Here is a 128,938-nt window from a genome sequence, read left to right as displayed (position 1 = left end):
TCATCATGTTCATGTCATCCCCACCCTCCCTTACTCTTTTCTTTCTATCGCCACTGTGGTAATGCAAAATGTATGAGAGGCTGAGTGCTATATTTGCTGAGTAGAAAAAGCAAACATTTGAGTCTATCACAACAGCGCTTGTGAATCAGGCCGTCATCGTCCGTCACATCCACCTCCATCGCTGGAACACACACACAGATGGTAGTGGACACAGCCAAGGTTTTTTGCTGCAGCCTGTGTGTCATACACCAACAGCCCAGGCTCCCAGTTTCTTGCATCTTATCCCCATCTGAATCTCAGTTGAAGATTTTTTCCCATTTTTCTTTTTAATTACCCCATTTGTCCTCTCTACACCAGGGGTCTGCTGATGAATGTGTCCTGTCTGGTGATGTGCTTCACTTATTAGCCCGGGGTTTAATACGAAGCTGTCAAACATCGAAGAAACCTAGCTTTGAATAATGACATGCCGATTAACAGCCAAGGCTAAAAAAAAAGAGCCCTAGTCTACAGAGAAAGAGGAAGAAGGATTAATGCTGAAGTATTTTTTGTTTGTTTACTGTGGATGCGAGTTGTGGATTAAACTGTTACAAAGTGGAACTGTAATGTCTGTGGAATAACCAAGGAGAATAACTGACTGAGAATCAAACTGTGAAATTGGCAGACATGTGGCATAATGTGCAAATGTGTGTGTGAGAGTGCGTATGAGCCTAATAAAGAAGCAGAGGGAGAGAATATGTGTTCAAAAGGGAGACTGAGAAAAAAGACACTCTCACAGGAAAATACATAGAAGGAAGCAGCAGACAGACTGCTTCCAGAATGCAAAACCCAAGTTTAGTGCACTCAAAGTGAGCTTTCCGTCCTCTGCTGCCACTCCTTCCCTGTACTCTATAATTAATTTTTTCTTGTCCAGAGATGGAGCAAGAGAGACAGACAGTGCAGAGCTCCTATATATATGTATATATATAGGCAGCAGAAACCCAAGAAAGAGGAGGGAGACGAGGAACCATCATGGAAGGACAGGCCCCTGCACGGTATGTACCACCGGCAGATAGAGGAGGTGGCTGATATCCAGAAATCCTACCAGTGGCTGGACAAAGCTGGACTGAAAGACAGCACAGAGGCACTAATCATGGCAGCACAAGAACAAGCTCTGAGCACAAGATCCATAGAGGCTGGGGTCTATCACACCAGGCAAGACCCCAGGTGCAGGCTGTGTAAAGATGCCCCAGAGACAATCCAGCACATAACAGCAGGGTGCAAGATGCTAGCAGGCAAGGCATACATGGAACGCCATAACCAAGTGGCCGGCATAGTGTACAGGAACATCTGTGCCGAGTATAACCTGGAAGTCCCGAGGTCAAAATGGGAGATGCCCCCAAGGGTGGTGGAGAATGACCGAGCTAAGATCCTGTGGGACTTCCAGATACAGACGGACAAAATGGTGGTGGCTAACCAACCGGACATAGTGGTGGTAGACAAACAGAAGAAGACGGCCGTAGTGATCGATGTAGCGGTTCCGAATGACAGCAATATCAGGAAGAAGGAACACGAGAAGCTGGAGAAATACCAAGGGCTCAGAGAAGAGCTCGAGAGGATGTGGAGGGTGAAGGTAACGGTGGTCCCCGTGGTAATCGGAGCACTAGGTGCGGTGACTCCCAAGCTAGGCGAGTGGCTCCAGCAGATCCCAGGAACAACATCGGAGATCTCTGTCCAGAAGAGCGCAGTCCTGGGAACAGCTAAGATACTGCGCAGGACCCTCAAGCTCCCAGGCCTCTGGTAGAAGACCCGAGCTTGAAGGATAAACCGCCCGCAGGGGCGTGCTGGGTGTTTTATATATATATATATATATATATATATATATATATATATATATATATATATATATATATATATATATATATATATATATATATATATATCCATATCCTTTCCTGTACTTTCCATCCTTCTATCATCCCCAAATTTTTCTCTCTGCTTCACTGCTCCCACCAAACCCAGCTACCCCTCACCCATTATGCTCTCCCTGCTGTCAGCTCAGTTCTTCTTCTCTTAGCATATTCTCATCTCATCACACCAACTCCTCCCTGGAGGGCAGGTCTTTGGATATCATGAACCTTTTCCCAAAACCTGCAGTCCTTTGGATTCAAACAGTGCCCCAAATAGCTGCGTCCGATCCACTCTTATTCACTGTAACCATGGAAACACTAGATAGTCCTCCTCATCCTCAGTGAAACAGCCTAAACCAGATGCATAGAGGAGTGAGGAGAAAGAGAGGGTCAAAGAAAGAAAGAAAGTAGAAAAGAGGTCACTATAAAAACAGTTACAGAGACATTTCAAAATTTAAAAAACAGTAAAAGAAAATTAACTTTTAGAACCACGGCTCAATTTGGCTTTGTTATTTTCATTTTAATGAGCTATCTGGGCATAATTTTTGTTTTTTTTTTAATGAATAAACATTACAAATTTGCAGTCTGAATGATTAGATTTTCATGGAGCTGTTTATGACTTTTAATGTGAGCAGGGCCAGTGAGACCAAGCTAAAATTTTGTGTGCGGTCCAGCTTGTTCCAGCTAGACATGATGTTTAAAAATGAATTATTACATGGCAAAATATTGCGCTGGTAATTGGCTTTTCACATGGGCGGGTGCATTAAATTAAAAACAAAAACATTCTTTGAGGAGAAAGAAATCAAAGCTCTTACAGCCAGTTTCCAAGACATTGGCTAAACCTAGTGCTAAACTAAAAGACAAATATAATGACTAGGTCCAGTGAAATTTCTTTTTACATTAAATCCACGTCTGAGAAACTGAACCTTAACTTTCAGTGCAATCAAATACATGACACACTCAGTGAATCGCAACAAAAACTGTCCTTGAGTCTGCAGTTATGCATAAATAAAACTAAAAGTAATCACATGAATATAAATAACTGTGGATCAAATGATTTGTGTAATATGGTTACTGTTGCTGGTGGCAACAAACTACATTGAATCTGCTATCATTAACTCTGAAGTGTTTAGCTTCACGGCATTGTTTTTGCTTTCTTGTTACTCGTCAAGTGGTTGAAAAGCATCCAAATAGAAGGTAACGTCTATCACAGCTTTGCAATAAAGGACTAATTACAGCAACAGTGAATAGTAGAGAATAATCTGCATCACAGTTTAACAGATTTTTGCAGCTATCCAATAGCACCATACAGACTAGTGTTTAAGTCTTCGCACACATCCTCATCACAAAGTAAAGGAACAAAATGAGGCAAGTAGAAAAGAGACCAATTTTGGGCTGCGTCATGTCCATAATCTAAAAATTTGAGTCAATTAGTGAACATGGAGATAGGGTACACAGTGTATTTGACCTTAATATTGACCCTAGAGTCCCAGTGGATCCTCCTTGCGTGTAACGAAACAGCAGCTGGAGGCTTTTTTCTTAAACAATACGAAGATCCAATACAACATCAGCTACATTTGCTAAAGGTTAATATAGCTCAAAAGAAAACAGAGCACACAAGTGTTTCTGCAGCAAAATGTCAAAGCAATTACTGTCAGGTTGCAGAAAGATGAAAATGTGCGAGGTTGTGCAACGTTTGAATTAAAAAGGCGGGGAGGAAAACTGTGCTGACCTTCTTTAATCTTTTTTTCTTCATTACCATCATCATTACTTTAAATTTTAAAATGCGTGACAAGACCTTAAAAATGTGGTCAGACACCCATCTATAAATGTTGACATACTATTCCAAAATCCATTAATATGCTAAAAGTCTAGGCTTGTCTGTGAAGGCTTTAATGGAGCTCCGGGGAATAACTCTCATCCAGCCAGAAAAGATGGGTGAAGCTGATGATAATTTCTCTGTATTATTGAAGGGTCTTCACCTTACAATGTAAATAGCCTTGAATAATCGATTAATCGATCATTAGCATAATCGTAACTTTATAATAATTGTGCTCGATGAAATTATTTTCCTGCCAGTCTCTATCTCTCACGGGTAACAGATTGATCAGATGTGCGGTGAATGTCACGCATGCTCAGACGTTATGATTAGACCTTTCTCTCTCTCCCTCGCTCTCTCTTTGAACAAGCCGAGGAGGAGCATCTGTATCAGTGTAGAGAGTGATGGGGGGCAGCAGGTTGTTATAAAACACGCGTTTTCCGCTTGCAGAGTGAGGTGAAGGGACCGCAGGTGCCCTTGCGGAAAATTCCGTTTGCTCCAAGGGAAAGAAGAGGAGAGGTGAGGGAGGAAGAAACAGATGAACAAATGGCCAAGACGAGGTGATGGAGTGTTGGAGGTGCTCAGTAAATGACTGAGATTGCCCGAGAGTGAAGTTCAACCTGGTGGTCAGCTGGTTTGAGGGAAAGCAGGTGAGTCGAGGTGTTTCTAAAGCTTTAAAATACGCATAACCCACCTGGTGGTTACTAATTATAGCCCATTATTACCGGGAATAGAGTAAACCGCTAATTGGGAAGTCGACATCGATTCGGTTGTGTTGTGCCAATCCTCGAGCGCACGCAGAGTGTGTAAGCGAGCGCGCGCTTCTCCCCATTCAAGAATTGGCCGTGGGTCACTGGTCGGGCTGTCATTGTAAGGTAGACTGAGATTTTTGATGCATGTAGGCCAAAATATCTCCTTGCGTCAGGTCCAAGAATCGAGCAGTCGTCCCTGGAGCTGCTGACAGCAGCTTATGATGTCGGAACAAGCAGGGACATAGTGTTTCATAGTGTGAAAGGAATTGGTTAAGTGGCTTTAAATGCGGTAGCACAAACCCTCTGCTTTTCGCTATGACTCTGTGTACGTGTGTGTGTGAGTGTGTGCGCGCCCGTGTTTTTTTTTTTTTTCAACCTTCTGGCGTCACAGGGGCGCATCATCGATGAGCCTAACCTTGAGAAAAGCATAGGTTACAGAGAGTCCAGCATTCATGAACCCTTAAGAAAATAACACAAAGCCATTTATTCCCTCCTCTATAATATTAAGCAGCCTATCAGTCATACTTTAACTGTATTACCTTTGACAGCTGCATATGCTTTCCAGTCTGTTTAGTTACAGTATAAGAGTGCCATCCATTAAGTGATTGTTCTATAAATAGTCAGTTTCAAAGAAACTATTGATTTTAAGCCCTTAGAAGATGATGATGTCAAATGAAATACACAAGATGCACAGAGAGGACTGTGCACGATTTATCTTTTCCGTCAGACTGAATCAGAAGGGCTCTCTCTCTCTCTCTGGAAATGCAAGCTTAATTGCTTCCTTTCTCAGATTTTGCAGGTCTTTCAGTGAACCACTTTAATGGTTGTGTAAGGTGTAAAACAAGGTTTTGGGAGTAGCAGCAGCAGGAGCAGCAGCAGCATTGCAGTGGCTGGCTGCATCATCCAGCAGAGTATATTTAACTGACTGAAAAGAGAAAAGGCAGACAGGAATATATCCGGATCTCTTTTTGCTCTTTGTGTTTTCACAGAGGAGCTGATCAGGTTACCGATAACCTTCAGTTAGCATACATGATAAGAGAGCTTCTAAAATATCAGCAGAACAACTTTACATATGTGGCTTTTTGCCTGATTCAGCAAACTGTGAAGTACATAGGGAAATCATGAAATCATTCATTTCAGTCTATATTCTCGCCATATTCCTGGGACTTGTCTAAAGTATAGTTTACTTATGTTAGACAAGCTCCAAAGATCATCTTTAAAAAAAAGGTATATGCAAAGCACTTTATATTCAATTATTTATGGGCAATTGCTATTAACCAGAGAGATGCAAACAGCTAAAAAAAACAGCCCTTACTTAACCCCCCAGCTGTTTTTAAAACACACCAATTCATGTTAGGTGCTGTGGAATAATCTGTATACATGAAGAGAGAGTGCACGAAGGGCACATAACCACAAATTAACAAATTCCCCCTGCTACTACCAAATTGAAATGACTGCATCACTGATGATGAGAGAAACAACAGCGAGCTGCCAAAACGACTGGCTTTGAGTCCGTCTGCTAGTAGGAAATTATAATAATAGTGAAATGCTGTTTTTTATAGTCTGAGCTCAGGACGTTTGTCATGCAGAAATGTAGTTTGTGTTGGTCTGAAGAGATGTTCTTTTGTCATGTGGTTTACCCGATGGTAGTTTTCCTCTTGACATCTCCTGGTGAATTATGTCATCTGCTGCAGGACTGTTTGGTGCCAGAGTCAGAGGGTTAAAATCGGCTTGATTTGGGAGAAATTACCAGAATAACCAAAAACCAAACACAATTATCTTAAGTTAATTTATCAATAAATGGCCTTTTTTGTTTCATTCCGACACATCATTATTGTAATATAGTGATATAAAATGACATTTAACATAATGAAGAAAAAATAATCATATATATATATATGTCCATATATAGTTCATTTCTTTAAAAGAAACTGCTTATTTTTTGCCATAAAAAATAACAAAACAAACAACTGTTTAAATCAGAGTTTTGATAATATTTCACATTCAAGCAATCAGATGCTGTAGAAACCTGTGAATCGTGCGCCAACTTCAATTTTATGTGCAATTTGCAGGGAAAATGTCATTTGTGAAATGTGATTCTCCTACAGTCTGTGTCAACAGTGCTCACAAGTCATTTTTGTTAGATGAGCTGGTTGAGGCTGAATGAGCGGGTACAGTAATACTTAGTAATACTTGTCTGATGCTTTATTCATAAAATACACCAAAATAAAGAGTCATTTTACTACTGTAAACTTACTTGGGGACAATTGCCTCATATCTCTTGGGAAATAACTGAGCCATATGCTCTCTATGCTTTTGCACTTGCATAGCAATATTGTTCCACAGTAATCACAACACTTAAGAGGCTGTGGAGCTTACCATAACGCTCAGGCAGGCCTGGGTTCAAATCCACCCCGAGGGCATTTACTGCATGTCTGCCCCCTGTTTTCTTTTCTCAGTCCTGTCTTCTCTCCACTGTCCTAACACAATAAATGCCAAAAAGCCCTAAAAAAATATGTGTAGCCTGGAGAGAGAGTTAAAGAGAGAGGGAGAAATAAAAAGGTGGCGAAGCGGGTGGTTAAATGATGTTATGAACAAGGAAATAAACAAACATTATTTAAATGCCAGCGTAATATTTTTCACAAATTGACAAACGAGAGTGAGTGAGGGAGGACAATGGGAAGCGACAGAATGAGGCAAAAGTCATTAGAGAGAGAAAGACTGAAGACAAATGAGGCAGGAAGCACTTGCTTATGTAACTGTCATTGCCATAACACTCTCTGAGCCCCCACGAAGGTCGAGCTATCCATGAGGATGTAGAAGTGCTGCAAGGACATAATTGTTCTATATAATTCAAAGTATCACCACACAGAAAACAATAAAGTCATGATTGGTCACATGGGTAGAGCTTACGTACATTCCCTGCCAAACACGCAGGCACACGGGAAGATGTGAGTCACTGCTATTATTATCTCGGATATTAAAGATATATGAGATATCAAGCAGAATCTCACAGCGGGATGTTGTGAGAGGGGAAAGAGGAGAGAGGATTTGTGCACGTGTGAATTATATATTATGTGCTGAGCTAAAAGTGTTTTGTTTTTCCTTACAGGTGTCTTCTCTAAAGTTTCAAAATGGAGTCCACTCACCTCTTGGGTGGCTCTAAGAAGAGAGTAAAGATCCACCCTCACACTGTTACAGCCAAATATGCCACCCACACACCCTATGCCCCCCAGCCAGGAGTACACACACACTTTCCCCAACCTGGGGATGATGGCTATGACGATGCTCCGTCTTTTGAGGACTTTGGCTCATTCGTGGAGGAGACGTCAGATAAGAAACAACTGACAGAGAGCAGGAAGTGGCCCCTGACTCTTTTTGGCTCAAGACACAACGACAAAGATACAGCCCACAAACTTCAAACCGTGGGGGGAGGAGAAGGGAGTGAGGGTAGTGCCAAAGCAGCAAAGGGGTCTGGGAAAGGGGTTGGGGAACAGCTAGCCAGTTTCGGTGAGGCTTCTGTGTCTGCATCTCGACTCACCTGGGTGGGCCTGCTCGGTGCGGCGCTGGCACATGGCAGCTTGATTGTTCTGACTCGAGTGGCCTCCGAACGCTTCAGCCTCGGCCCCCTGTTTCTACTCTTGGTTCGGTCCATCGTACAGCTCCTGTCTCTGGCTGTACCACTGCACAGGGGGGAGAACCCTTTTGGGCCAGAGGGCTATCGACTACGTCTACTCTGTTACGGCATCGCCTACTCCCTCTCCCTTTGTTGCGCCTACTCTTCCTTAACATTCGTCTCTCCTGGAAATGCTACAACAACCTGGCGTCTGGCGACCACAGCACTATCAGCGACCCTTGCCTTCCTGCTCTTAGAAGAGAGGCTGGGATTGGCTGATGGGATCACCATAGCTGCAGGGCTGTGTGGCTTGGGGCTTGTGTTACTTCCTGCAGTAGATGAGACCAATTCAGATTCGCCAACTGATCCGGCTGTGTTCTGGAGGGGTGCATTTGGATGGTCTCTTTCAGCGCTTGCAGGGCTGTGGATGGCACTAGCGTTGGTTGGGTATCGTTCCCTGAAGGAGAGGGTGGGAGTTGGGACTGCTTTGTTCACAGTAAGCTGGACAGGCTGCTTACTTGCCCCAGCCTCTCTGGCCCTGCTACAAGAGGGCTGGTCCTGGCCAATGAGTGTTGAAGCCTGGTTATTGGTCTTGGGCCTCGCAGCCTGCTCGGTCGTAGCCTTCCTGGGAATGACGCACGCTCTCACCCGACTCCACCCGGCTCTGGTTTCCGCCTCTCAGAGCTTGGAGATACCCATCGCCATGCTCCTGCATCTGGCTGTACTGCCACTGGCTCCCACTGCACCAGAGGTCGTGGGGAGCGTGATGGTCATCCTGAGTGTCGGTTGGCTGGTAGCAATGAAGCTGCTCCCCTCTCGAGTTGGTGGGCGTCGGCAGAGGGAGGAGTATGAGGAGATTCTGGACTCTCCCATCAAATAGACACCTCCTCTCACCTTGCAGCACTGTCACTCTTATCGTTCACTTGCTCCTTCATGAGATTGTTTCCAGTGTACACGAGAGACTTCTAAGTGTTTATTGAAGCTTTTTTTGGTATCATCCTCTTTGCTTTTGGAAAAGTGCCAACATGGTGTTGTCTGTTACAGTGACCAAGTGATGTGATATTAAAATCTCTGATGAACACAGCACATTTCTGTAGCCACTTGTAATCACTATCACCCTCTTTTCCCCCCACCCCACGTGTGTGTGTGTGTACTGAGTACATTTAACAATCAATGTGATGTCAGTCACTTTTTGCTGCCAACTGAGATTCGGCCAAGGACTGCTGCCATCTATTTGCCTCTTGGCTGCCAGCAAGACTTAGAGAAAAGAACAGAAAAAACCCTGGAAGATTGGAGGCTCGGGAGAGGGGCAAGACACACAATCAGAGGAAAACAAATGGGGACAGAGGGAGAGAAGATGATGGGATTGGCATACAGATAAGGAGCGGGTGGGTGGGCGGTGGAGGGGTGATGGCCGATGACAAAGCAGAGATGAAAGGGAAGCAGCAGAATGAGAGGATGTCAGGGTAGCAAGCAGGGCTGATGGTGGTTGGTTATTGTGGCGTGTCTGGCCAGCTGGCTGATAAAAACACTGTTTCGTGTGTTGGGGAACGGTTATTATGTCTAATAACGATCTGCATGACACATAAGCACCATCACTACATTTCTGTGTCGTTCCTCGTCTATTTTCCTCATCATTAACCTCCTGCTTTCCTCTTTGTTGCTCTTTTTCTCTCGATATAACTTCCATTCACCAAACTCCCCCATCACACATCGCACAGATGGAGACTTTTAATTAAAACAGGTGCCTCCACACTGAACAGACCAGCGTGTCTCTGTGCGTATGCCAGGTACCGCTGTGAAACAGGTGTAAAAGAATTGATAGGAGATATAACTTCTACACTCCTCTCCATCTTGTTAGTTGTATCCAAGGAAACGCCCCCCAAAAACAGTCTAATCCTGCATTTAGTTCTCGAGGCAGCTGTAGATTTATAAAGAAGCTTTCATGCCCACAAACACTTGGGAACGGGAGTAGGCATCTGAAGACATTCATGAGTGTTTCACTAGTGAAATGTTTCTGTGATGTCAGTGTGTTGGCCTCATTAAAATACTCTGTTGCTGCACTTTGCTCAGTGCTTTAGTGTGAGTAAGCACTGTGTAAAGGACAAACTTAACGTATGTTTACATTCTTCTTCTGCCTTTTAATTCTACACTAGTAAATACCATAGAAAAACAAAGTGCTTCATGTTCTGCTAAATTTATTTGCTAGCTTTAATTTTTACTTGACTGACTGTGATTTTATATACAAATATCATATTAAGAGGACTGTGAAACAAGTTAGTTTTGCCCTACTACTGATCCATCGATGGATGGTGGATTTCAAGCTCAATGATCACCTACAAATTTAAATGCTGCTGTTATCACCTAGGAGTGCTTTTGAACCACACCGACTATAAATTAAATATAAATTTAGCTAACAATAAAACGTATTTGGTTAGTATGACTTTAATTTGCACTGATGTACCTTTTGCCTAATTTCCTCTTTCATCTTAACAAAACATCCAAACAGAAGTGCAAGTACATTAAAAAAATGAATGAAAATAGGATTTAAGACCAAAAACGGATACACAGACACTGTAAAGTATACAGAAACTCCCTTTAGCCATAACAACAGTCAGTCTTTGTGGTTTTTAATAATGAGCACGCATTCACGTGTGTGTATGAAGCTGTAGGAGGCACTGGTGGCAGTGTAATACTTCTGGCAGGGTTTCACAAATCATAAACACTCCGAGCATCGTAAGTCGTGGCCTCTTTCTATTCAGACACTTTTAAAGCAGTTAATGAGTGGGAGAGACCTGCTATGAATTAAATAAAAATCCCAAATCACTGACACACCTTCTTGTGGGTTTGGGGATTTGCAGACCACACCACAACTACACAAACACCAAGGCAAGTGGTGCAAACTTTGGCACTTGTAGATAAAGCACATGTAGTAACCTAGACTAATGAAAGAGTGGGCATGGACGTGAACATAAATACACAGTTTAAAATTAAGTGACACTGTGTGGGAGGAGGGAGGAAACCTTTCCACGAGGCTGACTCAGTTGTTTAGTTAATTTTTATTCATTATAGCAAACCCATGACATTTATGGTACATTGAAACTCATTGTCACCAGACAAAAACGATCTCATGTGTAACAGAGGCTTTATAAAAAGGCAGAGCGGTAGAAATACAAACAACATGTGCAAAATCATCATCTGCAATAGGAGTTTTCCAGTCAAGCTTTTACTATTTATTTTTCCTTTGGGCAATTCATGTGTCTCCTCTGCCCTTTCCCAGCGTGCCTACCTGCTCTATCACTTTGTTCAGCTGCTTATGAATCCTCTGAAGCTCTGTTGCTATGGCAGCCAGAGCACTTTCCATGGTGACTATGTTCACCGGCGAGGTCACTTCCTGCTCCTTCAGGCCAGATGTGAAGAGCTTCATTCCCAAACCGTCAGGTGTTGGTGTTGGCTGGTCTCTCATGCTGCTGTCAGCAGATGCAGATGAAATGATTTCTTCTAGCCTCTTCAGCCAAGCATCGTCCTGGTGCCTACCATGTAGGAGCATCCGCAAGGTTGCATTTAATCTTCTTTCCCTCTCTTCCTCCTCATCCCTGAGATCCACCAAACTCTTTTGCAGCCTAAGACTTGCCTGCTCTGCATGTACCCTGCAAGCTGCTTCCAAGCTGGGTGCACACTGCTGACACATCCCCTTCGTCAGCTTCTCCAGTTGGGTCTTAAGAGACGCTGTTCCCCCGCAGCACTGCTCCACAGATTCCAGCAGCATGTTTTGTCTCATGTTGGAGTCCTCTAGAGCGATAAAAAGTTTATCCCAGCGGGAGAAATCTGTTTGGCATGCTGCAGTTGGAGACTCACCTGCACACAACCACATAGATGCATCGATTATTCATTCCAAAAGGCAATTTAAGCATTACATAGAATTAACACATGCCATATATAACCCCAAAAAAGGAGATTTACTTTATTGTCATAATTTGACTGGACTTTATCAGTGAAACGAGTACACGGAAAGAAGGCAAGAAGGTGTTAAAACTGAGCTTCTGCTAAACATACAGCAGTAATTAGAGTTGGATGTATTTCACAGATATGATGCCAGTTTAAGTTTGGACACACTGTGAAGTATGAAAATGGCTTTGGGGAGTTATTCAACACAGATGTAAAGGTCATGAAGAACACATAAAATACACGTGCTACAATCCCAAAATGACATCAGGGGACCTCATTAATTTAGGGGTACAGCAACGAAGTCTTTGAGATTGGACGCTCGAAGAAAACCGATGCAAAAGGGACCTGACAAACATCAGAGGGGGCTTAAACTGTGAAATGTCCACCTTCTGTAGGTATTTGAGGCTACCAGTTTGCATTCTTTACGTGGACTCAAATCACAGAGGTTGCTTATTGCCTGTGCTCTGTGTTCACGGTATGAGGTATGTGTTCCAGTTATTGGTAAGTCTGTTTCATTAAGTCTGATGCTCACCTGATAAAACTGTGAAAGCCAAAGATGGTATCATCTGAGTAAAAATATACTTTACAACATCAAATATTTAAATATGGTGCATTATAGTAAACTGGACCAAGAAATACTCTAGACCAAATTTAATAAACACAACTGCTGACCTTTAGACATATCTAAATCAGTGTGTTATTAAAAATTTAATTAAACAGTAAAAATTTTAATTAGCTCGGTTTAGTAAAGCGTAGTAAAACTGAAGAGAAATTCATCACAATATCTATCTGTTCAAACAAGCAGGGAGCAGAAAAGAGAAAAAAAAGAGAAAGAAATAAAACTCACCCTCCTGCTGGTCCAGGGGGATCTCATTGTCATAGCTGTCTTCATAGATTCTTTCATACTCGATGTCATTTATACACAACGATGGACCCGTACACAGCACCAGGCAGATCCAAAACACATGCATGATGGAGTTCTTATGCATGTTTTTTCTTAAGATTTGTTGGGTTGCAGCGCATATATCTGAAAACATCAGAATCCTCTATCAGCAAGTTTTCCTGCTCCTGCACACTCCAGCTGCTCTGTCTTTACTTAGTCACCTACTTCACTATATGTAGAGCACCTCTGAGTTAGCCAGCTATTGGAGCTGCTGGGTTATAAACCCTGAGAGAAGGAAGGAGGGGGGACCAAGCTGGGGAGGGGTGGGGCAGAGCTGGTTCTGTTGAATGAGTGAGTAATGCTCCAGCGGAGGTAATATGTCATAATTCACAGGGGCTGACAAAAAGCATGCACGATGGAGATGGACAGGCTATGTGCGCTTGTTAAAGTTAAGCCATCTCTAGACTCTGAGTCAGTCTGCTGATGTAATGACACGTTTACACTGTTGCAGTAGCTTTGACATTTAACATAACTCCAATTACGCCATTTGGCAGACATTGTGTCATTTTAAAATTTGTCTCCCAACTCAGTTTATTATTTATTATATTATTATTATATCATATTATTTGTTTAATCAAAGTCTGATATGGAAGATATCTTTAGTGATATCTTCCATATTTTTTTTTCTATATAACAGACCAGTAGTATAATAAAATATCTAAGTGTATAAATGTCCAGGTTCAGTGTAATTATTGCCAGATAAATGCATAGCCTTCAAATTCTTATTCATTAACAACGACATTACATCATCACGGCTATATTTAAATTGATTTGAAGAGATATTTGTATGCTCTTCTAATTTAATTCACTTTTATATGTGTAGCACCATGACTTTTGCTCATATTATATAAAGACCTTCAGTGGTCCTCACTGAGCAAACTCCCAGTGACAACAATGAAGCAGAAATCAGAGAGGTGAATTATCTGCCTCAGCAGAAGATATATTTTATATCTCCCAGAGTTAGGCAGCTGTCATATTGTTATATTTACAACAAAAATATAACAAGTTAAGCAGAAGCAGAATGCCATATGTGTACATATGACATAATAACTACCTAATAAGGAAAAACTCATCTGAAGTCAAAATAAATACAATAAAATCAAATAAGTATAAATTGAAATAAAAATATTACATGCATAATATTTTTACAGTGGGGCAAAAAAGTATTTAGTCAGCCACCGATTGTGGAAGTTCCCCCACCTAAAATGATGACAGAGGTCAGTAATTTGCACCAGAGGTACACTTCAACTGTGAGAGACAGAATGTGAAAAAAAAAATCCATGAATCCACATGGTAGGATTTGTAAAGAATTTATTCGTAAATCAGGGTGGAAAATAAGTATTTGGTCAATAACAAAAATACAACTCAATACTTTGTAACATAACCTTTGTTGGCAATAACAGAGGTCAAACGTTTACTATAGGTCTTTACCAGGTTTGCACACACAGTAGCTGGTATTTTGGCCCATTCCTCCATGCAGATCTTCTCGAGAGCAGTGATGTTTTGGGGCTGTCGCCGAGCAACACGGACTTTCAACTCCCGCCACAGATTTTCTATGGGGTTGAGGTCTGGAGACTTGCTAGGCCACTCCAGGACTTTCAAATGCTTCTTACGGAGCCACTCCTTTGTTGCCCGGGCGGTGTGTTTTGGATCATTGTCATGTTGGAAGACCCAGCCTCGTTTCATCTTCAAAGTTCTCACTGATGGAAGGAGGTTTTGGCTCAAAATCTCACGATACATGGCCCCATTCATTCTGTCCTTAACACGGATCAGTCGTCCTGTCCCCTTGGCAGAAAAACAGCCCCATAGCATGATGTTTCCACCCCCATGCTTCACAGTAGGTATGGTGTTCTTGGGATGCAACTCAGTATTCTTCTTCCTCCAAACACGACGAGTTGAGTTTATACCAAAAAGTTCTACTTTGGTTTCATCTGACCACATGACATTCTCCCAATCCTCTGCTGTATCATCCATGTGCTCTCTGGCAAACTTCAGACGGGCCTGGACATGCACTGGCTTCAGCAGCGGAACACGTCTGGCACTGCGGGATTTGATTCCCTGCCGTTGTAGTGTGTTACTGATGGTGACCTTTGTTACTTTGGTCCCAGCTCTCTGCAGGTCATTCACCAGGTCCCCCCGTGTGGTTCTGGGATCTTTGCTCACCGTTCTCATGATCATTTTGACCCCACGGGATGAGATCTTGCGTGGAGCCCCAGATCGAGGGAGATTATCAGTGGTCTTGTATGTCTTCCATTTTCTGATGATTGCTCCCACAGTTGATTTTTTCACACCAAGCTGCTTGCCTATTGTAGATTTACTCTTCCCAGTCTGGTGCAGGTCTACAATACTTTTCCTGGTGTCCTTCGAAAGCTCTTTGGTCTTGGCCATGGCGGAGTTTGGAGTCTGACTGTTTGAGGCTGTGGACAGGTGTCTTTTATACAGATGAGTTCAAACAGGTGCCATTCATACAGGTAACGAGTGGGGGACAGAAAAGCTTCTTACAGAAGACGTTACAGGTCTGTGAGAGCCTGAGATTTTCCTTGTTTGAGGTGACCAAATACTTATTTTCCACCTTGATTTACGAATAAATTCTTTACAAATCCTACCATGTGGATTCATGGATTTTTTTTTCACATTCTGTCTCTCACAGTTGAAGTGTACCTCTGGTGCAAATTACTGACCTCTGTCATCATTTTAAGTGGGGGAACTTGCACAATCGGTGGCTGACTAAATACTTTTTTGCCCCACTGTAAATATTTCTAAACTAGCAAAACAAAATTTAAATGGCTTAAATGTAGTAAACACAGCATGGTAAATATCAGGTACAATCAGAGAGAAAGCATAGAGATGAAAGTGTGCAGTAGTGAGACATAAATGCAAAGCAGAGCAGAGGGAAGGTGCTCAGCGCAGGTATCCAGATGCCTGAACATCTATAGCAGCACGACTAAGGGGGAATTCAGGGTCAACTAAGATAAGCCTAAAGTTTTAATCTTAAATTACCTCCAATAGCTATCTTCTGAACACAGATTGAAAACCGATTTCACTGAAGAGGATTCTGCCTCCCTTATTGCCCTTGGTGCTTTAACAGGTTCATAGATCAGGGTAATGTACTATGATGTCTCTGAAATACAGAGTTTTGTCAATAAGAGTTTTGTATGTAAGACCACAAATTGCAAATTCTATTTTGATTTTCAGGCAGCTGGTGAAGAGACACTACTACTGGACAAACATGATCTCTTTGCGATCGGTCAGTATTCCAACATTGCAGCATTTTGGAGCTCATCAGGGACCTATAAGGACATCCTATTAACAATGAATACATAAACATATGTATTAAATTTTAATCTCACAATAACAACTGTCCAGATAAGCATATACAACATGTCTACAACAGCAGCTTGGCTGTAGAACAGGTCATTTTAGCCAACAAGGCTCCACAGAGACTAACCTTTTTCAGTGCCTCACCAGTTAAATGAGTTAACCCCCCCAGGGACCTTGAGCAAGTGGAAGAAGGCATTCCTAGAAACTTGCTTCTCTGTGTTTTTTAGTAAAACGTACCTTTTTTATGGATAGACTGAGTCCCCATGTACAGTTTGCACAACCATCAGACCTCTTAACGTGGAAAAGTTGCAACACTGAATGGTCTGGATTTCATTATATGCTTGTGAAATAGCATTATTGCATTCTTAGTAAAACCAGCTGCATGTTCAGGTCTCTGATCAACAGGTGTTGTGGCTAAACAGCAGAAGTAGGACAGGTCAAGGTCAAAGGAAAAACCCTGACTCTTCTCCCTGCAGACCTCCAGAGTGACCGCTTTACTGCACATGTCAGCACGTCTGCCGGTCTCTATTCCTGATAGTCTCTGTCTGGGCGGCTATAATTGTAGCAGTGGGAGCAACAACTGTGAAGCTGGCACATTTATTTCAGGAAAACAGAGAACCTGCAGGAAAAGATGGATTGAAGATTTAGAAAAAGATGAAAGACTTTGAGTTGTGGGCGAGGAAACGTACAGAAGGTCAGGTTTGTCTTTCGTCATTATTGCGTATGCAATTCCTTGTCCCATTTCTGTAAAACAGAACTGAATAAGCTCCCTGGAAGAGTTACATGTTAGAACTAACAACTGAGCTTTATGAAACCGATAGTGTCGCTATTTTCATCTTCCTTCTTCGATCCCATCTAAAGGATTTCCACTTCTTTTTTCCTCTTTATAGGTCATCTTTCCATGTAAGCCATCACATGAATCATCAGAAAGGAGTTACATTTATCAGCAACTGCCAGATGCTGTTTACCACCCCAACATGCGTACCACACTGACAGTTTAGCTGTCATGTAAAACACTCCCAGCTGGCAACGGGGGGGGGGGGGGGGGGGGGGGTGATGAGAGATGAAGGGAGGACAAAAAATACAGAGATGTGGGAAAAGATGGAAAGGAAGGGAGAGAGTGAGAGAAAGATGGTGATGACTTAGATTTCTAAAGCATTTTCCCCCCATTTTTTTGCTTTTCTCACTCTAATTTTCCTGACTCTAATTTTCAGAGCCGGGAAATTAGAAGAAAACAGATCCTGTGATTTGGCTCATTCTGACGAAACAGGGCTGTTAGGGAAAATGGGACAATGGGTGTTGTCAGCTAAGCTTGCATTAAACAGGCAATGTAAAACAGCAACAGGACTTCACTGTTGCGCAAACCACATGGTAACAGTGCAAAATCACACAGACCATTTTATGAGAACTGAGTGTTATTATTGGGTGTACACGCTTTTTGTTACCAATATGTGGGACAGGGAGGGAAGGAAAACATGCAAATATGGCGCTATTATTAAAATAGAGCATGCCGTAAAACAGTAGAGTCCTTGAAATCATATAGCAGACTTATAATAGTGTCTAATCATTTAAAATGATTGCATTAGTCATCATTGCATGATTTAATAAAACACCGCACAGGATACAGTGATGCTAAAAATAAACTAGATCCAAGGGTTTACATATCAGGACATAATAAAAAAATATCTGGTCCTTAGCGGGTTTTAAAATTAGGTAAATACAATTTTGCGTGAACAAAAATATGCGACATATTACACCATGTTAATATTTACTAAGCCAAAATACAGAAGCATTGAATGAAAAAGAAAGCACGCTCAGCATTCCTTCCTGCTCTACCATGATAGAGCATTTATATGTGCTGTGTTTGCTTTTGTACATTATGACCTCTTTGGTCCCGTCTGTCCAAAGATCATTGTTACAGAAGTCTTTTTTCAGATGCAACTTTGGAGACTTCAGATGTTCTGCTGCTTCTTTTTAAAAAGAGAAGAGGTTTTCTCTTGACAGCCATCCTTGTTTGGTCTTTATCTAATTGTACTGTCATGAACTTTAATATTTAACATGCTACCCGAGGCCAGTAGAGTCTGAGATGTTACTCTTATTTCATTTTTTTATTTTATTTCTTTGAGCATTACATGGTCTGGCTTCAGGGTGAATTTGCTCTGAGGTCGACTCCAAGGAATGGTGGCAATTGTGTTGAATGTTTTCCACTTGTGAATAATCTTTGTTACTATAGAATGATGGACTTCAAATAACTCTTCCAGAATAACGGGCAAAAAATGTCTAAGATCACTGCTCATGTCTTTCCTCAGGGCACCGTGTTGACACAGACCTTAATGTTTCAGACATGCAAGCTGCCAAAACGTCTGCGTTTCTAGAGCAGCTAATGATCGATAATCAAGTGCATTTTATTAACAGCACCTGGCTGCTGTTTACGGTCTTAATTGCTGTATAAGCTTTAAGGCTGTACTTAGTTTCTCCACACACTGCTTCTGCATTTTGGCTTATTTTTTGGATAAACAATGGCTGAACAATATGTCATGTTTTGTAGTTCACCTGAAGGTGTAGTTATCTAAATGTAAAACAAGGTAGATGGGGTTTCATTAGAATTTGTTTTAAAAGGTTTTTTTTTTAATGTATAGGTTATCTAACAATCTTCTTTATAGCTAAGATAGTTTAAAAATAATATCAAAGTAATTAGAGCACCTTACTGTACTTGGGTGAGTAGTTCCAGGTTATGAGCTCAGTCCACTTAGATTTTCTTACTGCACAGATGACATGATGCTTTGAATATCAGTACATCTTCTAATAAACATCAGTCCACCTTCATTATTTTTCTCTGCTTGGTCTCGCAATCAAACTCGTGGTGAATGTAGATAAGGAGGGCTCTTACAGACACTGGGGACATTTATATTTTTAAGGGAAGACAAATCATGTGATAGAAATAACAAGATAATAAATGTATTATGCAGATTGTTTTCTTTTTATTGTTATTTTATTAAGCATGGGTAGGAAAATCTGGCCTTTATCTTTAGTGAATTTCAATTATATTTTTGAATAACAATGCATTAGCATGAGGCCTTTACAGACTAAACTATGAGGGTTTGCACCAATCTGTAACATGTGCCCCTCAGGTAGCATCAGAAGAAACCAAATAAGCTAAAAAAAAATATAAAAAATCAAAATTTCCTTTATCCATTTCCCCAACTCACTCATCATGAACAAAGCGTCCCTTTCCTTCCTGTATCAAACAAAAGATTCATACCAAGACATATGAGAGATCTGCTCAAGGACAAAGTGCGAACCGGAAATATAAAAATATGCTGGAATTGTGACAGGGACTTGTTTTGTCGGTGCAGAGGAAGAACGCTCATGAACATTTAGGGACAGATTTATTTTTCCTTGCTGAGTTGTAGGGGAAAAAATAGCAAGAACTGAATCTGCATTCAGCGATGGCTGCACCTCAGCCCCTGTAAAGACGTAAGATATAACTGTTTATAGTGTTAATGAACCGCAGGCTCTGCTTTGATCAGTATCACACCAACTGCTCTTAATTGATCTAATCTATTTGGACAGCTCTAGACAGGAAAAAGGTTAAGTGGGAGTGAAAAACAGACACACATATGCACACTTTTGTCAGCAATTCTGGGTAACTATTACAGCTTGTGTGCATGTGTTGAAAGGCTGTGATTCATGTAAAACAAAAGGAGATCTCACTCTTGTGTAAAAAAGAAAAAGTGAAGCGAATCCAGCTTAACTGCAAGCTTGGCAGTGAGTCAGAAACAGTGAAACAAACAGAATTTTTTGGAGGCTTGATCAAGACCTCAGTCTGAAAATATTGTCACTGCGTGTAAATCTAAGACAGATGGCTGGTATGATGGGAAAGTGAGCTATATGAACTGTGGTTTTAACAAGGAAATTACAGAAACACCTTGACTGGAGAACAAAGATAGACGCCACACTTGATTTAGACCGGCATGACATCACTGTTTGCATATTTATTTCCACATCTTCACATGAATCAAGCGCAAACTCAAACCCACACTGACGTCAGCTCAACGACTCGTGGCTGAATCATGACTGCGTGCGTGTAGTTTGAAACTGGCAGCAGCTCTGATATGAAGACTACACAAACCCACACACATCTTTACATACTGGGACAAAAGCATTGAGCTTGTAGGCAATTATTTCAGTACAGCCAGTGCTACATTAATATTTGTTTCCATCCAGAGTCCCTCCAGAGTAGACCCACGTTAGGCAGGTCTGCCCTCATGAAGAAAATTAACAACATCTGGACGTGGAAATTTCCACCCATTTGACCAAATGGGGGCTTTAAGAAGGTAAAGGGTGAAAAATGAGTGTATGCGTGGGAAAACACCCAGCGCGCGTATGAAGAAGCACAAAGGTCCAGTCACCTCTGGGTTCCCCAATGCAAATGCGCTCAGACAGAAGTGAAACTGTGTTTCGTATGGAAAATGACCTCATGTTTAACAAACAAGAGTCAGAAGGTGGCAGTCACATATATGCACATACACTTCTTTCTAAAGGTGTCACATGTTTGGGCCAAAGTATTACCACAAGTTCACACGGTCACTGAGACACAGTAAAATTCATGTATTCACACCAACACATACACTTGGCACAGAGCTTGATTAGTTCTCACTGACCAGAACGTAAATAAAAGAAAGAAAAAAAGATCAGTTTCACAGACACTAACTGAAAACAACTTTACACTGCAAAATGATAACAGTCTGTTAGCTTCGTCTTCCAGCCTGAAACCAAGAAATGTTACACACAGAACAGACTTTACATCTACCATCATCATGTTCACACAGCATGAATAATACATGGATAAAGCTCAAGTCTAAAATGATTGTGGCACTATATTACGCTTTTAAAAAATAAGCAACTTCAACAACTTCACATTATAATCCCTAAGGGATTAATTAAACTGGAACATGATATAATCACTGTGTATATTCCTAAAGTCAAAGCTGAAATACTCTGGGTTGATGCCATGTTCCCAACCTGCCGTCTCTACTGGCCCACATCCTGATGGCCTGACGAAGACTCCTGGACATCTCCTTCATTGATGCTACAGGTTGCACTGGGTTGTAAAGGCGGGGAGGCTGCTGTTGCTGCACCATTGCTTATTGAAGATGTTGTATTGAATGTTAGTACCTGGGTAGAAGCAGGAGAAGCATCAGACATCCTGGCCGTCCTGCCGGGTGCTTGGAGCTGATCCGTTTGGTTTGGTGTAGAGACACAATCAATCGCTCGAACAGTTGTTGACTGGCTGTAGATTGGTGCATGGTTGCTGGGTGTTTGTCTGGTGGTGGAGATGATGATGTTGTTATTGTTGTTATTTGTCTGGTGAGTCAGAAGTGCACTGAAAGATGAATCTGCTGTGGTTTTCACAGTTTGGGGTGGTGAGTTTAAAGTCCACGAGTCCTGGTCGAAATCTGGAAGCTGGTGGACAAGCACAGGTAACGGAGTGACGTGATTTGCACTGATGGGTTCATTCGCCTCGTGGTTGCTTGTTGATGGCTGACCAACGGGATTACTAATTGCAGACTGCCAGTTATTGGAACAGAAGACAGCTGAAATGCTGCAGAGAAATAAAACCATAAATATAATCCACTCATGTTCAAATCATAAAGTATTCTTTGTAGTCCTGGTTTCTTTAGAAGACCAAATGTCCTGAATATTTTCTACTTTGTACTGAAGTTATATAATCTGCTCGTTAAAACTTCTAATTTATTCAGTTTCAATTAAAAGAAAAACGATACAAAAATATAATGGATTTGACCCAAATCTCACTACAAACTGTATTTTTTTAAAGAAATTTTGCAAATAACCTGTTTTATTCACACTGTAGTTATAAAATAACTGTTAAACACCAAAACTGAAAATACATGTTTTCTTAGACAGCCATGATTTGGAGATTCATTGTGCTGTATGAAAAATTACAAACCTAAACAGCTCAAGGTATAAATATAATAAAAACAGAAATTTAATCTCACACCAGAAGGCTCATCCAATCTTTTTTCTAGGAAACACTGCAAAAATGAAATCTTGAAACCTTTTATGCAACCTTTCTGCTTTCCTTCACTGGCTTCTAGTGAAATAAATAACATACAGAGCCCTACGTGGCCAGGCTCCTGTATATACAGCTCAGCTACCAAGAGCTTATAACCTTAGTTGGCCTCTCTAATCATCTTATCAATGTATCTTAACTGCTCCTTGCTCTTATTTTAAATCCAGAGGGGACCACACTTCTGATGTTGGAGAGCCTAAATTTTGGAACAGTCTTCCTCGCCCTGTCAGGTCAGGCAAAAGAGTCATTTGTTTTAAAAAACTGCTTTTTCTTAAGCTTTCTCCCATTATTTTTGGCCAGTTGGGCATAAGACTGTATGCCTGACTGTGTGTCTGTATGCTGAAACATGTACATGTATGGTTTAATTCGAACTGTGAAGTACTTTGGAACTGTGTGTTAAAAAGCGCTATACAAATGAAGCTATTCTTCTTCCTCTTCTGAAGATGGAAATGAGACTACACAGACCTGGCCAGCTGTTTTTGCAGCTCCTGAGCATGTTGGTTGCATTGAGCATAGTAGCTAGCCTGAGCATCCACAAAGTCAGTGAGGCTCCGCATATGGTTGGTCTGTAGAGGTAGATAGCAGGAAAACATATCCAACAAGGTAAAGAGCCACAAGCATTAAATATAAAAAGCAACAGTTCCTTTAAGAAACAGATAGTAAAAAAAAACAAACACAAATTTGAACTCGTTAAGTGTACGTACATGTGTGTTGCTGAGTTCTTCCACAACAGCTCTTGTGATTTCTGACTGTCGATTGTAAAGACTCTGACAAATCCTCAGCTCCATCTCTGCCTACACATACAAACCCACACACACACACACACACACACACACACACACACACACACACACACACACACACACACACACACACACACACACATCTGTATGGTTTTTCTCTTATTTTTCTAAAAATGGCTGCCGAAATAATACAACATTTAAAATGAGCTCAAGTCTAAACAAACAGAAAACTACAGAAAGGAAATATTGTCTGTGCTAACAGCAGCTCCATATTCATATCAATTACTGCTGAGAGCCTCACTGATATACTGTATGAAGACCATTTCAGATCCTGTGTTCTTTAAACTGATAAGGAACTCACCTGTGAGATTTCCTGAGCCCAGATCTGTTTGCATGAAAGAGACATAAGAAGACCAATGCCTTATTTGAAGATTGAACAACAATTTCATCTGCGTCTGTTAATATGCACGTTCCTACACAGAACTGCTGACCTTTAGCCATTTAACACGCAGGAAGCTGAACATGTAGGAGACATGAGACAAGTAGTCATCTTCCAGTGGGTTGGCATTTAGGTTCTGACAAAAAGACAGAAGATACAAGAACTGTAATGTCAAATATCAACATGTTTAGCTTTTAGTCAGAGTATGACTAACTGAAAAGTATGTAATAATGTAAAGGTGTAACTCACTCTGGCCTCTTGCTCAGCCTCGTGGGCTTTTCTCAGCCTGGCCTTAGTGATATCCAAGTCCAAACGTTTATTCACCAACATCTTGCGTTCATTCTAGGAACAAGCAATCTTGTTTACTTTACAAATAACCTATAAACTAAATATTATTTTGGGTGACAGCGTAAAATAACCTAATCACTGCTGTGATAATCACAATAAAGGTGCGAGTTTGTGTGCATGTGATACAGAGGCATGTGTTTACCTGTATGGCTTTGTATTCCCCCTCAGTGAAACTCCGCAGGGGAGTGAGAAAGTGAACGTTAGTGCTTTGGACAAACTTCCTCTCTGCCTCGCTGAGCTGCTTCTGAGCCTCTCCACACCTTATCAATCCAGTACCTGAGCAGAGAAACATAAAAATACAACACAGTGACAACTTTTCAATATATACTCATAACACAAAAAAGACAAGAATAAGCAAAGAAATGAACATGTGAAAATAGTTGAGATCCTTCTCGCAGATCAATAAAATGCACGTACTCATTAGCCACTTTATTAGGTATTCCTGCTCAACTGCTTGGTAACCAACCCTGTATTGGCAAACTGCATGTACCTAATAAAATGGCTGGTGAGTGTGTACTCACCATAAGGTGTGTTTGATCCAATCTCCAGCCCGGCCTGAGTCATCTGATCTCCCAGTAACTCAACGGCACGAGGCCGGGGTGGGACGCTCCACTCCAGATGCTGATACAGCCGGTCCTCTAACCGCACTCCTGTGTATCAGAGGTCAAAGGTCACATCAAAATTCAGTGGCTACATTTTCTATACACCATGTGACAATTTTTATCATGTACATTTGTTAAAGGATGCACCTGTGACAATACAATTAATAAAAATGGTAATAAACAATACACACACAACACCTCTCAAAACATAGTTCATCCCTGTGATTTAAACTGTAATGCATTGGTTTCATAGTTTCTTCCACAAGGAGAAGGTCCTAAAATATTGTTTCATATAATAAATATCATTGTAAAAATGATTTTACAAGAAGACTATAAACCCTTGGAAGATAAATTCAGCGAGACATGACCTGAAAATGTATCCTGGATGCATCTGGCAGCTGAATGTACCTTTTATTTGATAGATTGCAGACCACATCCACTCATAACTCCATTAGAAAACGTAATTGGATTCAAACAGGCTAAAGAATAAGCATCTCTATTCATCCGAACAGGCCAATTGCTACCAAAGTAAACAAGAGACATCAAGGAAGATGTATGCATGTACTGTGGGAGGACAAAGAGAGCTGAAACGATTGGTCCCAGAGGTAAAGACTCTCAGCTAACTCAGGACCACAACAGTAAGTTGATGGGATTTGATGACTCTGCTTTTATCTGTATGTTGGCAGCTGGAAATTGCTTGATATCATCCCAGATGCATTTTCTTCATAAATATTTACAGGTCATCTAAATATTTCTCATCTTCATTGTAAATGTCTTTAAAAATACTCCATAGAATACCTTCCTCGGAAGAGGGAAACCATCTCCATTACTCTTAATGAGATGATGTTTTACTTTAAAAGAGTAAATGCTCAGATCTTTTTTCTCACCTTTTATATATTTGGATACAGTGAACAGGTTAGAGTTCAGGATCATAAAAACAGGGCTAATTGTGGCAAAAACAGGACCAACTGTTAGTGAAGTGGGTATGTATACATCTGTAACTGCTCAATGAATCAGGGCAGCTTCATTAAATCAATTCATGTTCTCCTACCGAGGCTTGGCTGCAGTAAAGCCTCAGTCTGGGAGATTATCTGGTCCGTCCACGTCTTGGTGGCGTCCGCCCGTGATAAAAGCTCCTCCAGTCCGGGATCCAACTCAGTCCTCTCGGCCTGTCCTAGACTCTCTCCAGTGTACTGGAGCGAATTTCAGGGTAACATTGATTAACAAACTGCTTAACTGCGCACTTTTCTTTTAGTAAGGGCAGTCGCTGATTTAGGGTTGAGATTAAAGCCCAGGAAAAACACATAATAGTTTCCTTTATTATTATTATTATTATTATTATTACCTGAACAGCGCGGTTGATGAACTGACCAGCATCCACGGCCAACCGAGTCAAATCCATGACAGCGTCCCCAAGGTCGCGTCGTCTCCGGCGGACCAACTGACAATCAGCGGCCAAGCAGGACCGGGGTAACCACGCTATGAAAAGACAGCTAACCAACAACAAGAGGAAGACCTCGCCATAGCCTCCCGGCTAACCGCCCCACTTTCTGCTGGCAAGATTACGGTCCGTTAACACCGAGCAGCCGAGCCCAAGAGGACGAAGCAAGTGCGTATGTTGACCGTTTAGCCTCCTCCGCATCCTGAGCGCGTCTTCTGTCGAGTTGGATGTCTTTAACATGTGTTTCAGAACCGTGGAAAATAACAGCATCGCATCGGCTATCCAAAACGGTCGGCTTTGACAACAGCAACAGATTCACAGTGATATTAAATATTAGCTAGCGTTTTTGATTTTTTTTTCAAAGCTTCACTACAACGATAAAACGGATTATTTTGAATACCGACAGGTTTAAATAATATTAAGCTTTTACATAAATTAAACTGGACATTTATAGGTGTCGAAAATTCAGTAAAATTATTAGTATAGTAAAAAAAAAAGGAAAAGATTTACCTGATAAGAGAGCGCCTTTATCCACACTTCCGGTTCAGATCATTCAAAATAAAAGCATATTCCTATGTATTTATCTTGCTTTCCCACTATAAATTTGTAAATACATAAATACAACCAAGCTCATCCTGATCTATCCCAAAGCCAGCTGAAACAACAGCCAAGCATTAACAAAAAGAAGAAAAGTAATAATTACAAATACAGTGATTTTCTGACTGCCTGAACTCATTACTAGATAAGAAAAATATTGCTAGCTGAAAAGGAAACTACTGCTATACTCACGCCTTCACCCAGCCTTTTAAGCAGACATTTCTTAGTGGCGATTTCTTTTTATGTAAAAAGTTGAACCAGTTGGCTGTAATCAGGAGTGAAGAAGCAGCGGGAGACGGGATTAAAACAATCAGCTGACAAGCCTGTCTAGCTCTGTGAGTCTAAGGAGGGTTAAGAGATTAGAAGATACACACTACGGCACGTTTACCAACTAAATGGCTTTATTACAAGGGAATGTACAACAGTGCTGCGTTTTTCAATGTTTTTCTAGATAACTCAAATTCAAGAAACATGCCCACTTTTTTTATTAACAATCTCTCCTGTCTCATTGGCACAGTGTGAGGTGTTAGTACTGCCATCGGCCCTCTCAGTCTGGACCACCAGCGCCCTTCTTTGAAGCATTTATGTACAGGCCAGGCTAATAAAAGCTCCTTTCCCCCATTCTTCTCTAGATGTGTTTCTCAAAGCTTTTTGAGCCCTAAGCTTATTTGTTTATTTTGGTCTGGCTGACCTCCATGTGATGTGTGCTTCAGGTGGAGTACCGTTGCCATACTGCTCGCTGGGCTCGCCGTTTTTTTTCACTCTGTAACCAGAGACTGCAGCAGTTGGTGCCGCGCCTCTTTGCCATAGTTGCTGAATAGCAAAGGAAGCAGCTGGTAGATGCAGCTCAGAGGTAAGGTAACAGACGATAATCACAAGCATCAGATAGCAGGATCACATCAAAATTCACATAATTTACATCCTTGTTTCCCCAAAAAACTGCAAATAAAAACAGAAGGTGATGATTTCGAAAGTATTTACAAAAAACTACATTTCAGAAAAGTCCAGTGAGGGACAACAAAAATTGGAAAAGTTGTTTAATGCTCAAAAGCATTAAATAAATACATCTGATGGAACATCACAACACAAATAAGATTTAGTAGCATGATGAAAGATGAGCATCTCAAAAAGTCCCAGTGTTTAATGTTGTTTAAATGCAGATTTAAGTGATTTGCAGTCTTGCTTTTAGTTTTACTTAATACAGCTTTCATAGAAACAGGGTTGCACATTATCAAACGATACTTAGCACTTACTGTACATGTCTGCAATATTTATAGATCACATTTCCATGATGATCCCTTATCTGTCTGGCCAGAGAATGGCCTCAGCAACCGCATCCGTGGACTTTTTGAAAATGCCATAGCAACAGAAACCGGGGCTCTTTGCTCTTTACTTTGGAGGATGTACACCTTCTAGTTGAGACCGGTCATACAAACTCACGTTGATGCTGTTTTCTGCTCTGGAGCACTAAACCTGTTAGGAAGAAAGTAGAGACCTGATCTTGCTTAAATAAGAAAAAGAAATGATGCCTCTGAAAGCGTCAGTATCATTAAAAAAGAAGGAGAATATTAATATGTGCATTTCAGGAATAACGACTGAATTGTCCGCAGTTTACAAATATTGAACATGGAGACAGAAGTGTAGAACAGCTTCTGTGGCTGTGGATACACAAATATCACAGTGATTACATTGTATATGTAAAGTGTGTAAGTTTGAATTTGTAGGTGTCTGAAGGAAAAGTGGATAAAGCCACAGTAATCTTCTTCAAGGCCTTACAGAATATCCCCTGGTCCCCTGGTGAGGCACACACATACTGTGAAAGTGATATTTCCCAAAACTCAATTTATAGTTATAGTCCCTGCAGACTCATTAGGTGCGGTTATACGAGAGAAACTGAGCTAATTAATAACGAACAACAGCTCGTTTTACCAACCAACTGACTTTATACAGGGGTGCTCAGATTTGTAAAAAAGAGGAAATGGCTTTGAAACCTTAACATTAGTGTTTTGAGGACTATGATTTTACTTTTAAGAAAACAGAAGTGGTCATGTTACATATACCAGTAACCGTTAAGGGTGCAACCATTGAATGTGTATATGTATAAATCTCAACAGTGTTAGAGAGGATCCCTAGTGAGTAGCACTTGGCGACTGTTGAGAGGAAGAAACCTGTGAAAGGACTAAGCTTAGGGACGGACAACTGAGAGAGGTGAAGAGAAAACAGGAGCATAACAAGAATCAGTAGCTGATAGCCACTCCTCCTTATCTTTTTTTTGGTTACAATTCAGTAAAAAGATAACCTGTATATAAAAGATGAACAGACTATAGATGAGACAGGGTTTAAACTTTTACTGAAACGCACTTCTTTGATGGTACATTAGAACAAATAATCACACAGTAGGCGACACTATTTGTTAGATGATTTCATTAAATGTCTCCCTTGAAAAATAGGTTTTTAATCTCATTGGAATCTTCCTGGTTAAATAAAAGAAATAAAAAATAAAGATGGTGCCACTTGATCAATATCCTGCCTTGCTCAGCACATATTTACCAAATTGACCAATTACACTTATCACCCTGCTGTAGTTACCGCTTCTGCAAACTAAATCAGTATGTATGTATACTGGTACATACAATTCAGCTGTTTCCCGATCAGCTGAGGGGTTTGTAGACCTGTTGACAGAGAAAGAAGTGAGTGTGCGACTGCCTTTAGAAGAACTGGACATACTGCTAGAAGACTGAGCACACACCATCTTAAATCAAGTGTGTGTGTGTTCGTATTGGCAAACTTGATGGAAAGAAAAGGACAAGCACAAAGGCATACTCGACAAACTCAACACATGTACAGCTGCGGTACTGAACTGCTGCAGTAATTTGAGCAAAGGACTGCATTTTGTTTGGTTTTCTGTATACAGTGACAAAAATGTTTTAATTTCCACAGCAAACCACTAAAGCTGTGTTTTATTACTTGATGTTGTCAATAAATACAAATAAAGATTGATTTATGTGACATTACTTTTTTTATAGATAAATTGGCAGTGGTTATTCTGGAAGTTGTTACAGTCCTAACTTATTAAGAAAAACTGTGGAAGTGATGAAGGAAAAAGCTGCCACTCAGCATATTGCCACGTTACAAAAATGTGAAATTTGTGTCACCTCTTAAAGAATTTTTAACATAGTTTTTTAAATATATATAATATTTAAAGTAAGGGTTATAGTCTATTGTGTTTGTTAACACAGCAAAACATCTGCTGCACTCCGGAGTAAATAAGGAAAAGACTTGCAAGATAAAAAAAAAAAAAAAAAAAAAAAACGACCTCTGCTGTGTTTCATACATACGGGGCCCCGCAGGGGACATGGGAGAAAAAAAAATTAAGACGGACTTTTGCGAGATCTCGCAAAACAAACTCGGGATCTCGCAAAAGTCCGTCTTAATGTTTTTTTCTCCCATGTCCCCTGCGGAGCTCCGTAGTTTCAGAGTAACTCGCATACCGTATTAAGGAAAAAAAAAAATTCAACAAAATCCAAAGTGCGGCTGGCTTGAGAGCTCACTGCACCATAGTTTCTCATTCTCAGAAAATGGACTTCATTGTCAGTTGCAGATTTATTTGCGCGATGATCTGCCGAGATTGCGCACCCTTTATGACGTGTCTGGAACTCGGGTGCTTTTGCGCATGCGTGAATATTCGTGCATTCGAACAAGTGCCGTCACAGAAGAAGTCTGATCTGCCTTTGATAAGAAAAAAAGTATATTTCACTTCCTCTTTCCCCTAAAGCAAAAGAGGTTCACTTTAAAATCATTAATGAGGTTTATCCAACCAATGAATTCTTAAGACGGAAATTTAATTTAGATGTGAACGCCTGCACATTTTGTGAAAATGATATTGAAAGTCTGGATCACTTGTTTTTCAACTGTGAATCAGTGCACTCCTTCTGGACTGACATGTGGAGCTGGCTACAGTCCAGGAGAATTCAGTTACCACATTTGACGGTGACAGTAATAAAATTTGGAATACTTGCTGAGAATGCAGATTTTGACCTGTTGATTAGGACGATTTTGTTAATGGGAAAATTTTTTATTCACAAATGCAGATACTTTAAAGCTAAACCATGTATAAACAGATGGCTGAATGACTTTAGACTCTGGGCTAAATCGCTGAAACTTGTGAATAACAAGAAAGCCCATAAACTTGTTGTTTTATTTAAAGAGTTTAACCTATGTTAAAAAAAACAAAAAACTCCCTATTTTATAATCACGACTGCCCTTTTTTTGCACGTTAGTTTTTGCCTTTGGTTCGAATCCTTCAATGACTGTTCTTTATTTTTGTGCTAACTCTTTTAACTTTGTGCTTATTGTTGTTGTTGTTTTTTTTGTTCGTTTTGTTTGTTTGTTTGGCTATAATGCTCAACCGAGGATGTAACATAATCGGATTAATGATGGTGCCTTGTATGTTAAACTGTTGTTTGTAAATAAAGTTTAATTTAAAAAAAAAAAAAAAAAAAAAAAGTCTGATCTGCCTTTGATCCGGGACAGTCCTCAAATAGGACCCAAGCTAAGTCAAAAGGTTACAGCTTCCAGAGTTCGCCTGGCAGTTTATACACGTGAAACGTTCCCCAGTCTTTCAAATCAGAAAGTTTAGCATTTCAGGAAGATTTTAACAGAGGGAATCCCTGTGGAACAACAATGTCTCAAACACCGGATTCTAATTTTCATATTCCTCTGGTCCTATCACCAGATGAGCTGTTACTGTCACGGTCCGGGGCAGCGGCCGTGTGGAGAGTGGAAGGAGGACTCAAAACGCAGCACTTATTCAGGTGTGAGGGTGATTTATTGATAATATCAAATATAAAGTGATGGTAAAACAGAACTAAGGATGAACTAACTGGGAGAAACTACACAAAGAAATAGCAAACCTGAGCATGAAGGGAGAACAGCAGGGAGAGCACGCAGGGGATTACACCAGGTATGAACACAGACGACACGACGAGGAGCAGAGGAAATCACACACTATAAGTACACAAAGAGACACTGGGAAATCACACACAGGTGGGGGAAACAGCTGGACCTGATTAACCTGACGAGACAGGGGAACACTAACACCAGGGACCAACAGAGGGAGCACAAACCCAGAACCCAGTATCTAAAATCCCAAAACACAAACCATCCCAAAACAGGGGCCCGTTCTTCGTACGTCGCTTACTACATCCAAGATCAAATGACACATCCAAGATCAAATCATCGCGCTAACTCTGAGCTCGCTATTCCGGTTCCCCGAACACACCTGTTGTTGACGATTAGTATAGCTGGATGAAGTAATGTGAGATCACTGGGTGGCCCAACAGGGGCTACGCATCGATAGTAGAAACATTGATCGGCAACCCTTTGATTGGTCGGCGAAAATGTCGAAGGAGCGCGCTCGGTATTCTTCGGCAGCAGAGCAAGAACTCTTGAGTGAGGGATTTTAGGAGTTTCAGAGTCTAATTAAAACGCAAGGGAACACTGCAAAGGCTGCAAAAGCAAGGAGAGAGGGCTGGCAGAAAGTTGCTGACAAATCAAACTCGTAAGTAATTTAATAATAACAATAATAATGGAGTGGATCTATATAGCGCTTTTCAAGGCACACAAAGCGCTTTACAATGCCACTATTCAGTCACTCTCACATTCACACACTGGTAGCTGTCACAGCTGCCCTGGGACAGACTGACAGAAGCCAGGCTGCCATATCGCGCCATCGGCCCCTCTGGCCAACACCAGTAGGCGGTAGGGTAGATTTATCATATCACACTATATTATCCAATATTATATTACATTATATTATATTACATTATGTTATATTATATCCCCTTTCACATTAGCGCCACAACAGGACCCACTAGAACATGGGAACAAGTAAAAGGGAAATATAAGAATATTCTACAGAATGGTAATATTGATCACTTATATTGCTTTTCGTCTCTTGGAAAGAGACCCTGGAATACTCTGTTTGTTTGTTTATAACAGCAACCAAGAAAAGGGGCAGCGCAAAAAAAGACAGGTGGTGGTCCTGCACCCCCTCGTCAACAAGTTGGTTAAGTGAATAATACCCTCACGGGAAAATCGATATCTCTCTATGAGCACACTGTCGCGCTGAGCTAAAGGATCCTGTCTGTCCCGCAATATACGCTGAATTCTGAGGACTCTCCTTATCAATCTTGCACCTTCCGCAATGGGTGGCTCGCGTATACGGACAGGACATGGCTGCGACAGGCTTCCCAAATCCACCTTCGCTTTTATAGCCGTGGTCTCCCATCTTGATTACACGAAGTAAATTGCAATTACTACTCTGAAATCTGAATTACATCTGTAATAATCACATACATGTAATAGAATGTTAATAGTACATTTCCCTTTTTTAGGAAATGACCTGTATGTATCTGTGTGACATCAATAAAAGGATCAAGTGCTGCATTATTTTTAGTTACATTGATGTTATTTATTTATGGTACAACAGTGGTAAAATATCGCTGTTGCTTTCGTATACATGAAGCGGAAATACCTGAGTGGCCGCGATCTAATCCTGTTTACATAAAGTAAACCTGCTCCCGAGCAGGTTTACGCTTACGGCTCTGTTGCTATGACAGCAAGTCCCGGATGGGCTTCGAAGAACCGAACGATCCAGGATCACGCGAAATCGTCAACAGTCAAATCCGGCTAACTTACTTAGCGAGGTACGAAGAACGGGCCCCTGCCCATGAATAATAAAGAGAATAATAACAATAAGGGACACAAACACAAAGTCACTCAGTCATGGCCGCAGGACCATGACAGTTACCGACTATCAATAATGCCTTCAACAAGCTCTCTGACGAACAGTGGATCTTAATAGAAAATGGACTTTTGGATTCTGATGTTCAAGCAGTTTTGGCCGACATGATTTCTGAAATCATACAGATCGCCACAGCCAAAATCTTGATACTTGCGCTTCCCGCCATTCAGCGTGGTGCATCTACGGATTTAGAAAAAAATCCATTTCTTGGTGACTCCATCTCAGTCACTTTTGCTAAAGCGCTCAGCATCCCTGAGCAGTACTGTGTGAGTGTTACACAGCTGACAATGATGATTGAGAGGGAGATTTCAGATAAGGTAAAGTCGATTGCCACCGTGGTCAGGCAGAGCAATTTACCGCTAAACCCTGCTGTTTACATCAGCGGAAAAATTCCGAATATTGGAAGACTCCGTGTCATGGTTTCTCTTGCTCTCTCATGCTTGAAATTATACGCAATAAAACGGCAAAGCTCACGCATTATATCGGTAAGCGATTCAAGTCAATCTGAATCCAGCACAGACAGCAGTGAGTCCGGCATCTCACGCGAATTCGCCATCAGGGAGGTTAGTGATATTCTGACCAGATATAGTCGAGAATCATATTCTGCAGATGATGAATTATCAGATGACGACGAAGATATAGAAACTGAGTCACCTGCTAAAATAGAGCAACTTTCAGAAAAGAAAGAAAGTTCAGAAAGTGGGGAATGTGCAGAAGCTGAAAGGCAGGCACGTTTGGAACCTGATGCCACAGTAGAAAAATTTGCAGCTGACATTGTCAAATATAATATTTGACAATCTCCTTTCTTCTGACACTGATTCTTCTTCCCACAGTGAGAAATGTATCTCACCCAAATCTGGATTTATGGGAGCCATCTTCGATAAAGTGAGAGAGTTTTTCAACTCACGTGCTCCTTGCGCACCAGAAAAATCCCGCAAACACCATTTTTTGAAGTTCGCACAAAAACATTATGAAAATATGAAAGAGGGGCTGAAAAACACAGTGGAGGAGAGCAAAAGACATTTGATTAGTCTGTTAAACCTAAGCCACTCCCCTGAAACTGAGGGAATGGGTTCCCCTTCAAGAAGCTCATTTACTCTGGAAACCATGGTAAAATGTTCTACTCCAGCTAACTTTAATGTCATCAGATCTGAAATTATTGACATATACAAGTTCACAAAAGAGGAAGAACATTATATTATCCAAAAAACCTTTGAGAACATTAGAATAAGCGAGGACATCAAAAATTTCTCAAGGGAATTAACAGAGAAAATGTACGACCATTTAATGACAAGTCGTATATACCAAATTCCCAATACTTTTATGGGTAGAAGTCTATCAGACTCTGTTATCTCCAGTACACCACTGACAGCAGCTGAATCAAGAGTTTCCTTTTCTCCCGAAGTCCTCTATGTAATCATAGAAGACGCAGTTGCAAAGTTTTTGCAAAAGATTCTGCTCTTGGTTGATGATGAAGCAATTGATGTAATTATTCAGAGCGAAAAAGTGTCCGATGCTATTAAAGATATCCAAAACTTCCTTGCAACAGCACAGACACGGGCAAAAGATACAGAGTCAGACTCTTCTCAAAAAAGTGGCAGAGAATCTAGAACACCCTGTCATTCTAGACCAGCATCTCCAGAAAGACACACTCAAAAAAATGAATGAGGTGGATTGTTCAGTGTATATTAATTATTTATTTTCATTTTACTTAAAATATATGTTTTTGTTAAGTTAACATATGTTTTTCTAATCAAGTCTACGTAATTGTGTCTATTATTCAACGTACATAATACTAATGTGTTACTTGATCGCATACCATTTAAGTTAAGTCAATGAGGATCGATATACCTTGTATATCCACAAGGTGGCAGTAATGCAAAAACAGTTGTAATGAAACCGCGCAGAACAAGAAGGTTTCACGGCTTGTGCCTGCTCATGCGCAAGACTTCAAATTTAACTGAAAAAGGCTGTTTTGGCGCCAAGCTGCTGTTTCTTTGAGAGGTAAGACCACTTTTTTCTTTGACTATGTTGTGTAGTATCTATATGTCCAGCATGGTTATATTTTGCGTTTGTCTTACAAGACATGTTATATCGTTTGCGTGTGCTTGTTTTACATTAGTTTTACTGGGTCCTGGACATGCTTATTTTGTGGACTGTGTAAGAAACATTTTTATTGTTTTTTGTTTTATTAAGGGATTAGCTACAGGGGTTCATGGGGTTATTCTTTCAAGGGGTTATTTTTCCATTTGCTTTCTTGGGATTCCTTTTCTGTAATCCGAGAGTCGGAAATATCGAATAGGATAGCAAGGATAGCATAAAGTGACATTTAAAATCCAAAAAGTCAAGGGCGAAAGCCACTGTGACACCATTGTTCTGCTCTATCAGTAATCTGTATTATGTAAAAATGGTCTGTAAATACAGCATGTTTCCTAGCGGAGTTATACATATCAATGTAGTTATAAATTACAGTTTGTGAAAGTACACACTTAATTTTTTTAATAAAATTATTCAAGACATATGAGTGGACAGACAATGGAGGACGACAGACCTGGTGATAATTGCTTCTATAGAAAGTTAGCACATGGCAGTGTCAATCTCTTGCTTTTCTTCTGAGTAGTATTTTATTTAGTTGTAATTCAAACAATTTGCTTCTTGAAATTAAGTAATGAATTTCTTGTTTTACTTTATAAATCTCAGATCCTGCCTTTACCTGCTCCCTCCTATACTGATGTGGTGTATGTGGTACTGCTGAGCTTGTATGTGGTATGTGAACTGTTATACTTTTAAAAACAAAACTGTTTTATAAGTTAAGTTTTCTTTTGTGACCCATCCTATGCCCCTGTTATTTCGTCTCCACATCTGAACCATGGTAAAGGTTGCAGTTCAAGGGCCTGAGGCATGAAATTCTTTTCAGATCAGCTGTGATCAATATTTTTTGGAACTTGATAAATAACAATAAAAGCTGTAATGGCTCCATTAGCATTTTGTGTAAATGTTTGTGTTAAAATTATAGCTTTAATGAGGTCTTTCTACATTAGTTTTAGTTTGTATATGTGTACATATAGTATGTATATTTACAGTACAGTATGTTGTGTTTGTTGACATATTTTCAGGTGGAAGCAGAATATGTGAGGATTACTACTGCTGCACATGTTCCAAGGCTTTTTACACAACTTGACCAATACACTGACCAGCTCATAAAAGTCTTCAAGAAAAAAGGAGGCGTTGCAGGGAAGAAAATTAGACAAACTTTGGCCCCAGCCACACAGGTGCGTTATTCTGTTGGTAGCAAAATATTATGGCTAATAAGATCATTTTCAAATTTAAACAGCTAGTGTATGGTAGCTGCACAGTGCACTTACATTTATATTAAGCAAGACAAAGTTTGGTACTCAAAACGTTGGAAAATTTAAATTACCTAAACATATGTAAAATCTGATCCCTTGATTTAGGTTAAACCAGAAGTGAATGTTTTTATGTTATGTTTTGAATGCAAAAAAGATGATGTATTAGTTTGTCTTTACCTCCATTATGGACATATATAATGTGGTGGAAACCCTTCCCAACAGGTTAACTATTCATGTCCATGTGATGATTAGTTGGTCTTGTGTACATGTCTATCTGTGCAGTGGCTATGTCATTCATTTTGCGTATAATGTGAGTTTCTGTCATCCTAAAGTATTTCTGTTTTCTCTTCCTGTATCTCTGCCACTCTCTACAGAAGGAAACCATTGAAAAGGGGAGGGAGTGTGTCCTCAGGGCACTACCTTTTTACCTGAATGAAGACCCAAGCATCCTCTTCAAAGAATAATTGGTTGGTAATTTTAGTTTTGGTTTAATACAGATAAAAAACTAATTTTGAATAACTAATGTTGTTGCATGTTGTAATGTTGTTGTTGTTGTAATTTGCATGGAACCTGTTTAAATGTTTTGGGAAATCTTCTTGTATACCCAAACTATTTATATTTATCGTTGAATCTGTAGTCTGAAATAGTGGCGCACTGGGGTGCATGTTCCTAATATTGTGTTTACGTCATTAAAGGGTAGCTTTGGCCCTTTTTCTTTCTTTTTTTTAAAACTGGATGCCATTTTTCTATGTTTTTGTGTCTAAGCTACAGCTGTTCAGAGGGAGCTGGAACAAATTACCCTTGCTATCTTTACCATCGAAAGAGCTGATGCCAGCACTCCTCCAGCCGATGTGGGTATAACCATCTAGTGTGTCCTGCATGACCTGGAAGACCTGGCCTCTGCATGTGCACTCTTAATGGGTGGGATATATGCACTGAATCTCAGTTAACCTCAAGACTGAAAGCTAAGAGACAATCAAAAGTATTGAGATTTAAAGGATTTAATTGAGAGATGATACTGCACCAGAAATGTTGAAGGGTGGTGTGTATATTAGCGTTCAAGGCATATTGTTATGAGGTGGAAATATGTTCATATTCAGTTTGTGTTACATTGTGTGCATTGTAAAGGTAATTGCAATACATACTAAAAATAAGGGTAAGTTAGGAGGTTGATCTGATATCCCCGTGTTGGTGTTGTTCACAGATCATCATACTAAATGTTGTTCCAGGATCAACATTGCAAGTGACCAATCAGAATGTTGTGACGTCATACTTTTGCGACTTCGGGAAAAACCGGCGTAAAACAAAAAACTGTACTTAAGCTGCGTGAAACCGCCTCTGTCCGCCGATCAACTGACCCTAACCCTAACCCTTTAATAAACAGTAAGCAGAATTGATATTGTCCTTGCAACATTGGAATTTCATAAATGCACAAATGGCTTGGAATAGAATAACGTCACAACAATGTGATTGGTCACTTGCAATGTTGAACCTGGAACAACATTTTCATGATGGTCTGGGAACAACACCAACACGAGGATATCAGATCATCCAAGTTGGGAATGCAGGATGAATGTATATTTTGTGGACTTTTAAAGACGAACAATTGTTTCCATGTTAAAATGTTTACATCTGAAGTTTTTTGCCCAAACACTGGTAAAATAAATGTTGACAGTGGCAAGTGTTAAATGGTTACTGCTGTGCTGTTGCAAAAAAACTGAACGCTGACAAGCTGTTTTATTGTTAGACCATAATCTTGGCATGTTTTGTTAAAGTTTTATTTGGGATGGTGATGTAATTTTCTTTGATTGCTAATATCAGTGGACTATTTATTATTATTATTATTATTGTTGTTGTTGTTGTTGTTGTTACATAATTTTTTTTTTTTTTTAAATTGTGGCTGTTGAGGTGGACACTTCACTTTGCATTGTTAAAGGAAAGCACTTCATTGGCATTGTGTTACTGGACTGACCCTAAGCAATCATTGCAAATAGCAACTTTGCTATCCATTTTAGACACTAAAAGAAAAAAAACACTCACAGACCTTACTAGCATCACATGTGCCTAACTCAAGTGTCATCTTATCAATGTGTTATGTGATCTTCAATGTGTTTTTTTTTTTTTTTTTCTTCTATTTCTGGTAGATACAGACATTTAATTTAAAGTCTTGATGTTGCATCTGTCTACATACTGTTAATTACTAACCCTAATGAGCTGTTGTGTTTTATTTTGGACTGGATTTACACAAATGCTCACTGAATGTGTTGGCAATAAAATAAATTTTAAAAAATAAGTTGGATGTACTTAATTCATTTGTGTGAAACCTGTTGACAAAATAGATTTATGTAAAACTAATTAATAAAGCACAAGGTGGCTGAAAATATAATATTTGAATTAATCTAACTTAAATTTAACATTTCACTGCCACAAATAAGAAATGTGTTGAAGTAACTAATCTAAACTATCTAACCTGAAAATATATCATCTATGTTCATACAACATAACTTGATTTAGTTAGTCTTAAATATGTCTTGTTAATCTTAAGTAGTTTTTTTTAAATTAGATGAACTAAAGATTTTTGCTTTAAACTAACATAATTCAATTTCGTGGAACCTGTTGACAAAATAATTTTAATTAAAGTCAACGTTTCATTTTTTTGAGTGTACCTACTTCTTTGTTCATTGTAAACAATTGTACTTTCTGTAAAGTGGTTTGAATTAAAGAGAAAAGAAAAGTATGTTTTGTTTTCTTTTTTTTCTTCAAGATCTGTTCACATGTACTTAGCAAGAGTGAGTACACAGCGTTAAAAAATGGTAATTAGTGTAGTGAGGAAGGCGAAAAGCAAAGAGAGCATATGAAGGTAATATTGAAGTAGGCGCACTTTTGAAGTGGTGAAAGGCAAAGGCATGAGTGCAAGCCTAATAAAAGCTAATAGGAGAGATGTGGAGCAGGCGGAGGACTTGGCTGGAGCAGGAAAAGGCAAAAGGGGAAACGCGAATGCGCATCCCCGCCCCCCAAGCTAGGGCCGTGGCAGCGAGATCGTGGGGGTTCGAACTGGCGGCGCTCTGTACCAGAGTGCTCTGCCACACATCATACGCCAAACGGCCGGCCGAGAGAACGGTTAAAAAAAAGGACATTTATCATTTCTTCTCCAGCCAGCCAGCCAGCCAGCCAGCCAGCCCGCCCTTCTCATGGTTTTTACAAAGTACACAGCACAGCAGATTCTGCAATATTCTTACACACTAATTAAGCATTGGAAACCTACCTACTTCTTTGTTCATTGTAAACAATTGTACTTTCTGTAAAGTGGTTTGAATTAAAGAGAAAAGAAAAGTATGTTTTGTTTTGTTTTTTTTCTTCAAGATCTGTTCACATGTACTTAGCAAGAGTGAGTACACAGCGTTAAAAAATGGTACTTAGTGTAGTGAGGAAGGCGAAAAGCAAAGAGAGCATATGAAGGTAATATTGAAGTAGGCGCAGTTTTGAAGTGGTGAAAGGCAAAGGCATGAGTGCAAGCCTAATAAAAGGTAATAGGAGAGATGTGGAGCAGGCGGAGGACTTGGCTGGAGCAGGAAAAGGCAAAAGGGGAAACGCGAATGCGCATCCCCGCCCCCCAAGCTAGGGCCGTGGCAGCGAGATCGTGGGGGTTCGAACTGGCGGCGCTCTGTACCAGAGTGCTCTGCCACACATCATACGCCAAACGGCCGGCCGAGAGAATGGTTAAAAAACAGGACATTTATCATTTCTTCTCCAGCCAGCCAGCCAGCCAGCCAGCCCGCCCTTCTCATGGTTTTTACAAAGTACACAGCACAGCAGATTCTGCAATATTCTTACACACTAATTAAGCATTGGAAACCTACCTACTTCTTTGTTCATTGTAAACAATTGTACTTTCTGTAAAGTGGTTTGAATTAAAGAGAAAAGAAAAGTATGTTTTGTTTTGTTTTTTTTCTTCAAGATCTGTTCACATGTACTTAGCAAGAGTGAGTACACAGCGTTAAAAAATGGTACTTAGTGTAGTGAGGAAGGCGAAAAGCAAAGAGAGCATATGAAGGTAATATTGAAGTAGGCGCAGTTTTGAAGTGGTGAAAGGCAAAGGCATGAGTGCAAGCCTAATAAAAGGTAATAGGAGAGATGTGGAGCAGGCGGAGGACTTGGCTGGAGCAGGAAAAGGCAAAAGGGAAAGGCGAGTGCACGTCTCCCCGCCCCCCAAGCCAGGCCGAGAGAAGGCTTGAAAAAAAAAGGACATTTATCATTTCTTCTTCAGCCAGTCCTTCTCGTGGTTTTTACAAAGTACACAGCACAGCAGATTCTGCAATATTCTTACACACTAATTAAGCATTGGAAACCTACCTACTTCTTTGTTCATTGTAAACAATTGTACTTTCTGTAAAGTGGTTTGAATTAAAGAGAAAAGAAAAGTATGTTTTGTTTTGTTTTTTTTCTTCAAGATCTGTTCACATGTACTTAGCAAGAGTGAGTACACAGCGTTAAAAAATGGTACTTAGTGTAGTGAGGAAGGCGAAAAGCAAAGAGAGCATATGAAGGTAATATTGAAGTAGGCGCAGTTTTGAAGTGGTGAAAGGCAAAGGCATGAGTGCAAGCCTAATAAAAGGTAATAGGAGAGATGTGGAGCAGGCGGAGGACTTGGCTGGAGCAGGAAAAGGCAAAAGGGGAAACGCGAATGCGCATCCCCGCCCCCCAAGCTAGGGCCGTGGCAGCGAGATCGTGGGGGTTCGAACTGGCGGCGCTCTGTACCAGAGTGCTCTGCCACACATCATACGCCAAACGGCCGGCCGAGAGAATGGTTAAAAAAAAGGACATTTATCATTTCTTCTCCAGCCAGCCAGCCAGCCAGCCAGCCAGCCCGCCCTTCTCATGGTTTTTACAAAGTACACAGCACAGCAGATTCTGCAATATTCTTACACACTAATTAAGCATTGGAAACCTACCTACTTCTTTGTTCATTGTAAACAATTGTACTTTCTGTAAAGTGGTTTGAATTAAAGAGAAAAGAAAAGTATGTTTTGTTTTGTTTTTTTTCTTCAAGATCTGTTCACATGTACTTAGCAAGAGTGAGTACACAGCGTTAAAAAATGGTACTTAGTGTAGTGAGGAAGGCGAAAAGCAAAGAGAGCATATGAAGGTAATATTGAAGTAGGCGCAGTTTTGAAGTGGTGAAAGGCAAAGGCATGAGTGCAAGCCTAATAAAAGGTAATAGGAGAGATGTGGAGCAGGCGGAGGACTTGGCTGGAGCAGGAAAAGGCAAAAGGGGAAACGCGAATGCGCATCCCCGCCCCCCAAGCTAGGGCCGTGGCAGCGAGATCGTGGGGGTTCGAACTGGCGGCGCTCTGTACCAGAGTGCTCTGCCACACATCATACGCCAAACGGCCGGCCGAGAGAACGGTTAAAAAAAAGGACATTTATCATTTCTTCTCCAGCCAGCCAGCCAGCCAGCCAGCCAGCCAGCCCGCCCTTCTCATGGTTTTTACAAAGTACACAGCACAGCAGATTCTGCAATATTCTTACACACTAATTAAGCATTGGAAACCTACCTACTTCTTTGTTCATTGTAAACAATTGTACTTTCTGTAAAGTGGTTTGAATTAAAGAGAAAAGAAAAGTATGTTTTGTTTTGTTTTTTTTCTTCAAGATCTGTTCACATGTACTTAGCAAGAGTGAGTACACAGCGTTAAAAAATGGTACTTAGTGTAGTGAGGAAGGCGAAAAGCAAAGAGAGCATATGAAGGTAATATTGAAGTAGGCGCAGTTTTGAAGTGGTGAAAGGCAAAGGCATGAGTGCAAGCCTAATAAAAGGTAATAGGAGAGATGTGGAGCAGGCGGAGGACTTGGCTGGAGCAGGAAAAGGCAAAAGGGGAAACGCGAATGCGCATCCCCGCCCCCCAAGCTAGGGCCGTGGCAGCGAGATCGTGGGGGTTCGAACTGGCGGCGCTCTGTACCAGAGTGCTCTGCCACACATCATACGCCAAACGGCCGGCCGAGAGAACGGTTAAAAAAAAGGACATTTATCATTTCTTCTCCAGCCAGCCAGCCAGCCAGCCCGCCCTTCTCATGGTTTTTACAAAGTACACAGCACAGCAGATTCTGCAATATTCTTACACACTAATTAAGCATTGGAAACCTACCTACTTCTTTGTTCATTGTAAACAATTGTACTTTCTGTAAAGTGGTTTGAATTAAAGAGAAAAGAAAAGTATGTTTTGTTTTGTTTTTTTTCTTCAAGATCTGTTCACATGTACTTAGCAAGAGTGAGTACACAGCGTTAAAAAATGGTACTTAGTGTAGTGAGGAAGGCGAAAAGCAAAGAGAGCATATGAAGGTAATATTGAAGTAGGCGCAGTTTTGAAGTGGTGAAAGGCAAAGGCATGAGTGCAAGCCTAATAAAAGGTAATAGGAGAGATGTGGAGCAGGCGGAGGACTTGGCTGGAGCAGGAAAAGGCAAAAGGGGAAACGCGAATGCGCATCCCCGCCCCCCAAGCTAGGGCCGTGGCAGCGAGATCGTGGGGGTTCGAACTGGCGGCGCTCTGTACCAGAGTGCTCTGCCACACATCATACGCCAAACGGCCGGCCGAGAGAATGGTTAAAAAACAGGACATTTATCATTTCTTCTCCAGCCAGCCAGCCAGCCAGCCAGCCCGCCCTTCTCATGGTTTTTACAAAGTACACAGCACAGCAGATTCTGCAATATTCTTACACACTAATTAAGCATTGGAAACCTACCTACTTCTTTGTTCATTGTAAACAATTGTACTTTCTGTAAAGTGGTTTGAATTAAAGAGAAAAGAAAAGTATGTTTTGTTTTGTTTTTTTTCTTCAAGATCTGTTCACATGTACTTAGCAAGAGTGAGTACACAGCGTTAAAAAATGGTACTTAGTGTAGTGAGGAAGGCGAAAAGCAAAGAGAGCATATGAAGGTAATATTGAAGTAGGCGCAGTTTTGAAGTGGTGAAAGGCAAAGGCATGAGTGCAAGCCTAATAAAAGGTAATAGGAGAGATGTGGAGCAGGCGGAGGACTTGGCTGGAGCAGGAAAAGGCAAAAGGGAAAGGCGAGTGCACGTCTCCCCGCCCCCCAAGCCAGGCCGAGAGAAGGCTTGAAAAAAAAGGACATTTATCATTTCTTCTTCAGCCAGTCCTTCTCGTGGTTTTTACAAAGTACACAGCACAGCAGATTCTGCAATATTCTTACACACTAATTAAGCATTGGAAACCTACCTACTTCTTTGTTCATTGTAAACAATTGTACTTTCTGTAAAGTGGTTTGAATTAAAGAGAAAAGAAAAGTATGTTTTGTTTTGTTTTTTTTCTTCAAGATCTGTTCACATGTACTTAGCAAGAGTGAGTACACAGCGTTAAAAAATGGTACTTAGTGTAGTGAGGAAGGCGAAAAGCAAAGAGAGCATATGAAGGTAATATTGAAGTAGGCGCAGTTTTGAAGTGGTGAAAGGCAAAGGCATGAGTGCAAGCCTAATAAAAGGTAATAGGAGAGATGTGGAGCAGGCGGAGGACTTGGCTGGAGCAGGAAAAGGCAAAAGGGGAAACGCGAATGCGCATCCCCGCCCCCCAAGCTAGGGCCGTGGCAGCGAGATCGTGGGGGTTCGAACTGGCGGCGCTCTGTACCAGAGTGCTCTGCCACACATCATACGCCAAACGGCCGGCCGAGAGAACGGTTAAAAAAAAGGACATTTATCATTTCTTCTCCAGCCAGCCAGCCAGCCAGCCAGCCAGCCAGCCCGCCCTTCTCATGGTTTTTACAAAGTACACAGCACAGCAGATTCTGCAATATTCTTACACACTAATTAAGCATTGGAAACCTACCTACTTCTTTGTTCATTGTAAACAATTGTACTTTCTGTAAAGTGGTTTGAATTAAAGAGAAAAGAAAAGTATGTTTTGTTTTGTTTTTTTTCTTCAAGATCTGTTCACATGTACTTAGCAAGAGTGAGTACACAGCGTTAAAAAATGGTACTTAGTGTAGTGAGGAAGGCGAAAAGCAAAGAGAGCATATGAAGGTAATATTGAAGTAGGCGCAGTTTTGAAGTGGTGAAAGGCAAAGGCATGAGTGCAAGCCTAATAAAAGGTAATAGGAGAGATGTGGAGCAGGCGGAGGACTTGGCTGGAGCAGGAAAAGGCAAAAGGGAAAGGCGAGTGCACGTCTCCCCGCCCCCCAAGCCAGGCCGAGAGAAGGCTTGAAAAAAAAAGGACATTTATCATTTCTTCTTCAGCCAGTCCTTTCTCGTGGTTTTTACAAAGTACACAGCACAGCAGATTCTGCAATATTCTTACACACTAATTAAGCATTGGAAACCTACCTACTTCTTTGTTCATTGTAAACAATTGTACTTTCTGTAAAGTGGTTTGAATTAAAGAGAAAAGAAAAGTATGTTTTGTTTTGTTTTTTTTCTTCAAGATCTGTTCACATGTACTTAGCAAGAGTGAGTACACAGCGTTAAAAAATGGTACTTAGTGTAGTGAGGAAGGCGAAAAGCAAAGAGAGCATATGAAGGTAATATTGAAGTAGGCGCAGTTTTGAAGTGGTGAAAGGCAAAGGCATGAGTGCAAGCCTAATAAAAGGTAATAGGAGAGATGTGGAGCAGGCGGAGGACTTGGCTGGAGCAGGAAAAGGCAAAAGGGGAAACGCGAATGCGCATCCCCGCCCCCCAAGCTAGGGCCGTGGCAGCGAGATCGTGGGGGTTCGAACTGGCGGCGCTCTGTACCAGAGTGCTCTGCCACACATCATACGCCAAACGGCCGGCCGAGAGAACGGTTAAAAAAAAGGACATTTATCATTTCTTCTCCAGCCAGCCAGCCAGCCAGCCAGCCCCCTTCTCATGGTTTTTACAAAGTACACAGCACAGCAGATTCTGCAATATTCTTACACACTAATTAAGCATTGGAAACCTACCTACTTCTTTGTTCATTGTAAACAATTGTACTTTCTGTAAAGTGGTTTGAATTAAAGAGAAAAGAAAAGTATGTTTTGTTTTGTTTTTTTTCTTCAAGATCTGTTCACATGTACTTAGCAAGAGTGAGTACACAGCGTTAAAAAATGGTACTTAGTGTAGTGAGGAAGGCGAAAAGCAAAGAGAGCATATGAAGGTAATATTGAAGTAGGCGCAGTTTTGAAGTGGTGAAAGGCAAAGGCATGAGTGCAAGCCTAATAAAAGGTAATAGGAGAGATGTGGAGCAGGCGGAGGACTTGGCTGGAGCAGGAAAAGGCAAAAGGGAAAGGCGAGTGCACGTCTCCCCGCCCCCCAAGCCAGGCCGAGAGAAGGCTTGAAAAAAAAAGGACATTTATCATTTCTTCTTCAGCCAGTCCTTCTCGTGGTTTTTACAAAGTACACAGCACAGCAGATTCTGCAATATTCTTACACACTAATTAAGCATTGGAAACCTACCTACTTCTTTGTTCATTGTAAACAATTGTACTTTCTGTAAAGTGGTTTGAATTAAAGAGAAAAGAAAAGTATGTTTTGTTTTGTTTTTTTTCTTCAAGATCTGTTCACATGTACTTAGCAAGAGTGAGTACACAGCGTTAAAAAATGGTACTTAGTGTAGTGAGGAAGGCGAAAAGCAAAGAGAGCATATGAAGGTAATATTGAAGTAGGCGCAGTTTTGAAGTGGTGAAAGGCAAAGGCATGAGTGCAAGCCTAATAAAAGGTAATAGGAGAGATGTGGAGCAGGCGGAGGACTTGGCTGGAGCAGGAAAAGGCAAAAGGGGAAACGCGAATGCGCATCCCCGCCCCCCAAGCTAGGGCCGTGGCAGCGAGATCGTGGGGGTTCGAACTGGCGGCGCTCTGTACCAGAGTGCTCTGCCACACATCATACGCCAAACGGCCGGCCGAGAGAATGGTTAAAAAAAAGGACATTTATCATTTCTTCTCCAGCCAGCCAGCCAGCCAGCCAGCCAGCCCGCCCTTCTCATGGTTTTTACAAAGTACACAGCACAGCAGATTCTGCAATATTCTTACACACTAATTAAGCATTGGAAACCTACCTACTTCTTTGTTCATTGTAAACAATTGTACTTTCTGTAAAGTGGTTTGAATTAAAGAGAAAAGAAAAGTATGTTTTGTTTTGTTTTTTTTCTTCAAGATCTGTTCACATGTACTTAGCAAGAGTGAGTACACAGCGTTAAAAAATGGTACTTAGTGTAGTGAGGAAGGCGAAAAGCAAAGAGAGCATATGAAGGTAATATTGAAGTAGGCGCAGTTTTGAAGTGGTGAAAGGCAAAGGCATGAGTGCAAGCCTAATAAAAGGTAATAGGAGAGATGTGGAGCAGGCGGAGGACTTGGCTGGAGCAGGAAAAGGCAAAAGGGGAAACGCGAATGCGCATCCCCGCCCCCCAAGCTAGGGCCGTGGCAGCGAGATCGTGGGGGTTCGAACTGGCGGCGCTCTGTACCAGAGTGCTCTGCCACACATCATACGCCAAACGGCCGGCCGAGAGAACGGTTAAAAAAAAGGACATTTATCATTTCTTCTCCAGCCAGCCAGCCAGCCAGCCAGCCAGCCAGCCCGCCCTTCTCATGGTTTTTACAAAGTACACAGCACAGCAGATTCTGCAATATTCTTACACACTAATTAAGCATTGGAAACCTACCTACTTCTTTGTTCATTGTAAACAATTGTACTTTCTGTAAAGTGGTTTGAATTAAAGAGAAAAGAAAAGTATGTTTTGTTTTGTTTTTTTTCTTCAAGATCTGTTCACATGTACTTAGCAAGAGTGAGTACACAGCGTTAAAAAATGGTACTTAGTGTAGTGAGGAAGGCGAAAAGCAAAGAGAGCATATGAAGGTAATATTGAAGTAGGCGCAGTTTTGAAGTGGTGAAAGGCAAAGGCATGAGTGCAAGCCTAATAAAAGGTAATAGGAGAGATGTGGAGCAGGCGGAGGACTTGGCTGGAGCAGGAAAAGGCAAAAGGGGAAACGCGAATGCGCATCCCCGCCCCCCAAGCTAGGGCCGTGGCAGCGAGATCGTGGGGGTTCGAACTGGCGGCGCTCTGTACCAGAGTGCTCTGCCACACATCATACGCCAAACGGCCGGCCGAGAGAACGGTTAAAAAAAAGGACATTTATCATTTCTTCTCCAGCCAGCCAGCCAGCCAGCCAGCCAGCCCGCCCTTCTCATGGTTTTTACAAAGTACACAGCACAGCAGATTCTGCAATATTCTTACACACTAATTAAGCATTGGAAACCTACCTACTTCTTTGTTCATTGTAAACAATTGTACTTTCTGTAAAGTGGTTTGAATTAAAGAGAAAAGAAAAGTATGTTTTGTTTTGTTTTTTTTCTTCAAGATCTGTTCACATGTACTTAGCAAGAGTGAGTACACAGCGTTAAAAAATGGTACTTAGTGTAGTGAGGAAGGCGAAAAGCAAAGAGAGCATATGAAGGTAATATTGAAGTAGGCGCAGTTTTGAAGTGGTGAAAGGCAAAGGCATGAGTGCAAGCCTAATAAAAGGTAATAGGAGAGATGTGGAGCAGGCGGAGGACTTGGCTGGAGCAGGAAAAGGCAAAAGGGGAAACGCGAATGCGCATCCCCGCCCCCCAAGCTAGGGCCGTGGCAGCGAGATCGTGGGGGTTCGAACTGGCGGCGCTCTGTACCAGAGTGCTCTGCCACACATCATACGCCAAACGGCCGGCCGAGAGAACGGTTAAAAAAAAGGACATTTATCATTTCTTCTCCAGCCAGCCAGCCAGCCAGCCAGCCAGCCCGCCCTTCTCATGGTTTTTACAAAGTACACAGCACAGCAGATTCTGCAATATTCTTACACACTAATTAAGCATTGGAAACCTACCTACTTCTTTGTTCATTGTAAACAATTGTACTTTCTGTAAAGTGGTTTGAATTAAAGAGAAAAGAAAAGTATGTTTTGTTTTGTTTTTTTTCTTCAAGATCTGTTCACATGTACTTAGCAAGAGTGAGTACACAGCGTTAAAAAATGGTACTTAGTGTAGTGAGGAAGGCGAAAAGCAAAGAGAGCATATGAAGGTAATATTGAAGTAGGCGCAGTTTTGAAGTGGTGAAAGGCAAAGGCATGAGTGCAAGCCTAATAAAAGGTAATAGGAGAGATGTGGAGCAGGCGGAGGACTTGGCTGGAGCAGGAAAAGGCAAAAGGGGAAACGCGAATGCGCATCCCCGCCCCCCAAGCTAGGGCCGTGGCAGCGAGATCGTGGGGGTTCGAACTGGCGGCGCTCTGTACCAGAGTGCTCTGCCACACATCATACGCCAAACGGCCGGCCGAGAGAACGGTTAAAAAAAAGGACATTTATCATTTCTTCTCCAGCCAGCCAGCCAGCCAGCCAGCCAGCCAGCCCGCCCTTCTCATGGTTTTTACAAAGTACACAGCACAGCAGATTCTGCAATATTCTTACACACTAATTAAGCATTGGAAACCTACCTACTTCTTTGTTCATTGTAAACAATTGTACTTTCTGTAAAGTGGTTTGAATTAAAGAGAAAAGAAAAGTATGTTTTGTTTTGTTTTTTTTCTTCAAGATCTGTTCACATGTACTTAGCAAGAGTGAGTACACAGCGTTAAAAAATGGTACTTAGTGTAGTGAGGAAGGCGAAAAGCAAAGAGAGCATATGAAGGTAATATTGAAGTAGGCGCAGTTTTGAAGTGGTGAAAGGCAAAGGCATGAGTGCAAGCCTAATAAAAGGTAATAGGAGAGATGTGGAGCAGGCGGAGGACTTGGCTGGAGCAGGAAAAGGCAAAAGGGGAAACGCGAATGCGCATCCCCGCCCCCCAAGCTAGGGCCGTGGCAGCGAGATCGTGGGGGTTCGAACTGGCGGCGCTCTGTACCAGAGTGCTCTGCCACACATCATACGCCAAACGGCCGGCCGAGAGAACGGTTAAAAAAAAGGACATTTATCATTTCTTCTCCAGCCAGCCAGCCAGCCAGCCCGCCCTTCTCATGGTTTTTACAAAGTACACAGCACAGCAGATTCTGCAATATTCTTACACACTAATTAAGCATTGGAAACCTACCTACTTCTTTGTTCATTGTAAACAATTGTACTTTCTGTAAAGTGGTTTGAATTAAAGAGAAAAGAAAAGTATGTTTTGTTTTGTTTTTTTTCTTCAAGATCTGTTCACATGTACTTAGCAAGAGTGAGTACACAGCGTTAAAAAATGGTACTTAGTGTAGTGAGGAAGGCGAAAAGCAAAGAGAGCATATGAAGGTAATATTGAAGTAGGCGCAGTTTTGAAGTGGTGAAAGGCAAAGGCATGAGTGCAAGCCTAATAAAAGGTAATAGGAGAGATGTGGAGCAGGCGGAGGACTTGGCTGGAGCAGGAAAAGGCAAAAGGGGAAACGCGAATGCGCATCCCCGCCCCCCAAGCTAGGGCCGTGGCAGCGAGATCGTGGGGGTTCGAACTGGCGGCGCTCTGTACCAGAGTGCTCTGCCACACATCATACGCCAAACGGCCGGCCGAGAGAATGGTTAAAAAACAGGACATTTATCATTTCTTCTCCAGCCAGCCAGCCAGCCAGCCAGCCCGCCCTTCTCATGGTTTTTACAAAGTACACAGCACAGCAGATTCTGCAATATTCTTACACACTAATTAAGCATTGGAAACCTACCTACTTCTTTGTTCATTGTAAACAATTGTACTTTCTGTAAAGTGGTTTGAATTAAAGAGAAAAGAAAAGTATGTTTTGTTTTGTTTTTTTTCTTCAAGATCTGTTCACATGTACTTAGCAAGAGTGAGTACACAGCGTTAAAAAATGGTACTTAGTGTAGTGAGGAAGGCGAAAAGCAAAGAGAGCATATGAAGGTAATATTGAAGTAGGCGCAGTTTTGAAGTGGTGAAAGGCAAAGGCATGAGTGCAAGCCTAATAAAAGGTAATAGGAGAGATGTGGAGCAGGCGGAGGACTTGGCTGGAGCAGGAAAAGGCAAAAGGGAAAGGCGAGTGCACGTCTCCCCGCCCCCCAAGCCAGGCCGAGAGAAGGCTTGAAAAAAAAAGGACATTTATCATTTCTTCTTCAGCCAGTCCTTCTCGTGGTTTTTACAAAGTACACAGCACAGCAGATTCTGCAATATTCTTACACACTAATTAAGCATTGGAAACCTACCTACTCCTTTGTTCATTGTAAACAATTGTACTTTCTGTAAAGTGGTTTGAATTAAAGAGAAAAGAAAAGTATGTTTTGTTTTGTTTTTTTTCTTCAAGATCTGTTCACATGTACTTAGCAAGAGTGAGTACACAGCGTTAAAAAATGGTACTTAGTGTAGTGAGGAAGGCGAAAAGCAAAGAGAGCATATGAAGGTAATATTGAAGTAGGCGCAGTTTTGAAGTGGTGAAAGGCAAAGGCATGCCTGCAAGCGTAATAAAAGGTAATAGGAGAGATGTCGAGCAGGCGGAGGACTTGGCTGGAGCAGGAAAAGGCAAAAGGGGAAACGCGAATGCGCATCCCCGCCCCCCAAGCTAGGGCCGTGGCAGCGAGATCGTGGGGGTTCGAACTGGCGGCGCTCTGTACCAGAGTGCTCTGCCACACATCATACGCCAAACGGCCGGCCGAGAGAACGGTTAAAAAAAAGGACATTTATCATTTCTTCTCCAGCCAGCCAGCCAGCCAGCCAGCCAGCCCTTCTCATGGTTTTTCCAAAGTACACAGCACAGCAGATTCTGCAATATTCTTACACATCAATTACACATGGAAACCTACCTACCTACTTCTGTCTTCATTCTAAACAATTACACTTTCTGGAAAGTGCTTTCAATAAAACACAAAACAAAACCATCTTTTCTTTGCTTTTTTTTATTCAACATCTCTTCACGGTGTAGTGAGGAAGGCCAAAAACAAAGAGAGCCTATCAAGGTAATATTCAAGTAGGCGCACTTTTGAAGTGGTGAAAGGCAAAGGCATGAGTGCAAGCCTAATAAAAGCTAATAGGAGAGATGTAGAGCCGGCAGAGGACTTGGCAAGAGCAGGAAAAAGCAAAAAGGAAAGGCGAGTGCACGTCTCCCCGCCCCCCAAGCCAGGCCGAGAGAAGGCTTGAAAAAAAAGGACATTTATCATTTCTTCTTCAGCCAGCTGTTTTTCTCATGGTTTTTCCAAAGTACACAGCACAGCAGATTCTGCAATATTCTTACACACTAATTAAGCATTGGAAACGCAGGCCAAGTTTCCAGAGAAATGCTCAACATCCTCTCGTTTAAGTTCAACACCTGTTCCCGAGAGGAGGGAGGAAGAACTGCCTGAAAAATCAGAGGCCAAATTCTCCAAAAAGGATGAGGAGGAACTGTCTGACAAGTCAGAGGACAGATTCTCCAAAGAACATGAGGACATACCCTCTGAGAAGTCTGAGGAGAAACCCTCCACAGATGAGAAAGTGTCCAAAAAGTCAGAGGACAGAGTTTCTGAGGACAAACCCTCAGAAAACGTAGAGGAAAAGCTCTCAGAAGCGTCAGTGTCATCTGCTCAAGTGGAGGAAGTATCCCAAAACCTTGTTTACTTTCTTTTAATTGGACTTCTCGAGAAGTCCAAAAACAGGCGAAAAGGCCGTCTCACTCCTCCAGATGGCGTAACACTAGCTGACATCATTGAGCGTCTCAAAAACTTGGTGCAACCAGAAATCAGCAGCGCGGAGTCTACAACACGTCTGGAAAATGACGTGAGAGGATTGACCAAAAAACTGGTTAAAGGACTCATCAAGGAGTTTGGCTCCCCAGAAAGGATCATGGATGCTGCTTTGGCATGTGATAGTTCATTTGACGAGGCTATTTTGAAGCTCTTGAAAATCCATTTGGGTGTCCCCACAAGTTATCGCCAAAAGTCCAGAGTTGCCAGGTTCTTTTCAGCATTGAAGAAAGCTTTAATGAAACCCTTCAGATGCTGTTTTATGGGCAGCGATGACTAAAGACCTTGACTTTTCCACTGCCTTGCTTCTCGCAAAATCTCGAAGCAGAAGTGATCCAAAAACGGTCTTGAATCATCAATCATAGTGTCAAATCAAATTCCTTTATAGTTTTCCTAAAAAACTATATTTTCATTGTGTCTCCTTTTTGTTTTCCATCGAGTCCAGCCGGCCGCAGCAGATGGCTGCCCCTACATGAGCCTGGTTCTGCTGGAGGTTTCTGCTTTTTATGGCAGTTTTTCCTCCCCACTGTCGCCTTGTGCTTGCTCATAAGGGATCATTTGATTGCTGGAATTTTCTAAAATTGGTGTTTTGAACTTTAAGATAGAGGTCCTGCAGGCCCTCTATCTTAAATTTCAAAACACCTCCAGGAGACTTTGTAGTTAATTGTCATTACAATGAAATAAAAAAAAAATCCAAATTAAAAACACGTTGACTTTTGTTGTCTGTTCTTGATGTTAACCACGAAAGAAAAAAAAGTGTTGCAGGTGTGTACTCTGGTCATCAGTACTGGTATTTTAATGTATTAGTGTAGAATTTGATATAGGGTTAGAGTCTGTTGACAGTTTATCCTCCTCACAATCCCGAGCGCTTCTTCTGTCGAGCTGGATGTCTTTAATATGAGTTTCCAGAACCGTGGAAAATAACAGCATCGTCGAGCTAAACCGGTCGTCTCTGACAACAGCAACAGATTACAAGTGATAATAAATATTATCACAAATACATTTCCATTTCAGATTATTCCGAATAAAAGTATATTCTCATGCAATTATCTTGGAAAGTGTTTTCCCACTAAAAATATGCAAATACATAAATACAACCAAGTTCATCCTGATCTATCCCAAAGCCAGCTGCAACAACAACCAAGCATTAACAAAAAAGAAAAGTAATAATTACAAATACAGTGATTTTCTGACTACCTGAACTCATCACTAGATAAGAAAAATATTGCTAGCCAAAAACAAATTACTACCTACTTCTTACTCACACCTTCACCCAGTCCACTTTCAGCTTTTTAAGCAGACATTTAATTCTAAGTGGTGCTTTTATGTAAAAAGTTGGGCCAGTTGGCTGTAATCAGGAGTGAAGAAGCAGCAGGAGACAGGGGATTAAAACAATCAGCTGACAAGCCTGTCTAGCTCTGAGAGTTTGAGGGTTAAGAGATTAGAAGATACACACTACAGCACATTTAACCAACAAAATAATTTATTACAAGGGAATGTACAACAGTGCTGCATTTTCAATGTTTTCAAAACGGAAAAAGGCTCAGGAACAAACAGTCAAAAGTGCTTGGATTGCATTATAATCTTCTGAATTGAGTGCTTTTTCTTTCTACAAGTAAGGACCCCAGCCTAAATACATCTGACACAGTAGTTTATCATCCGTGGCTTCTTGTATGAGGTAATGGACGTGCCCCTCAATTGACAGAGGAAGACCCAGCACTTTATTCCTGCTCTTAATCACTCCCTGCAGGCGCTGCTCAATGTCACACACGTGGGTTTTAGCCTAGCAGAGAAATGTAAAGAACAAACATTATTAGGTTTTATTGAACCTGAATGTGCTGTATTTAGCCCAGTTTTCCTCTGGGATTAATAAAGTCTCTCTGGTTTAGATTTGCAAGTAAATATAATTTAAGAGGTAAAAATTCAAGAAACATGCCCACCTTTTCATTAACAATCTCTCCTGTCTCATTGGCCTGAGCTTTTGATAGTCCTTTGGCTTGTTTGCTCCACTCCACCAGTGGGTCATGAAGGAAGGTCTTCAGCACGCTTGCAGGAAAAATTAAAAACAAAAACAGATTTTTAATATTTATGAATAGTTGAATTTGACATTAATACTTTTTATGTGAATGTACCTCATGAGTGGCTCTCTCTGGTCTCTCATTAGTCTTATCGTAACCTCACAGGCTTGCCTAAAGAGGCCCTCGATGCCCATGGGCCCCATAGCATGCACCATGTTTCGAGTCAGACGAAAGGGAACAACCTCTGGCACGTCAAATGTCTCCCCCTAGTGGAAAAGGAGAGAAAAGCACAGGCAAACTTAAAAGCAACAACATGCACTGGTGTTAAGGATACATATAATAAATAATAAATATATGAATATTCCTAAATAATATTTTATTGAATCTAAGGCAAAAAATAAAATAAAACCTTGTTAAAGAGGCAGTTGAAGTCTACATGAACACATTCTCCAGTGAAGGAATCAAAGAGGATGTTTTCTCCGTGGCGATCTCCCAGACCCAGGATGTAGCCCACCATGGACATCACAGCAGTGGAGCGGCAGTATGCTGAACGACTGCTGTACCTGTAAACACACAAATACTCCAAAGATTTATTCTTGGATTTAAGTTACACTTGAAGCAGATTTTTGAAAAATTCTGAATTGAAATAACTTCTTTCAAATGTGGTCAAGATGTTAAATGAAAATGACTAACATTTCTGGTAAAGCAGTGACTTCCAGGAGTATAATTATAGCAGTGTTGTAGTGAAAGTCATACCATGATGTGGGGTCAGGAAAGGTCCGGAGGAACCATTCATAGAAGACAGGGGGGTGTCGAGCACACAGCACCTCCTTGTGGATTCGCAGTTTTTCCTCAAAGGGAGCTGTCTTGGGAAGAATAAGCTTCCTGAGCTCTTTACCTGATAGGTAGATACCTTAAAAACACAGAAAAGGTGAACAACTTAATTACTTCCTAACATTTACTTAAAAAAAAAAGAAAAGGTTTTTGATTGTAGGTGTTATAAGTAAGGGATACCTCTCTCTTTGTACAGCTTTGTGAGAATGTGCCGCAGCCCGGCAGTGTTGTTAACCCATTCAATGATGCCACACTCCTCATTGAGGGGAATCACAGCATAAGTCCGGATGTGTAGCTCCCTCCGTCTGGACTCAGCATCTTTACGGAGGCACTACAACAGTACACACACAGTACAAACAAGCACATATAAATGCTGTTCTTCTCACATTTTCTCAAGTATTGTCATGTAATTTGCACACATATTGATTGATTTAGTACAGCTCTGCTACATAATGAGCTCCTAACTGCAAAGAAAAAAAAAAAAGGTTCAGTTTTTATTCACATTATGAGAAGAGGCTAATATTTCATTTTAACTTTGAGGCCAGAACAACACATAAAATAAGATTGAACCTCTAAAAGTTAGTAAGTTTGTTTATTCTGACCTAACATGCAAGTCGCTCTATGGCCAGAACTCACTATATATCCATTTAGTTTGAATGAAATCTCCCAGATACCTTATTGATGAGACAGTTGAACTCCATAAGTCTGCAGTCCTTCCTCAGGTCATCTTTAGGTTTACACATCATGGTGTAACCCCGACCATCCGAACCCTTCAGGCTTATCTTCTTTGGCTTCTGCAAAGAGGCCAGGATCTCCACCTACACAAACAAGATTATTTTCTGTAACTGTCAATCAACTCCTGCCGAATGTTAAACATACCGTGGCGGCCGGTCAGAATAGTTAACACCCTCTTTCTCTTACACTGTCTTCAAAACCATCCAGGTATGCCCAGTGTCCAGGAAAAGCATCATGCTGTGTGTTTTCCCCGCCTGTGGAGGGCAGCGTTGGGATGAGGACAGACTGCAGAGGGATCAGGATCTGACTGAATGTCGGCTCCTCCACCAAACGTTTTAGCTGCTTGAAGTGAATGCTCATACTGAGGGTGGTGCTGTTACCATTCACCTGTAAGACACATATAGAAACATCTCTACTCCTGCCTAAAGATGATTTAAGGATTGAGAAGTCATAGACTATTGAAGTGTATTTGTGCATGGGCGTGTATACCGGTTTATTACAAAGCTCCAAAAGCTTGTCTGTCAGTCTGTTGGCATCTCCAATGAATTTTTCCAGGGACTGTTTAAGACTGACGGCTTTCTTAAGGATCTGATTACAGCGATTCATGCGCATGGGGTAGGATGACTGGAAAGAAAAGAAAAGCAGACATAAATAAATGCTGTATTTTGGACGCAGAAGCAGTTGATTACAAAAACTAACAGAGAAATTGTAATTTTGATTTGAACTGATCTGCTAAATAACATTTCAAATTAAAAAAAAACCCCCACATAAACAGACTTGCAAATGTTAAACTTTATAGTCACCCCTCATTTGTTTATATTTTGCTTCCAAAGACCCAGACCTTCTAGTAATTTCTTAAAGTGGTCTTGAGCAATAGTTCCCCAGGCTTTCTGGAGGGATTTCAAAGGGTTTGTTTGGACAGTGGCTACTACATAAGTGGATGACAAAAGAAGAGATGCATTTATTATCTGTTATGGAAGGCAGCCAACATCCGAGGAAAAGCTTTGAATGTCCTCCAAGAAGCCTGGAGAACTATTCCTGAATATTCCTAATCCTACCTAATGAAATGACAAAACAACTTGCCTAAGAGAGTTCAGGCTGTGTTGAAGAATAAAAGTGGTCATATCAAATACTGACTTTCAAGCTCATTAGAATTACAAAGGCTATATTTCCATGTTTATAGAAATCACCATCAACCTTAAATGAGGGGTGGCTCATTTCTCTCACCTTGCACACCGCAGTCATTAGCCACATAGCTTGCTGGGGGTATGTGAGGAACACTTTGGCCACAATGGTCATGAGGACATTGAAGACCTCATCGCTGGAGTGACACACCCTGGAGATCAGCTGGGAAAATGCGGTCAGGAACTGGTACGGCGCCAGCTTAGCACAGTGCTCGCTCACTACTGTGTTGATTTTACTCAGCTCCTGTCGCATCTGTCTGTCTGCTCGCCCAGCTGAGGTGAAGGAATAGGTATAATATCAAGTGTTAATGAAAAGCCAATGAAATGCTAAAAATTTGCAAATTAATTAGACTGAAACTAGAAATATCTCCCTGCCCTGTGTGATTTGCCCACCTTTCTCACATTCACACACTTTAGCTCCATAGTCCAGCCAAAGAGACAGCATGCGAGGCATGGCCTGGTAGATATACTGGTTTCCAAACTGCAGAGCACTAGGAGGGAGAAAGTTGATAAGTGTGTTGTTTGATGAAGAAATTAACAGCTGTGAAGTAGCTAATAGAAGCTCTGATTGTAGTCTACAGCAGGGGTGTGCAACTCCAGTCCCCGAGAGCTACTGTCCTGCAGCTTTTAGATGCATCTTTGTTCCGACACACCTGAATCAATGAATGGCTTGTTATCAGGCCTTTGGCAAACTTGATGGCATGCTGAAGAATTAATCCAACCATTTGATTCAGCTGTGTTGGAGTAGAGATGCATATTAAAGCTGCAGGACCGAGAACTGGAGTTGGAGACTCTGGGTCTACAGGGCTGCAAATCAGCAGAAAGAACAAGAACTTACTTCCCGAAGAATGTGACGATGTAACGGATCAGATTACCCTGTTTCTCCAGCTTGTTATCTGTCACCATTGGCATGACTTTGTCATAGTATTTGGCTAAGTAGAAGTTACCATCCTCCCACTCTGGTAGGAGGTTAGTCACATCCTAAAAACAAAACAAAACAAAAAACACATAAGGTAAAGACAAGTGATGCAGAAATCTGCTTTGGTGCCACATCACTGTGAGGGTGATCTCTGACATTTGCATCATTGCATTTTTCACTTTTTTGTCTTTTTATGAAACATTTTCAGAATCTAGTTTAAAAGTGTGTAGATATATCAACCCTGTATGTCTTCATGATGGCATTAGACTCGAAGTTGGCCGTCTCCTCCATGAAGCGCCCCACCAGCAGCATGGCTTTGCCTTTAGTCTGGAGACTGCGAGGATCTGTCAGGGGCTGATCTTCAGGGAAACACTGAGCCACACCCTTCTGCAGGACAATCAGGGCTTGGTGGACATCGCCCTGATGACATTCAGGCAGACAAATTAGGCTATATTAGTTTAATTTGATTATGCACATGTATGAAAATCTAATTTGCAGATAGGAAGACACTAAAGAAAATACGTTTTCTGGTCCTGTACAAATGTGAATAATTTGCATACAGTTTTGCATCATATATTGAATGCTGGTTTTATTTGTAGCCTGGTTATACCTTAGACCAAAGCCACTTTGCCTTCTCTGTGACCAGTTCAGCAAGATTTGTATTTTCTGCATTGAGAAGGGCGTTAAAGGCGGTCTGATGGTGTCCTGCTTTCCTGGCAACCCGGGCACTTTGTAACCAGCACTCCCCAACCAGCTCCTGACATACAGGTCTGCAGAGTGAGATGATACATGCAGATGTGAGTTCAGAAAGATTTGAAAATGTTGTATTAAGAAGAAATTTTAAACTGATTTCTCTAATGTGTGTGTTTCAGAAAAACAGCATGTTAAAATCTGTGCAACTAAAAAGTGATGTTTCCTTACTGCGTTCCCAGACTGAGCAGGGCACGGCGGAGAGCCAGGACTGGCTCCTTGGCCCTGAAAGAGTTTTGCGTCATCTCCAGCCGATCTGACCAATGAGGAGGCAGTTGGCTGAGGTTGGACCCGGATCCCTGTCTCTGTTTCAGCAGCTCAGTGAAGGTGTGCTCCAACTCACTGAGCATGTGGAGTCTAAACACACGTAAAAGCTTTTGTAGAAAGTTATTAAAACACAACACACTTGACTCCAAACTGAGCTGACATCCACAGACCTGACAATATACTCGTATCCTCTCTGGTAGGTTCCACACTCATAACTGGCAGCAGACAGAGGGACGACCTGTTCTTTCCTCACCAGCTTCAGCTTCTCATAGAAATTTTCAGCATCCTGCTTCTTAGCTGAGAGCAGCAACTGGCCGAGCCGCACACCCCATGTGCTGGACTGCTGGTCTGGAGACACAGAATAGAAAACTATGCTTTAAGCAGATCCATGCATCATGTAGTCACCAGTGATTTCAGATGTTGCAAATACATGCTGTGTTTCTGCACTACCTGAACTCAAATAATCTTCCAGCAGGTCCCATTTTCCAAGCTTCCAGGCTGCCTCTACTCTGTAGGTGTTGAGTTCTGACTTCCACTGGTGCCTAAATGGACATACAATGCTACATTAGGCAAACCTATATTAACCTAAATTTTAAAAATTACACTTAATAAGAAATAGATGTACACTGATATGTATTTTTCTTACTTGTTGGCCAGTACTCCATTGACTTGCGTGATGACTGTGGACAGCTGTCCCAGGCCGAGCATGGAGGTCATCACTCCATGATAGTGAGCGATCTTTATACAAAGCGATAATTGAAATGATCAAGAAAGAAAAAACAGTGAGTTAATTATCTTTTATGTCGATATCATAAATAACAAATTGTAAGAAAACATATAAAACTGGCATAGTATATGTACACTTACCGGTTTATTAACCCTTCAAGACCTACCATAGAACCAAGTTCGCCAGAGCTTATATTATATTTTTACATGCTGTGGAGCCATTTTTGGGAGCATTTCAAGTTGCTATACATCAATACAACCATTATAGCCCAAACTTTAATAATATGTCTGCATTAGGTGCATAGTAATTACATAAATTGCAAAAAAGTGCAATAAACTACAAAAAAATTGAAAATCGTTTTTGTTTTTTTAACATATATTTCTAGTTAGAGAAATTTAAGAGGCTTATCCCTCAAAACTGTAAATACAAAAAAGTTACACAAACTAGTTTCCCACCACAGGAAATTTATTTTGAGTGTCTTCATAGTTTTATTTTTGAGATACACCAATTTTTATATACTGCAGGAAAAACGAAAATAAATATTATAGTGCAAATTTGCAAAATAACAGCATGTGCATCAAAATAAACTATTTCCAGCAGTGCAATATGAGTCTTAAGCATCCCAGAAACGACACAGAAAGTCATAAAGTCAAACATAACTTTTTAAAACACATAACAAAGTAAAACACAAGCTCATAAGGCCCCGATCGTAAAAAACTACATTTCCGCAAAATGACGTCACTTCCGGTTTCGGGCAGGTCATGCGGTCATGTGATAGTTCGCGCTGATGGACGTAGGAAGTGTTACAAACAGCTGATGGATCGGCGAAGCGTGTTTCTGGAATATCATGTTTTTGTTGCTGCAAGTGATTTTTATGCAGTTTTTGCAAAGCTATATGTGGAAGGAAACTGTGACCTAGGACAAGCTGATGGCATAAGATGTAAGTACAACTCCTCCAGTTTCATATGCAAAAAAAATTATTGCGCTAGCTTACTTGGTTTCAGAGCTACCGGGATTTAAAAATAGTTACGCAAAACAGAGCGTGCCCGCTCCGATCGGCTGTAAAGGGTTAAGCATGTCAGTTATTTTAAATGCAAATAACTAATCAGTCAATCACATGGTAGCAGCTCAATGCATTTAGACAGGTACACAAGATCAATTTCAACCCAACCAAGTATCAGAATCAAGGAGAAAGGTGATTAAAGTGGCTTTGAACACACCACTGAAATACTGAGTCGCACCAACTGGGTGTACATGTTTATGGACTACATGTGTTTGGGTACCTGGTCTGACTCCAGCTGTATGGCTCTGTCATAGCACGCGGTGGCGTCACGGAGCAGGCCGATGCTTTCATGCTCAAGTATCTGTTCCTGGAGTGATGGCTCCTCCCTCCTCAGAGCGTTGACACCTCTCACTCCATCCGGCTCGTGCATTGCAGCGTACAGCGTCTGTGGCAAGCAATCACGTACATCACAGAGCTTAAAGTTCACCACAGAGATTAATTGGATGAGTGGTTAAAAGACAAGTGCACTTGTACTATTGGACTCGTTGCTGTCAAGATAACTTTTATAATGCAGTCAAAAGTCCTGAGTCAATCTTTTATTTAATGGTTAATAACCAAATTGTTTTCTGACCTGCAGGAATGAGAGATGGTCTTGTATGTTCTCTTTATTTTCCAGGATGTAAGCTTCAAAGTGCATGAGGGCACGAGTGTACGCTTTGGATCGTAGAGAGGCCTTGGCCAGGACATCCTGCGGGATATCTTTCAGGAAGGCCACCACGCGCTGATAATCCCCACTCTCTGCAATATCATGTTATAATTCTTTACTTTATTAAAGCAACAAGGTGAGTGAACAATGAGGAGAACTGAATTTTATTTAGTTATTTTCTTATACAGTTCAATGCAAATAATGCATAAAAGCCTCAATATTATCATGTAAATAATAGCAATATAAATTGCTATAGAGTTGACTGAGTAAATACATCTTTTTCAACAGTGACTGAAGCTATGCATCTTTTCATTAGTCCGTAGATTATTGTAGGGTCTACCTTACAATATACAGTGCCTTGAAGCGACTGTTGTTATGGATAAATAAAACTGAATTGAACTGAATTGAATTCTTACCATGTTTGGGTTTGGAGTAGAGGATGTGGCGACTCCACTGTGTAAGGTGTGACAGCATGCTGAACACAGTCTGAGTGCTCAGCTGTGACAGGCTGGAGGCCGTCTTCTGGGCAAGCCCCTCGGCTTGTCCATCTCCCTCTGTCAGCACAGCCAGCATTTCCTCTGTAACCTTTGACAGAAACAAGAATGGAACAACAAGGAATGAGAATTAGAACAAGATTAGAACTGAAGACATCAGAGGGACAGCTCAGGTTGAACGGTTTGAAGACAAAGTTAGACAAGCAAGGCTGAGGTGGTTTTGGACATATGCAGAGGAGGGATAGTGGATATACTGGACAAAGGATGCTGAATATGAAGCTGCCAGGCAGGAGGAAAGAAGTAAATTAGAGGATTCATGGATGCAGTGAATGAGGCCATGCAGAGGGGCTGGTGTGACAGAGGAGGATGGTAGGGATCAGGTGAGATGGAGGCAACTGAACTACTGTGGTGGTTCAGATGTGTCCTCACCTCTTGTTGCTCTGCAGGAGTGCAGCCCAGCAGCATGTAGAGCAGAATATGAGGCAGCAGGTAGATTGTGACCTTGTAGTCGTGTTTGATGATGAAACTACAGCATCTGAACACTTTGCTGGCCAACTCGTGTCTCACCTGGAGAGCAAAGAAACTTCCCTTAACTTCTGGCTTGGAAAACAAGATAAAGCTGGGGAAAAACTTCAAAAAGAGATGGGTTAACCTTGCTGATGAGGTATCCAGCCCAGGTGGCTGACCAGTCAGAGAATTTGCTGCCTCTGTTGCTGAGGTACACAGGTTTCTTCAGCTTAGACCAGTTCACCTCCTTCTGACTGCTCTTATATCTGCAGGTAAGAGTAGAAAATAACAGATTTACAAAAAGAGAAGTTAAAAAAATGGAAGGACTTAGTGAGTACTAAAAGATTGCAGGCAAGAAGATAAAATGTTGGAGAAGGGAGGAGAGAAGAGGAAAAATAACTGTCGTCTGAGGGATTTTTAAGTCCTGAATTCTGAGACCATTACAAATGAGACTATGTGTGTACGAAGGTGTAAACTTAGACCTGCTGTTGAGGTGAGGCTCCAGTATTTCTTGAATTTGCTCGGGGAATCTTCTCCACAGACGTCGGCCCGCTGAGTCAGTTCGACCTTCGCGACACTCAAATATGGAAAGCAGTTCCTACAGTGGATATAAAATCACCAATACAAACAAACATTTCAACATAACCCCGCAAAAATAAATAAATACAATAGAGGAACAAACACAAATAATTAAAGCTGTTGCGTACCTGAATTGCATAAGCAGCAGAGTCCTGGGCTCTCACATCATCAGCGTACGCCAGAAATGTTCTGGTCAGTTCAGTCAGCAAATCATAGGCAAAGTTAGGATCATCCACTCCGCTCTGCCACAGAGAAAAAACAAACAAACATACAGTTCAGTTATCTTTGCTTCACACACAGTAACTAACACACACACACACACACACACACACACACACACACACACACACACACACACACACACACACACACACACACACACACACATATAATTATCATTACATTTGCAATCTATGTTAGTTATTTACCACAAAGATGTTGCGGTTGCCGTGGGTGTGTGTTTGCGACAGATCCAAGCGTCCCGGATCCACGGCGCCCAGCTCCCCCAGACACTCCCCACAGAGGAGCCTGGCCTCTGGGGATGAATCCTGGCAGCCTTTCAGCAGCACTGATACCAGGTTGGAGATGACCGGCTCCACTGCTTCACTCGCACAAACCTGCCGCAGCAGCCACTCCTGCACTCCAGAAAACAGAGGAACATATTTATAGATGTGTTAAGTTAAAGTAAATTTGTGGGTAACGGTGAGGATTTAACATGGGCTATGCTAGAAGTGTAGTAAGAACTGAACTAAGAATTAGAATTAAGAACTGAAACACCAATTTAGGTGCTAAGATGTATTATAGTATGTTAATTTATGGACACATCCATTGTACATAATTCTTAATGCTAATGACCCAACTTTCAGGCTTACACCTTTCACAACAACAAATCGTTTGAAAAAGATAACACAGCCGGTGATTTTGGAATGATGCAGTCTAATGGTTTCATTATATATATTTTGCATTCTTTTCTGAGTTCTCTTTGCAAACATGGAGCTGTTACTTCACTGTAGCACTTCATTGAGTGTGTACCTGGTTGCTGTGCATCATGTCCCTGAGGCTGGTCAGCGCGTGGATCCTCACGTCCACGTTCTCATGCTGGACGGCTCTCATGGAGAGCTGCAGTGCGGCAGCCAAGTCACTGCTGCTGGCCGCCAGCTGGAAGAAGAAAAGATAAAATACAACACAACAATGTGTTGTACGTATGATCACTGTCAACCAGCCTTTTGTTTCACATTCATTTTACTTTCTGTTGTGCCCTTCATACAGACCTTTTTATAATCCTGCATTACTGTGTGGATGTCTTTTAGCTCTGGATGGTCTGGTAGAAAGTAAATCTCATGGAGGTAGTCACTGACTTCTTCCCTGTAATTAAATGACAGAAGTGAGGCATCTAAAAGCGCACATACACCCACACCTATGTACATATACAAACACACTCTTTCAAGTACCTACATACGCATACATACATACTCATCCATGTGTACCCTTTTACACATTGTTGTGTATGTCTACACAAGTGTCCATTCAGCACAAAAAGGAAATAAGACCAGTTGTGCACAAGAAAAATCTGGTTGATTGAAAAGAGGATGAGATGGGAATGAATAAGATCCTTTTCCCACATTATTCACAATCCTTTTGCATACTCTAAAACCATTTTGACCAGTTTAACTAATGAGGGAAGTTAAAACTGTAACCGAAAGATGTGTCTTTGTGTTTGCACGCTGATCAAATGTGCACATTTGTGCTTATGTTTGCTACCTGTTGTCCAGGATGAGGAAGCGGATGATGGCGGCAGTTTCTTTGGGCTGCAGTGGAATCAAGGGGAGCAAAGCAACAATAACGTGACTCAGTAGGGGGCCCAGGTGTGCAGGCTCCACACTCCTCACAAAACAATCCCATGTCCTACCCAGAGGAAAAGGGAGTGTATATAAAAAAAAAAAACGAATTAGAAACAGATGTCTGAGCAAATGCCAACGAATAATAAAGATAAATGCATCACAATATGTGACTTTATGTGCAAGTATACAAGTACTGACTGGCAGCAGAGGAGAGGGAAGTCCTCTCTGTATCGCAGGCCGGTGCGTAATGTCGTCATCATCTTCACTCTGACAGAGCTGATGTGTTTGGAGCCCATCAGTCGCATCAGAGCCATCACACTTGTCAAAACCTGCACGAAGAACAGGCAGACATGTTCACTTTGAGCCAAGGAGATCTTTATTGGACAATTAACCAATCAGATTTAAAATTCTGGTATTTTAGAGGATCAATTACCAGTTTCTTGCGGTTTTTTTCTCCTGCACTGGAGCTAAGCAGCTGCATGTTGAAAAAGGCAAGAATCCCCAGCAGCTTTGGCTGTAAGTAGTCAGCCTAAAGATAAAAACAAGACATTCATTAATGGATAATTAGCAGAGGATTAGTTGCTTATTATCTCTTTCATTTTTTTTTTTTGCATAGAAAAATTACATTTTTGTTTTAAATTAATTACATAAAACATATCTCACAGATTCTGAAGCCTAAATTGTTTCATAAAGCATTTTTGTCTAGTCAAATGTCAAAAAGACAAGAAACTAAAACACTGATATGAAATGCAGAGGATGCCAAGTACCATAAGTTCTGAGGTGGTGATGTCTCGGGGTCCCTGGTACGGATCATCACTGGATGCAAAGGAGGCCAGGATTGCCAAGCCATTGAATACCTGCAAAGAAATAAACACTTATGAGAACAGAAACTAGAGTCTGTGTTTTAGATCATTTGTGAGTTTTATTCAAGAGGAGGCCTTGTGCAGAATAATTTCCTCAAAGCCACATATTTTGAAATAGATTTAATGTTTAGAAAATCTGTTTCCACATATGTGTGTCAACCTGTTGGTAGTGCTCTCCAAGACGCAGCAGCAGCTCATTATGAAGACCCTGGAAGTCTTGGCGTAGCAGAGATCCCAGTTCAATTTCTGTCTCACTCTGAAAGAACATGAAGGAGAAGAAAAATAAACTTGTTTTTAAGATAACCTCTTCAGGTACATGACTCTAAATCATGTTTCAGCTGTAAAATGCAAGTAAAGTTGTTCATACTTGTAGGTAGTGAAAGGCCCTCTCCAGCTCCTCCTTTGTGCAAGAACAGACCAGATGGCTGAAGATGTACTTAAAGTTGTTGATCAGGATCTCTCTCCTGTTTGCCTTCAACTCAATGGCCAAAGTTCGAATGAGAGCAGAGCCTGTAGAGCTTGCTTTTGCTGCTAGGTAAGGCAGCAACACCTGGAGGGTCCGCTGCATTAACAAACATGCAAGAAAGCACCAATGTACATCACATAAAGAGTGCTTACTATCTGTGTGTGGATGCGTGTGCATGACTGTACATACGGTGAGGAAGCGGTGGAGGTCTGGAAAGTCAAAAGCATGCGCGATCTGAGCAAGAATATCCAGAGCCAGCTCCCTCTGATTGGCTGACTCGGTTCCTTGATCTGGTGTGCTCCGCAGGGCTGACGCATGGCGCGAATGTAGTGACTCCACCAGGAACTAAAAGGCAAAGAAGATATAGTAATGGACTGTAGATTTTCCACAAAAAACAGTATCTAAAACAGACCAAATGAAAACTAAACCAATGCAATTTTCAAACATTAAATCCACATATATACTATGAATAACAGTATTATAGAGCAAGTCATCTAACTCATAATAAGCAGGTGAATAGGATGGGTTTGGTCCAATTTAAACAAAAGACTAGATACCTGGCAGATAGGGTTCTTGTACTGACTGAAGAGTGTCTGCAGTTTCAAGCCTTTAGTGGTGGCCAGGGCTCGAATTTGAGTGTAAGCAGCTACAGACACCTGGGACGACTTGGACAGGAGACAGTGGAGCAGACGCAGCAGAGAGAACGACACCAAACTACCCTGAGAGGCTCTGACAGAAGAGGAAAGGGGAATGAAGAAATTTCCTTCATTAAGTAGTCTTTTTAAATGTATTAACAAAAGAAATCATCTGTTTTCTACATCTAAGTGGATATGAAAATAATACAAACTAATAACAACTAGCAACACAACATTTTATTTCTGTATATAAGGTCAATAATTTTATCTCCCATCTTATAACATATTATTCATTAAAAACAATTACTATAACTCATACAGCTTGTGGAATAAAAAAAAAAAGCTGTTTATATACCTGCCGATCTCTCCAGTGGTGAGGATCAGAGTGTTACGCAGGTCATCATCTCTGTTAAGTTTAGCAGTGCTGAATGCCTCTTTAAGACGTGCAACCAGGAGCTGTGATGGTGACACACACCACATCAAAAAACAAGTAAACATGCAACATTAAACTATATTGATTGAGGGGAATATGGTGAAATTTTACCCTGATAAAAATATAATTAGGTTATAATAATAAAAATATAAGAAAAACTGGAGTCAGAATTGCTCACCTCATTCAAAGAGCCCTGCTCAGAGTTTCTAGTGGTCTCTGCTAGCAGGAAACGCACTGATTGGCTGAAGCGTGTTCTAACCACAGGATCGGAATCCTCCATTAGACCAGTCAGGGTACAGAGTACGGCTCGGGAATCGCTGTCTGCACCAGTGAGATTCACATGCTGGCACAGGTGGGGAAGAGCTTCTAGGAAAGCTGGCAGTGAAATGTATAAAATGTTTAAGAAAACAGCAGCTGTGAACTGATTTCAATGCATCAGCTGTTGTGAAAAACTTATGGTTAAAAGGTACCTTGTTTCACGGTGCTTGGAGCTTGTGGTCTGAGCAATGGTAGGAAGGGTCTAACAACAGATGCCTTGAGGGATGGCACTGCTTTCCCAGCATGATCTGTTTCAAGACTACAAGAGAGGCAAAGGATTTTGGGAAGACAAGTGGAGTCTGTGTGGATGTCACTAAGGCTGGAGAGCTCTGATTGGAGGCAGCTCAGCTGACCAATGATCCTGGCAAGTTCCTTCTTCACCTGCTCCGAACTGTCCTCCAGCTTGGAACTACAATTATCAAACATACGCCATGAAATATAACAAAGTAACTGATGATATCAATGAAAGAAAGACAGAAAATATCAGTGGTCAAGTACTAAGTAATGTATGAGTTTCCATACAGCAAAGTAGTGCCAATGAGGTTGTAGTGCATGTTTCCCAGATGGTGGAGAAGAAGAGGGAAAGCCTTGACTGCTGCTACTCTCACCACCTCCTCCTGACTCTGCAGCGCCTTTGAAAACACACACACGCGCCACGTCTCGCACACACCGCCATGTAAAAAGGCCAGCAGCGACACGCAATCAGCCTGGACCTCAGGTGCTGGAAAGAAAGACGTCTTTAAATGACTTTTAAAGCAGTCGTTTAGGTTTTCATTAAAAGAAAAAGAAGCACACAGGAACACTCACAGTAGCAGAAACCGAGTCTCTGCGCCAAGGCTAGCAACCAGGAAGGGAAGCCTGAAGTCTTATAGGCTGAGACAGACTTGTTCTCACACACCCAAGGAAGAGACAACAGAGCACACACATGTTGTTGGAGCCTGTCATCATTCTGGCTGCTCACTAAAAAAAAAAGAAAAAAAAGAAGATTATGATTATAATAAAGGATGTGTATCTGGCTTGATTTCTATCTTCAAATTAAACACAAACAAATATGGAAAATACATCAACTTTTATTTTGACAACAAACTAAACCAAAAACATCTGGTATTTTTGTATTTAGATCCTTACTTGTCAGGTAAAGTATAGAGTCGAGGACCCTGACAGTGATCTGGACAGCAGACTGAAAGTAGCTCCGATTTGACACAGGCTGAGATCCTCCTTCTAACACTGACTGACAGCTCTTCAGGGCCCTGCTCAGCGTCTCAGTGGGAACCCAAAGGAGAGGTGACAAGCTGCTATAACAAAGAGATGTTGAGGTGAATAATATGCTATTAATCACTGTGAACGACATATGTCAAACTGGAGCCAGGAAAGTAAGCAATCTCTAATATTAAACACTATTAAAATAAAAAACTAGAGAAAAAGTTTTTCTGAGAGGCAGAAAAAAGATAAAAAGGAGAGGGCTTGTGTAAGAGCACGGGTGTATGTTTGGGAATTACCTAACGGGTGAGGAGCAGAGGGCTGCCTGATGGAGAATGAGGGCCAGTCCCTGCAGAGCAGACGCACTCTGGGTGGTCTCAGGCTTAGCAGAACTGGAGTCCAAAAGCATCAGCAGCTCCTCCAGCCGACTGTTTAACGCAGCCCAAACCTTACTGTGAACACGCATGTCCACTTTGCTTAAGATAGAGACACAGACATTACTTCAATACGACATATGAGACATTTTAAAAAAAATTGTTTGAGATTTTCATGGTTATTGCCAAATAGTAAATGTTGATGCACTCACCTTGAGGATGTTTTAGGAGTTTTACCGACTGAACTGGTGGCAGATTTGCAAGACTTCTTGGCAGGTGTTGCTCCATCTTTACACTCCTGCAGCACTAAAGCTGTCTCAGCCTTCAGGGCAGCTCGGAGAAACCCTTCTGCACACTGCGAACAACAAGCATAGCACATATTGTAAAGAGGGAAACACTGTATGGATATCAAAAGGATAATTTAAAAGGAAACACAAAGAACAGAGTTGTACTTCAGCTTGATTTGCTGTCCCCACGGTGCATGCTAGTGTCCCGCAGACTTCGGTGACCCGCTGCCTCCTAAGCAACGCGGCGCTCTCATAAACTGGTGCTACAGATAGCGAGAAGCTAAACAGCAGGCAAAGTGACTCGGTCACTTCTACACCTAACTTGACACCAGCTCCAGCAAGAGTGCAAACACACTCGAACATCTGTGAGAGGTGGATGGGCTCAAAGTGTGAGTGAGAAACATACGATTGCTGAAACACGCAGCGGGTCAGGCTTAACAGCTCTCCTTCGTAAGCTTGCTTCTCATTTATGTTTGCTGTGGCAGAGTAGGAATGTGTTTCCAGCAACTGGAAGTAGGCTGCAAAGAATTCGTGGCCCTGCATCTCAGGAAATCCTCTGAGCTCCACCAGTGTTCTCAGCATCACCATGGAGGCTTTCCTCAGCCTGATGTTCCCGTTGGACAGGATGAAGCATGCAGCTTCCCAGGCTACACTCAGGTCACGACGGGAGATGACTCCCCTCAGAGACTCAGTTATGATGTTGATCGTTACGAGTGTCAGCGACTCCAAGGCAGCAGGTGAGGAGAGCACAAGGGCAGAGGGGGTGAGGTATGAGGAGGAACAGAGGGGGGATAAACTGAAGCACTTGAGGTTTATAGGCCACTGGTTCTTTGTGTGAATGTCCAAAACATGTCCCTGTCCTGCAAGTGTGCAAATATGTGCATACAGGTTATGGCTGAGTTCCTGGGACAGAAATATGAGTTCCTGAATGAGGCAATTAAAGATAAATGGTGCCCGGACTCTCAGAGTGTGAAATAAAGAGCACAACACAGCAGAGACCCGTCCATGGATGATATCACAGCCTGGAGCTGCTGCCACACGAAGGAAACGCACCGCCACCCACTTACTGAAGTCTAAAATCAAGACAAGGAATGAGAAGATATTAAAGGACTAAACTAAAAAGGCAAAACATGTTCAGCTTTATTTTCTCTAATTTCTGAAATCACTTATGGCAGCATTTTGAGAAGAATTTCCTACCAGTGCAGCTCTGTGTTGTTTCTGGGTATTCAGCAGGCTGACAGGCAGGGTTGGCAAACATCAGAGATGAAGATTTAACTATGTGCTGCACAAAGTCCAGCAGCATCACACAGGCTGGCTCTGAGGTGGACTTCTTACTTAGCCCTAAAGCAACTGGAAGAAAAGACAACTGCTTTGTTAAAAGAGCTGGTACACATACAGAGGATAAGTCAAATATTCTTGCAATATTAACTTGAAAAGTCACTAAATGATAAAAAGCTTAAAAAAGCAACACATCATGTCAAGATCTAAAGAATCTGCTGAGAAAGTCATTGACATCTATCGATCTTGAAAGGGTTACAAAACCATTTCTAAGGCTTTGAGACTCCAGTGATCCACAGCGAGAACCATGAGCCACAAATGGAGAACGCTTTTAACAGTGGAAAACCTTCCCAGGAGTGGACAGCCAACCAAAATTGCTCAGAGAGTGTATCAACAACTCATCCAGTAAGTTACAAAAGAACCACGAATAATGATCAGTGATCCCACACCCACCAGGAAGTCTTAAATGCATAAAAAAACCCCATAAAAATCAAAGTGAAAGTTCTGCAGTGGCCTAGTCAAAGTACAGGCTTAAATATAATTTAAATGCTTTGGCATGACCTTAAACAGACCGCTCATGCTTGAAAAACTTCCATTATGGCTGATGTTATGTGAAAGACTTGTTGCAACTTATCACCAACACTTGATTGCAGTTCTTCCTTTTAAGGTTGGCACAACCAGTTATTAGGTTTAGGGGGCAGTTACTTTTTCACACAGGTTTAGATAGGTTTTTTTCCCTATTTTTATCATCATCATCATCAATCTTTATTTATTTATTTTTAACAGGATTTTTTCAGGAATTTATAATTTGCATGTTACATTTACTTAGGCCATCTCTGTCTATTTTTAAAATTTGTCTAATGATCTAAAACATGCACGTTTGACAAATATACAAAAAAAGGGAAAAGAAATCAGCGAAGTATATTAACAAGAGGGAATAGTAGTCATGGTAAGCAACAACTTCAGGGAATGTTTCAGCAGATAAGTCTGACAGTGTGCACCAAAAAGCTGTTTGTTTGTTTTTTATTGATGTCCTTTCAGAGGCTTTTATTATGGTGACCACCCCTAGTATGTGTCGATATTCCCGGCTTACCGACATCCACATCTGTCAGTATCCTGTCGATGAACTGGCAGAGAATCTGTCGAGGTTTCTGTACCACCTGGCCGTACTCTGCAGCGCTCGCACTGCAAATATCAGCACGATGTTATTCACAGAGACATGACGAAGCAAAGGTTTTTATCGACTTCAATAAGTAAAGACGAGGACTCATTTTAGCCCAAATAAGTGGTACTGTTAACTACTTAGCTCTTAGCCAACTTTAGCCGTGTACTCACCTAGCTAGCTCCTGAAGAGCCGGTATCATCGCAGACATTTCCAGACCTTCCATTTTTAAACTTTTTGTGTCGCTGTTCGATAAAACTCTTTAATACATTAATATATAGCTCTGTCTAATCATTTTAACCAGTACACATCTCCACGTCTCCTTCTGCCTGTCAAGTCTTTCCAAAACTTTCGCTCCAAAATGACGTTTCTGTTTTGATACGGAAGCCAGCGAGGGTCTATAAGCTCAAACAAAACGCAAACTAGTAAATGCTCCCTCTGGTCGCTAAAGTAACGTTAAAGTATGTGTTTTACGGCAGGAAAATGTTTTTAAAAATTGTTAAAAAAATGTTAATAGTAAAGGTACTACAGGCCCATAGTAAAGGTCTTAAAAAGTAGGTAGGGTAAAAATATACACAACAGTGATGTTTTTTAAAGGAGAAGTAAAAAAGGTGAAATAAAAAATCTAATTGAGACTGTGCAAAAGAGTAGTGCAATTGCAGTAGTAAATAATATGTAACAAGAGGGTATAATACAAAATAGTACAATGTAAATATTTGTGAAACTGTGTATGCCTACCTACAAATGTGTTACTTAACTATTCATGAGGCATTTGTATGTATTTTGTGATTAGAATTTAATGTATATCTTAATTAAGTTGCTAAATTCAAAATTACAGTAGAATTCCTTAAATAAGTTAAATGGCATTTATATAGTACAAAGTCACAACAAAAGACACATTAAAACACTTTATATTGTAAGGTAAAGAAACTACAACAGAACAAGAGAAACACAAGTGTTTCAGTCCCTTTATTCACCATGCAGCTTTTTAAAAACACTTAAGATGTATAAGATGCTTCCCCCTATCTAAAGGGGAGACTGAAACATATTTGAAAATGGGTAATAAGTTAATAAATAAATAAATAAATATCAAGTAATGTCAGTTTATTGTCACCTCCCATCTTTCAAGTATTTTTAACCTTAAAGTTTTTAGTTATGCTCATTTTAGAAGCTATGTAGAAAAGCCAGATTTTTGCTTTTAATGGCTTTTGATTCAATTATATTTCATGCACTTCTGAATATACATGTTATATCCAATTTGCTCTTTACTTGTGTTTTGATACAGAAAAAATTCACAGGTACTATGTACATTTGATAGATTCTCTTTATTAATTAAATAGCAATATTCAATGCACAACATTTACAGACATAAAATGTATTTGACAGAACAGATGTGTGTATAATTCTGCTTTTTCTTCTGCCGGATCTCTGGCTCATATTGCAGAAGAAGTAAATAGAATTGGTTAAGTTTATTAAAGCAAAGAACAATCTTCCATAAAATCACGTATAAAAAAAATAATCTTTATTGATGGAAAAAGATTTACAGCTTTCTTTTCTTGCAAACGAATAATAGAGAATGCTAGACTGTTTTTGTTTTGTACGCACGGCAAGGTTAAAACTTAAAGAAAATTTTTAAAAGTAAAATACAAATATATTTTTCCATCTTCATTCAGTGTTGTTTGTGCCTACTTCAGTTTTTGGCTTTCTTCATACCATGCCCCATGAGGCAGGCAAACACAGTCATCACCATCTTGGGGTTGACCTCCACCAAATCATCAGGCAGAGCGTAGACACGAGCGCCAATCTTACGAGCCAATGAAATTGCATACCTAAGAGCAGCAAAAAAGGAGAGAGGAGTAAGGAAATTAGAAAAGAGCGAAAAATCCAAAGAGGTTGGGAGTTTAAAAACGTTTTTTTTCTTACTTGGCATTGTTGATTTTATCATCTTTCTTCAGCACTCCATTTTCTCCTCTTGCCACCACGGGGAACTTGACCATCCCCGGAGCAATTACATCAATCAGGTCAATCACTGGCAGGCTGGTGCTGATCAGCTTGTCCTGAAGAAAACAGGAAAAAGGGGTTTAAAGCACACAGTCTTTTGATATCATACCATTTCACAAACAAAGATACACACCTTGAAGCTGGTGATTTGTGTGTCCTTTCTATTCTGACTCAGCATCTTGTTGACCCAGTCCAGGATGATTTGATCTACCACCCTCTCTCCATCACCCAAATCAGACAAAACTTGAATTGTGTACCTGGCGGATTGTAAGAAGTACAGGTAACTGAAACTATACAAGGAGCAGCAGTCGCCAAAGCATGGACTATCTGTTTTCACCAAACAATATACTACAGCAAGCAAAACATCCTGCAGCTCTGCGTGCACATACCTCCTCATCAGCTGCCAGACCAGCCCTAAGGTGTGTACACGACTCCCCTCGTTTAGATTTACTCCTCCAATTCCAACCAGGGAGAAGCGGGCGACATCCCTGCCCAGCTCCACAGCATAGTTACAGTTTTCCAGCTGGGATACAGGGAAAAAAAAAAACATCTCTCATATTTCCCACTGCTGTGCTTTTCCTGTCATTGTGACAGCTCTGCTTGTTAGCGTCTAGTACCTTCTTCATGTTGGCCCCCAGAGCAGGATAAGGAGGGCGGTTGACTTTCTTCCAGTTCACAAACACATTGACCTTATCATAAAGCTGCAGAATCACCAAGCCGTCACACAGGGCACTGGATAAAAACAATGACACAGATAATGGATTTCAATAGAAGAAGAAGGAAAAAAAAGACCACCTCTGAGAACACTTAGAGCATGTCATCTCTATTTTTGTTGAAATATGGACTTTTAGCAGCCTTAGGGGGAGTTCATGTTTTACTGTGCTTTAAAGCTAACAAATAGTAATAATTACACTTATAATTAAATAAGGGATTTATTACTTTCAATGCTGTCTGCATGAGGAAAGCGTTAAAATTTAGGATATCTAAGCCCATATCTTACTCTTGTGGAGTCTTCAGTGAAATGATAAATGAGGACACATGCTAATCCATTCTCACCCTCATTAAATGAAGCCGTGATCTTGATTTACAGCTCCATTCACCCTAAATAACTGATATGGTCAACATGATTATTTATAACTGATGACATACTGGTAAAGATGGTGCACATGTGGAGAAACACCCAGAGAGTTCATCCAGTTGCGAAATGTTTTTTCTTCTCTGGTCTCCCCTAGAATGATATGAAGACATCATACATGTTATCATACAGTTGACTTCATCTATAGTCTGGACGTCTGCCACAAACTCAAGCACCTATTATCATCTCTGGCTTATTATTGGTCTATGGCATGTATAACTAGCATAGCATTACGTCTGTTTTCTCCATGCTCATTTTATGGCTAATATGCCTCTATGTACTGTACATTTCAGCATTTTATGACTCTGTCGTGTAATTGTAAGGCCAAGATGTAGTGGTGGATGTATCTCACTCTCTATGTGCTCTAAATCGCCTCCGTTCATCAGAAGCTTCTGCAGACCGGGGTGCATGTTGAACAGGTTGGCCACAAAGGCCATGTTCAGTTTGCTGTTTCCAGATGTGACATCATGAGGAGTAACAAACTGCCTGCATTCCAGTCTGGCTGCCTGCTGCAGCATCAGCTCCGCCCTTTTCTCCAAATCCCACTCCTTCACAACAAACACACACAGAGACATGTATGCATAGAAGAACGGTATAGACGCTATGTAAATATGAGAATGTGAAGAAAACAGGTTAAAATGACAAACAGAAATGTTTATCTTTACATTTAGCTTTATTTATTAGTTTCTCATTGTTATGTGAAAAGTTTGTGGCTCACATTGAGACCGCTCATGTCAATTTTTATCCTCATTTGGAATTCATCCTCCTCACAGGAAGTGATCTGATCCATCAGGTGGAAATAGGCCCGTGAGTCCTTCGGTGGGAGAGTACAAGATGAGGTTACTGATGACTCTGTATTCACGTGTGTGTGTGTGTATTTATTCTGCACGGTACCTTGATGTCTTCGCTGAAGTTGCTGATTGTTTCCGTTCCAGCGTTGCGTAGATGATAGTTGACCCAGCGGAGCAGCAGCTCGTCAGGGGAGAGAGACATTAGGTGCTCCAGTGATTCTCCATCTGCTAGGAGGGCAATCAGACCTGAAAACACATAACAGCAGTTAATCAACTGTTAAAGCAAGAAAGAGGAAATTAATAAAAAACTGCATTTTTACCTAGAAGCAGCAAGATACTCTCAATTAAAAGTAATACAGTTGTGGTTATGCTGGTCAAAGTAAAGAAGACGCGCAAAGGAATTCACTAATTTGTTACAAAAAAAGCACAAAAAAATCAAAAATTTGTAACATATTTTTGTACCTAGAGGCTGTATGATTACAGATAATATAATATGACATATAAAAATAAAATCAAATAAAGCACCAAATGCTTACAGAATGCTTAGAGAAAAGAAACATAATCATGAACACTGTTATGGGCACTCTGTTATACAGTTTTAACCTAACAAGCTCCACTGTTTTGCCTAAACCTTTACATTTCAAACCTCTCCTGCATGAACTACATCACATATTGGTGAGCGCTGTAAAAGTGAAGTTGTGTGTTTGCATGCAGGTGTGCGCTGACCTTCGTTCCTGCTGATTTCTATGTCAGCGAAGAGGCCAATCTTGATAACCTGCCAGAGCAATCCCAGAACCAGGTGGGGCTTTCCAGCCATCAAGTCATGGGCATCCATGCTCACCACCGTGCACCCGATAGCTGAGGCTGAATTCAGGGCCAAGACCAGATTCTCCTACAAACACACGTTGCATCAAGATTTTTTAATTCAAAGTCTGAAACACTCTCATGTCATACAGCAGTGTTTCTGTTTTAAAAGCTCAGCGAAAATAAAGACTACAGATTGAACCCTGCAAATAATAAGAAACTAAGCAGAAATCAGCAGAAGCTGAAAATGGAACTGCTGATGGACAAATATCATCCAGGAAGAAGTGTTCATGAGATATAACACAGCAGAAGAAAAAGAAGAGGACGATGCAGTAAAAAGTTAATATATTACAGGCTTTTTTGCAAAGTCCAACATTCCGGGAGAATCAGTATATTCAGAATAACACAATAACACATTTACTACCTATCGTCATCTCAGTTGACATCCATATGTTCAGTAGAGGACTTATCATGTGCCAGCTACAGTACATCTAACCGAATACATTCAGGTCTTTTAAAGTAGTCGTGTCTTAAATGAGAATTTCCCTTTACTACCTTCTTCTTTCTTTTTACTTTTTAGGTGCAGCAAAGGTCATAAGCTGGCCTCTTATAAAAAAAACAACAGCAGACTCTTTTAGTCTGCACAGAATCTGGCAACCTGAGTCCGCATTTAGTTAACAAGCTGATGATATAGTTTTACAGATGCTCTCAGCTAAAATTTGGCAGAAATTGTGCAGCTATTTTTTTCTTTGCAAATAACATGGATTGGTGATATGAATATATGTATTTACCCACTCACTAAGAACTGCTACTTACTCTCATATGAAAGGTAGAGGGTTTCCTAGTGTTGATGACTCTTTCATCAATCGTGTCTGGCTGAGAATGGTTGATCATCTTGCTGAAAGAGATTTTTGTTTTTTAAACAAGTAAAAGAATGAATTGATTCTGAATCTAGTCTAAGATACCCAGATTTGGGCACTGGGTAGTCACAAGTTTGATTCCTGACCCTTTAGTGCTCCCAGTTCCCCCTTTTTATATCCAGCATTTACTGTTTATGACTGCCATCTGATAGTTCACTTGCTATCTTTCGTCTGTGAAAGTGTAAAATAAAGACAAGTGTAAAATACTTGTGCAGACAAGTGTAAAATAAAGAGAAACCCACTGAGAAAATGTGAGCAGGAAGGCGCTCTGAAACACTATAAAACAATAGTAAAACAAGATTACACCGTTTCTCTTTTAACCTTTGCTACAACATAAAAGTGCAAAATAAAAATGTTTATAGAGGCGCTTATTCTTGGTTGCCTGTGTGCATGAGCTTGTGTTAATACCATAAGAGGATTCCATCACGGACAGAGGTAAAGAGGCTTTCATCATCAGGGTCCATGGGCAGCAGATGTTGGCAGTCTGGATCTTTTGCCAAAGATTTGTTGATCCAATTTACAAAAGCCACCTTCTCCTCATCTAAACACACATATAAATTTCTGCAGTAAGTAATGTAGGAGCGTAAACAATTAGCTGCTCAGCTGGTTAGTAGACTGTTTATGATGTTTATTATAATAAATTATGGTGTTAGATTGAACGGTTAAATCACAAAGATGGACTATTAACTCTCTACAGGCCTCAGGGAAGTCTTTTCCACTATTATCTGATATTTAATAGACAAAAAATAATAATTAAACAGCTAGGAAAATCGAAGGGAAGCCTACAGTTGTTTTGTGCCACCTCAAATAAACATTATCATGCTGTTACATTAAATTATAATTCATTTAATAATCTACATTACAGCCAAAAATTCAATTTTTTTCAAGGACTTCCTCTTTAGTTTTTTGTTTTTGTTTTGATATGCTGTATTTAACTAACTAACTAACCAAGGGTTTGAGATACAGAATAGCTATAAATAAAAATTAAATAATCCGTATACTGAAAATAAATTCCTAGTAAATTAGGTCCAGTTGCTAACATTTATAAACCCTTTTATCCAGTAATAACTGATATATTATGTTTTATATAATTCTTTTAAATTAAGGATCAATTAAGGATATCTTATAAGTGGATTTAAAGACCTGCTCACACGGCCCTAAAATGAGATTTCATCAGTAATATAATATAATATAATATAATATAATATAATATAATATAATATAATATAATATAATATAATATATCCTTCAGAAGAGCAGTTGGTGTCATTTAAGATTTGAGGTATTTGCTTTTAGTAACATCTTTGCTTTACAAGCTGGAGCTAATCATGCACACAAAAATCGTTCACCGGTGCGATAAAATTCATCACTAACACACACGGACACGCACAAGCACGCAAACACACACAGAGCTTGCTGTCCCTCACCAGCGTAGGAATGCTGGGTTCCCTCGCTAGAGATTCCTGATGTTCCTCCAAAAGAACGAATCCCATCCCTCCGTGACACAATTTTTTTAAATGTCTCGCTGATCTGTCTACTCTTCAGGTCTTGGTAGATCTGAAAGCAAAACATGATGCATTACTTCATGTCTAATCGGGTGTGTAAACTTGTGTATTTACTCCCAGGCTGTACCAAAACTTACAGAGACAAATTCCTCAAAGCTGATCTTTCCATCTTTGTTTGTATCTCCAGCAATGAAGGTCTCGACGATCTCTCGCACCTTGTAGCCTGGAAGGGAGAAGCTTGCCTCTTTGAACAGCTCCTGAAGCTCCCATTCACTCACATAGCCGCTGTTATCAATATCTGGACACAGAGACACAGAAAATACAAAAACGGCAAATCATTTCCTTCATTAAGAATAAAGATTCATATTACAAGTTTATTATTGTAAACTTTCTTTTCTATAGATTCTAAACTTTATTGTTTCATGTGGACAAATTTCATTGCACTGGGGCTGCATGTCAGTGGCCCCTGGGCTTCTGGTTTGTTACTAAAATGAGGCAAAAACTATTTGTGGCACTTTATGGGTGCTTGTTGTTTTCACTGATGATGTCAAAACTAAGGAGCTACTGGATGGATTTCTCTCGCGTTTTGTTCAGACATTCAAGGTTCCAAGAAACATGAGTGTCAGAGATGAACTTTGACCAGGATGAACGGTGTTAGAAATAATTTTTAAATTGCTCCAAATTGCTGTTTGATGCCTTTGACCTGTTGTCCTTTGTGCTTGATATTTTTATGCCATGCAGAAATGGGAAGATAATGTCGGTTTTGTTACACCACTCATTATTATCAAGATCTTTGCAACTCTGCAGCTGTGATTGTTACTGATAAAATTTGGCACCGTTTATTACACGTGAAACACAAGTACAACACAAGCAGTAAAACTGGCTTACATAAGAGTCTTTTATTTTATGATGGCAGTAAAACTCTTACTTTGTTCAGAATTACTGTCAGTACCTTTATAGGGTCATGTTAGAGTTTGCGTGTGTGTTGTGTTTGTGTGTTTGTGTATGCATGTTCGTGGCTCTGTGCGAAACTGACCGATTTTGTTGAAGGCTTCTTTTAGATCTTCCAAGTCATCTCGGGAAATCTGTATAATGTGACTGTCCATAGTAGCTGCAGCTTTGTGCACCTGAAATACACGCCCACCACCCCAAAACACACACAACAAGGGCAGTTTTCAGCAACGGACACAAAGTCTGATCAACCTGACAACTTAACACGAGAGTTGTAACACTTTATTACTGCAAAGACATATAATTACTATACACTTTAAATCTAAATTTTAAAAAAGTAGGTTTCATTTGAACTAACATCTCTCTTTGTCCAAACCATAACTATATCAGCATCCAAAATACGTTAAAGATTCCTCATTAATCTCCGAGTCTTTGCTTAAGGGACTAAAAAGGCAAAGTGAGACAAGTCAAGGACAATTACCTTCACATTACCTGTGTTTCCCCTCTCAGTCGAGTCTCGAGCAGTAAGCCTCTCTAGTCTTCCAGAGCTCTGCAAGGTTTCAAACCGGAACAGAGAGGAAGCTGGATCGTAGAGTCACCGGAGAGCTGATTATGTCTTTTAGGAGGAGTCAGTAGGTGGAGGCACACGATGGACCTTTGGCCTGCCTGGACCCTGAGACAAGCGTCTTCTGACAGTTAACATTTAACACCTCATCCTGTTATTCTCTGTCGTGGAAGCTCAAATGTTTGCCCCTTCTGGGCCATTGATTTGCAGTCAACGCACACCTGTCTTACAGTGCATCCCAGAGTAGTGGAAGCTGAAAAAAAGGTAAACACATGCATATATAAATAAATGTTTTCCAAATGCACAGCCTGCAGTTTGACAATAGAAATATTACTTCTTTTTTTTTACCCTGACTTCTCTGTTAGAGCTGACGTTTGCTTAGTGATAGATAAGCATGCTTAAATTACCTGAATAAAATTGAATACCAGTCTCAATTCACAAGACTTTTAATGTAGCATGAAGCACGAAGAAAGGACGCATGGGCAAACAGTTAGCTTGGCTTTATGCAGGCACAGTTGCCCAGCATTTCAGCTCATCCTAGTACAGAGATAATGTGGCGCACACCTTGCAAAACCATGACTTGTTGCTTTTATACTTTGGACTTTTCATCTTCAGTTTATTGATCAGATTAGAGTGATATCAAGTACTTTTAATAACTTGGAAGCTCTGTTTTATTTTATCTTTCACACATTGCTGGCTGGCCTTTTTTTTAGCAGCTATGCCTAAACTATGACTGCTACCATTGTGGCTCACATCACTAAAAATAAACATTTAACTTTTTAATGCTTTGGTTAATAAGCAGCCATTAGTTGTAGGATAGTATATAATTTTTAGTTATCCATCCATCCATCCATCTTCATCCGCTTTATCCAAGGCCGGGTCGTGGGGGCAGCAGCCTAAGCAAAGAGGCCCAGACCTCCCTCTCCCCAGCCACCTCCCCCAGCCTATCCGGGGGAACACCAAGGCGTTCCCAGGCCAGCCGAGAGATATAATCTCTCCAGCGTGTCCTGGGTCTGCCCCGGGGCCTCCTCCCGGTAGGACATGCCTGGAACACCTCACCCAGGAGGCGCCCAGAGGGCATCCTTGTCAGATGCCCGAACCACCTCAGCGTCCCCTTCTTAAAGATGGGGACCACCACCCCGGTCTGCCAGTCCACGGGTACTGCCCCTGATCTCCACGCAACATTGCAGAGGCGTGTCAACCAGAAGAGCCCAACATCACTCTCATCAGCCTTCAGGAACTCGGGGTGGACCTCATCAACACCAGGGGCTCTGCCACCAAGGAATTGTTTAACTGCCTCAGTGACCTCGCCCCCGGAAATTGGCGGGACATTCCCCTCATCCCCAGACTCTGCTTCCTCCTCGGAAGATGTGTCAGTGGGACTAAGGAGGTCCTCGAAGTATTCCTTCCACCGCCTGACAATTTTCTCAGTCGAAGTCAGCAGCGCTCCGCCAGCACTATACACAGTGCAGGTAGAGCACCGCTTTCCCCTCCTGAGACGCCTGACGGTTTGCCAGAATCTCTTCGAGGCAGTCCGAAAGTCTTTTTCCATGGTCTCTCCGAACTCCTCCCACACCCGAGTTTTTGCTTCAGCCACTGCCCGAGCCGCATTCCGCTTGGCCTGTCGATACCTGTTGGCTGCCTCCGGAGTCCCACAGGCTAACCAAGCCCGATAGGACTCCTTCTTCAGCCTGGTGTCTCCCTTCACCTCTGGTGTCCACCATTTGGTTCGGGGATTACCACCACGGCAGGCACCAACCACCTTGCGGCCACAGCTCAATGCAGCAGCTTCGGCAATGGAGACGCTGAACATGTTCCATTCGGACTCAATGTCCCCAGTCTCCCTCGGAATGCTGTTGAAGCTCTGCCGGAGGTGTGCGTTGAAGATCTCGCGGACTGGGGCCTCTGCTAGACGTTCCCAGCACACCCTCACTACGCGTTTAGGTGTACCAGGTCTGTCCAGCGTCCTCCCCCGCCACCTGATCCAACTCACCACCAGGTGGTGATCAGTTGACAGCTCAGCCCCTCTCTTTACCCGAGTGTCCAGAACATATGGTCGCAGGTCTGGTGATACGATTACAAAATCGATCATCGACCTATGGCCTAGAGCGTCCTGGTGCCACGTGCATTTATGGACACTCTTATGTTCGAACAAGGTGTTTGTTATGGCCAAACTGTGATTTGCACAGAAGTCCAATAACAAAACACCACTCGGGTTCAGATCAGAGAGGCCGTTCCTCCCAATCACGTCTCCAGGTCTCGCTGTCGTTACCCACGTGAGCATTGAGGTCTCCCAGCAGGACAACAGAGTCTCCAGGTGGAGCACCTTCCAGCACCGAACTGCCACTCGGCGCATAAGCGCAGATGACAGTCAGGACCCGTTCCCCGACCCTAAGGCGCCGGGAAAAACCCCAACGTACCGGCAGCAAGCCGAGGGGATAATAGAATACCCACCACCGCCCACCGCCTCTCACCAGGGGCAACTCCAGACTGAGACAGAGTCCAACCCCTCTCCAGGAGACTGGTTCCAGAGCCCAAGACATGCGTAGAGGTGAGCCCGACTATATCTAGCCGGTTTCTCTCAACCTCATGCACTAACTCAGGCTCCTTCCCCACCAGAGAGGTGACATTCCATGTCCCTATTGCCAGTCTTGGCAGCCGGGGGTCATTCCGCCAGGGCCTCCGCTCCTGGCCGCCACCCGGCACACAATGCACCCGACCCCTATGGCGCTTCCTGCGGGAGGATGGGCCCATGTCTCCTCTTCGGGCTGTGCCTGGCCGGGCCCCATGGACTAAGGCCCGGCCACCAGACGCTCGCCCTCGGGCACCCTCCCCGGGCCTGGCTCCAGGGCGGGGCCCCGGTAACCCTATCCCGGGCAAGGTAAACTGTTCCCTCGATGTTCTTTTCATTAGGGTCTTCTGAATCGCTCTTTGTCTGGTCCCTCACCCAGAACCAATTTGCCATGGGAGACCCTACCAGGGGGCAAAAGCCCCCAGACAACATAGCCCCTGGGATCCCTGGGACACACAAACCCCTCTACCACAATAAGGTAGCGATTCAAGGAGGAGATAAACATTAAATTTAGTCACATTGAAACAGCTGCACAAATCAGCATATTTATTACCAAAGGCTATTTTACAAAGCCACCAAGCATGAAGCCACACAATGAACTGAATTGTAACACATGTTTAAAAAGAAAAGAATGTGAAACGTGTGCCTAATGTTGACTATATTTTGCATTTGCAGCTGTTTTTTAAGGAGGCAGGATCACATTTAGCATTTAAGTTAGACATGTTTAAAACATGAGGCTCGCACAGCTTGCTTCATTGCCACACAATGCCTTGTAACCTGAGGCACGGAGCCAACTGCATCACCTAGATTAAAATGGTCCACGTCACAACAACACTGCTACCTCCTCCTCATTCCAACTTTATTCCACCTTTATCGTTATCTATATCTTTTTAGATCTCTGCTTTCTTTTTTATATATTAATAAATTGCTGCAGAATTTGTGAAATTTAACCTGCTATAGTCCAGTCAATGTTTTTTCATCCCGAGACACTGTGTAAAAATGACATATAAAAAAGAATGAAATAATTTGCAAAATACATTACATTAAAACTGAGAAAATTAATTGTCTTGTCAAAGGACATTTCAAAAAAGTTGGGACAGGTGTTTATCGTGCTACCAACACTGTAAGCGTTCTGAAAGCCAAATCTTCCCACTGTTACTTGCTTCATGATTTCAGCTGGGCTCAGTTTTTTCTGTTTTTCTGAGCTTACCCCATATTTCCACTGGTTTATCAGTCTGGACTATACATGTAGGCCAGTTTAGCACCCTGACTCTCACTGGGTGAGAAAATGATTGTCTGACCAAGATAACTGGATAACAGCAAATGTTGCTCCAAATATCATTCAGGATTAATCGTGTCTTTAACCTCAAGAAGCACCAATATTTAGTCAGAGGTCAAACGACCCAGCTCAGTGAAGTCTGCACTGATTCTGGATCACTTTTGATTTAGCCCCGAACTGTTTTCACTGACAAAGGATTCGGATCCCTTGCAGTGAAGTCCACAACTTATACAGGGAACCGTTTTAAGATTCTCAAACAGTGAGACTCGAACAGTCTTAATGATCATGTTCAACTAGGTGCTTTTTTAGCTTTACAAAAGTTTTCAGTCACTTGCAAATTTTTAAAAACATGTTCCTCGCTTCACATTTCAAATGAGCCTAGTGTTGGAGATAATTGCACTTCTTTAACAGTAAAATTCACTTGAGACTACTACTTGAGAATGTTGTCGCATATTGTAATTATAATGTGAGAAAAGACCAAAAATAATGAGCTTACTCCCAGTCCCATGCAGGCTGAAGGGCTTAAGATCCTGAGCAAAGCCAGAGTTGAAAATCAGCTTGCTGAGGGTCAGTTCTGTACTCCTTTCTTCCGTGTTCTCCTTTCCACACCACTTTTTTTCACCCTCTGTTTTTTTTATTAACCCTTTTCGTTCTGTCCTTGCAACCTTTTTTTTTAAAAAACTTTCCTTCTCTCCTTTTCTCTTTGTTTACCTCTGAGCTTGTTCTTCTACCATTTCTCCCATCGTATCAGTCAAAAAGACTTATACGGTGTCATAATCAGGCAGAACAAAGACAAGTTTGTACAAATCTTCCCTTCTTGACTAAGATGAACTAAATGCATTTTTATCTCTGATCACTAAGATACAGTATTTACTCCCTGCATCCACACAGACCAAGGAGTCCATCATTCTGTTTCCCCTTTGAGTCTTTTCTTCCTCTGACACTTGATCGGCCTGTTTTCACTCGGTGACTCTGATGTGCTCTCCGGTTACTCTCAGGTAAGCACTCCTCTGTCAGCTGCTGACGTATGAGCTGCTGTATTGGTTTAGTTGGTAGTGTAAAAGTGTACCAGCCATCAAAGACTTTCTCAAGGGCCTCCTGCATTATTCACTTTATCTAAAAGCACATACACAAAAAGGTGAACCAAGTAAAAGCCACACAGATATACAAAAGTACACAGAGAGACTCAAATAGCTTGGAGTTATAATACAGGGTACATTTAAAATTCAAATTATTTGCATTATTTGAGCATGCGGCTTATAGGCTGCTTTTACTTTAGCAGCTGTTATTGTTTTGCTAATGATATTAAGAGCTACGTGTGTATTATTACTTGATTTTAAGGCCCCAAATTCTTAAAGATCATCAAACTTTCATTTGTTACACAGAATGCAGGCATGACAACATCCAATAAAAATCCAGATTTTTTGCTCATCAGAATACTAAAAGATTCAAATCTCACTTTTTGTAGACTTAGTCTAATCATTTGTCATCATTTTCTTTTAAATAGTTGCCAATCTATCACATGTTAATGTGTATATCAAACAAGTTCAGTCCCTTTGGCCAAATTTTGAAAATGTCCCTTCAGTAATTAGTGCATTGGCAGTCAACATTCTGCACTCTTACATGTTTGGACTATTAGCTCATAATAGTTAATGTAACTAACTTTTATGTGTTGCTGTGAAAGTATCACTAATGAGACAGCTTACTGACTTGTGTGACTATTATATGACATATTAGAGCAACCATTCTCCCCATAATTGTCTCTTGTACACAGAAACAGTTTTTTAATTAAAGTGGGGCAAAACACATACTGATCAAAGCTTGAAATAGTTATTTAAGTGGATATTTTCTAAATGGTCTGTTCACTGCTACTGGTGCTTGAACTGAAGCCCAGCATGAAAACAGAATCAAGTGAAACACACAGCGTATTTCATGCTTAGAACAATATTTTAAGCCTCCTATCAGTTTCATTCGAATGCATTTTGTACCTGACTAGGATAATGTCCTGGGGGTCACTGACCCACACTTGTTTTAAGGCTTTGGCTCATGTTACAGCTCATGTGCTTAGTTGTGGGTCAACAACCCTCAGGACCACCTCTAAAGGGCCAACTGCACTAATGCCTGAGACTCTGCATCAGCTGTTTTTAGAAATGAAGAAGCCTCTTAGAAGGTGAAAGGGAGGTGGACGGTCTTCATCAGCCAAAAATCTGTCCAGCTGTCTTTTTTTCAAGCACTCAAGAATAAAGGAAATTTAGAAAAACACCCAAACGCCAGTACAAAGAAGAGACAGTTACTTATGTTTATTGAATGTATTGCAGACATGTATTGCATCAAAACAGACAGAAACTTTACTTTGTTCATTTTACAGTAGTAGCGCCATTAAAGGTGTGCGTTTGAGCCTTTCATGCTTTGTTCCATTGTAATGAGGATGTGTTACCACGGTGAGGCAGTGCTGCTTCAGTCTTAATGATCTGACATCTGACACTCAACTACTTAGCAGCTGAAGTACAAAGGATCTCCCTGTTTTTGTTGGAAAGATGGACAAATATAGCGAAGGTCATTTCTGACACTCTAAGGCTTATTAGGCCTCGAACAAAATCTGGATTGTAGTCAGGACTGTAAGGAAAATTAAAGTTTAGCCTAAATTAGGTTGTGTTACTACCCTGTGTCCTTGAATTATATAAATCACCAGATCATTTTCCTGCAAAGGTAAGATTACTGCAGATATTCTTTCCTGTAAAAGCTGTGTGTTGGAAACTATTATCACCAAAATGTACTTAAGAGTCAATTTGTTCAATCAGGCATGATTAGCCCTGACAACATTGGAGTATATATATATATATATATATATATATATATAAACTTAATGAATGTTACTCTATTAAGGTATGAAATGTAATGAAATGTTGCTCATTTGAGTGTAGTCTTAAGCATGTCATACTCAAGGGTAGAATTCCAGCAAAACAAATGTCTGTCTGCATTACTGAAGTGGAGAACATATTTATATACTTATTTAAAAGCAACAAAAGAAATGTGTAGTGGTATAGTTATTGCATATTATAATGCATATATAGGTGAATACTCTTATAACACACAAAATACATAATTTCCCACAAAATTCGTAAAATTAATGCATGCTTAAATTCACAGCCATCTACGTTTTAGGCTGCAGAACAAAATACCTAAAACAAACAAACAAACAAACAAACAAACAAACAAAAAAAAACTCTGTTACTTCCTGATTTCAGCAGAAGTTTTGTCTCTGAGAATTTCGGCAGAAATAACTCTGCCCTTCGACTAAAGCCAGTTCCCATTTATAACCTCAGCAGGGGAGTATAATGGTGTCATTATGTCAAAGTGAAAGTGGTGCTCTTCCATGGACATCACCCGAAGGACTGCAGCGTCATCGTTTCCATGACAACGGACGCTAAATTTTCCTTTAGGATGACGTATGGGAATACTTATGATGTTTGGGACTTACACTTTCACCTTTGCATATTAATGTCAGACTGTAAACTTTATATAGTTTGCCCCATTTAATTTGATTTTTTTTAAATGAATTCTCTAATTTCATTTTTATTTTAAACATATGAAAAAACGTAACTCAACATCGGGAAAAATCAGCGTGCTGTATTCGTACTTTAGCTAATAACGCATTTCCGTTTAATTATTATTATATTAATAGTTCATACATTTTTTATTTTTTACAAAAAATAAATAAAATATGACCCTTATAATGACCTAAACAACAGAATACTGTTAAGTACACACTAATCTAGTCTTTATTAATCTGTTAATTTGTAATCTATTTTTATACTAATGGCGCTGTGCTTTTACCCATCCTTAATTACCTAACTGATTAAAAATTTTTTTAAAAGATGGCTTTTGTCTGTGATGAAGACCATCACAAATAAAGTTTTACGGAAAGAGACAAACGTAGGGGGCCGTGTCGGCTGTCAGTGGTCACATGACCCGGAAAATGTGGGGCTTAATTCCTGTGTTGGACTGCTCCCAGCTGCTGCGCTTCTGCCCTTCGCAGTGCAAGCCCTTCGTCTTCCCCATCACGACCCCCGACCCTTGGGTGGACCCTCCTAAGCACACCATGTCGGGTAAGGGACTGGCCGACTCTCTCAGACGTTACACTGACATCGGAACCCGGTCGCACCGCATCGGACCGGTGTTCCAGATCAACTGGCGTTTAGATCAACTGGCGTTGGTCGAACAGATGTGTGGCAGTCTTGCGTTTCAGGAGCTCCTACCGACAAACCAGCAAAAAAAACGCCAAATGTGTCACCTGTGACACTTGTGAGGTTATCTCAAACACACTCCGTCAGTCTTGATGCTGTTGAACAACAAAATGTTTAAAAATGTGGCGAGTTTACCTGGTGATATCCTCATGCGCGACGCGATCGCGAAAACAGCAAACAAGTAACACCACGCCGATGTTGTTCACAGGACAGCAAGAGTAAACGATCGGGAGACCCTTGTCGTCGTTATCGTTCCACTCGCACGGTTTATTTCACCGAATTCAGCGTTTTTGCTCCACAACTAAAGCGAGCAGTTTGCTCTGTGCACTAACATGGAGTCGAGTCAACCAGCGCCACCTCTGGCCAAGTGCCACAGCCTACAGCCAGATCAACCTGTGACACACATCTGCACCACGTTTGAATTCGTGTCATGCACATTTGTACCTTTCAATTGTGTGTTTGTGCGTCATGCAAACAAACCTTTGAAATGAATGAAATGATATCATGTATTTAATATCAGCCTACATTTGTACAAAATGCCAAATGACATACACATAAGAATCACCATCCTGATATCAATACTTTTGCCCATACGAAAAATGTCGTGAACACACTAATATTTCACCAGTGTTGTAACATCACATGTCGTTAGCGTAGTCTGTCTGTGTCTTCCCTCTGCAAACAAACATGTTAGAGTTGGTTGTGATATACAGTCTGCATAAGTGTGGTCAATCTAATAAACATTTGTAAGGAGATGGCAGTTACTGTGAATGTACAGCAGGTGATTAGTAATAAACAGCCAGACAATGACTCTGACAATCTCATTCAATCTTGCAGATTGCACCTTCTGTGGAAAGTGGTACCACACAGTGTGTGTGGACTTCCCCTGTGCAGAAGGCGACTACAAATGTTGTGGGTGCTAAATAAACAGAAAAAAGTGATCCCTGTTGTCTTTGCTTACTGATTGTTTTCAGTGTTGACAATCCACATTGCTGGCATTGCATCTTTCAACATGTTTGTGGGCAGATTTGGATGTACCAGGGGTAAGTGCAGCCACTCAGCCTCTACTCACTGTGATCATAGCAGCAGGTGCAGATGTGTCACAAGTTAATCTAGTAGTGGGCTATGGTCATGTGTTAGTGGTGGGAACAGTCATATCCACTCACTCTCACTGGCTGTTTATTACTAATCACTGTGTAACTGCTGTGGATTCACAGTAACTGCCGTCTCCTTACAAATCTTCATTAGATTAACCACACTTATACAGACTGTATATAACTCCAGCCATGTTGATGAATTGCCTATATTGGCTGGAAATATTCATTTTCAGGGAAAAGACACAGACAGACTATGCTAGCGACATGTGATGTTACAACACTAATGAAATATTGATGTGTCATATTTGTCCAAGGCGTATTTCATTGTTATGGAAAAAGAGAATATTAAAATCATGATGACCAATTGGAGTGGTGATTTCTATGACTTTGTGTATATAATTTGGAATTTTGTACAAATGTAGGCCAATAAGGAATATATGATATCATTTCATTCTTTTCAAAGGTTTATTTGCATGACGCACAAACACACAATTGAAAGGTACAAATGTGCATGACACGAATTCAAACGTGGTGCAGATGTGTGTCACAGGTTGATCTGGCTGTAGGCTGTGGCACTTGGCCAGAGGTGGCGCTGGTTGACTCGAGTCCATGTTGGTGCACAGAGCAAACTGCTCGCTTTAGTTGTGAAGCAAAAACGCTGAATTCGGTGAAATAAACCGTGCGAGTGGAACGATAACGACGACAAGGGTCTCCCGATCGTTTACTCTTGCTGTCCTGTGAACAACAACGGCGTGGTGTTACTTGTTTGCTGTTTTCGCGATCGCGTCGCGCATGAGGATATCACCAGGTAAACTCGCCACATTTTTAAACATTTTGTTGTTCAACAGCATCAAGACTGACGGAGTGTGTTTGAGATAACCTCACAAGTGTCACAGATGACACATTTGGTGTTTTTTTGCTGGTTTGTTGGTAGGAGCTCCTGAAACGCAAGACTGCCACACATCTGTTCGACCAACGCCAGTTGATCTAAACGCCAGTTGATCTGGAACACCGGTCCGGAGCTGAGCTGCACGAACTGCATGCATCCTCCGAAATATCAACGCGTACTTGTCAAACTCTGGGGCTTTAGAGTGGCTGCAGCACCCGCTCCCACGCTCATGTGGTGCACAGAAGTTGCGATTTAGTGGTTTAAATGGTTGTGTAGTCATAGAGTTGCTTTGATGAGTTTCTGCAGAGGTTTGGACCAAAGTAAAGCTGGCGATGGTGAAAAGCAGCACATCCGGTCACAAGCTTCAAAATCGGAGTAGTTTTAAGCGATTAAAAAGGTACAAACGTACAAACAACTACGGATCTAACAAACCGTTGTTGTTGTTGTTGTTTTTTTAATTCACCTTTATTTCAGGCAACATTAGTCCATATAAAAAAAAAACAACCCAAAAACTTCAAGCAGACGAAACTATCACAAAATATGCAGACACTTGTTACAATGTTTAGAAAAGCGGGAGGTGTACCTTGTGTCACCACGTGTTATAACAGTCAAAGCTCTTACTGTTGAATTTATTGACTCATTCAAACGCCACATAAATTTGTACATATGCCTCAGTAAGGCATGAAAAGGATTCTTAAAAAGATGAGACACCTGCAGTTTTTTCATTATTGCTTTACTGTAATTTTAAAGTCATTTAAAAACAATCGGTCTTCAAAGTTATGCTACTTTATATATACAAGCAGCATAAATATAAGGATATTGAATACTGAGACGTGAGGTGCTTAGACCAAAATATAGCCTTAAATACAATTACTACTGTAGTTGCTCCCTATCAGCTAACATTTTTAGTCTTACATGGATGTTTATTAGTGTTAATTAGTATGCCCATAGCTGATAAGTACATCTGGATTTCACAGGGTGGGCATGTGGGAATTCCCTGTGTTACCTCACCCACAGTCATGATTTCATCATACAAACTGTAGTGAGTTGGATGAGCCTAGGACCAAGACTGAAAGCCAGCTGGTGGCATATTTACAGTACACAAATGTGAGTGGTTTTGGTATTTTATTTTTCACCAAAAGTTTGTACAACTACTTGTAGAGAAGCATGAGGCTGTATCCATGCAGTGATTAGTCTATAGCCAGAAAACTGAACAAGTTTTGATCTGCAAATCTGCTTTTTGCATTTTTAGATATATTTTTTTCTTTTTCAGTAAAAATCAGTGTGCACAGCAAAATGTAATACTTGTTTAGAAGCCGTGTAAACCTTTTCAGTCTGTTTTTGATTGTTTTGTGGCTTGCCCTCCCCTCTACTCAAACAGGTAACAATTTTCTCTAGACTTTATCCCTCAGCGTCTTACGTGTGCTTTTATTTTTTTAGAAATACATTGTTAACTTCCTGTTTTTGTTCAGTAAACTCTCAATGTGGACGTGCGCTGCTGTATGTAGGCTTGAAGTTGTCCCCTCCCCCTTCCTGTCAGTACACTAAAACATCTTTAGTGTCTCTCTGTGTGTTACTGTGAAAGTCTTAATGTGGCTAACGATTTAATATGGACCATATAGTTATATAATTACTATTATAATGTGTGTACAACACTGTAACACTAACAGTTACATATGTATGCAATTGTCTGCTTCCAGTACAGGTTACTCATGAAACAAGCAACTGCAACACAAAGGTTTGGGATCACGTGTTCTTTAAAAGAAAGCCATACTTGTTTTCATCTAATATAATCATTGCACATTGATTGCAACAGTTCTGATTAGTTTATATCAAATAAAGACAAATGTGATTTTCGTAAACAAAGGAGGCTTTTGAGCAGACTTCACATTTTGAACTGGGTAATCACCATTCTTCACATCATACCTAGAGGTCACGAGACTTCATGTAGCCACGTTTAACCCTGTGAGAATGCAACACATGCTTCCTGTACTGCCCTGTAGGTGAGAGAAGCCTTTCTTGTACGCTGAAACAGTCCGCTTAGAATTCCTTGAATAAGATCTTAGCAACTGTACAACACAGCCACGTGGGTCAGGTTTCCCAGAAGCCCCCCGACAGCTCATACGTTCAGCTTGATAAATGCTCTCAGCTGGCTCCAGGCCTGCTTTCACTCAACATTGCTTGCCCCCTGTGGTTGCTAATTTATGCTCTAGGGACTCATCATACGCTGACCTTTGCATAACTGGTTTTAGGATGAATAAAATTCGATAAAATGAATTGTATTGATGCAGGAGATTACCGTAATTGCAGAAGGGGATCATGAGGCTTCAATTGATGTCTGCTTTAGAGGAAAAGTGGAAGCGGGGCCACGGGTTTAGTTGGTTTTACTCAAAATTAGTAATACTGCTTCTATTAGCAGTAATACTTTTTATATACATTTATGTAAATGTTGTGGTGAAAAGGGCAGCTTTTTAAGGCCTTCACTAAAAAAGAAAACAGAATCTTAAGAAACTAAAGAAAATAAAACGAAATCAAATGCAGTCTTCAAGGATAATTCACCTCTTACTTAATTTAATACAGAGTTGAATGAAAAGACCTGTGGGACCTGCTGTTGACATAATAAAATGCACTTTTTCCTGTCTTTTTGCAGAAAGATGGTATTGAAGACATTCATATTTAAAGTTGTCGGAATGTATAAAGGTTTTTAGCCTGTGACTGAAAGACACATGAAGTTATGGCAGTAATGTTATGATGCATTATTCTTCTGGCTCAGTGTGTGAATGTGTGTGTTTCCGCAAACAGACCAAGCTTTTGTGACACTGGCCACAAATGACAGCTATGCAAAGGGAGCGATGGTCCTCGGCCAGTCGTTACGAAGCCACAACACAACCAGGAAGCTGGTCGCTCTCGTGGGGCCACATGTTGCAGAACCTTGCAGGTAACAGCATCAGCTGTTTAGCCATTACCGGAGGATAAGAGGTGACATACATGCTGATGTAAATCATACCGTCTGCTCTATAGAGATGTGCTGCGCTCCATTTTTGACGAGGTGCATATGGTGGACGTGATGGATTCAGGCGATTCAGCTCATCTGGCCTTGATGAAGCGTCCGGACCTGGGGGTGACGTTCACCAAACTGCACTGCTGGACGCTCACGCAGTACAGCAAGTGTGTGTTCATGGACGCTGACACACTGGTGAGAAAGAGATCTGTTAACAGCACAAAAACCACACAGCACTGGCTCTTTTTTGTAGCGATGTAAAGACACAGTGGACATCTAAAATACTTTCCTTGTCGAACCTCTCCCGTTTTTATAAATGATTCTTAATACATCTATATTTATGCATTCAGGTGCTGTCCAACATAGATGAACTCTTTGAGAGAGAGGAGTTATCTGCTGCTCCAGATCCTGGTTGGCCAGATTGTTTCAACTCTGGGGTATTTGTCTTCAGACCATCCAATGAGACCCACGAGAAGCTCATCACATTCTGTGGTGAAAATGGCAGCTTTGATGGCAAGTGAATCTGTGTAAATACATCCAAACATAATATCGTCTACAGTGAAAAGTAAGGGCCAGCTGTGGTCCTTCTTGTCTTATCGTGCTTAAACTCTAACAGCTAAACTGCAGATAAAAAGTTTACAATTTCCATTATTTAACCTGCTCATCTGCAAATTATAACAACAGTAAAGGTGACGAGAGCTATTTCCTCATTGCTGTAGTTATATGCTCATCAAGCAAAAGGAAGCCATTCCTGAAGTAAATCTCTGGGAATCATGAATATCTGTATAAATCACTGCTGCAATATATCGAGTAGCTGTTAACAACTTATATGGTTGAGATCACTGTTCCTGGCACCATGATGGAGAAAAATATTTATATTTTTCAGTGAAAAGTGGTTTCCAAATGTCTCCTTAGTGGCCTTGTAGGCAGCCTTTTGTGGGAATGGCTGGTGGTATTTAGTGTGAACACTAAACACTCTCACCTCTCGAAAGTAATAGGAACTCAGACTTATCTGTCCGCAGAATGACTCGTTGCAGAGGGTTTCTTTGAATAAACAAGTTTGAGTATCTGAATAAACTGTTTGCGTACACTGTCCACTATTTGGACAGTGTATGAACGTGATGGAAAATGGCACCAGAATAAGTGTTTTCAGCATAGTTTAAGTTCGAAGAGATTTTTGTTAACCTTTTTACTTTTATTTTACTATGTCGTTTCAGGAAGTCCCATATCAAAATCAATGATTTAGCTAAGGTAGCAACCAAAGCAATTCCCAAATCAATTAAAAACAAAAAGAAATCAAGTGGACGAAAGATCAAAGCTACTTCTATGATCAGAATTGATTCTGTGACTCAGTAAATAGCTAAATCATAGAAATCTAAAAAAGCTTTTGCCATATGTTGTTACTCATTGTATCTTCCCACAGCGTTGTCAGCACACCCTTTCAGCTTCTATTTTTACATGTCAGATAGGACACAGCCTGTGGGAATGTACAGAATACAATGGCGGTGGGTATTCTTGTATCTACCATAGTGTGTGTGTGTGTGTGTGTGTGTGTGTGTGTGTGTGGATTACAGCAGTGAGAGAAGAGCGGTCAGATGAGGTGAAAGTGCCAGAAACTGAATAACATCTTTATCCTTTATTAGAAAGACACTAAATTAAAAGCGTTATATCGTGAAGTGTATTTGATAATGCTTGTCTGCTTGTCTTTGCCTTCAGGTGGGGATCAGGGAGTTCTCAACAGTTACTTTAACACCTGGGCGACGGCAGATATTTCCAAACACCTCCCCTTTATCTACAACCTCAGCAGCATTGCCATCTACTCCTACCTACCGGCTTTCAAACAGTTAGTATGCAAGCACATGCGCACAGTTTCTCTTTGAAAACTGCAGAAACTAGTAGATGTGAACATGTGAGGAAATACTCAATGCACTCATTATGTGGTTAAGGTGACATAAAACTTCATCAAGGTCAGTTCAAAGGTCTTGTGTTTGTGTGTGTGTCAGTGGTTGGGGGTTAAATTACAAGAAGCCACTGAAACAGATCGCTAGTTTTACCAAAACCTGGCTCGAATAAGAGGAACTAGAGCAGCTATATATGCCGTTTTATTTAAATCGGAACCGTATGTGTCCTTTTGGAGGAGATCGGTGGATGTAGTGTGTCGTCATGATTCATATCTTTGGATTTACAAATGTAATTGCTGTTTAGTAGAGTTTTATAGGAATGTGGCAAGAAACCGTTGCAGGATGTGTGTCATGCAGCTTTTTAAGTACACACTTTAGAATCCATTGGTCATTCTTTGATCAGCAGTCACATCATCAATAAACATCTAGTTCTATTAGCAGCCATAGATGTCCTAACACGACATAACTCCATCATGCTGGTTTGAATCTTGGGGTAAACCCTCTCATTGCTTGATATTTCTCCTGTTTTCATCCAAGTCAATTTTTTTCTCCTCTTCTAGAGTTTCCACTATCAGGAGGTCTGATTACAATAATGTTTTTTCACTTTTTAGGTCCCTGTTGAGAGTTTACATGAACAGCTAACTGTCAGTCTGTTGCTTAATGACTTTTAAACTTGTGAAAATAATTAGGGACTTTTTTCTCTTGAATTTAAGAAAAGTGAATTAAGAGCACCCTTAAGTCACTTCTTCATTGCTTCATTTCAAAACCACTGTTGAAGCAATACACAGAAGCAAAGCTGTGTTCATGTCCAAATAGTTAGAAAGAAAGAAAGAAAGAAAGAAAGAAAGAAAGAAAGAAAGAAAGAAAGAAAGAAAGAAAGAAAGAAAGAAAGAAAGAAAGAAAGAAAGAAAGAAAGAAATGGAGGTTGTCTCAAACTGGTTTGCAGTATGACTAAACTGGATCATTCCCACTTTTAAAAAATCCTACTGGAGTTCACAAATTCTCTGGACAAAAGTACAGTGATAATTTTAATTCAGCCCTTCAAAATAAATGTCTTCTTCTTGTCCCCCTTCTTTGTCAGCAAAGCCACAGTTTCTATGTTCACCACATCTTATCCCTAGCATCCTCTTCTCCCACACCAATTCTCTGCATGTCCTCCTTCACTATATCCATTAACTCCTTTTTAGATTTTCCTCTTTACCTCCTGCATTGCAGCTCCATATCCATCATCCTTTGTCCAGTATAGCCACTATCCCTCATCTGCACATGCCTCTCTAATTTCGAGCTGTTCCTCTGATGTACTCATCTGTAATCTTGTGCATTCTGGTCATTTCCAGAATTGACAGGAAATAATCTCATGCTGTAAACTGTAGTTTGTGTGTTGCAAATTTGGTGCAACATTCTAATTTGGACATAGGTGTGAATGTGAGTGTCAACGGTTGTCTGTCTCTCTGTGTTAGACTACTGATCTCTCACAACACTCCATCCCAACTGGGATAGTCTCCAGCACTCCCAAGAATAAGTGGAAGAGAATGGATGGATGGATGAAGTGTTTAGAGCCCTCTCACTGCATGTTTCTCTCGCTCTCCTTTCCCCCTCTCACGGTCTTCTGTTTGTTTGCACAGGTACGGCCAAGGTGCGAAGGTGGTGCACTTCCTGGGCAAAGTGAAACCGTGGAACTACTCCTACGATGCTCAGAGTGGCGAGGTCAAAGGTCAGTCCTCACTTGACCCCTGCGTGCTGCACCCTGACTATCTGCTGATGTGGTGGCAGGTGTACACCAAATCTGTGCTGCCTTTACTGCAGAAGGCCTACGGAGACACTCCCTTCCTCAGCGGCTTTATAGAGCAGAGCGATGAGGTATGTTAACGGTTTGTGGGTCTCGGGTGTGGCTGGTGGGAATGTGATGAAACATTAATGACTATGAATGTATGTGATTTTAGGTGTTGTAGCATGTTGCATAATCAGCATTTCCTGACTGTTTCAAAACTTCTAATTGCATAGCAACTCTTCTTTATATTGCACATATCTTTTAAGTGTGAAATTCCGTCATGTTGAGCAATTACCAAATCTTTAAATTGTTTCAATTTCTTGTAAAGCTGCATTTAAAATGCTAGGTTTAGTCATAATAGTGATAGTAAATAAGAGCTGATTGGTTCCACATTCCTCAGCACCAGACGATGTCTGTCGCTAGTGTCATTCCTCTCAGCAGTGCCACAACTGCATGAATAGCTTACTGTCATCAGTGAGCCGTGCTGGGACCTTCAACTGTTTAACACAGAATAGCAGGAAGTTGCCGTGCAGTCTGTAAGTCACAGCACTGTAGTGAAATAGCTCTGTCACAAAGGAGCGCTGCCAAAAGCCTGTGGCTTTGCCTAACAGCCTGAAACTGTGCCATGTTGTGTCACACTTACATGTTTATACAGACAAGCAGGAGGAGAAACGTAATTTTCCATTTGCTATGACTAACTTTTTAAGACTATAGTGGTGTAGTTCTTTAGATCTGGACTCGGATCTCTTTTATTTGGCATTTTTATAGAAGACTTTAAATGATGAGTAGAAATTCGACATAATTTTTGATCCAGCTGCATTAATGACAGTATCAAGAAATCTCACTAAAAAAGTGCATGTTTAAAGTTTGATATTTGAAGATTTTTCTCTTCATACTCATAATTGTATATCTATGAGTATGATAGTCTGAAAGGATTATGATGTGTAAAAAAAACAAACAAAAAAACTAAATTAAGGGGAATAAACTGATTTGAGACTGTTGTGAATCAGGAAACAACTTCTGGTATTAAAATATTTGTTTAAGTTATAAATTCTACCTGATTCTTCCACCTGATGCAGTTTATTAAGTGCACATCCAGCATCTAGAACTGTTTATTTTTATAGTGTTATGATAAATTATCTCAGAAAATAGTGCTACTCTTATCTCCTGCAAAATGTCTCGTTTATATTTTTACTGTCCTTAAGAAATGCCTGCACGTACCAAACGTGTCTCAAGGCCAGAAAAGAGCAAATTCCTCTGTGCGGTAATTCCAGCGGAGCATGGCCGGGCTTGAGGAAAGCAGTCCTTATAAAGTATTGCTCTAGTTTCACTTGATGATTCATTCATTCACTCTCCATGTCATGCAGGGTAAGCTTCACGAGGATGTAAGAGAGGAGTCGGTGTCCTCTCCTCCTTCTGTGCCTCAGAAGATTTCATCGTCGGAGCGGAAGCAGCGTTGGGAAGCGGGCCAGATCGACTACATGGGTGACGACTCGTTTGCCAACATCGAGGAAAAACTTAACTCTTTCCTAAAGTAGTGGGCGACCGAGGGAGCGTGACGGACACTAGTTGAAGCTCTGTGAGGTTGGGTGGGGGTGGAAGGTGGGAGTGTAAACCACCACTCAGTGAATCACAGGGGCTTGATTGGCAGGTGACTGGATGAATGCTTCTGAGCAAATTTCGGTCTCCACCTCTGCATCCTGTTAGTGTGCAGAGGGTTAAGTGTGACTAAAACAAAATTCCCATGCACTCCACCTTCCACTTTTTTTTCCTCTTAAAGGAAAAATTGGACATTTTAGGATAAATTACTTTCTTGCTGAGAGTTAGGGGAGAAGATTCACATGGTTTTATAGTAAGTGTGAAGCTATAGCAGCAGCTGACCAACTAACTCCCTTAGCACAGAGACTGCAAATAGTCGTTATTATCCCGTTATTAAGTGCTGTGTATATTCTGAGATGTAATTTAGTTGCATTGCTAACGGTACAAAAAATATGTAGAGAGAGATATTTTAAAGAATCCTAGAGATGTGTATTGTCTATCTGGAGTATTACAGTATAGTAGTATAATGGAGTATTTGTTATGTTGAAAAAAACAAAGCTTAATCCAGTATTTTCACTAATCCCTTACATTAGCAATGAAAGACAGAGGTTGTGGACATCAGCTTCACCCCATGCAAACATTTTAAAAGTCTGGGTAGAGACTGAACATGTATTAATTTGTATAAAATATCTTTGGAGATGCTTTTTACAACTGAAATTAAAAAAAAAATTAAATTAAATTTTAACTTTCTTTTCCATCCTATTTCCCTGCCCAAGGTTATGTGACCCAATCGCCAAGTGATGTATCGAGGTCAAAAATATTGAGTGGAAGCTGCTAGTCTGTGTCCAAAGTTAACAAAGACTAGCGATTGATTGGAAACTCCCTACAAAAGCAGAAGTGTAAAGAAACAACGGTTCTGTTTTATAACCTGTAACGTATCAATTTTCTTGGCCAAGCACCTTGAGCCACATATATACATAAACGCTGATTTTTATTTTTTCTTTAGCGTTCACAGATGAATTTTATGATGAGAAAATGAACTGCAATCGATGGACCTCCAGGTGCTGGTTGGTCAGTTGTGCTCTGGCTGTTTCTGCAGTTCGAGTCTTCATGCTAAGCGAGGTTATCCAGCTGTGTGGAGCAAATCCTCTCACCAAACTCTTGACAAGAAAGAAAAAAGCTGTAGCTACTTCCTAAAATGTCTGTTCCTTTTAAGTGCACCTGTTGAAAACGGACTCACAGTTCCGAGTCTTCCTGATCTTTGGAAAATCTGAGCAGCTCAGCAGAAATGCAGTCGCTTCAGGATTTTTCCATCTATCCTACTGGCAATAAACCTCTATGTCTAAACCACTTTAAAGCAGATATGCAGACAGTTATTAAAATCCCGCTTTACATGACAGTTCACCTCACTGGAGTGCACAGATGAGCGTTCCTGTCTGTGCCTCTGACACTCACCAGCTCCCTGTGACTTCAGCTTTGTGTTGTCTGGTATCGTATTAGAGCAAGACGTGTTGTGTTGTATTTGCATGGCACAGAGTTAAAACATGGATCAGTAATGAGGTGCTTCCACCCACATCTTGTTAACAGTCAGGTTTGTCTTGTGTTTTCGTGGGATTGAACCACAGCGCACTCGTCAGACATCTGTTACCGTCCATCCGTCTCCTGCATGTACGTCCCTGTCAAACTTGCATCAGTGCGTCTGTGCCATTAACTGGGTTTAACTTCTTTACTTCCTTTCTGTAGTGTAACCAGCTGCCTTATTGCTGTTCACTGTTTACAAAACCTCACTTACTGTAACTGCTGCTAGTGGCACAACAGATTGAACGTTGACTCCATCCCTTGCTGTTGCCAATACCCTCTTTGCTTCAATCCTGCCGAGTGCCCCTCAAAACTGTTACCCACAGCTGTAAAACACTCCTAAAACAAGCTGGCAAGGTTATGGGAGAAGTCCATATGTAGCTTTCTAGGTTGTGAGTTAGTGCACATCTGTCCTGTTTCCCAGCTGTTAGCTGTACATCCCTCTGAAAGCTCAAATAAAAAAACCAAAAAAAACCCACCTTTAATCCACCTCTTGTGTTGTTTAATTTTTACTGTACTTGTTATTGGATGTCGTGCTGCAACTGTGCTATTTGATTTCTGTCAAATGTCAAGGCTGTGGAGAATCAAGTGTAAACAGCCAAAATGTCTGGTTTTATATTGACTAAGAGATTTGGAAACTATTTAAAGCTGCATTTTATTTTGGAAACTAATCCATTTTAGAGGTTGGTTAGATGGTTCAGACGTTTACTGAACATGCTGCCATCATTTGTTCTACTTTTCTTTTACGTGGTGTGACAACAGATGTGTCACAGATCCTTTTTTCTTCATTTAAGTTTTCATTTAACATCTGGAAGCTGTTGTATTTAGTTATATATAGCAGATACAGATGTACTACATCAGTCATGTGCATTTCTTTAATTTTAGAGTCATAAAAAAAAACACTCTCACAACTGTTCAGTTTTGCATGGGGAAAACTGAAAAGTTAACTGTTACAAGGTAGTTAGGTTTGTCCAACCTTCACCTCCTTTAATTATTAACCTTAATCTCTTTATCAGCCGCTTCCAGTAATCAGCACAGTATTGGCTTGTTAAAACATGTAAATCAAGAGTAGCAGTTGCTAAACATCACAGCTGAATAATATGAATGCTTGCCAAGTGGTACGTCCTGCATCTTTGTATCAAAATGGTGACTTAAAAACCGTTGAGCACATTTATCATCAACAGAAACTATGCCTGACCATGGCGAACGAATACACAATAACTGATGGTTACGGTTCAAATGCAAATCATTGTTTGTAACTCGTGTTAACGCTTCAGTTCAAGTCCAGTACCAGACGTCTACAGCTCCATCAGAGCTACGATGTCATCGATGCGAGATGTCTTCCTGTCAGTGTTGGTGGATCCGAATGCCTTCTCCATCAGGTCCTGTTTCTTCCTCTGGATCTTCACCATATTCTCCTCCACTGAATCCTTCACAATGAACTGCAGCAAAAAAAAACACAAACATGGTCACATGATTAGTTCTCTAGTAATCTAGCATCTTTTTTTAAATTAAAAAAAAAAAAAAAAATCACTAATCAGAAAAAAGCAAAATATGTCTTTCCAATACTATAAATAGTGAGAGCCAAATTACTGACCTTAGTGACTACAACTTTCCTTTTCTGGCCTAAACGGTGGCAGCGGTCAATGCACTGCTCTTCAGTAGCTGGGTTCCATGCCTAAGACACAAACACAGAGAGAGAGAGTTCACGGTAACTGAAAATATGCAATATTTATTCCTGAAAACCTTCTATGACAAGATAGATTTCGAGATTCGAGATCCTTAGAGATCGTCTTTGTCATCCTTGTGCACAAACATCTAACGGGATGTAATGAATGCTGAGTAGTGGTGCACTCTGATGCCATTTTGACTTGTGATGCAACCCCCATGACATTGCTAGCTACATCGGTGCAACCAATGCAGCTTGCTGGGCTAGGCTGGAGGTACAAATGTGCAAGTAGGTCAGTCTGTGAAACATCAATGCAGCCACAGGGATTCCCCGCTGCAACAGCTGAAAAAGATCAGATGTTCTGCAGAAAATCTACCATCACTTTATTTCAGTTAACTAATGATTATTTTAAGCAGCAGAACTGATCATTAATAAACTTCAGTGAGTCAAGCATCCATCCGGTGTGAATATACATGATTGTGGCACAGTGTTGGCATCTGCACAAGTAATGACCGGTGAGCATTACCTCAACATTATCCTTAGGTGGTAAAGCAAGCCAGATCCTGATGCATACCAGTTCTATCAGTTTAGTTATGAGATAAGAGCCCAAGTCCTGACCTAGTCACACAGCCATGTATGGTATTTGTGTTGTTTTCTTTTTTCCTTTCATTTTTTTTAATGATTAAAAAAAGATTAACAAACTTTAATTAATGTTCAGAGACCTGTTCCTCGCCTATTCCAGTCAGTCTACCTCCACTACATACACCAAAGAAAATCTCAATCTTTGATAACATGATTCCTAGATGTTATCAATTTGTTACATAACTTAGTCTTTGGCCACCAACCTATGTGGTTGAATGTCTGCTTCCACCAGGCTTTGTACTTACGGGGTCCATGAGAAAAACGTGAGAGGCAGCGGTCAAGTTAAGCCCCACTCCTCCGGCTTTGAGTGACAGGAGCACGATGGTGGGGCTGTCGGCCGCTGAGCTCTGAAACTCCTGGATGACTTGAGTCCTTTTCTTCTGGGTCATGGTGCCGTCCAAACGCACAAAACTGAAGCCATGCTCTCTGGTGAGGAGGAAACACTTCCATGATGACCAATCAAATAAAATATTTAATACAATCAATTACATTTACACCACAGTCTGTATGTTTTCAGTGCTAGTTTCTGTCTTGTAGCAGATAAATCAATAGGCTTTAAAGCAATCATTAATAATAGTAAAAGTAACTGAAATGATTAGCTGAATTTTACTGAAATAGAAGACACATTTAGAGCTTCCTTCATAAATTTTATTTATTGCACTGTATTTTTTCCCTGGTCATCAAAGCCACAGCTGCTCCTACTCCTTTTTGTTTCGGCTGCTCCCTTTAGGGGTCGCCACAGCAGATCATCCGCCTCATTTTCATCCTACCCCAGCATCCTCTTCTGTCACACCAACTCTCTGCATGTCCTCTGCAGGTCTTCCTTTTTTCTTCCTGCTTCCATATCCATCATCCTTTGTTTAATTTATCCACTAACCCTCCACTAAGCTACATGTCCAAAGTACCTGAACTGTACTTCTCTAACTTTGTCTCCAAACTGCTCTCATATAACCATTTCTTGTTCATTATGGTCACTGCCAATATAAATCTTGGCATTTTTTAGCTCAGCCTACTGCTTTTTGTTAGTACCAATGTCACCAAACCATACATTAAAGCATGTCTCACTACTGTTTTCACTCTTACACTCTCTTATGTGCAGTGCGTTGATGTGGAGGGTTGATCCCAGGTATTTAAACTCATCCATCTTTACTACCTCTGCTCCTTGCATCTTCACCATTCCTCCAGCCTCCCTCTAATACGAGAATACGAACATGTATTCTTTTTTGCTTCCATTGACTTTCAATCCACCAGCTACCTGCTCTCACTTAAGATCACAATGTCCAAACATCATAGTCCACGGATACTCCCGCCTGATCTCATCTGTCAACCTGCTCATCACCAAACAAACAAGATGGCGCTCAGTGCTGATCCCTGATGTAAGCCCCTCTCCAACTTAATCCCATCTGTCACTCATACTGCTTACGTCATTATTGTCTTGCCGTCCTCCATCAAAGCCACAGCAATCACTGCAAATCCTGAATCTATGATCTTAGTGTTGTTTACCTGAGTGGAGTCTCCAGGATGGTGAGGAAGCGTGTAAACTGAGAGACGACCAAACACTTTATGCTGCTGTCTTTAGATCGCAACCTGAGCAGATTTCCCATGAGCGCTTGCACCTGCAAACACACAGATTTTCACACGGCACAGAACAAACCCATTTTCCACCCCTGCCAAATCAAAACCGTGGAGCTACCTGCTTGCTTTAAGTTTTTGGCACCACCTCAGCTAAAGTTGTGAAAGAGAACTAATCTGCTCTATTATATACAAAATATCAGACCACTGATTGCTTAGAGATTAGCAGTCACTTGAGTTTCCATGTGTGCACCATGGGCTTAATGACACAAGGTGTGATGAACAGCCACATGCTGAGAATCAGAAAAACCTTAACCTTGGTTATATTCCAGTGTTTGTGTTCATGTTCTGTTTGATATAAAAGTACCCAGTACCAAAAGCAAGCGAAGACTAGCTGAAGCTTTACCATGTGTTGAAAATTAAGCTTAAGGGATGGCTCCTGTTTTAGGGTCTACTGAGTGCGTTTGTTATTTTCTCCTACTTAAAGTGAGTACCTTTGAGCTTGTCCTCCACCTCTCAGGCTTTGTAATATTCTCTTCTTCCATTTCCTCTTGTGGAAACTCCACCAGTTCACTGGTCTTGATTTCACCTCGACACAGAGGACAGTGCGCCACCTCCTGTGCCAACATATGGAGCATCAGCAAAGAGAGGAATATGAATTTAAATGAAACTGAATATGTATTTGTTTTATGTAGAATGACAGCTAATTTACAAATGCCTGATGCACATATACCTGTCCCGAAGTGCTGATGACCTGTGCGATGCATGGTCGGCAGTATACGTGGGCGCAGTGTGTAATGACGGGCAGACGGACCGAGTCCAGACACACGGAGCACTCCTCATCAGAGCCGCTGGCCAGCACCAACCGCAGCTTTTCTATGAGACGCTCCCGCAGCTCTGCCGGTGTTGCTGCAGCACCTAAAGCCAGAAAGTGATGAGGAGGGAAAGAAATAAGCAAACGAAGTAATTGGAAAAAGGAGAAACATTTCTAATGTTTGTATTATACAAGTACTTGTTTGACTGATTATCTCAGAACAGGTAGTGTTAAGAAAAAGGTTTTACCAGCAAAGTCAACTGTTTGCCTAAAGTATCTTTATATTTTAACTCAACACGTTAGAGCTCAAGATAGCAGCAGAACAAAGTAAAAAACATCCTAATTATCAAGCAAAAAACAACAAAATCCCCACTAATGAGTTTCCTCATTGATAAGGTTGATCATCGGGTGTTTTCAAAAGTTTTGATCTCGTTAATTCACAAATTTCAGATTTTACCTAAATCTGAGGACATCTTTGCCAGCAGGTCAGGGTGGCAGCAGTGCTGTCGGAGCCTCATGAGAATGGCAAGCACATCAGCATAATTCCTCAAGACTGTACCTTCAGCTACATATCTGCAAAAATGAACGTAAAATCGTATTTTATTATAACATTTGACATGAATGGATGAATCAACAGTCACATGTCCCGTCAAATAATCTCACACAGGTACTTTCTGTCTTAGCAAAAACACTCGTCACTCTCAAGCATGCTTGCGCAAGTACACTGACACGCTCCACACGTACCTGCCAATGGTGTTTTTTCCTTCAGTGCGTGCCAGCTCGTACTCCTCCCTTTCTGGTTGGCTGAGCTCTACCTGCTCCACGTAGACTTTCTTCTCAGGCAGTGACACCAGAGGCCGCCCGTTCACCTCACTGTTCTTGGTCCGTCTCAGGGTGATGCACTTCACTAGTGTCTGAAGGTGTCTGCACACAGTAGCAAGTATCACAGACTAATACTGTAAAAAACAAAAAACAACTTTATCATACCCTCACATAAAATGCGGGGCATGATCTGCGGTGCCACTGCAGGGGAGGCGGGCGCACCTGCATGGCAACCGCAATCACGCCAGGCCAGCTTAAAGTCTGTGCTGAGTGACTGTTGTTGGTATATGTCCAGCAGTGAGCTGCAGAGCTATAGTAAAAGTATGCTGAAAAGCATGAACGAGTGGTCAGGTCTGTCGTGGATCTTTCACAGTAACGTGAAAGTGATTCTGGCAAAGTGATTCTGATTAAAAACTTGGATACGAGGCTCTCTGTACAAGAGATTAGACCCTGGAGCTTTAAGCTTTTTTTTAGACAAAGAAAAACTTTAAAAGTCAAGGAATGCAACAATGAGCAAGGAGTAGGGAACACAAACAATATTAAAATTAAAGTAAGGAGACGCAAGCAAAGCAAATAGGCTTTAAACAGAAAGATTATTGCTACTCTTAAGTGAATGGCACCCTCTGCAGGATTGATGCGGTGCTGCAGTCTAGAAGTTAAAGGCTCTCTGAGCACTCACTGCAGGCCGGCCCTGTCTCCTTGCGTAACGGGTCTCTGGATCACTCTGTTCCACCACTCTCTCGTATCAAAGGGCTTCAGACCCAAGAAGGCCACCAGCATCCACAGATCCCTCACACTGTTCTGGATGGGAGTACCTGAAGAGAAGGAGGAAGAGGAATGAGTGTGCCTGTTTACTACATATTCAAAAAACATAATGGCGTACTGTGATGTCGTCGAGGATTTGTTTATTTGGGTATTTACAGTTGTGGTATTAAGATCTATCAAACCAATATCATTCTGTGATGTAACAGAAATTACCATAATTTCTGTTATTTTCATTCTGTAGATGAAGACGCTAATGAAACAGCACAGAATAGTCACAATTATGGTATTAGTTTAGAGCTGTCTACTGTGCCAGTCTACAAAAATACACATTAAAATAAATGCATTACAAATAAATGCAAGTAGACACTTTAAAAACTGGTTTAACAAAGTTTATATTTTTATGAGTCTGAAACAGTTCATCTTCAAATGTTATACCTATAACAAATTTACAGAAAATATTAAATATTTTAAAACTTGTATCTCCTTGAGTTTCATTTCAGACTTTTAAATGACCGGTAGAAACCCTGCAATACCATCGCTGTCATCTATTGAAATCTGTGTGTGTATTTAGACATGGGATACCTGAAAGAATCCAGCGTCTCTGAGCTTTCAGGTCAAGTACAGCTTTACTCATCTGTGCATTTGGGTTTCTTATGATGTGTCCCTCATCTAGCACAACCCTCAGCCAGCTGATCCCATGGAGGGGACTCTTATTCTGAAAGGAAATCATTATAGTACATTAGGGATCTCCTAGGAGAAAAATCCAGTCCAGTTACTTATGAATTATTTAAAAAAATGTACCCAATGGCTGGATTATCTTCAGTTTTAATTTGTGTGAATATTTCAGTCCACACTGCAACACATTTGTGTATATACTCACCCCAAAATCAGAAGAGAGGACATTGTACGTGGTGATCACCACATCCTGAGAGGACAGAAACTTTTTACTCCTGTTTCTCTCTGGACCGTAATACAAATACACATTCAGCTTCACATTAGGGTCCATGTGCTGCTCAAACTGGTCCTGCATAAAAGAAGAGAGGAAAATGATGAAAAAAACTACACATTTCTTAACTTTAATTGTAGCCAATTATTATGGCATGCAAAAATACAGTTCTTTCAAAGTGTGCCTTCTTACCAGCCAGTTACTGAGCACAGAGAGGGGGCAGATGATGAGAGTTGTTCTTGCTTTTAAGTCATCTGGGCTTTCAGCGATGGAGGATTCAGCAACTGCACATGTAAAAAAATAAAGAGAAGCCCAAATCAAATATTAAATGACTGTCCAAGTTCTATTTCTTTAAACAGAAACAGAAACATAAAACACTCAATAAAAATGCACTGTTGGAACTCACTCTGAGTGAGACTGGACTTCTTGTCTGTTTTCTTCTTCTTTGAGCCTGTGCCAGATGTTGAGCCACTCAGAGCAGCAGCAAAGTCCAGATCCTCAAACAACACCGATCCCTCTGCACCAAGAGCATACAAGTCAATAATTTTACTCACAAGAAATGATTATTAAGAGTGTTTAGAAGCAAAACAAGAAATCAGTTCAGTGCAATCATGCATCTACTTTCTCACCAGTAAATGGACTGGTTCTTTTAAAGCATTTTTCTACTCTATCTGAGCACTCACAGTTATACAACATGCCTCATTCGCCCATTCATTCTACCAAAGTTCTTTCTATCGTACATTCACACTCATTGCACAGATTCACATACACTGTCTGTAAATCTGTGTATCTTGGAGTTCAGTATCTACACCAAGGATAATTTTGCATGCAGACTGGAGCAGCCATAGATCGAACCACCAACTTTCCAATTAGCAGATGATGTTCTATACCTCCTGAGCCACATCACAAGTACACAGTTCTACAGGTTACAGTTATACCTTTGCTTGGTTTTCTCTTGGTTGCTTTCATCTTCTCTTTGCTCTTACCTGTTAAGTGGTCAGGTTAAGGTTAAGTCAGGTTAAAAATGCAAGTGAGTGACAAATGCACAAACAAAAGTTTTAAAATAAACATGTGGAGATGACAATTCTTACTTTTCTCTGACTTATCTGCTGCCTTCACTGCATGTGGTTCATCAACACAGATCACCTCCTCCTGGGTACTGATTCACACAGGGGAATTGGGTCATGAGCTAACACAGAATATAATAGTGCAGAAAATAGGTTCCCAATTCCAAAAAGGTTGTGACACTGTGTAAAATGTATATAAAAACACAATGCAATGACTTGCAAATCTCTGGAAAAGCAAGTGGTACTAAAAAGAAAGCTGGGGGAATATTTAGCAGCTAATTATGTTAATTAGCAAAACATCAGTAACATGACTGGGCATAAAAAGAGCATCTTAGGGAGGCAGAGGGTCACCAATCTGTAAAAACTGTCTACAAATTGTGGAACAACTTCAAAATAGTGTTCCTCAATGCAAAATTGTGAAGACTTTAAATACCTCATTATCTGCAGTACATAATATCATCAAAAAATTCAGAGAATCTGGAGAAATCTCTGTGCACAGGCTAAAAATCGTTATTGAAGTCTGTGATCTTTGGGTCCTCAGCTGGCACTGCATTAAAACAGACATTATTTTCCCACTATAATCAATGCATGGACTTGGGTAAGATTTAGTGCCTGTGGAATTGGAAGCGTGCACATTGGGAAAGGCATCATTAATTTGAAAGGTGTATGGATGTTTACAGTTCTGTAGAGGGGATGCTCCACAGTGGTAAACATGGCCCTGTCCCACTGTCCCAGTTTATTTTTGAGACATGTATTTTACGCTGAGTCCCAACATTTTTGGAATTGAGGTTGTATAATTTGAGTGAAATGTACATCAATAATACACTCACAGGTTAGAACCACTTGATGTGCCACTCACTCCAGCTCCAACTGCACTGCTGCTTCCTGAAGCAAACACACCACATCTTTTATTTAATTTCGACAAAATCATAAAATGTGTTAAAAGTTTTCAGTACCTTCCAGTGTTAGGGCCATTTGTGACGTCGTTTTAGCTTTAATGGGCGAAACCTTCTCAACCTGCACACATATAAACACACATTTTGTAATTGGTGAAAACAAGTTACTCATGAAGCATATTGCCTGAAAAGACTGCAACACACGCCTACTTACACATTTCTCCACAGGCAGCGGCTTTCCTTTGTGAAAATTGGTGAGAATCAGTGCAATTACAGTCAGTGTTTTACCCTAAAAGAAAGGAAACAGTGCAATATACGCTGACTGTGGATGCTGTTAGAATATGATCATGTGATGTGTGCAGTTTAATATGTCTATCTGTGTGTCACCTACCAGCCCCATGTCATCTGCCAGTATGCCTCCACGAACCCTCTCTGGTAGCTCTTTGGCAGAGAAACACGTGAGGGTGTTGTAGTATAGCTCGCCTCTCTTCTCCCAGAACGGCGGCAGGGCAGCTTTGTTTTCCCGAGCGCACATCCAGGACAGCGCCTGCTTCTGATGGAGCAGGAGGGGAGTAGCCACAGACTGGAAAGAGAGACGGTTGTATGTTAAACACTAAAGCTGCACTCCCATATAAAGAAAAGCAAAATGTAGTGACAGCTTGGAGAGAAATACAAAACTCTTTCCTTAACTCCAGTATAAAAAAAATAAATGGATCTCAATCATTGCATTTAACTGTTGTTTATGAAGTTTAAAAACAAACATATTGCAGACAAAAGCAGGTAATAAATAAAAACAGATAAACAGATTAAGTACCTACCACAGCAGCTTCTTTCTCTCCATCCTTACTCTCCATCAACCCTTCGAAAAGGTTATCAAATGCATTTTTTAGCTGAAAGGAAAAAAAATATAAGTAAAAAAACATTGTTTTCAACACAGATACATGTTGGTCCATCCCATGAGTTTGTTATTTATTTGCTTGTAAGGTGTCCTTGAGTGTTTTCGGACCTATAAATAAAATGTATAATTATTATTATTATTTTATTATAAGCTATAAAGGCTTACAGAGTACTACTAAAACGTTTAATGTAATTTATTTACCTCGTCGGCAGTTAGTGCAGTGGTCACACCTTTTTTGGATGAAAATGCCCGAGCATCTTGACTATTATACCACTGCTGATTGTCGCCTGAAATCCAACGCATGCAGGTAAATGAAGAACCACGAGCATACACACACATTAAATTTGAGTAAATTAAGTCCAGCGATTGTGCAGGGCGTACCTTTCAGTTTGCCTCCCTCTGTGTTCAGCTTATATCCTCGGCGTGACATTTGTTCCAGTACAGAATTTTTACTCTCTTCTTTCCCCCAGAAGGACAGCATCACCGGCATGGTGTAGGTGTTTTTCGTCCCTGAGAATACCACCCTGAAAAAGTAATGAGAAGTGTACTAGTACATGTAGGAAATTACAATTTGCCAACATTAATCCTCTAATAATGAACATGCGCCTCAGCTCAATGTCACTTTGACGATGTCATGTCTGGTTTTGCAGATTTTTGCAGGAAGATGCCCTTCCTGCACAACCCCAAAGGGATTTGTCTCTTCTCTTGGAAGCAAACCAGGGATCCTACATTTGTTATCCAAAACAGTACACTATAAGGAATATATGTACAAAAAAAGGAGTAAATGGTTTGATTAATAATGTGATTTTAGTGGTCTGCAACACCTGAGTACTTTTGTTTAGGGGTTCAAGTAATGATAGTCCTATTTTCTGAAAGGGAGAATAGTTTCGGGCACATAGCAGCTCACCCTTCTACTTTAGCTAAGTTGTTGTCCATGATGTAAGCCATTGCTGCTGCCAGCTCCTTCTTGATGTGTCCGACTTGATTTCCGTAAATGTTGGCAACCATCACTGCGTTGCGGTCATATGGATTCTGAGGCTGCCGCACTAAACCGACCATCTCCCCTTGGTTCACCTGTCCAGAGAGTAAAAACACCTTTTGCTTTTCAGGTTTCTCCACATGTTTCTGACCTGTGTGGTAGAACTGATCTGTGTTGTCTCCTCTGTCCACTAGAGGAATAAAAAAAGACCCTGACTGATCCTCACCACCCCTGAGTAATATCTGAGGCCGACCACGGTTCCCTTGAGCTGACCAAACAGCACGCTGCCGTCTGCATCGGGCTCCTCAGACGCTGCAGCTCTGATGGCCTGTGAGAGAGTCTCTGCATTGGATTCATGGCGATCTGTGAAGAGGTCCACCTCACTGAACCTGCCCCAACCAAACTTCCACCTGCGGTTGAACTGCATGACTGCAGCAGAGATGAAAGAACATGAGTTTAGATAACAGAGTACTCTGGACTGATGTGATAAGATAAGCTGCAGACTGTAACGACAGAAAATACGCATTCTAAATTCGAAGACACGCAGACGCAGAAATAGCACGTAAACAGTGGGATTAAACTATAATATAAATAACAATATAATAAAGTTAGCTTCTCAACCTATACCTACACACAGACTTATAAGCTATTAAGAGTTAGCATGTGTAGTGTGTCCATACAAATAAAAGACTGTTACAGAGTGTCGACATGAAACAAATCGTTCATACTATTTAACTTCCTCTCGGCGAAGACTGTAGTTTGTTGTTTTTGACGTATTTTGTTGACGTTTGAGCTACTTTCATCCGCTGCTTATTCAAAAAGTAAAAACGGATTTAGTTGCTCTATAACATCCGGTACTAATTTTCAAAATAAATTATTATTTCGTTTAAAAAGATCGCCCAATAAATAGACATTTTTATATGAGAGCATTCACGTTTAGTCATCAAATGAGTTGTAAAATAAAAAGAGATTAGACAGCGATTAGACAGCGATAACCTTATTCAAGACACCTCTCATCCTGTATCAACATCCTGCTTTACCACCACCAAAACCAAACACCCAAATAATACACATCACTTGACAGGTTCCACCATGCTTTGGGGCCTACATATTTTCTTTTCCCTCTACTTCTACAGAGGAAATCAGAAACGAAACCAGCAAAATACAGTGGAGGATCTGCGTGTTGGTCCCCAGTGGTACAGGTGATCTTGTCAAAATTTATAGAATTATGATACACAAAAAAGTGCAAACCGATTTTAAGCCACCAAATAATACCATCTAGAAAGCATGGGCTGGCCTCCCCAGAGCCTGGACCAGAACATTATTGAAAAAGTGTGGGATCATCTACCACTATCCAAAGAGGAGCCATGAAAGTCCTTCAAGAAACATGGAGAACGATTCCTGATGGCATTTTTAAAGAAATTAAAAGAAACCATTTCACCTTTTTCTTACAATATGAAAAAATGGGGGATGGATCAAAACCTGAATCTTTGATCTAGACAGTACTTTACTTTACACATCCGTTTACTGTTAATGTGACAGCTCAATATCTCATCATAATTTTAGTCCAATATATTTTATTAACCATAGAAAATACAACAAATGACAGTATTTTTTGGGTTCATTTTTTTCAAAAACCACAAAATAAATTCTAATTCTTGTTTTTGATCATTGTGCCAGGTTTTAGAATTATGAATGAGTTAATCAACACCTTTTTAAAAAAAGAAATTAATACGTTTATATCATCAGAACAGCCCTTTTTGGTATTATTCTGAAAATTAAAGATCTGTTGTTTCCGGTGTGGTTGCCACGGATGTTGCGCAGGAGCTGCGTTTACGCGCCTTTGAGTTTTGCCCTAAAAACACTACGGAAGCCGCGTGGTTCCGATTGCTCGGTTTGTTTCGCTTCCTCTCCGTCAGGTTCCTCCCCGGCCCGAGCACGGAGTCAAGTTGAAAACACTCGGGGAGAGAAAAGAAGGCAAACTGTAGCGTGATAAAAGACGGCTTCGTTTTTCGCACCCGCGAGGACTGTCGTGAAATCTCAGCGTCAAATCGGGGCTTTAAACGGACTGAAAACAAACAGACACGGGGCGGAGTTTCGGTAGTTTTGGCCGGAGTGCGGTTGAGTTTTGCGGTTGAGAGCAACCGGTAAGTTAAGACTTCTTCATTCACTAGTCAGTGCAACACTTGTCTTAAACATTTTTGCTTCGGTTAGATCTTTTTCTGGCACAGGAAGCACCCAAACCGGATAGCATCTCCTTCCATAATTACTGAGAAGGCACTAGATCATACTGATCACTAGATGAGATTGAAAAAAAACTGTAATAAAGTACAGGAGGCAAAATACCAGTGTGAATTGGGTTTGTGGCTGGCTTCGCCACATTGTCATATTGTCAGAGCAATATAATAATTAACCCAAGTGATGTCAGTCTACAGGGACTGTGTTCACACAAACCGCTGGAATGTATTCTACAAAAATGAGTCTATAAATAAGCAAAACCTGCTTTAGTAATGACGGTACCGAGAGTGAGGTGTTGAAGTTGCACTCTTGAATGTGGTTTACATCTGTAGGACCACATTTTTAACTTAAGTAAGATGGACTTTAAATTAGGGCTGCCACGATTTGTCGACTAGTCACGATTACGTCGACTATCAAAATCGTCGACGACTGATTTAATAGTCGACGTGTCGTTTGAAGCTTTGTAAGATCGCAAAAGACGCAGGAATAATAGCAGGATTTAAGAGTGTAATAACGGACTGAAACAGAAGATGGCAGCACTGCATGTACAAGGATGCCAGCTGCCGTTAAACCCCGAAGAAGAAGAAGCAGCTGGGTCCCAGAATTCATAGCGCGGCCCAGCTTAGTTTCCAACAATGGCGGTAGCTAGTTAGTTTTAATATTACTCTTATTATTCTTTCTGGGTCACAAAATAAACGTTTAACATATTTTCAGGCGAGAATGTAGCTGTGTAAACCTCAAATATCGGCTCAGTTTATCAGGACACCACATATTTTCAAAAGCGCTCCGACGTTTTCGGAGACGTCTGTTACCCACTAGCTCGATAGCTAGCCGGGGGCTAGGTCACTAGCGCCGTGAGAACACCGGACTCCCGGCAAATTGTTTTCAAACCCACCGCCGTCTTTCGCGACTCAGGTTAAATATATATGAGTCACTTAGATAAATTAAAAATGTTGTTGTTTGGCTTTTTTTTTTTTTTTTTTTAGTATTTTATTTGTTCCTGAGTAAATCGGTTTGGCTGAGATTAAAGTTATAGTTTTTACACAGCTGAATAAACGTCAAGCAGACAGCTGATTATCAGAAGTGTGAGATGCTGGAGAATATACTCCGGTGTCCTGTTATATTTTAGATAGCAAGGAGTTTATTCAACTTTACCGAAACAATCTGCAAATTTCATTAAAATTGAATAAACTATCATCTTGTCTTTATTTTTAGTTAGCACCTTAAAAGCTTAAAGCTGTAAGCTAATGATAGTTATATAAGAGCAGATGCTGCTGGTGCAATAAGCTGTAGTTTTATGTCCAGTGGATGATGATCTGATTAGTCGACTAATCGCATAAATAATCGGTGACTAGTCGACTATCAAAATAATCGTTTGTGGCAGCCCTACTTTAAATGAATACAGCCTGTACTTGCAGAGAAATCACACACTTAAGTCAAATTTAAACCTAATTAGTGCATTTTTGTGACATTTAAACGTATTTTTGTTGTTGTTTCTAATTAAAATTGATAAAGAACAATCACGAATTTAGTAGTTTTCTAACAAACTTGTAGACATTGCACTGTAAACCAGCACGTGATCAATTCTGACTGTATAAAAATGAATCAGATAATTATAAATAGTCAGTTCTAGACATTTTTTAAAAACAAGAGCTAAACATGACTTTTTCTAAAAGGTGTTTGCCAAAACAACTTTCATCCTGGAAAATCGGAGCAATGTGGGCGTCACGTGACCCGGGCTTGCCAAAAAGTGTTATACATCTGTAAATCTGTGCCTGTCATTTCTCCATCCACACTGACTTTTGTAGTCGAGCAGGAAGCTAAAACATTGCGACTTTGATTTGTGAGTTTAGTTCTGTACCTGATACAAAGCCTAAAGCCCTCAGATTGCTTGCAGGTTGATTATTTTGAGCCATTAAACTGTTGACACGGGGGTGAAGTAGCTGTTTGGAAAAACAGGATAAGGTGTTCATTGTGGGTGTGCAGCTGGGCATATGTGGGTATATGCTTCATTTACTGTCAGACTTACGGTCAGGGAAGGAACGTAAATGGGAAGAGGAAGAACGTAAATGCAGTGTTGTGTGTGTGTGTGTGTGTGTGTGTGTGTGTGTCTGTCTGTGTGGTGCACATAAATGTGTGATTTCTCATCTAACTGTATGTTTCTGCATATTTATGTCACTGAATGAAAGGAAGATGGAAGAAAGCTGTGTGTGTGTGCATGGCTTCATCACTCCTTCCATCACTCATTATCACTCCTTCCAGGAAGTACTCCACAGAATTTCCTTTTATAGAAGCTGAATACAAAAGACTTGTTGTCCACTTCCTGTAAACATCTTGCTGGCCGCGTTCTCCGCTCTCTGGTTGGCTAGAGTGATCCTGTGACCCTTTGTGGCTCAGGGAGTTCCAGGATGAGGAAGTAGGCTTCCCTTGATCACAGCCAACCACAGAGAATAGAAAGTACCCTGATGTAGTGAGAGAGTGGGGAATGAGGAATAGAAATGGTATAGGCACAGGCATGTTGCTGGCTTGGCGGGATTTTAAAGGCAACATATTTCAATAGAGCTGAAATAACTGCTCAATTAAAAACTTAGGTGATTGGGTGAAAGAAAACCTGACTAGCTTTAATAATTTTGTATTTTTTTTTTAAAGCATAAAAGCAAAACAATTGGGTCTAGCTTCTTAAATGTGAAAGTTTTCTCTTTGTTTCAGTTTCACATCATTGCAAGCTCAATACCATTAGATCCTGGGCTGTTGTCTAAAATTATTATTTCTACAGTACTCAATGCCGCCATGTAAAAAACACACAAGTGCACCGTGTGTTTCAGTAGTCTGCACAATGCAAATGCTAATAGCAGCTACCTGAAGCTATGCTGAAAGGCTTAAAGCTAAATGCAAACACAGTTTATGCTAGGAGTGAGACTCACCACAATGTCACTGCATGTTGCCCACAATAGTGTTGGTATTGTAATACAGCCATTCTGTGATTGTAACTTCAATGTTTACTTTGAAAGTGTTGATAGAAATGTATAGAAAAGGTCAGGGGTTGCGCTTTATAGAGCTAGAGAAAGCATATGGTAAGGTGCCAAGAGAGGAACTGTATTACTATATCAGGAAGTGGCAGAGAAGTTTGCGAGGGTGGTGCAGGACATGTAGGAGAACAGCGAGACAGTGGTGAGGAGTGACAGATGGGTTTAAGGTCGAGGTGGGATCTGCACTGAGCCCTTTCTTGTTTGCGATGGTGATGGACACGTTGACAGTTGAGGTCAAGCAGAAGAGGTAGTGAAGGTGGGTGAGTTTAAATGCCTGGGTTTAACCATGCAAAGCAATGGACAGTGAAGAAGAAAGCGCAGGTTGAGACAAGAATTGAGAGTGATTTATGACAGAAGGAAAGAAGCAAGAGTGAAAGGGTTGATTTACAAGATGGTAGCGCGGCCTGCTATGATGCGATCAATACGATTGCTTAGAGATGGTGAGATTAACCGAAAGATGCTAATTTTCCTGGGAGGGACCGGTATGGACAGGATTAGAAATGAGTGCATCAGAGGTATAGCTCAGGTTTAATGGTTTGAAGATTAAGTTAAAGAGGGAAGGGTGAGAGGGTTTATACATGTGCAAAGGTAGGCGATATACTGGATAAAGGAATGCTGAAAATGGAGCTGCTAGGCAGGAAGAAAAGATGTCAGATTATTAGTATGCTGATTTGTTTTCCGCTGATATCTTTCCCCTTGTGAGTTTTTTGTACTAGAACTTCTTTTCACTTTTTCACTTTCTTTTTCATTTGAGAAGTTCCACCACGAATGAGCAGTAACTCTAGTACGTCAGATTGTTGGGTTTATAGTGGCTGTCCTTCCTAACCATTGTGTTTTATTATTGTACCGCAAGAGGAAGCAGTGTGATACTGACATATTGATATTTTACCTCCACCCTATTATGTTTTACCCCAAAGCTACATGAAACACGATCAAATGCTCTATTGAAGCGTCTATTGGCAGAAGGAGGGTGTGTTTTAGGGCAGGGAATGTGTGTGTGTGTGAGGTATGCACAAGGCTTGTGTGTTTGTGATGAACAGGGCAACACACCCAGCTCCTGCTGCAGCCCTGCAGGCTATGGAATTCCTACAGAGAGACAACGTGTCTCAGCCTGAACAGCCTGCTCCCAAAATTCATCCCAACACACACACACACACACACACACACACACACACACACACACACACACACACACACACACACACACACACACACACACACACACACACACACATTTTCTGTGGAATTGGATATCAACGATGGATGGAGTCTAGTTTTTCCCGCTTGGGCAAGAATACACTTGTCCACTTTAGGATAACTGAGGAATGAGGCAGCCTGCTAAGACCTGCCCTGTGAGGGTGAAAAGATAGAGAGAGGGGTATAAGGAAAAGGGCGAGAGCTAAGTAGATAAATGAGCACCAGAGAAAGAGGTGCACAGATCCACTAGGAGTACAGCAGTTTTTATTGTTTACCTGGTCTTCTCTGAGGGGCAGAAGAAGCACAAAACAGGTTAGTGCTCACAGCTTAAAGAGATTTCAGGGCTTAAAGAGCACAAGGGGGGTGCCTCATTTTGAGTGGGTGGACTTTTGTGGACTTTGTTGCTGATGTTACTCTTGCCACAATAGAAAGCTTGACCTAAAGTGTGAAAACCAACTAGAGTTAACACACAGCCATCCATTGAGTCACTCTGAAGAGGAGAAAGCCTCTCACCTACAGTACAGTGATTCAGACATTATGCAGAAAGGGAAGTATTTAGCCTTGACAGTTAAATGTTAGCCTGTATCCATGTTGGGGCCTGAGGGCTTGGCTGTTACATAGAACTAATTTTATACCCACAAAGGCTCTGATTAATGTATCATGGAAATGGATCAGTGTTGAAATCCAGTGATTTAGTTTCTGTGTTTTGATTTTACTTTACAACCGAGTCAAGTCTGCAGAGCTTCTATGGCAAGGGGGAGGGTTTCTGTGTAAAGAAGAGGTCATAGGTATACCTAGCTGAGCCACGTTTGTTATATTGTTTTAGTACGAGCTGTGTCATCTGCGGTCAGACGCAGGAAGTGAGGAAACCTCTGTTTGCTTCCTATTTCCTGTCTGTGATGTCATCAAGAATGCAAGCAGCAGCTCAGAGCCGATCGAACTTCTTGCTTTGCAAGAGCCTAAAAGGTGCTTTTGAGGTTCAGGGTTTCTGTGTTTGCGCGTGTCTGTCTGCAATCTCAGTTTTCACCATATTAGGATAAACCCAAGTATGTGTACCTATGGGGAAGTAAGAAGTGGTAGTGTTTAAATTGGGACCAAAATAATTGACTATTTTGAGCATAAGAAGATTGGCCCTACGATAAATATCTTAATATATAAGACAATTTTATGTTGTTAATACAATTCAGAGATGACTAAGAAACTTTTTACTCTTGTAGCCAGCGTTTGAAATGACCTTTTGTGATTCTCCAAGCAAACATTTTTCTCGCCGGCTACTACTGTGCCTTGGATTGGCTAGTTTTTTGCCACTTCTTTATGGTTAGATGGTTAGGAGTGCCTCCTCATGATATACATGTGTCTGTGCATGTGTGGGTGAGTGAAAAGACTATTTAGGTACACGCATGAATGCACCAATGTGTCAGATGTACTTGGGGGGTGGACAGAAAATACAGCTGCAATTTGCACTTGCCACATGTTAAATACGGACATTGGTTGTTGCTTTATATAGTTTGGGACTTTATTCATGCAACAGATTAAGAGATGCTTAATGATTAATGATCATGCTGTACATGCCAATAAAGAAGCAAAACAAAGTTTCTTACATCAATTTCTAGTCCCTGTTTGTTTGTTATTGCACACTATTTCTAAAGAGATGGTCTTTTATGCAAAATATTGATCTTAAAAGTATCTAATAACAGTGCATTTCAGATGTGGTGGTGTAAGAAAAGTTAATTTTTTTCTGAGGTTCCCTGAAAACTGAAACATGGATGTATAAACAAGTACTAGGGCTGTGCGATATGACCAAATTCTGTGCATCTCGTGCAACTCAACTTGTGTGAAGTGTTTTCAGCTGGGCGTCGTGTACCCGGAGTCGAGTGTTTTGATATATTTTGTCATAGCGTAACAGCCCTAACAAGTACAGTACCTCTGCTTACTCCCATTTTCTATAATACTAATATTCTTGAATTCTTCAACAGCATAACTTTCTGAGTGCATCACTCACAGTTAAAAATAATGCTAATCTATATTATATACAGCCTTGGTCATCTTCTGTCTGAAGCATTAAACGTTATTCTGATTGGCTGCTTCTTGCAAATAGAAGGTTTCTGTGCTGACAACTTGTGTGTCTGAGATGACCATATAAGGACATGTGCTTTCATTGACATCATGCAGATCTAAGAGTACAGAAACTGTCTGAAACGGTGTGCTTAGAACAGTCTGAATCCTGAGCTTTTGCCTCACTGGAGGTACTTGAACATTTGAGACTTTGGCAGTCGTTAATTTGACCATCCAACATGTAAAAGAAACATGTTTGTGTTTTAAATGGATTTTATAAATAGACACTATATTATTCAAATATTGATGATGGAAAATATATGGTATAGCCTCTTCTGAATGTGATCCAAACTGTCTTTTATCTGTGCATGGACTCCTCAAATTTCTCTCCATTACTGGATGAATGCAACCTGCAGCTGTTCAGTGGGCGTGGGCCGTGGCTGCCCCTAATGAACATATCATCATGCCATATCTCAGGCGTGTTCAGTAGGAGGTATATCAGGACTAAATGCTAGCCAGGAAGTGTCTGGATGTGCTTGTCATCCAGAATGAATGGCAGAAGTATAGGTTAGAAGACCTCGTCCCAGTAGCTTTGTCCAGTCAGAATTCCACCAGCAACGGTCTGAGCATGCCGACATGCCAATACCAGATTTTAATGTGAGTCAGTCACAGTGGCACTGAAGACAACATAAAGTGCTAAACTGACCCAGTTCTGAATTGCACAAGTGAGTTCATTTGTGTTTGGTAAAAAGTAAAAACCCAATTGACTGAAACAACAAACTAACAGAATATGTTTGGGTTCTCTATGAGATTATAATGACATACCAAAACAAAGGTTGAAAACACATTTCATGACATAAAATGTATTTATTTTTTTGACTAGTATATAACTAAATAAGGAAAGGAATAACAAACTTCTAAAGTTCAGTCTGAACACTGTTTTTAGGCCCTACTACCCTGATCAGGCCCTTTTTTAGGGCTGGTCTTTTCCCCTGTTATACACTTGTCATACCATTTGGCGTCACACTCATTTGCGCACTCTTATTCTCTTTCTGTCTGCTTTCCTTCCTCATTCATTTGTAACCGACTCAGCACGTCACTTTGCCGTTCAGCGTTGCTTCCTGTTCACATTTGGCTGGTTCCCTTCGCTCCAACAGTCAGAGCCGATTCTCACATTGCAGCATGGATGGATTAGTTATGTCTGTGTGAGTTTTTTTTTTTCTTTCTAAATGTATTGTTTGGCTACTTCTTTTTCTGTGTGTGGCGTATGCTAAGCTTTATTCGAAGCAGCAACCATTTCTCTCTAACAGCTTGGCCTAACGTGCAATAGAAGTATTGCGACATGTGAAAAAACAGGAAGAAGAGGACCGCAGTTTTAGTGTGCACTGCGCTTTTTGGATGTTTGTGAAATTTGTGGATTTTTCTGGATGTCTGTTAAATTTGTGGACCCTGATTCTGCAGGTCGAGGTGAGTGTAGATGTGTGACAGCGGAGTGTGTGAGGATAAGCCCCCCGCCCCCCCTGTCAGGATGAGCAGCCAAGGAGGAGTCAAAGACGCCCAATCGACCAATCACAACTCTCGGCCACTTCCGTCTGCACCAGAGGAGAAGAAGCCTAGAAACAAGATCATCTCCATCTTTGGAGAGAAAGGTGAGACGTGGAGCACACACACATAAGTAAACCCAGACATTTAATATACTGCACAGTACCACAATAAAAGACCACACGAGTGGCCATGGAAGAATGTAACTTTGACCTCTGACCTTTGTCTGCAGCAGGCAAGAAAAAGGACCGGGATAAGGACAGACCTGAAATCTCCTCCCCATCAGACTTTGAACACACCATCCATGTGGGTTTTGATGCTGTTACTGGAGAATTCACGGTAAGTACCTTAAACAATGACCAGTGTTCACTTGCAAAATGAGATTTTAATTCATGCACTGATCTCACTGATACCTTGGCTTAAGGTATCTTCAGAGTACATCGAGTGTTAAATTAATGAACTGTAATCATATCTTTAAGGAAGACTCTGGGAATGCTTCTTTTATGTTTGAGTAAACATCAGGCTTGATTAAAATATGGCTTTTCTTATTCATTGATAAAATGTTAAATGATGAGATGAAAATAAAATAAACACGTTTGTGTTGTCAATTTTTTTTTCATCCATCCGTCCATCGTTGGCACTTAGCAGTCAGTCACAGGGCTAACAAAGCGAGACGGGTTTTGCAGTGCCAGTTTCACCAGCACTGCAAAAAGCCCTTAATTAGACAGCTGAGATCTCTGCATGCTGTCATCTTTTTACATTCCTCAGTGCCACATCATATATTTATTTGGTCTAATTGTTTATCAGTTTATGATTTTTCCATCGAGAGGCATTTTGACGTGAGCAGGTTGAACAGGCAAATTTTAATAGTAAATAATTTCTAAACATAGTTGGTTTATTAATATGTGCTTATGTGGATTCAGAGTCAGTAGTATGAGCAGAAACTAAATTACCTGATTCATTTTGTTAATGTAAACATTTTAGGCATTAATTCTATTATAGCATGTTAATTACAGGTTCAGTATCTAATAATTGGAGTGATTTCTGATTTATACTAGGCAAGCAGTTAAAAGTTACTGTCGCTGTGTAAAAGATGCAATTATCGCATTACATCTTTTACTTGCAGTCCATTATAGGTTAGGTATGTCAGCAATCTAACTTCAGATTTGTCAGTTAGTTCAGTGTGGTATGCAAAAGTTATTACTGTTAATCTCTGTAAGATCTGGTTTATTTGGACTAGCTTTGTTTACCATGTAAATCTCCACTTAGGAAATACTTGCTGTAAATAAGATAACTTGTGAGATTGTCAGCTGCAGTGCTTGCTGGGACAAGATGAGATCGCTGCAGCTGTCTGAGATTTTTAAAAAAAGAAGACGAATTTGTAGCATGCATTTGTGACTGTAAGACCCCTGCACATGGAGCTTCACTCAGAAATGTTCTAGATGTTTTTTGGTGGTTGGTGCACTCATGTGTAACTAGAGCTGGAGCTGAGCTTCCAGAGAAGTTGATCCAGTGATTCCACTGTGACGAGCCATGGAAAGTCCCAGGAATTTCCTGTTGTGCTGCTGTAAGATTTCTTGGTCAGGCGTGCAATATTTCATGCCCTCCTCTGTGTGGAGTCAGCATAAGTATTATATTCTTTAACCCTTGAAAACTGGAAGTCAGAAGACGGGTGACTTTTTTTTGTTTTTGTTCTTGTTTTATTCAAAAAGAGATTATTGACATAAGCTAAAGGAAGTAAGAGTGAGAGAAAGGAACTACTGGCTAAAAAAGAATGGATGTCCAGCTGCATGAAATACTCTTCACTGTAAAAAAATTGTATCTGTGGGTCTTTTTGTGCAGGGCATGCCAGAGCAGTGGGCCCGTCTCCTTCAAACTTCCAACATCAGTAAATCAGAACAGAAACAAAATCCTCAGGCCGTCCTTGATGTTCTCAAGTTCTTCGACTCCACCAGTGGAAAACAGAAATACCTCAGTTTTTCTGGCGCGGGTTAGTTTTCTTTTTCTCAGCAGATAAATAAAAGCACGGTTTGGTGCAGGCTCACTTTTCTGTTCTTAAACTTTGAATTATTTTGTCTCTTTCAGACAAAGGATCACAGTCGGTGAGTAGCTCCATTCATTTTTTTCCTACTTTTATTCACTGCCTTTATTTGCATCAGCAAATTCAGACTAAAGTGCTATTTATGCGTTTATTGTTGCAGCCAGGCAAGCAGGGTACTGCAACCTCCCCATCAGGCAAGGATGACGACGACGACGATGAAGCTGATTCGCCGCCACCAATCGTGGCACCACGGCCAGAACACACGAAATCAGTGAGTTTGATGTTTTGTTTTCACAACTAAAATTAGACAGTAAATTAAAATAAATATATTGTAAGAATTTAATAGTCAAAATTGCTAGCAGGTTCAGTCGAAGTTTAGTATTTATTCAGGACTCATGGGGTTTTTTTTGTTTGTTTTATTTATTTATTTATTTTTTTGTGTGTGTGTCAGATGTACACGAAGACAGTTGAACCAATCCCAGCTCCAGTTGGAAATGCCACCTCTAAGGCAGCTGACAAGCAGAACAATACGCCAAGAAAGATGACTGATGATGAAATCATGGAAAAACTAAGTATGCAAAGCACCCACACACTAAAAATCATGAATCACAGCCCAACAGTATTTTTGGCTCTGGTGAAGCACTATTCACTTTATTTATTTTTTCCTGATTCTCAGGAACGATTGTGAGCATTGGAGATCCTAAGAAGAAATACACTCGCTATGACAAGATCGGTCAGGGGTGAGTTTTAATTCTGGCCACTGTGTATACTGAAAAATGTGAGAATGTGTAGCAAGTTGCTGGTTCAAAATGACAAGTTTAGTAGAATAAATTATGTACAGTAATTGTTGAAATTTTCACTTCTAGAGCGTCTGGCACAGTTTACACAGCCATCGATGTTGCCACAGGGCAAGAGGTAAGTGTTGGAGCCACTACCAAAATGTCTACCTCACATTTACCTCAGTTTTCAGAATGAAGTTGGATTGGGATTTATTTATTTAATTATTTATTTACAAGTTATTAATATATTATGAAACACATTCTGGTGGGGTTTTTTTAGTTCATGAAGTTACTTGAGGTGAGAGAAACACAATCGCAGCACATACTCACTTTAGTTTCAGTGGTTTTAATTAGTGCTGTCAATAGATTAAAAAAAATTAACTAACTAATCTCACAATTTTCTGTTATTAATTGCGATTAATCTCAATTACTTTATTAATAGCCTGGCTCCAATTACATTTTTTTATTCTTTATATTTTAAGTAATTATCGTTGTTCACCGAAGTCCAGTGGTCTCCGGTGAGAGCGACATTCCTTACTTGCACAAGCTTGCTGGACTGCTGAGCCCTCTGGTCCCCATACAAAGTGTGCAGTCTCGACACAATGGTTCCTCTCGAGGGCAGATTGTAACACTCATCTCCTGATGCAGCACGAATGACTTCTCTCAGTCCATCATCTTCTACTATGCTAACTGGTCGGCAGTTTTTAGCTATCCAAACAACCAAGGAATTGGTTACCTTTTCTCTCACATTTTTTGTTATTCGTCCACAAGCACCATACTCCTGAAGCGTAGACTGGCGAGGTCCCGTAGAGGTGGATTCAGTTGGGTGTTTTGCTCTCAGGTGATACGCTAGTGATGAACTGCTTCTGTGGTACTTGAATTCAGCGTTGCAAATTGTGCATCTTACTCTCGTTTTGTCCAACAAGCCATCAGGCAACTTCTTAAAGAGAAACTTTCCACCCAAAAGTCCGCCCTCGTCCATGCTTGCGTGTGTTAGCTAGTGTTAGCTAGATAGTAGCATGGTGTCACTTCTTCTTCTTCTTCTAATCATTTCTGTCAGGCCAAACGCCAGCATAGCACACTGTTGCCCCCTCCTCCAGAGGTGCTCATGAATTTAAAGGTCTTAGATTACAGGAAATTAATAAAAAAACAAAATCAGCGTTAAATTTTTTTAATGCATTAAACATTTCGCGTTGATCTTAACAATTAACGCGATAATTTTGACAGCACTAGTTTTAATATGTTAGAAGCACTAAACTATGTTGCAATATTGCTGTTTTGTTTCCGTCACCCTGTAGGTTTTTCCCCAAGAAGATATTAGGAGATCACAGTGGAAAAAAATGCTTTTTTTCACAGCACACACTTTGATATGCCTTATCACAAAAGCCACACGTGGTACTTCACTGACTGTATTAAACTTAGTTTGTTTAATTTCGATATCGAATTTCATGATTCTGGCATTCTGCTGAATTAGCTTATAGAGATTTCTGATGTAAAAAGTTGCAAATAACATTTGCAACTTGTGAATCTTGTGATTAATCAATCAATCTCAGACTACAGCTGGAAACCAGAAAGCTTATCATACTTTTAATCTTGTCCTTGCCTACAGCGGTTTATGCTGCCGAGTCTTGGGCGTGCTGGCTGTCGCACTCATTGCTAGCTGAGAGATTTGATAAAAATGAGCCATCGCTAATGAAATTTGTTTAATCTGTGTTTTAATAGTACAAGTACACTACCGGGTCTGTGCCAAGACTTCAAACCCCAGCATTTAGTCCTTATCAGAAGAATATACATTTTTCATATTGCAGTTATGGCTGACAAAGCAGTTTATTTTTTCTTTTGTTTTTACAATTTTACATCTCCTAGATTTGACTGTCCAAATTCAGAAAAAAATTAGTTGCACCTTGTGATTGCTCAGATAGGTTTTGTGTGTGTTTTGAAGCAAATGTACAATATCTTGTCTTCTGCAGGTTGCCATCAAACAAATCAACTTGCAGAAGCAGCCAAAGAAGGAGCTAATTATCAATGAGATCCTGGTCATGAAGGAGCTGAAGAACCCCAACATTGTCAACTTCGTAGACAGGTAACATGCTGCACAGAAAAACATACAATACACCTCACAACACCAGCTGTGAGTGGACCGCTCTGTAAATCCGACCGTCTGTGCGTGTTTATAGTTTCCTTGTTGGAGACGAGCTTTTCGTGGTAATGGAATACCTGGCCGGCGGGTCGCTAACCGATGTTGTGACAGAGACCTGTATGGATGAAGCTCAAATTGCTGCTGTCTGCAGAGAGGTAGGATCTTTCTCAGACAGCCGAGCTAATGAAAACAGTTTGTCTATTGCAATTTTGGTGGATTATAATCTTCCTACCTACATACGTTCAGGTCCTTCAGGCCCTGGAGTTTCTCCATGCAAACCAGGTCATCCACAGGGACATCAAGAGTGACAACGTTCTCCTTGGGATGGACGGATCAGTCAAACTCAGTGAGTGAGAACGCACGCAGATGTGTACACATCCACGGATTGATAATATACTTCGAACAGAACAACACACTGCTTTTTCTTCTAATCTCAATTTATTTTTCTCTCTCTTTGCAGCTGACTTCGGTTTCTGTGCTCAGATTACCCCAGAGCAGAGCAAGCGCAGCACCATGGTGGGTACACCCTACTGGATGGCTCCAGAGGTAGTAACCCGGAAAGCCTATGGACCCAAAGTGGATATTTGGTCTCTGGGGATTATGGCCATAGAGATGGTGGAGGGAGAGCCTCCATACCTAAATGAAAATCCTCTCAGGGTGAGTGTGTGTTAGGAGCAGCAATGCCTGTTGTGATGTTTGTACAGTTACCTACACTAATACCTCCACTACAGGTTCAATATGTGAACCTGAGATTTAAGCTGCAAGTTTTTTGTTAAAGTTTTATCTTGAAAATCATAAAAAAGGAAATGTTAGTCTATTTTTTTCAGAATGAAATAATGCAGAAAAAGGAGAAAATCCTGACATTTAAGATGTTGGAAATAGAACATGTGTCACAGCTCTGTGGATGGAAATGTGCACATTCTGCTGGTCAGTATGTCAACCGTGTTGATCCAGGCTAAAATACCTCAGCAACTACCGAATGGAAAACCATTACATTATAACCTCGTGGCTGAGACGCTGAACCCTGATGACATTTGCGATCCTCTATTTTTGGATAGATGTTCGCTTTTTCACTTCACTTAAACCTAAAAATATGACAGCATCTACTAGATGGACAGGAACATTTTTTTTTAAAACAATTCCTTAATGAAGAATTCTGACTTTTCCTATAGCACCACCTTGAGGTTGATGATTCTCTTTGTTTGCACAGTAATTTATGGGAAAATCTTTCCTAAAGTAAGATGATGAACATGGGGAACATTACACCTTCTTATCACTAAGCATGTGTCAGCGCAAGCATGTTATTGTTGCAGTTTTGGTCAAATATGAAAGGCTTACAGAGCTCATAGCAGGGCTGTAATGACTGGAGTCTGGCTTCTATCCAATCCCGCTCTGTGCAGTTATGGCAGTTTTTACTGATTTTCCACAAAAGATTACACACAGTAAGCAAAGATAGGAAATAACTGAACTGATAGCATTATTGCTTTAAAAAAACCTCAATAATGTGAAATTTATCACAATAACCGTGAAGGTAAAAATCTGGTGTTTTGACTGTCCCAATCCAATTTATAAGAAATTACATTTGTGTTTAAAGACTAGTGCTTAAAAATATTTTGCCCTACATTTCTTACTTTGCCATTATCCTGGTTTTAGGCATTGTATTTAATCGCCACCAATGGGACCCCTGAGCTACAGAACCCAGAGAAGCTGTCTCCTGTGTTCAGATCTTTCCTTAACCTTTGTCTGGAGATGGACGTGGAGAAACGAGGGTCAGGCAGACAGCTGCTGCAGGTAGAAAAGACCTATTCATCCGACCCAAATTCAAGATGTCTTTAAATGTTGAATCTAGATTTTTTTTTTTTTCTTATGCATCTCAGTGAATTATGTACACCGTTATCTAAGTTCACCCCCTAACTTATAAAATTTCACATATCCACTTTTTTCCATTCAGCATCCATTCCTGAAGGTGGCGAAGCCTCTATCCAGCCTCACCCCGCTCATCCTGGCAGCCAAGGAAGCCATCAGGAGCAATCGCTAAATCCTGGCCTGCAAAGACTCCAAGCCAGCATCTCCTGCTGGTCCACATATGACGACTATCTGCAGTGTGTTAGTGTTAATGATTTTTTTCCAAAAGGGCATAAAATGCTGCTCCACTCTTCCCGGTGTTTCCACACAGATATTTATCTTACCTTTGTGCCTTGTTCTAAAGCTGCATATAGCCATAATATGTTATCCATTTGTTTTGTGTTTGTATGTATGTGATGTTGAAACTGGTTATCTGTGCATAACCGATGCATTATCATTGTTAATTTAGACACCGAGGGCCATATTCGTAAAGAATCTTGGTTTACGACTTGTTCCACTAAAAAGCCCAGAACAGAACAGAGGTGAACCTTACGCTTAATTAATA

At 40.9% G+C, this 128,938-nt stretch overlaps 8 protein-coding genes and 1 long non-coding RNA gene across 19 annotated transcripts; 4 read left to right on the top strand and 5 right to left on the bottom strand.

Moving 5' to 3' along the window:
- Positions 1–4,038: 4,038 nt before the first annotated feature.
- slc35g2a (solute carrier family 35 member G2a) lies at positions 4,039–9,161 on the top strand. Its single transcript, XM_026152821.1, has 2 exons — positions 4,039–4,355; positions 7,570–9,161. The coding sequence occupies exon 2, from the start codon at positions 7,592–7,594 to the stop codon at positions 8,951–8,953; it is 1,362 nt and encodes a 453-aa protein (XP_026008606.1). The 5' UTR covers positions 4,039–4,355; positions 7,570–7,591; the 3' UTR covers positions 8,954–9,161.
- Positions 9,162–9,460: 299 nt separating this feature from the next.
- On the bottom strand, positions 9,461–16,102 carry LOC113012545 (uncharacterized). Of its 2 annotated transcripts, XM_026152823.1 has the most exons (3): positions 15,965–16,102; positions 12,869–13,048; positions 9,461–11,931 (listed from the first exon to the last, which is right to left on the bottom strand). In XM_026152823.1, the coding sequence occupies exons 2-3, from the start codon at positions 13,008–13,010 to the stop codon at positions 11,327–11,329; spliced, it is 747 nt and encodes a 248-aa protein (XP_026008608.1). In that variant the 5' UTR covers positions 13,011–13,048; positions 15,965–16,102; the 3' UTR covers positions 9,461–11,326. The 2 variants fall into 2 exon arrangements, with proteins under 2 accessions (XP_026008608.1, XP_026008607.1); XM_026152822.1 differs by lacking the exon at positions 15,965–16,102 and having other exon boundaries at positions 12,869–13,163.
- A 4,146-nt stretch (positions 16,103–20,248) lies between these two features.
- LOC113012395 (endophilin-B1-like) lies at positions 20,249–29,706 on the bottom strand. 2 transcript variants are annotated; one of them, XM_026152567.1, is made up of 11 exons: positions 26,463–29,706; positions 25,857–26,247; positions 25,563–25,704; positions 24,431–24,559; positions 24,052–24,185; positions 23,811–23,903; positions 23,614–23,697; positions 23,484–23,507; positions 23,084–23,173; positions 22,845–22,945; positions 20,249–21,890 (listed from the first exon to the last, which is right to left on the bottom strand). In XM_026152567.1, exons 2-11 carry the CDS (start codon positions 25,911–25,913, stop codon positions 21,320–21,322), a joined length of 1,425 nt encoding a protein of 474 aa, XP_026008352.1. In that variant the 5' UTR covers positions 25,914–26,247; positions 26,463–29,706; the 3' UTR covers positions 20,249–21,319. The 2 variants fall into 2 exon arrangements, with proteins under 2 accessions (XP_026008352.1, XP_026008353.1); XM_026152568.1 differs by having other exon boundaries at positions 25,857–26,167.
- A 5,477-nt stretch (positions 29,707–35,183) lies between these two features.
- On the top strand, positions 35,184–37,892 carry LOC113012123 (uncharacterized). 4 transcript variants are annotated; one of them, XR_003270649.1, is made up of 4 exons: positions 35,184–35,358; positions 36,055–36,120; positions 36,471–37,171; positions 37,470–37,892. It is a non-coding gene; the product is annotated as an uncharacterized LOC113012123 (long non-coding RNA). The 4 variants fall into 4 exon arrangements; XR_003270650.1 differs by lacking the exon at positions 35,184–35,358 and having other exon boundaries at positions 36,006–36,120; positions 36,471–36,626; positions 37,079–37,171; XR_003270651.1 differs by lacking the exon at positions 35,184–35,358 and having other exon boundaries at positions 36,006–36,099.
- Positions 37,893–53,776: 15,884 nt separating this feature from the next.
- Positions 53,777–72,293, bottom strand: atr (ATR checkpoint kinase). 2 transcript variants are annotated; one of them, XM_026152282.1, is made up of 48 exons: positions 72,065–72,293; positions 71,823–71,914; positions 70,649–70,801; positions 69,617–70,524; positions 69,377–69,519; positions 69,090–69,266; positions 68,719–68,885; positions 68,398–68,550; positions 68,113–68,311; positions 67,743–67,999; positions 67,451–67,647; positions 67,195–67,295; positions 66,762–66,933; positions 66,394–66,549; positions 66,106–66,300; positions 65,899–65,994; positions 65,643–65,732; positions 65,309–65,404; positions 65,074–65,204; positions 64,796–64,939; positions 64,306–64,399; positions 64,067–64,192; positions 63,463–63,669; positions 63,163–63,276; positions 62,938–63,053; positions 62,601–62,721; positions 62,378–62,515; positions 61,871–62,039; positions 61,380–61,546; positions 61,029–61,193; positions 59,665–59,756; positions 59,469–59,560; positions 59,189–59,366; positions 58,923–59,108; positions 58,612–58,771; positions 58,242–58,421; positions 57,921–58,063; positions 57,476–57,573; positions 57,126–57,355; positions 56,388–56,522; positions 56,085–56,285; positions 55,838–55,981; positions 55,344–55,494; positions 55,086–55,242; positions 54,739–54,892; positions 54,444–54,595; positions 54,252–54,357; positions 53,777–54,094 (listed from the first exon to the last, which is right to left on the bottom strand). In XM_026152282.1, exons 1-48 carry the CDS (start codon positions 72,115–72,117, stop codon positions 53,921–53,923), a joined length of 7,830 nt encoding a protein of 2,609 aa, XP_026008067.1. In that variant the 5' UTR covers positions 72,118–72,293; the 3' UTR covers positions 53,777–53,920. The 2 variants fall into 2 exon arrangements, with proteins under 2 accessions (XP_026008067.1, XP_026008068.1); XM_026152283.1 differs by having other exon boundaries at positions 68,719–68,882.
- A 925-nt stretch (positions 72,294–73,218) lies between these two features.
- On the bottom strand, positions 73,219–84,953 carry pls1 (plastin 1 (I isoform)). Of its 2 annotated transcripts, XM_026152097.1 has the most exons (17): positions 84,911–84,953; positions 80,491–80,816; positions 80,084–80,174; positions 79,185–79,345; positions 78,970–79,099; positions 77,951–78,083; positions 77,439–77,520; positions 76,545–76,710; positions 75,922–76,064; positions 75,746–75,841; positions 75,380–75,575; positions 75,042–75,120; positions 74,510–74,624; positions 74,282–74,415; positions 74,026–74,149; positions 73,815–73,948; positions 73,219–73,720 (listed from the first exon to the last, which is right to left on the bottom strand). In XM_026152097.1, exons 3-17 carry the CDS (start codon positions 80,151–80,153, stop codon positions 73,582–73,584), a joined length of 1,902 nt encoding a protein of 633 aa, XP_026007882.1. In that variant the 5' UTR covers positions 80,154–80,174; positions 80,491–80,816; positions 84,911–84,953; the 3' UTR covers positions 73,219–73,581. The 2 variants fall into 2 exon arrangements, with proteins under 2 accessions (XP_026007882.1, XP_026007883.1); XM_026152098.1 differs by lacking the exon at positions 84,911–84,953 and having other exon boundaries at positions 80,480–80,568.
- Positions 84,954–88,307: 3,354 nt separating this feature from the next.
- Positions 88,308–100,922, top strand: gyg1a (glycogenin 1a). Its single transcript, XM_026151896.1, has 7 exons — positions 88,308–88,523; positions 93,450–93,585; positions 93,669–93,843; positions 93,999–94,161; positions 95,365–95,491; positions 97,175–97,409; positions 98,688–100,922. The coding sequence occupies exons 1-7, from the start codon at positions 88,382–88,384 to the stop codon at positions 98,856–98,858; spliced, it is 1,149 nt and encodes a 382-aa protein (XP_026007681.1). The 5' UTR covers positions 88,308–88,381; the 3' UTR covers positions 98,859–100,922.
- Positions 100,923–101,298: 376 nt separating this feature from the next.
- Positions 101,299–112,372, bottom strand: hltf (helicase-like transcription factor). Its single transcript, XM_026151895.1, has 25 exons — positions 112,236–112,372; positions 111,734–111,936; positions 111,436–111,602; positions 110,910–111,052; positions 110,730–110,815; positions 110,449–110,520; positions 110,022–110,213; positions 109,845–109,919; positions 109,691–109,751; positions 109,565–109,619; positions 108,759–108,826; positions 108,606–108,653; positions 108,074–108,184; positions 107,860–107,951; positions 107,602–107,745; positions 107,304–107,436; positions 106,636–106,771; positions 105,879–106,058; positions 105,592–105,707; positions 105,054–105,238; positions 104,815–104,937; positions 104,252–104,364; positions 102,994–103,174; positions 102,035–102,115; positions 101,299–101,879 (listed from the first exon to the last, which is right to left on the bottom strand). The coding sequence occupies exons 2-25, from the start codon at positions 111,932–111,934 to the stop codon at positions 101,736–101,738; spliced, it is 2,907 nt and encodes a 968-aa protein (XP_026007680.1). The 5' UTR covers positions 111,935–111,936; positions 112,236–112,372; the 3' UTR covers positions 101,299–101,735.
- Positions 112,373–113,357: 985 nt separating this feature from the next.
- On the top strand, positions 113,358–128,640 carry LOC113012201 (serine/threonine-protein kinase PAK 2-like). Of its 4 annotated transcripts, none has more exons than XM_026152257.1 (15): positions 113,358–113,654; positions 121,488–121,675; positions 121,804–121,907; positions 123,411–123,558; positions 123,654–123,670; positions 123,770–123,880; positions 124,061–124,181; positions 124,286–124,349; positions 124,476–124,524; positions 126,359–126,471; positions 126,566–126,683; positions 126,775–126,874; positions 126,989–127,185; positions 128,182–128,319; positions 128,480–128,640. In XM_026152257.1, exons 2-15 carry the CDS (start codon positions 121,504–121,506, stop codon positions 128,564–128,566), a joined length of 1,539 nt encoding a protein of 512 aa, XP_026008042.1. In that variant the 5' UTR covers positions 113,358–113,654; positions 121,488–121,503; the 3' UTR covers positions 128,567–128,640. The 4 variants fall into 4 exon arrangements, with proteins under 4 accessions (XP_026008042.1, XP_026008039.1, XP_026008040.1 ...); XM_026152254.1 differs by having other exon boundaries at positions 113,359–113,654; positions 121,801–121,907; XM_026152255.1 differs by lacking the exon at positions 113,358–113,654 and adding an exon at positions 118,088–118,283 and having other exon boundaries at positions 121,801–121,907.
- The last annotated feature ends 298 nt before the right edge of the window (positions 128,641–128,938 follow it).

This window comes from Astatotilapia calliptera, chromosome 19 (genome assembly GCF_900246225.1).
Source record: "Astatotilapia calliptera chromosome 19, fAstCal1.2, whole genome shotgun sequence".
Taxonomy (NCBI): domain Eukaryota; kingdom Metazoa; phylum Chordata; class Actinopteri; order Cichliformes; family Cichlidae; genus Astatotilapia; species Astatotilapia calliptera.
This window is presented reverse-complemented; position numbering and strand designations above follow the sequence as displayed.

What these genes read in the sequence shown, in the direction of transcription:
- atr (XM_026152282.1), bottom strand. Translation starts at nt 72,117, where the DNA reads ATGGAAGGTCTGGAAATGTCTGCGATGATACCGGCTCTTCAGGAGCTA. An exon ending in CTACTCCAAACCCAAACATG is followed by an intron (nt 61,547 to 61,870) that starts GTAAGAATTCAA and finishes ATGATATTGCAG; the next exon opens with AGAGTGGGGATTATCAGCGC. An exon ending in ACCATCTCTCATTCCTGCAG is followed by an intron (nt 61,194 to 61,379) that starts GTCAGAAAACAA and finishes TGCTTGCCACAG; the next exon opens with ACGCTGTACGCTGCAATGCA.
- gyg1a (XM_026151896.1), top strand. Translation starts at nt 88,382, where the DNA reads ATGACCCGGAAAATGTGGGGCTTAATTCCTGTGTTGGACTGCTCCCAG. An exon ending in TCATGGACGCTGACACACTG is followed by an intron (nt 93,844 to 93,998) that starts GTGAGAAAGAGA and finishes TTATGCATTCAG; the next exon opens with GTGCTGTCCAACATAGATGA. An exon ending in TTATAGAGCAGAGCGATGAG is followed by an intron (nt 97,410 to 98,687) that starts GTATGTTAACGG and finishes CATGTCATGCAG; the next exon opens with GGTAAGCTTCACGAGGATGT.
- LOC113012395 (XM_026152567.1), bottom strand. Translation starts at nt 25,913, where the DNA reads ATGGATTTGACTCGGTTGGCCGTGGATGCTGGTCAGTTCATCAACCGC. An exon ending in TGGATCAAACACACCTTATG is followed by an intron (nt 24,186 to 24,430) that starts GTGAGTACACAC and finishes TTCTCTGCTCAG; the next exon opens with GTACTGGATTGATAAGGTGT. An exon ending in GGGAATACAAAGCCATACAG is followed by an intron (nt 23,904 to 24,051) that starts GTAAACACATGC and finishes GCTTGTTCCTAG; the next exon opens with AATGAACGCAAGATGTTGGT.
- slc35g2a (XM_026152821.1), top strand. Translation starts at nt 7,592, where the DNA reads ATGGAGTCCACTCACCTCTTGGGTGGCTCTAAGAAGAGAGTAAAGATC.
- LOC113012545 (XM_026152822.1), bottom strand. Translation starts at nt 13,058, where the DNA reads ATGTTTTCAGATATATGCGCTGCAACCCAACAAATCTTAAGAAAAAAC. An exon ending in CCCCCTGGACCAGCAGGAGG is followed by an intron (nt 11,932 to 12,868) that starts GTGAGTTTTATT and finishes GGTTGTGTGCAG; the next exon opens with GTGAGTCTCCAACTGCAGCA.
- pls1 (XM_026152097.1), bottom strand. Translation starts at nt 80,153, where the DNA reads ATGGACAGTCACATTATACAGATTTCCCGAGATGACTTGGAAGATCTA. An exon ending in GTCTGGCAGCTGATGAGGAG is followed by an intron (nt 74,150 to 74,281) that starts GTATGTGCACGC and finishes ACAATCCGCCAG; the next exon opens with GTACACAATTCAAGTTTTGT. An exon ending in GATAAAATCAACAATGCCAA is followed by an intron (nt 73,721 to 73,814) that starts GTAAGAAAAAAA and finishes TGCTGCTCTTAG; the next exon opens with GTATGCAATTTCATTGGCTC.
- hltf (XM_026151895.1), bottom strand. Translation starts at nt 111,934, where the DNA reads ATGCAGTTCAACCGCAGGTGGAAGTTTGGTTGGGGCAGGTTCAGTGAG. An exon ending in TGGCAGATGACATGGGGCTG is followed by an intron (nt 109,920 to 110,021) that starts GTAGGTGACACA and finishes CCTTTCTTTTAG; the next exon opens with GGTAAAACACTGACTGTAAT. An exon ending in GGAAAGTTGTAGTCACTAAG is followed by an intron (nt 101,880 to 102,034) that starts GTCAGTAATTTG and finishes TTTTTGCTGCAG; the next exon opens with TTCATTGTGAAGGATTCAGT.
- LOC113012201 (XM_026152254.1), top strand. Translation starts at nt 121,504, where the DNA reads ATGTGTGACAGCGGAGTGTGTGAGGATAAGCCCCCCGCCCCCCCTGTC. An exon ending in TGAAATCATGGAAAAACTAA is followed by an intron (nt 124,182 to 124,285) that starts GTATGCAAAGCA and finishes CCTGATTCTCAG; the next exon opens with GAACGATTGTGAGCATTGGA. An exon ending in CAGGCAGACAGCTGCTGCAG is followed by an intron (nt 128,320 to 128,479) that starts GTAGAAAAGACC and finishes TTTTCCATTCAG; the next exon opens with CATCCATTCCTGAAGGTGGC.